The 119,760-nt window shown below is 35.0% G+C and overlaps 7 protein-coding genes and 2 pseudogenes across 14 annotated transcripts; all 9 read right to left on the minus strand.

Annotated features, from left to right (window-relative positions):
* Positions 1-2,407: 2,407 nt before the first annotated feature.
* LOC110706758 lies at positions 2,408-18,930 on the minus strand (annotated as a pseudogene).
* A 1,732-nt stretch (positions 18,931-20,662) lies between these two features.
* Positions 20,663-23,908, minus strand: LOC110706849 (S-linalool synthase-like). Its single transcript, XM_021884826.1, has 6 exons — positions 23,408-23,908; positions 23,200-23,298; positions 22,737-22,952; positions 22,498-22,627; positions 21,867-22,112; positions 20,663-21,431 (listed from the first exon to the last, which is right to left on the minus strand). The coding sequence occupies exons 1-6, from the start codon at positions 23,488-23,490 to the stop codon at positions 20,907-20,909; spliced, it is 1,299 nt and encodes a 432-aa protein (XP_021740518.1). The 5' UTR covers positions 23,491-23,908; the 3' UTR covers positions 20,663-20,906.
* Positions 23,909-24,033: 125 nt separating this feature from the next.
* LOC110706851 (isoflavone reductase-like protein) lies at positions 24,034-26,521 on the minus strand. Its single transcript, XM_021884827.1, has 5 exons — positions 26,249-26,521; positions 25,996-26,130; positions 25,085-25,322; positions 24,709-24,912; positions 24,034-24,445 (listed from the first exon to the last, which is right to left on the minus strand). Exons 1-5 carry the CDS (start codon positions 26,429-26,431, stop codon positions 24,279-24,281), a joined length of 927 nt encoding a protein of 308 aa, XP_021740519.1. The 5' UTR covers positions 26,432-26,521; the 3' UTR covers positions 24,034-24,278.
* Positions 26,481-32,071, minus strand: LOC110706852 (probable pinoresinol-lariciresinol reductase 3). 2 transcript variants are annotated; one of them, XM_021884829.1, is made up of 5 exons: positions 31,765-32,071; positions 31,518-31,652; positions 29,693-29,930; positions 29,345-29,548; positions 26,481-26,560 (listed from the first exon to the last, which is right to left on the minus strand). In XM_021884829.1, the coding sequence occupies exons 1-5, from the start codon at positions 31,942-31,944 to the stop codon at positions 26,520-26,522; spliced, it is 798 nt and encodes a 265-aa protein (XP_021740521.1). In that variant the 5' UTR covers positions 31,945-32,071; the 3' UTR covers positions 26,481-26,519. The 2 variants fall into 2 exon arrangements, with proteins under 2 accessions (XP_021740521.1, XP_021740520.1); XM_021884828.1 differs by lacking the exon at positions 26,481-26,560 and adding an exon at positions 28,200-28,510 and having other exon boundaries at positions 31,765-32,068.
* Positions 32,072-32,506: 435 nt separating this feature from the next.
* Positions 32,507-59,355, minus strand: LOC110706848 (something about silencing protein 10-like). 7 transcript variants are annotated; one of them, XM_021884824.1, is made up of 17 exons: positions 59,250-59,355; positions 58,978-59,136; positions 58,733-58,827; positions 39,700-39,808; positions 38,726-38,871; positions 38,412-38,558; positions 38,140-38,279; positions 37,365-37,452; positions 36,838-37,017; positions 35,317-35,490; positions 35,157-35,234; positions 34,929-35,065; positions 34,685-34,817; positions 33,289-33,563; positions 33,144-33,207; positions 32,972-33,040; positions 32,507-32,870 (listed from the first exon to the last, which is right to left on the minus strand). In XM_021884824.1, exons 5-17 carry the CDS (start codon positions 38,849-38,851, stop codon positions 32,742-32,744), a joined length of 1,740 nt encoding a protein of 579 aa, XP_021740516.1. In that variant the 5' UTR covers positions 38,852-38,871; positions 39,700-39,808; positions 58,733-58,827; positions 58,978-59,136; positions 59,250-59,355; the 3' UTR covers positions 32,507-32,741. The 7 variants fall into 7 exon arrangements, with proteins under 7 accessions (XP_021740516.1, XP_021740514.1, XP_021740517.1 ...); XM_021884822.1 differs by lacking the exons at positions 58,733-58,827; positions 58,978-59,136 and adding exons at positions 40,036-40,130; positions 40,278-40,433 and having other exon boundaries at positions 59,250-59,348; XM_021884825.1 differs by having other exon boundaries at positions 59,246-59,340.
* A 1,899-nt stretch (positions 59,356-61,254) lies between these two features.
* On the minus strand, positions 61,255-68,730 carry LOC110706854 (annotated as a pseudogene).
* Positions 68,731-79,348: 10,618 nt separating this feature from the next.
* LOC110706759 (zinc finger MYM-type protein 1-like) lies at positions 79,349-80,515 on the minus strand. The gene has a single exon (XM_021884713.1). The coding sequence runs from the start codon at positions 80,513-80,515 to the stop codon at positions 79,349-79,351; it is 1,167 nt and encodes a 388-aa protein (XP_021740405.1).
* Positions 80,516-82,127: 1,612 nt separating this feature from the next.
* LOC110706853 (S-linalool synthase-like) lies at positions 82,128-86,660 on the minus strand. The gene is made up of 10 exons (XM_021884831.1): positions 86,012-86,660; positions 85,692-85,815; positions 85,489-85,601; positions 85,178-85,410; positions 84,862-84,980; positions 84,654-84,752; positions 84,190-84,405; positions 83,951-84,080; positions 83,319-83,564; positions 82,128-82,896 (listed from the first exon to the last, which is right to left on the minus strand). Exons 1-10 carry the CDS (start codon positions 86,133-86,135, stop codon positions 82,372-82,374), a joined length of 1,929 nt encoding a protein of 642 aa, XP_021740523.1. The 5' UTR covers positions 86,136-86,660; the 3' UTR covers positions 82,128-82,371.
* A 19,359-nt stretch (positions 86,661-106,019) lies between these two features.
* On the minus strand, positions 106,020-108,457 carry LOC110706855 (NAC transcription factor 25-like). Its single transcript, XM_021884832.1, has 3 exons — positions 107,755-108,457; positions 107,314-107,627; positions 106,020-106,906 (listed from the first exon to the last, which is right to left on the minus strand). The coding sequence occupies exons 1-3, from the start codon at positions 107,936-107,938 to the stop codon at positions 106,379-106,381; spliced, it is 1,026 nt and encodes a 341-aa protein (XP_021740524.1). The 5' UTR covers positions 107,939-108,457; the 3' UTR covers positions 106,020-106,378.
* Positions 108,458-119,760: the final 11,303 nt, after the last annotated feature.

Here is a 119,760-nt window from a genome sequence, read left to right on the forward strand (position 1 = left end):
CTCGTTCTCGGTTGACGCAAAGATGAGCGTAGTTAATGCCGACGTTGGTCTCGTCCCGCTCTGAAAAAGAAAAGGGGAAAGGTCAGTTCAGTTAGGTTGGCACAGCATAAAAAGCAAAGTGAGAGGAGAAAAAGAGATAATTAAAAAGCCTCGGCCCCAGCCGAAGAAGCTTACCATCCTTAAACTTTCGGCTGAGGCCAACAGCTGCTAGCATGTTCTCTTGGAAAACATAATGCGTATCGGGGAGCCAAGTCTCCGGGATATGCTGCATTCGGCCGCTGCCCCCCCCGGTTCAGCAGCTTGCCGAAGATGTTCTGTTGATTAAGGTTCGGATCTGGCCCGTTATTTGCGGGGGACCTAGACTTCCCATGTCGGGATCAGGCTCAGCAAGGTACCGGGGGGCGCTGAAGACGCAAGGGTGGCCCGGGTCCGTGGGTGCCCTAACCCAAATCCAATGACCTCTCCAGTCCTTGTCTGAAGAGTCGTTCGGCCACATGGTTAGGTACTGGGGCCGAGACTCAATCCGGTACCACCCAGAACCATGACTTCCGTGCCCACTTTGAATATTTGGCACTAGCCGATGAAGCTTTTTGAAGCAGTGCAGGTTCGGCACATACTTGAAGAACTTGCAGACCCATAAGTATGTCATCACCCTTCGGATGCTGGTAGGAGTTAGCTGACATAGGGAGATATTGTAATGGATCAGCAAGTCTCGGACGAATACGTCCAAAGGGAACCTCAGCCCATACTGAAGCTGTCTTGTGTACACCCCCACATACCCCGGGGGTGGACGATGGATTCTATCGGATGCCGCGGGCATTCGGCACCAATACCCATCAGCTTCAAAAATGTCGTAATGTAACTCAATTTGCTCGGCAAACCGATATTGTTCGGCATTCTCCACCCACCATGAGTAGGGGCGGTTCTTTATCATGGCCGAAGCTACTTCGGTATTCTCCCACTCTGAAAACCCGGGGAGGATATCCCAAAGGACAGCGGGAACTTCATCGTCCCGCCCAGAAGCGCTCGGTCCCTCCGTTCTCTGAGGAGGAGCCGAGGAAATTGGGGTCGCCCTAATCCCTTCAGCAGGGTCAGACTCTGGCCTTTGTCCATTCCAGGTCCCAATCCTGTTCCTAGGATCGGGAATTGGCCTTGCTCTTCTTGGAGCACGGGCTCTACCTCTAACTCCTCTTGCCATTGATAATTTCGAAGAAAAAAGTCGAAAAGAAAGGGAAGGAGTTCGAATTCGAAGAAAAATAAACTAAAATCAAAGGAATTTACCTTAATCTGAAGCGAAAGTTGCCGATTTACGAGTTAGTAGTGGCAAGTCTCAGTTTCTAAGCTTAATGCTCGGGGAATTTGCGAAGTTTTGATGTGGGTTGTTGGGTTCTCTCGAGAATTCTGGGTTTGTGTTGGTGAGTAAGTGAGGAGAGATGACGCGCCTCTGATTATATCTCCAGAAATGGGAATACGGGGAGTCCGCGTTTCAATTTCTCTTAAATACCCCACTAAGTAACCGTTAAACACACGACCTTGCGATTAAACTGCCCATTATCCGTCCAACTTCCACAATCATCCGCCTTAACCGTTGTTATCTCATTAATTACGGTTTAAATTCAAATTTTTGGATTAATTAAATCATTCACTTCCCTCCTTTTCTGAATTAAATCAAACCCGACCCGTCATCCTTCCAAATCGGGTCTGGGGGGCAAGTTGTTTGGGTCCAATTTAGTCCAATTGGGCCTAGGCATTAAATGATCCAATTAAAAGCCCAAGGTCAAGGTTCATCTCTCCAATTGTGCTAAAGTCAAAGATCAGCCCTCAAGGCAAGCCAATTGGGCTAAGGCCCAACTTCTCCATGTATGAAGAGGTATAAAAGCCATCAATATTACATTCTCATATATTCTCATATATTCTCATTAATTCAAGCAAAGCCTCAAGCAACAAACTCTCTTGCATAGTGTTCTCTTTCAACACATTGTACTGACTTTAGCATCGGAGGGGCCTTCCTCGGCAACACCCCCGAGGCTAGTTTATGTGTGTTTACTGTGCAGGAAACCTTCGGCCCAACATTACTTGGACCGAATCTAGTCTTCTCCGTTTCATCGGACCTTCGGCAAGGTCCCATTGTTTTCACCCGAAACAGATGTATAAAATGAAAAGGTAAAATTTTCCTATCCAATACGTGTAATTGTGTAAACATTTCAGTACTATATTCAAAATATAAGTATATAACAATGTGTGAGGCACTATACAAAGGAAACAAATTTAGTATTGGTGAACACGTAGGCTTTATTGTTTTCTATACGCTTATGGATGCATATACTAATCTCCACTAATCCTTTCTTGAAAACCTAATTCATTTATAATGCCATAGTAAAACGGAAGCTGGAGGATGGTGAAATTTTTATCCTTGATTGGTAATTTCCCAATGATAAACCCAAAGGTGTTCCAGTATTGTAACTTTTTTCCTCGTGCCACAAATTTTCAAGCTTGTATTGTTATGAATATTAATCGTCGAACACCTTTTCTTTTCTTGAAATGGAAGTGTAAGAGGCTTAGAGGATTTCAAAGGTACAAGACGTTCCAAGGGAACGAAAATTAAATTGCTTTGTTTATGTCATTAAGTAGAGAGTCCTTTAAGTCGAAATGGTTAGTCGAGTTGTAGAACATATGAAAAACTTTAACTGCTGTTAAGTGTAGCATCTTGCAAGATTTTGGCAAATCTTCATGAACAACTCCATTATCCGTTATTAAAGCATGTTCAAGCAACCTCATTTTAGTTCCTTCAAGTATGCTTTCCAAATAATCGACGGCTTCTTCCATATTAGCATCTTGATTTTCTCTCAAGTATAACATTACGGAGTTGATTTTGCCATCCTTAGACTCTCTCTGCAAGAATTGAACAAGGATGTAATATTTAGTTGATATTTTTCTTTTTAATAGCACCAAATAACACTTTTTATTCAAGTATTTCTAATGAAAGGTTGCTTATTTGACTCCATAAAGTCAATAAAGACAATTTTATTAACAAGAGTATAAGATTATACCTCATAGCCCTGCATATTAGCAATCGACACGATTTCATTATGTGTTTCGTAATTGCTTCATATTGAGAAGGATTAAGGTTGTGAGGATACAATGTTGGAGTCAGAAAACACGAGGCTTGAAGTACCATTACATGAGCAGCAACAGATATCATGCCAATTTCAATGTAGGAAGACATCGACGGAATATGTCCTGTTTTGCTCCATGTTGCTTCAATTAGCCATGAATCAATTGCTTCATACCACTTCGAAAAAAGAAATAGAAAGAAAAATCAGTCTCATAAGCAAATATATGACGACAGCAATAGAGAAATTCAAATAAAGATTGTTTCTTTAGAAAATTACGTACTAACTTTCGAAGACTAGTAGTTACGTTAATTTGATGTTGATCATGGTATTTTTTTGCAACTTCACCCACAAAGTTATCGAGGATGTCGAAGAGGATCTTGCTATGACTTGTTAAGCCTTTGTTATCCCATCTGCGTGCATACGTGACAAAATAACCATTTCTATGAAAAAATGTAAGTCGTTGCCTTAACATACATAATCACTCGCGCTATCTAGTTAGGGAAATGCCTTTGCACAGCCTTTGCAAGGGTTTGCAGCTCATCAAGTGACCCTTTGGTGTCAAAAAAATCATCCACAATGGTTATAAGCACGGCATTCTTTGCAACTATTAATCGAACATCAGATTCATAAGGGAATGAAGCACTAGAGGCGATGGCAAAGTAGCAATACGATGGTTTTCTCTCGTGCAAAGCCCATATCCATTAGACCCCAATCCTTCGACCACCTATATATCATTCAAGTTATGATTGAATTCCAATAAACTAAAATTAAAGATATAGGCTAATGCACGGTATATGACAAATAACACCCTCTATAAAACCTTGATCTGATCGAGTTAATTACCTTATGAGCTCGGTCAATTCTTTCTTGTACACCATTTGTCGATACTCATAATTTTCTTTAGCAAGTCGAAGCAAATCCATGTTATTAAGACAAGAAATCCTGTTATCAAGAAACTCTTATTCTATATAATAGTGAAAAAAAACACAAGAAAAATGACTAATTAGGTCATTTCTAATTATTAATAATTATACCTATAATATGAGGCTTTTCCTAACCAAAGAGGGCTGTCTTGGTTTGCTTCAATCCACTTCCTATATGATCTAAATGATCCATTCGACCCATCCAAGGTACAAGAATTTCTCGCTTAATCTATGAAGTAAACAAATATAATTACGTTAGAAATAATGAAACACATATACAATTAACAAGGTACAATCATATTATACTTTGCATTGTCTTTTGATTGTTCAACTTGCTAATTATAAAACAATGTAGGCAAAAAAATCAAATTACCCATTCTTGAAGACGCGGCCACATCATGATACCATCATCTATTGTGTTGCTACATATGCAGGATTTTTCAAGCAATCTTCTAGAAAATGATCTCAATTCTTTCAGCTCTACTTCAGTCTCAAACATAAGATTTGTTACTCGATAGAGATTATTGAGTGTGCTTTCAAACATTTCATGATTGTCTTCAATAAGTTGAAGAGTATACTCATTATTAAGGAACCCACATAACCTCCCTGTCGATATCATCCCAAAGATCAATTAGTAAATTAAAGGTAGATTATATATATGTTTAGTAAATAAATGAAGTATATATAGTTGATAGATCAAGAAAAATGGGTTTATAGTCTTACTAGGAGAAACTTTATATCCTTGTAGCCTAAGTACTTCAAATGCTAAGGAGTTCTTGAAGACATTGGCTTGTAGTAAACCATGTTGTGATGCTTCAACTTCATTATATTTACTGATAAATATGTTTTTACATGAAAAAAAAAATGAATAATTAAAACATTGGCTTATCAATGCTTATTATTTCTAAGAGTATGAAATAATACCTATATATGTCTTTTGATAACACCGCGATTTCATCATCAAAATGGTCAAACAATCCTAACCTTTGTAGTTGATTGACCATGTAGAGCTTTATGCAATCTTCATCTATGGGATGTATTGATGGAACTACATAGGCAAAGATAAAACAATCATATATACCACTATTATTAAGTCAAATTTAACACTATAAAATGCTATAACGTACTAAACTTAATGAATATAAACCTTTAGTGCTAATATGATACTAACAATAATGTGACATATATACTTAGTTACTTACATAGATACAATTATAAATTACCTCCATGCCTACAAGCTCGAACAAGGTTACATAGATATGACAATGTTGCTGGATTTCCGGTCGCAATGTACGCGGCAGCTGTGGCCGCAGGAGATTGGAACAAGGAACCATCGGCACTCAAATTATCGATTATAGTTGCTTGATCAATTTGGTACGATGAAGGTAATAAATCCAAATACGAAAGCAAAGGAGGATAGTGATACTTGTTCACTAGTTCTTCCCTGAAATTTAATAAAGATATACAATTTAGAATTAGCCAAATTAGTATTTATATATACTAGCTCTCATATATGAGTCCATATTTAATTATTTAATAAGTATGATAATCATTTTTGTAAAGAATGTCAACTTTCTTTAAGGTATCACTAGATAATTATCATGATGATGATAGTAATATTAGATGGTGTATGTAGTGATATTATAAAACTATTTAATGGTACAAGTATATTTCTAGTGGTATCGATATTTCAATTCATGTACTGACTATAATTTCTAATGGTATCGATAGTTAGTACAAGGTCCCTTTTAACTTTGTCTCATGTTATTTTTCGGGCTAGAGTGTTTCTTCACTCCCCTTCACATGGACCTACTCTTGGCCTAGTGAACTTTATTCATTTAGGGTCCCATATTGGGCCTAGCTCTGATACCATGTGAAATACGAGTATGGGCCGCACCCGCAAACCAAGAGATCGAGAGAGTCCACTTCACAAGTTCAAAGGAAGTTCCATCCCAAAACCATATGACAATAGGAGGAGTAACCCTTAGCCTTATAAAGTGATTAACTCTCTCTTTTTCAACTAATATGGACACTTACATGTGGTGATATTTGGGAGGTCTATTTTTCAACATTATTATATTCCAGTATGTTTAAGATTTCGTATATGTGATGCAACTGATCTAATATGGGGCGACGTTTGAATGTTGCCTTAGCTTATCATGCGTACTTGTGTGCATCAGTGCACATCAACAGTTATTATTGTGCACAAGGAGTAAAGTCATTGGAGACGCAGGGGGTGGTTAAGGTGAGGTTTATGTACATCCCACGACCCCCTTGACAACAACCTCACTGTCTTGAATGGACTAACCACAAAAACTTGAATAGATGAATGGTAGGGAAAACGTGTATGACGTTTTTGGTTTATTCAGTGGGGTTATGTTGTTCTACTCTTTCATGTATAATACACATAACCATGGTTTTTGTAAAACATTGCATGCTAGCTATATCGTACGTTTTAGCTCACTTAATTGTTACTGACAAATAGAGTATAAAATAGAATTAACAAATAAAGTATAAAATTGATGAACAACAAAATCGCTAAAATTAAGAACTCAGAAGACAATAAGAATATTACGTTTTGAGTATCTTTCGCTGTTGGTCATATATGTGGGCAACAACTTTTATTTCGTCCGCAAGCATCACTCGTAAACCCGTTCGCCATGCAAGATCAAGCATTCCTGGAAAAACTATAGCAAACCAACGAGGGTAGTTTTCATTGTTGCCTTTTTGTTTTAGTATATGTTTGGTTGAATTTTCCCCTAAGAATGACATCCCTGAAAAAATAAATGAATCCGTTAAATTAATTACTATAATACGACAGTATTTAATTTCCAAAACAAAGAACATAATACTGTCGTCTCTAAAACATAGGCCGGACCACATTTGGTTTAATATCATTGATAAAGATTGGAATTAGGTACGTAATAGACATAATCTTAGTTTGTCCTTCATTAGGCAAGTGTCTGCATCTTTACCATGCAACATCATAAGAGACCTTTGTTCCTCTATATGAACAATGAACTACTTTTTGTGCGTGTGTGCACATGTATGTAGAGAGTCACACAGAATATACGATGTAGATGAGAATAATTCGATCTCACATCTAGGTAACCACACCTAATAATATATATTAACTTAGCCATGTTATAATTAATATGACTAAGTTAATATATAATTAACACTACTAACCTTTTTCGATGTGTTCATGACCAAAATCCCACATCTTTGATGCAATTATACAAGGAAGGGTTGCAGGAAGAGAGTCAAACGTGGGATTGCCATGGCAATCCCTTTCTCCCCAAAACCCTTCTGCCATTTGGTTGCTTAGAATCCAATCCAAACAACTCTTAAACACGGGTTTCTCATAGTTTTCATTAGGGTCACCGATCATGGCTAACCACGCGTTCCTAAGAACGTCCACGTGTCACGTAAACCCCCCTCACTACGCCACGTCACCCACTCAACTACTCATTACGCCACGTGGCTCTTCTTTCTATTTGTGTTTTCATTGTATGTCATGCACTTGTAATAATAATAATAATAAAAAAAGTTCTCCATAAAATTTGAACACTCAACCTCTAATTCTAGAACTAAGTGTATTACCACCAAGGTATGTGATTTTTTATGCAATCTTTTTAATACAAAATATTAACATGTAACAAATGACAATATGAACAACAAATTCAATTACGAAAAAATTGAAGCATAAATTACAACGTATATTAATGATCAATTCCAAGTTATAATCTAGGGTATCGCCCGAACCCAAAAACTAGTTAACAATATTATACAAAGTACATTGCATTGAATAAATTCTATTCCCTTAACCTGCTAGCCTCCCTCCGATTAAATTAAAAAAGCATTTACTGGATGAATATATTAATGGCGACAAACATGCGCCGCGTCTCCTAATTAGAAATTGACATTTTCATCTATCCCCTTGATTTGAGATTGACCTTTTTTCGTACATTGTGTCCGACACGTATACGCCTATTGCGTGAAGTGTCCGAAAAAGTGAGGGTTTAGCCGAACAAGACTAAAAGCTTATTTTTTTTCAAAACCCGAATTAAACCTAGCTTAAAAAAATCCAAAAAACCTGCCTTGACCTGATCAATCCGACATTATTTTACAGGTTTGACACAAGCAGATTTTAGGCCAAGATCTGGCTCGGCTTGATATTTTTATCACCTCAAACTGTTACCATTCCTAATTTAAACCTCCCTTCCTGAGCAACAACCCCGATAACAATTAAAGCAAGACATCTTAATTACTTTTTAATGGATACTTGGTATTATGATCCATGCATGGATCATAATTTTTTAATTTATACCACTTCCGTTTCATATTATTTGCAACGATTAGACATTTTCTACTAACACTTTATGTCAAATCGTTACAAATAATATGAAATGGAGGTAGTATGTAAGAAGAAGAGTCCTATCGGATCAGAATAATTTGGGAGAGTAGGGGAAAAGCTAAGGGAGTCCCCTTCCCCAAATTGCCCCTAATGGGGGTTGAACCTCCAACCTCAATGGTTGGAAGGTGCGCTCCTTTCCACTTGACCAATTTTAACTTCGTATTCATGGATTATGTTAATGTTGTTCCTTGCCCATATATAGTACTCCGTATTATACTATCTCCGTTTTTTTTTTTTTTTTTTTTTTTTTTTTAATTTATTGTTTTTCTTATCACGTTTATCAATCTATAATTCCAAGGATTAATACATCTAATTATCAACAAGTAAAATTTATAGAAAAAAAATTTGATATTATGAAAATATTAAGTGAGACGTTCTAATAAGATTGCTCATGGCTTTGTTTTATCATAACTATAAATTGCAAAATCTAATCAAAGTGGAGTTTGTAAATAGTGTTTAAAATTTAAAACTTGTCAATTAAAAAAGAGAAGAGTAAGTATTCATTATAGATTAGTTTTAATTCTTATGATTTCCATATAGAAAATTTAATTGGCCTTTTGACCATAACTTCTTTCGATGCTTACACAAATTCAACGAGGGAGGGGATATTAGGGGTGTTTTTTTTTTTTTGGTTAGAGAGCCATAAGGGCAGGGGTGAGAATCGATCCAAGGATCTCCTGGAACCGAGAGGGAAGCTTTAACCACTTGAGCTATCCCTCAAAATCAAAACAGACAAGAAAATTAAAAAGTGTTAACGAAAGTAACTAAACCATTCTTACAAGAGTTAGCTATCCGATGAGCACCCTGCACTTGCTCCCTTTGTACCTTGAGAATGTTGCAAATCTCTAGTTGACTCCCTAGTCTTCTTATTTCTGTAAAAGTCCAATGTAAGCTCGTCCCTTTGATAGTGCTGTCGCAAAATTGAAATAAGATTTTCAGAGTCTCAAAAGATTTGTAACTTTGCAAAATTCCTTTGTATGCCCCATTTAATAGCTTCCAAGACAGCCAAAGCCTCCGCATGCGAAGCCAAAACCCCTACACCATAATCTCTCCAATTCCACACCATTACCAAAAGTAACCGTCCAGCCTATATACCAAAACGACCCCTCCTCTTGTCCCATGACCCATGCAACCGAAGTAAACAATTCAGGCGGAATGGCTAACTGCGTTCCCGTATTATCATCATAAATCCTCAGAGTTCCCAAACGTTGAAGATCTGGCTTATTAAATTCCTCCATACAATGCAACGTGCCCTCAATATTCAAATAAAGCTCCCGAATATATCAATTTGTACCTTGGAATACACGTTGACACCTGTTAACCCATAAACCCCATAAGGTTGCAACAAAAATACGAATATTCACACTGTCAACACCATCATGACTATAATCCACTCTTCAAAAATAGTAGATCCACACTCTTCATAGCAAATATTAACTGGGAAATGATTCCACACATATTTCGCCAACGAACATGCGACAAAGGATTATTTTTTATATATATATAACTAGTGCAAAGATTTAATTATTGTAAGGAATATATAATGAAACTAATCTAGCATTTTTTTGTATGTTTTAAGAAACATGTGGTCGATCAAAATTTATTTATAAATAGTACAAAAATCTAGTTAATGCAATTATTTTAAACCTGCTTAAGTCATACATTGATAATTTGATATGATTTATCTTTCGATAATCTTTTTTATTTTTTAATAATTTACATCGTATGTTTTAGGTTTTAGCTAAAAGGAAAGACTTACAATCAAAGTTGACTTATAAAGTCAAGATTCTAAGAAAATGACTGAATAAAGTGAGCAAATTAAAATTTTCTACTATACTGCGCGTATAGTTTTGTGCAATTGCATTCTACTTTTCTATACTTTGTTTTTAGTTGACCGCTTTTATTAACTGATCGAAGTTTCCAACGTGCTTGTTAAAATCGCATAATCTTTGCAAGATCATGTATTTAAGGAATGTCATATGATTGAATGAATGATGCTTATGTCAGTAGTGACATATTACATATCCTTCATAATTCATACTTTATCCATTGTTTCTTAGTTGATATATTTTGATATCTAACACTATTCACAAATTCAAGTTTAATTAGCTTTTGTGATTCATAATTAATCTAAAATATAGTTATGTAAACTGTTAATGAATATATTCATTATATTAACTTTTAAATTTTAACTTATTGATAACTAGAGATTAAGCTTTGAACTTGTGTGTTTGCAACATAGAAAAAGAAACATATTAAATAAAAAAGAATAAAGGATGTATTTTATTTGAAATATCGAGTACTTAGTATAAAAATATACTCTCTTCGTTTTTTTAACAAGTGCTCCGCTTTAACTTTTATGAAGTTTTAGGAGAAAGTATTGAATGCATTCAATTATTATTCAAGTAGGATATGTTGAAGAATGAAAAATAAAAAATAAAAAAATAAAAAAAAAAAAATCAGAAAAACCATTAGTGGGTCATTGCAGGGAGGAGATTGAGAGAGTGAAAATTATTTTTAAAAAATGAATGGGGGGACCATTAATGGGAAGGAAAGTATTAAATATCGTTATAACATTCCAAAAATGGAAATGGAACACTTGTTAAAAAAAAGCTGAAAATGAGAAAGAAACACTTATTAAAAATCGGAGGCAATAACTTTTACTTTTTCTAGAAAAATGATAGATATAAGAAAAAAAAAACCCTAAGGATTTCGTATACAAAGTTAAAAGTGGAAATAATAAATGAAATGAAAAATTTATTATATTGATCGATACGTAATTTTGTCATACATTAAGTCATTCATAAAGGTATCAAATTCTTATTTGTAGCAAATAAACCTGGCCTAAAGATATGTATCAGAAGATTTAGACCTTGTTTAGTTCAACTTATTTTTAATTATTTCAGAAAAATAGGTTCAAATCAGTTCATTGTTTTATATGCGGTTTTTTTATAGCTATATATCTTTAATTTCGTAATGGAAAAAAAAATTACAATTTAATAAAATACACATTATTACGAATATATTTTTTCTTTATAGATTATCGTACACATAATTAAGGTCAAACTTTGGTCAAATCAGATCAAATCATACCAAATAAGATCAGATAAGCAAAAATAAGGTAAACTAAACAAGCCCTTAGTCTTGCAATATATTAGGACACGTGAGTTCTATCATTAGTTCTATCATTGCTATGATAAGCTTAATGTGAATCTATGCATAAGAGGAACTCAAATTAAGAAATTAAAACACTAAATTTACAAAAACCCACATAAAGCCCTTGCTGCTATAATATATCTCCATGGTTTTGTCGATAATTAAAATAAAACTAAATCTTTTGAGTGTAGTGAGTTCCGTTATGATTTTATAAATGGAGTAGAATAGCATTGACGACTAGACTAAGGCAATAGATCGAATTGAAATCAAAACACGGTCCCTGTTTGAGGGTCACATTGGCAACATATAATGACTTTTCTGAGCATGAATTTCACGTTTAATAACGAATTGACGTTGTCTTAACTCTGAAGTCGTGGTACTATGCAATATATATGCATGCTTTTGGTTTTAATATGACGAATGTGCTTTCGTGCTCCTAAAGTATACAAATTGGGTTACCTTACTTTCCTTTGTGTAGTTGATCGGTTATACTATTCAACAAATATGTTGAATGATTAATTATAGACTTATAGTCAAGTTGTAAGTATCAATCCAGCTCAGTGATGAGGTTAACGACCGAATTATATGGATTTATGGTACGTAGAATTGACCCATGCTAGGTTACCTGACCCAGAAATGCAATCGAAGATCTGATATTTTATGGACTCCAAATAAATAAACAACCCGAAATACAGCCTTGACCCGAAACCCATACTGACCCAAAGTGGAATTAACCCTCTTTTGACCCAATACTCAAATGACCAGACTCGATTTTACCCCACTTGAAATTTACCCAAGACCTAAAGTGGCCCGAGCTCTTTTAATAATTTTCATCTGAATTTTTGACCTGAGGAAACTCAATACCTCAAGGGACTCAAATCAAATAATCAATATCACCTGATACCCAAAATGAGTCTAATCGGTATCATAAAAAATGTAGTAACACAAATTAGTTTCACTCGAATTAATTGACCCAAACAAACCTGAATAAAAACATAAACCGAACTACTATTGTAATATCACTCCAAAAAAAAGGCTGATTTCCGATGGAAAAAATCCATCGAAAATAGCCGGAAATCTGTCGAAAAAGGACGTTTCCGACGGATTTCCACGGAAATGTGTCGTCGGACAAACCCTCGTCAGAAAATTAAACTATATACAACGGAAAATCTATCGGAAAGTTGATTTTCGACGGATTTTATAAGCCATCGCAAACTTCAAACGGAGGAATCCATCGGAAGTTTCCCACAAAATATATATTCCGTCGGAAGTTTCTGACAGTAGCCAACCTGCCGGAAATTTCCTGCAAAAACTCCATCCAAAAAAAAAAACCAAAAAGTTACCTCGGCCACCACGACCCACCCTCCATCATCTATCCTCCTCTCCCAACCTACCATAACTCACAGCCACCCCCAGCCCTGCCCACCCTAACCTAACCCCTTTCCCCAAACCCAAACCTAACCCTAACCCAGTTCCAGCCCACGACCTCACCCCACCACCCCCTCTCTGTTCCCAACCCACTACCATCACCCCCTCTCCCAATTTCAATTCCAAGCCCAAGACCCCACCCCGGCCACCACCACCAACAACAACAATAAAAAAAAATATTCTTCCTCCGTTCTTTTTTTATTGCACCATGAGGGATTTCACGCTTGCCAATGCATTATTTTAGCTATTAATATTTTCAATTATACTTTTGTAAAAATTATAAAAAATTGATATTTGAAAAGTAGATTTCGAGACGAATCTAACTAGATCCCATATGACTATGTTTTTCCTAATGGATAAATCACAAATGATGGTCAAAGAAGATTAAGTAAATAGTCTAAAAGTCCTTATGGTGCAATAAAAGAAAAACAGAGGAAGTATGTAGTTTTAAAAAAACAACCCAATTACCCACAATATAAACTAAATTACCCACAAAAAACAGAGTACATATACCTTTATAATCACCAACAAATTCGCCCAAAAACATAATAAAATCACCCCAATCACCTTTATACCCAGATTTTTTTTGGTGAAATTTGGCTGAATAAGTTAAACAATATAAATTAGGAAAATTTAACAAGAATAGTCCAATCTTTACCCCATTTCTCTCAAAATAATCCAACCTTTCAATTAACCTTAGATATTCTTAAGTTTATTAAATATTTTCTTTTGGCAACCCTTACAGGTAACCTTACCTACTATAACCGTTTGCCAAGCCACGTGTATTTTCTTTATTGGTTTATTTTTATATTTAATTTTCTTTTAAAAATCCTAATAATTAAAATTAGGACTTTTTATGAGAAATTACCTAATAAAAACTAAATTTTGTGAGAAACTACCTAATAAAAAGATGTTGTAAGAAACTACCTAATAAAAGGTAAAATGTTATAAGATACTACCTTTGACCAAATTTCCACTGTTGACTTAATTTTACGACGTTGACCCACCTTAAAACACCCCTGAAACTACAATGAGAGTTGGTTTTCAAGGTGGTAAGGTTATTTTCGGGGTGGTTGGAGGATATTCCGAGTTGGTGACGGTAGATAGTGCTTTGGGATGGTGGTTTTTGGTTTGAGGTGGTGGTTTTGGTGTTGAAAGGTGGTTTAGGTGTGGTGGAGGCGATTTGAAGCAAGTTGTGTTAGTTTTGGAAATGAAAGCAGTGGTTTCGAGAGTGTTTTGAGGTCGGTTAACTGTGAAAATCCGGTATAGGTAGTATTTTACATCATTTTACCTTTTCTTAGGTATTTTTTTACAACATTTTACCTTTATTAGGTAGTTTATTACAACAATTTTTTTATTAGGTAGTTTATCATAAAATCTGGGTTTTATTAGGTAGTTTTTGACAAAAAGTCCTTAAAATTAAAATCAAAATTAACAAAAAAAAAAAAAAAAACCCTTTCTTTCTTCTTCCTTACTACTTCTTTCTCTCTCCTCTCCCTTCCATGGCTGCAAATCTCTTACCCCTTCCATGGCTGCATCTCTCTTCACCCCTAACCTCTTAACACCAACAACCTAGGCCACGCCACCTCGTCATTACAATCGCCGCCCACACCGATCATCATCACTCACCACCACGAATACAAACCATTACCGCCACCACTCGCTCATCTATCATTGCTCTCATCTCACCATGCACCACTCACCACTTTCCACGAATCTCACTACCCCTTTACCACGAACCACCATAACACAAACTCCAAATCACCCACAAATTTAAAACCCCAAACCAATGAGGGTTGACAATAGGCTAGTGGTGATTGTTTCAAGGAGGAGAGAGAAATTGAATTGAGAGAGAAAGAAGAGGATGTAAGGTTTTGGGAAATGGAGGGGTGGTGGTTTCGGGGTTAGGGGTGGGATGGAGGTAATGGTGGTTTTAGGAGTGGGGAAGAGAGGGGAATGGTGGGGGAAAGGGACTGCAGTGGCTGCGTGGAGGCGGGTGAAGGGAGGGGTGGGGGAGCGGCGACAGAGGAAGGTGAGGCAGTTGCGGTGGCGGTGGCCTGGGTGGCTCTCATAATAGTCTCATCCATCCTCCATTAATGTCAGTTAGAAGTCTTAGAAGGAAGAGAGAATAAGAGAAAAAATAAGGATAAAAAAAAAACACAATAATGTTGACTTATATTCTACTGGTTGTCAGTAAAATAGGTTTGCTAGGAGAGAGAATAAGTAGTAACTTAGGATTACTTAGGGTTAATCGAAATATTGGATTATTTTGTGAGAACGGTGTACAAGTTGGATTATTCTTGTTAAATTTTCATATAAGTTATGCGATGATTGTTTTATTATTTTTGGATTGAATTTGGCCAAGTTTGAATGAATAAGTTAAACAATATAAGTTATGCGTTAAGGACTTGAGGGTATAAACCTTATATTAAGGCTAGTTTTAATAGGTAGAATTGGATTTTAATAATTTGCGAGAGTTTGATAAATACATTTTATGGTTAATTCAATTCGAGAGAGCATGTTAACCAAATCAATTAAATTGCATGTTGAATATTGACGGTTGTTATTTACCACTGAATACTATTCATTGTTGAACTTATACCTTATACCTTTTATTATTGATTTATTCCTCTTTAATAGCCTTGATTTAGAATAGTTAATAATTAAACACTTGATTTTGTCTAGATTCGACTGATAAATAGAACTAAAGGAATATTGTTTCCATGTGAATTCGACCTTACTTTCCTAACTACTTTATAAGTGGATTTTAGGATTATTTTTTATTTGGTGATACAGCTGTAGCCTGTTAATAAACTCTATAAATTTTAATCTTATTAATTACTTTTTAAATGGCCCCACTTTGTAATTTGTATTATCTTCAAGATCAATAAAACGCACTTTACCTCGCTTGTCCGTGGACATATCTAACTCATTGTTAGTGAATCACATCAACTTTGCACACATATAACAGTTTATATATTGTATAATACTCTCTCTGTCCCAGATAGACAGTCAACTTTGCACACATACCAATGCACTAGTTTGACTTTATTTCTGTATAATTAAATATTAATGAAAATTATTTTTAAAATTATATTATGAAACTTTATATTAATACATAGCAACATATTTTATGATAAAATATGTTTTTATTAGGAAAAATTGGTATTATTAATCCCTACTTTGGGCCATTTGCTTTAAATAATCCCAATTATCGACTATTCTAGAATAATCCCAATTTTAGGGGTTGTTTTCTTCTATTAGGTAAAAAAAACTGGTGACCTTCTGAAATGGCTAATTTTTTTTTAAAAAAAAAAATTGCCAAATGTTGAATGCTAATTGATCGAAAAAATAAACAAAATAAAAAATTAACAAAAATAAAAAAAATCCACCCACCAACACAGCCCCTCCCCATTTATTCCCTAGCCCACTAGAAACCATCACCCTTGCCCCAAAACTACCCGCAATCCCCACCCTCTCTAGCCAACCGTTTGAACCCCAACCAGTGGCGGAGCCAGAATTTTCAACTTGGGGGAACAAAATGCTTAACTTACAAAAAGCTTAACAAAAAAAAAATTAAAAAAAAAAAAACTCAAACACACAAATTGGTTAATACTTAATATTAAAATTTCAAAATAAAAAAAATACTTAGTCATACAATTCAAAATGATGAAAAAAATTACATAAACATTACATAAAAATTACACTTTCATTCTTCGAGTCTTCATATTTTGGAAGCGATCAACAATTTTTTCATCGGCAACTCGTAAGAAGACATCCTTCTCAATAAAAGTGACCAAACAATCATTCATAAGTTGATCACCCATGCTATTTCGCAACTTATTTTTGACACATGTCATTGCGGAAAACACTCTTTCAACACTTGCCGTGGCAACGGGAAGAATCAACATCAACTTGATAAGCAAATGAATAAGAGGAAAAGTCTTATGCTTATTGGTTTTAACAAGCATCATAGAAAGAGAATTAAGGTCATTTAAACCTTGAAATCTTTCATCATTTAGCATGTTCTCCATGAATATATCAAGTTGACATTCAAGAGTCATCAAATCAAAGCTTGAAAATTGTTCGGGATAAAAAGAGGCAAGTTTAAGTACCTTATCTTTATCAAAGGATGAGAAGTTATCTTTAGGACTTAAACAAGCCATACATATTAGTATCTCTATATTCCTCTCATTAAATCGATCATCAAGTTCTTGAAGATGCAAATCAATCACTCTTAAAAAAATTCCAACCCGAAAATGATGTTGATTTGTTGCTTCTTCAACAAAACGTCTTGATCTCCCTTGAGGAACATAAGGAGAATCCATAGTGAGAACAACAATACCATGTTTAGCACAAAATGAAGTTACCTTGTTTAAGAGAGTATCCCATCCTTGCTCCCTCATTTTTTGCAACACCATTTTTGTGTAAGTGACAAGTTCCATGGCATTTACAATATATTGCTCCTTTCTTTGCAAAGCAACACCTAAATCATTAGTGTATCCAAAAATAGTCAACATCAAGTGAGAAATAAAATAAAGTCAAATGACTCTAATTGTCCTAAAACAATGTAAGCTTTGAACTTATCTTCCGATACACCATGCTTCCCAATGTGTACAAGTACCTTACCAATTGTGGGAAATAAGAGGATGATGTTTGAAAGAGACTTGTAATGATAACTCCAACGAGTATCCCCGGGCCTCTTCAAACCAAGTTCTTGATTTAAACCGGATCCACTCCCAATATCCCCTACATCCAATGCTTGAGCAACTTCTTGAGCTTTTAATCTTGTCGATCGAATCATTTCTCTTCTCTTGCAAGAAACTCCAACCACATTCAATAAATTTGCAAGTATCTCAAAAAGCCAACAACAACTATCATTCTTTTTAGCAACGGCAACTAGTGTTAGTTGAAGTTGATGAGCAAAACAATGTATGTAGTAGGCACTTGGAGTATCATTCATAATCAAAGTCTTAAGACCATTTATTTCACCTTTCATGTTGCTAGCTCCATCGTACCCTTGCCCTCTTATCATAGACGGACTCAATGAATGTTCAACAAGTAAAGACATGATTGCATCTTTAAGAGTTAAAGCGATAGTATTACCAACATGAACAATGCCTAAAAATCGCTCCATTACCTTTCCACTATCTCTATTAACAAAGCGCAAAACAAGAGCTAGTTGTTCTTTTTGGGACACATCACTTGACTCATCGGCTAATATGACAAAATAATCATCACCAACTTCTTCTATTATGCACCTAGTTATTTCTTTGGCACAACAATTAATAATTGTCCTTTTGAATAGAAGGGGAAATCATTTGACAATTTTTAGGTGCATTTTCAAGAGTATGTTGTCTTACTTCCTCAACCTTTTCTCCTAACCATTTCAAAAGCTCAAGGAAATCATATGACTCCCCGCTTTCATCATGTCCACGAAATGCCAAACCTTGCCCCAAAAGAAATCTTAAACAAGTTAAAGATGCATTCAAACGAATAAAATATTCACTTTTAATCACCTCACTTGCATTGTCAAACACATTCAAGATTGATTTTTTTTTCCATCTCTTAAATTCACATATTTCTCATAAGCAAGATTATGAGCACTGTTAATTCCACCAACATGCTTCTCAAATCTTTCCGGTTTATTCCATGCCCTAAACCCTCCATCAACAAATGCATCACCCCCCGAATAACTATCAACTTTGTTCTTGAACAAGTAACATACAAAACAAAATGCGGCATCTTTTTCAATACTATACTCAAGCCAATCCCATTTCTTGAACCAATGAACACTAAAGCGACGTAAACCAGACACTTGTCTTTGAGGAAAGTCATGAGTTTTTGGTTGGCAAGGTTTTTTTAAGAATATAACCCCTCCTAACTGCATTTCGTTCATTTGTGGGGTAATCCATTATATTTATTCTTTTTCCCGGATCATGAGGAAGAAGTTCAACATCATATACCAAATCTTCCTCCAATGGTACATTACTAGTACTTGAACCACCCATTTCCATATCATTTTCTTGACTTTGAGGGGAGCTTAATGAAGGGGAGTTATTGGACTCATTTTCATGGAGTTTCTTTCTTTTAAACATGAATTGTCGAAGATCGGGTTGTTTTCTAGTAGCCTTGGATTTGTTTGAATTAGGTGAATCATTTGACATTTCCTAATTAAGTTGAAAAATATATATCAATTTCCACAATCCACATCATTGCATAATAATAAAACCTAAGATTAAAATTGCAATTAAAATTAAAATTCAACAAAGATTGCAATTAAAATTAACAATAATTCAACAAAAATCTGGAAATTAGGGTTAACAATTGGGGATTTCAAATTGGGGATTTCGAATTAGGGTTAACAAGACATACCATTGATGGATTTGATGCAGCGAAGACGGCCGAGGCTCGACGGTCGGACGATGAGGGCGTGAGGTAGCGCGCAGGCGGCGCATCTAGTGAAATGGTGACTGGTGAGGATAGAGGACCAGCCACGACCGAGGACGGTCAATCACTCAATTACAGCAGTACTGGAGGGCGGTGGAGGCTGGACTGGCGAGGCAGCGTCGTAGTGCGGCAGCGAAGAACGGAGGTCATCGATCTACTGGAGGAGAAGAGGAGTGGAGGCAGTGGCGAATTGGAGGAGTGAAGATGGAGCAGCGCTGCTTCAATTCTTCGTTTCATCCGTTCATATCCTGCGTTTTTTTTTTTTTTTTTTTACTTTTTTTTAAATTTTTTATTAAAAAAATTGGGGGGACAACTGTCCCCCTATGTCACTTAACTGGGTCCGCCCCTAACCCCAACTAACTCGATAAATCACCCACCCAACCACCCCGACCACACCAGCAACTCTGAATTCACCACTCAGACACCCCTATTTCCCTACCTAGCCACCAAAAAACCTCCCAGCCACCCCGATTTCCCCACCTAGCCACCCCGAAAATCCAACCTGAATTCCCCACTCAACCACCTAGAATTGTGCCTTGCAAAAAACGACGGTTTCGTTTTTGGGTGGTAAGGTGGGGAGGGGGCGGCAGCCAGCAAGGGTTAAAGGGGTGGGTTGGGGGAAGTGGAAACGGCTGGGCTTGGTGGCAGCCGACAGTAAGGCTAGGGAGGGGTTGGTTTAAATTTTACTTTTTTTAAAAAAAAAAAATATTCTTTCTTTTATATTTGAATTTTTTTTAAAAAAATTTTGGACCAATCACACGTTGACACATATGCAGGTAACCTGGTATAACAGGTCATTGACTTTTGTTGACTGGTTTGAGCATGATAAAAGAAAATACCCCCCAAAGTTGAGATTATTTCAGAATGATCGATAGTTGAAATTATTTAAAGTAAATGGTCCAAAGTTGGGATTAATAATACCAATTTTTCCTTTTTATTATGTTAATAAAAAATTATTGTCAAAACTAATATATGAATAGTGAAAAAAGTTCAATGTCATCCCAGATATAATAGGACGGAGGAAGTATTATTTTAACAAAAAAAACTATGCATTACATATTTACATGTACTGAAAAGGTGATAATGATAAGTGATAACGGTTGCATAGTTAGAATTCCATGTAAATTATAATAATAACATGTTTATTGTTGTAATACCATACACAAACGGACGATAAGATACATCACACTATATATACAAGTAGAACTTTAGAGTGAAGGCACCACAGTACAATACAAACAATTGTTATCAAGTAGACATTTACACAAATTAATAAGGAGAAAATTTAGTGTTTGTGTAAATTATGTCTACTTCCATTCTTATAAAAACTGTTATATATAAGACCCCAGTGTTGTAGTGGTATATATATTATATACAATCAGCTTTAATGCTGAATTTTCTCCTTATACTCCAGCTCTAATGGGTGACAAAGAAGTTGAACTTTGATGAATAAACCTTCATCAAAGGCACCATCCGACGACTTCCAGTTGATATTGCAGGGAAAGTACAATGAAATCGATGATTTGGTTTCCACGGGCCATGGTACTTCATCGAGACTTTGTTATACGAATTGATCACTAATCGCGGCTTCTTTGGAGGGGGAAGTAGAGGTTGAGGCTCTGAATGATGAAGAGAAGTGTGAGGTTCCAATGGAATAAAGATTGCCTTGTTGATATCATTTAACAAGGAATCCTTAGAGTCGAAATGGTTGGCCGAGTTGAAGAACATTTGAAAGACTTTAAGGGCTGTTAAGTGTAGCCTCTTGCAAGGCTTTGGCAAATCTTCAACATCATTTCCATCCATCAATGCTAGTTCTAGCAACTTCATTTTGGTTTCTTCAAGTAGGTTTTCGACGTAATGAATTGCATCTTCGATATTGGCTTCTGGATTTTCTTTCATGTATATATGTACGGAGTTGATCTTGCCATCCTTAACCTCTTTCTGTAAAAATACATATGGATTTGATTAGTAAGTACTATCATCATGACATCCTATCGAAATTGTCGTGTTTGAATATGATCAAATTCTAGCTATTAGGCCTCGTATTAACCATTTCAATTCTTCTTAGAATGAAATAGGTCACAATTTTATTCACCTCTTCGGTCAAGAATGGTGAATTTTTACTATTCTAAATTGATCATATGAACTATAATTTGGTATTTCGTAACACTTTTAACTTTATATTTTTTCAAAGTATTTGTAAAAAAGTATACTTAACTAATTAGCTTCATATTATATCTCAGTATTATCTTCCCTAGTCTTAAAATTTTGGTGGTAAAAAAAGTTTGAGTCCAATACAACGTGTTAAATAGTCACACGTGAAAGTAGCTAGCTAGTAATATTACTTTGTTGAACTTGGATGGAGTAAAGTGTTACCTCGTAGCTTTGTAAGTCATTCAATAAACGACATGATATCATAAGGAGTTTAGTAATGTATTCATGTTCAAAAGGATTAAGTTTGTGAGGGGATAAGCTCGGTATAAGAAAGCATGAAGCTTGAAGCACTAATATGTGCGCAGCTATTGATATCATGCCGGTTTCCAAATAGGAAGCCATCGGCGGAATGTGCCCTGTTTTGCTCCATGTTGCTTCTGTTAGCCATGAATCAACCACCTCATGCCACTTCATATAGAACAAGCAAAATATTTAGTGCGTCGTCAACATATATATTTTGCATTATAGTGTATATATAAGGTAAATACAAATTGAAATAATTAATGTCCTACTCGTGTAGTATATGCGCACCACTTGTGATTTTGAGTAGTTGTCTTTAAAACGCACTTAAATTTTGAACAATTATATGGTACTTCTTCTGTTCCTTTTTGTTTGTTATGCTTTGACCATGGTTCTCTCACAAGCAAAAAGATTTTAAACTTAACAAAAAATAAAGAACGGAGGAAGTAGATTACATTATTACATATATATATAGTATTTATGTATTATAAAATGCATGTCACACATCATGTGCTATACAAGTAATAGAACAGAGGGATTCAAAAGAACTTACAATTTTTTGAAGATTATCTACTATGTCGATTCCATATTGATCAAAGTACTTGTTTGCTACCTCAGTCACAAAACTATCGAGTGCATCAAAAAGGATCTTGCCATGACTTTTTAAGCCTTTGATATTCCATCTACATAACAAAATAAAATCCATTTAATTAGTTATATGCAATTCCTTTTATATTAAAACATGTGTCAAGCTTCTTTTACATGTGTGCCTATATACATGTATGGCAATACCTTTTCACTGCGTTTGCAAGGATTTGCAGTTCATCAAGTGATCCTACCATGTCGAAATAGTCGTCGAAAATGGTTACAAGCACGGCACTCTTTGCCACAATAAGTCGAACATAAGAATCATAGGGAAGGGAAGTAGCCGAAGCAACTGCAAAATAGCAATAAGTAGTTTTCTCTCGAGCAAAGCCCATATCCATAAGACCGCAAATCTTGGACCACCTGAGTGTTAATCCAAAATTATATTGCTTTTGAATTACTTATATCAAATGCTATATTTTCATAACAACTTTTTTCGAGTTTAATAATATATTTATGATCAAACAGGTGCGGTGACAAGAGCGCTAGTAAAAGTGTATGTTGCAATTTAAAGATTTTATGGGCCTATGAGAGGTTAACGTTGTCTGATGCTGCTACTACAAGAGAAAACATTTAATTTACAAATCTTGAGCTTAGTTAAATCCATTACCTTATGAGCTCTCCTAATTCTTTCTGATAAACCTTTTGTCGAAGCTCATAGTTCTCTTTTGCAAGCTGAATCAATTCCCCATCATCTAGACATGGTATTCTGTTTGAACAAAAGAAACCCATATACACGTTAAGGTTAAGAACTTCAGATTGTATTCTTATAATTTAACTAGAAGAAATTAGTGTTGACTTATAACTTATAAGTATACCTAAAATATGAGGATTTTCCTAACCAAAGTGGATTGCCTTTGTTTGCTGATTCAATCCACTCTCTATGCTCCAAATGATCCATTCATATTCCCTCACAACATGGTTGGTAGAGAACTGAAGATATAGTGGCAACTGCCTTAGGCCTACTATGGTGCTATCATGGATTCATGGTTCTTTGGACCCAATTTTCCACTTTGGTTGTCTTTTTATGATGTCCAAAATATGGAAAATGGCCTCCATTACTTATCTTTGTGCTGTAAGCCTGTATCCGCTCATAATTTATTGCGTCACCCACCTACTATTTTATGTATTGCTGACACATCATATGCTGATCAAGGGTTTTTTTGTTTATTTATTATTTATTTTTTTTATTATTATATTTATTACTTCGTATAATATTTATTATGTATTTTGATAAAGATAAATTTGATGAATAAAATTTGGGTAATGTCATTTGAGTTAGATCAAAATCGAATTATCATTATTAGCTAAGTGTCATCTTAATCAGCTCAGTTCAAGTCGGGTATTTGAAATTGATTCATTTTTGCTAGCCCTTTTAAAACAATGATTTATGGTATGGACTATGGAGCACATTTCAACAACACTATTTAATGCACGAAATACATAGTTCCATGATAACATCCAGGTGGATATATTATTTAGCTACATCAAATATTACAAGTGATCATATAGTTTATAATACAAAGCAAAGGTTTCACATTTTTAACATCAAAAGGGAAAGCTGAGAAATGTGATCCCTTAATTCATTTTTTTTCTTCATGGTTTTCTGTTTATAATTAGGTAGAAGAAACACTTGCATCTTGAATAGATATAAACCTTGGAAAATTGATTGCCAAGATGTTTCAAATCCTAAACAAACTGGTTGAGGTATTCGTCCACAGAGGTGTATTTGACATCAGGATAGAGTTCAGAAGCTTCCACTCCAAACGATGGCTCGATCTCGAAGTTAGTCTGATCACCCCTCACAAAAACAGCATGTCCAATAGCCAAAATGACATTGACTGGAGGTGGAGAATCTGCAATAGTAGCATTATACCAATATATCAACCTCAACATACATATCAATTAGACTGAAATCCTAATCAAGAGTTGTTTAAAACAAAAGGTATCAGGTGCAATGGTCACATAGTGCTACCAAACATGCCACTGATTAACTAACGAGTATAAAATGTCACAAAGTACATTACACCTTACACGCAATACCTTTCTAAGCTTAAACTAATGATTGAAGTCCATGATTGGTTTGTATACACTATCACAACATAATTAACTGACATACCTTGGATATTCTTCAAGACTTGTTCTTCAGGAACATACTCTTTCTCAAGAGTTTTACCGATCTTTTTCTCCCACAACGAAACAAGCTCGTTGAAAGACAATATGTTACCAGCAGGTTTAATGTAGAGGATCTTGTTTAGGGTCCTTGGATCGTCCACTGCTCGGATTGTGTAGGTTCCAATGTCGTCTTCCTTGTTGTAAACCGCTGTAACATAACATTTGGACAAATAATATCATTGTCAACTTCAGATACATAGTAAAAAGGCTAAAAACATTATGAAAACTGTAAGCATATGACTGAATCAAGTTAATAAATGAATTAATATTATTCAACTAACTACTAATGACAACCTTATAAAAACCGTGTATCAGATTACCTTTAGCATTTCCATCACCCAAGATGACAACTTTATCTCTTGGCGGAGCAGTGGCTCCAGGCTGAGAGAAACTAGGGAGAAAGTAGCCAGCAAAGTTGTTGGATGACACATAAGTGTAGGGAATTCCAGCAGCCTCCACTGATCGCCGGATTTGGGATTTAATTGCAAATGTCGATTTTGCAGGCTCCACAGCACTCGTACGATCCACATCCACACCAAACTCCGAGGGGAAGAACCTCTATACACCCCAAAGATAAAATTTCCATAATTAGTAAAGATTAAGATCAAGGAAACTTTTTATTCTCATAATCTTCAATAACATTTAGAGTTTATGTTTGTATAATTAATACATGTATAATCAATAAAAAGTAAATACAGTATTTTTTTTTACTGATCTTTATTAGTGTGATTTCATAATATGGAGAAAACATTGGATCAGATCAAAGCAACAGAAAAGGATGGAGTAACACTAATTGCTTCTCAATCTTTTCATACACCAATTCTCACTCTTGGGACCATTCGAAAAAAGAGAAAAAATATGGACCGAAAACGAAAAGCACCGAGAATTCAGTGGAATGTCTCAACATCAACAGTCTATAATGAATGTATTAGGCTCAATTTGTTCATTATATCAATAAGTTTCTCCTAAGACACAATTAATTTGCAATATTTTTAGTTAATTAACCTAAATACACTTCACCAGCAGTTTATAAGAACAAGGCTACTATTAGTATGATTTAGATTAACCCGGGTTGGTATTCCCTTTGTACGAAAATAATAGTCACACATCATTTTAAATGTTCGAAGAAAAAAAGTCATCACATTTCCTATAATATACCACAAATTAGAACACATTTTGCTCCTGAAACAACATACAATTCTTCATAATCAAGTGAGTGAAGGATCAATACCTTAATATTGCCAGCTTCCTTAATTGCATCAATAATTTTCACTTGATCCGCCAACAAAAGGTACCCAACAGTCGAGATTACCACATCTACTTGCTTAATTGCTTTCACCAAACTTTCATGATCATAAACATCTCCCTACATACAATAACATATAAACAACTAACCAAATTAACATCATCTCATATTTCCTTGAAAAAATCACAACAAAAAAAAGACATTAATAAAAGCTAGCCAAGAACATTTTTTTACGTACCGAGACTAAGTTGACACCTAAACTCTTGAAGTTGTCTATGATGGAAGCCTTAGCAGGGTTAGAGAGTGTCTCATTACGAACAAGAGCGAACGTTGGGTGGCCCTCTTTAGCGCTCGCTTCGACGACGAATTTTCCGATGTATCCTGTGCCTCCGATCACCAAAATCTTGCTCTTCTCGGCCATTGTCAAATAATGTTTTTTTTCAAAGAAATTTTGTGAACAAAAGTTTTACTAGAAAGGAGCTAGAGGATGATGATTGTGTAGGAGAACTTCATGTCACGCTATTTAAAGGCGCTAAGGAAGGTGTAATTCCTTTCAAAAAAAAAAAAAGGAAGGTGTAATTACGGTTATGACCTTGTGTTTTAATCGTAGTACATTGTTATGAATAACGTCTACTTTCATTTCTTCGATCATTAACATGTCTACATTAACGTTATCTTTGTTTAAGGGTGAAAAAAGCTCTGTATTCAATTTTTCTGAGATGTCGTTGACTTTTTGTTTACAATTTATTTAAGGAAAAAGGTGACAACTAATCCAAAATTGTAAAACTTAGACTATGATTCAACAATAATAAGCTTATATTACAAATTTACAATGTATGAATAATGATATAGATATGTATTCCAGAACCGCATTATAAAAAGAAAAATGCTTAAACCCGAACTATATATAAGGAGTTAAAAAAAGAATTAATTACTACGGAGTACTACGGATTAATATTTTAGGAAACGCATTTAATACTTAGGTGTATAGTGATCTTCTTATCACATACTTTGTACATTATTTCATGATGACTAGAAAAAGTTCATTAATACCTAAGTGGGCTAAATCCGAATAACATTATAATACCAGTATATATTCAGAATTTCTAAAATGTTACTAATGGAATAATGTGGTTGAGAGAGAATGAATATAACCCAAAGATCCAACTATGGTAAATTGTCATATGAAGTACTTCCTATTATATACTGCATTTGTCCTTCACACGGATTTAACTATCACCGTACAGGTTCAATCACACTATCAACAAGGCTATTAATTCCGAAAAGGATTAAGTATTTGAAGACGAGCAAAAAAAAATCATCATCTACGGTATGGAATTGAACTATGGATGATGCTGCAACATCGTTACCAAAAGAGAAAAACGACACCTTGGTACTAGAAGTTGTTAGTTGATCATCATCATCAAGACTAATGTTGGTCACCTTCATATAGTTTCTTAGACTAATTTTGATTTATTTTGTGTGGCTAATATAAAGTACTGGTGGTTGGTGGTCGAAGCTTCAGTAAAATATACTCATCTTTAAGAACACGCAAAATATGATAATTAGTCTAAAAGAGAGTAGTTTAGTCATCACTTTGTGCTGTGCTAGTGTGCTACAACATGGGTTCATGAGTTCATGACTACGAATTATTGAGTCACCCATTCAGCGTGCAACCATAATTTGGTTACTGAAATCATGTCATGAGAACAATATTTTATACAATATGCAGCAAAGTGATCAAAATCATATTATAAAAATGAAATACTGCATTTTAATTATCAATGGGACCTATTGTCACAAATTAAATTAAAATATGGCTTCCAATTTTTTTTTTTATTTATATTTTTTTATTTATTATTTTTATTATTATAGTATTATATTAAAACTAGGACCTGATTAGTTTCACTAAATTTAACCTCTTTTCCTCCAAAATATTTCTAAAAATGATTGTCTATTACCCACAGAGGTGTGAACCTACTAGTTCAAGGTACATCTGACGGTCACACCCAGGTTCAATTAGTCTCATGTACCTTTTAATACAACTCCAAATTCAATTTATCTCGTGTACATTTTTATATAACTGCGCGGTCACCAATCCACATTCTAAAATATACTCCTTATGGGTGTACGTAAGAAGAAGAAAAAAAAAAAAACACACAAGTATCAGGGAGCCTTGACGACAACTGTTAAGTGTTTAGGCAAAGGCATGAGTATTAGTTTCAATGTACTGTTCTAGTAACTCAATTCGTCACTGGGCCTCCAAATTCTACCTATATGATACGGTAATGCTCAACCTTAAAATAACCAGTATAATTGATATACACTATGTTTTACAGAAGGGTGTCCAAATACTGGCTTATTGTAGTGTACTTAAGGTGAGGGTATAACTTAGTTCCTTCCACACCACCAGATGCCTCGATATCAAAGTACGTCTGATCCCCCTTCACAAAAGCAGAGTATATGAAGATAAGCTCCATGTTGTTAGGATATTGGGTTTCTGCAACACAGAGGAATAGTCTTAGAGAAATCTATACAGCATATGGTATAAAACCATACAGCATGTGTCCCCCTTCTACTGAAGAATATAATAAGTAATACCATAATATTGGAGAGCTTAAAGCACTTTTTATTTAATCTTGGTGAATGCCCTGACTTTCAACCCTATCACCCTAATTAGACCATGTTGGTCACTCAAAGCCTCCACGACCTTGAACAATTGAACCTTCGGGAAATGATCAAGACATAGTTAACAAAGAAGAAAGTTACTACAAACCTTGAACAGTTATCTACTACCATAGTTTTAAGAATTCAGAGATTGGGCTTCTTGGTTAAATCACAACACTACAAACCCAATACACCATACTCCTGTCCAAAATATTATACCTCCCCAAAAGAGTTGGCCACTTTCTAAATCTAGCAAATTGATATTTGAATGTCCACAATGGTAAGGTGAAGCTATAATAAACAGTTTTGCCGTGGTATTTTACTTACAATACTAGAAAATGATATCAGATCTAAAACAGCCTGTTTCTGTTTTATAGGGACAGTGGGAAAAACTTATATATTCCGCTTCTCTTGTATAAAAGCATGAATAAAACCTAGTAAAGGATAGTCATGGTAGTGATGTAAAAATTGAATTGGTGAAGAAAAGCAGTGGAATTTTTACTTAAATTCTTAGAACGACTATTAATCAAATGAGGCACATTATTTAGGGACAGTGAGAGTGACTTATTTCAGTTCTGTTTCTCAGTATAATCATGAAGAAGACCAGCAGAATAACACTCCATAAGTGAATTAACAAAAAGTCAAAAAGTCCGAAGCACTGCAATACCTTTGATTTTGGTAAGGAGCTCTTCTTCTAAAACATATGCTTTCTCTAATTCTTTCCCAATCTTCCTTTCCCAAACATCAACCAGTTCGTTCACGGAGTAAACGTTACCTTCTGGTCTCAAATACATCGCCTTATTCAAGGTATGTGGATCACCCACTGCACTAATTGTGAAGGCAGCAACATCAATTTCTTTCACGAACACACCTATACATGAGAGCAAGAAAACAATTACTTCTTGCATTCTTGAAATTCCTAATAACAATATAATACTATATAATATCAATCTAGACAATCTCTTATGCAGCCTATACAGGATAGACAAAGGAGCTGAACTACAATTTGACAGACCTTTGACATTTCCATCTCCAAAGATTGTAACTTTGTCCCTTGGAGGAGCTTTAATCCCAGGTTGAACCAAAGACGGGAGTAAATAGCTCATGAAGAAGTTGCAACAGATGTATGTGTATGGAATCTCTTCAGCTTCCACAAGCCGCCTTATTTCAGCTTTTCTTGAATAAAAATTGTGGTCCATGCCAGATATTTGCACCATGTCTGGATCTGATCCAAATTCAGAAGGAATGAATCTCTGTGAAATTATAGGACTGTTAAGGATACAACATTGCATATAGAAGCATGATCTGGCATATAAGTATAAAAATTTAGCACTCTTAGTCCAAGTACACTCTTATTTTTCTGTCACATCATTACTTTAATCACTCCATTGACAAATTGACTACAGTTACAGTCCCATGATCATACGATAGTTGCATTGTTCAGACTTCAGAACGATAGCTAAAAACAAATATCATCCTAATTTCTATTTCATTTAGGATGACTCGAACAGCTAGGAGTTTTTTTCCTTTAGTTTTCCACTGATTTAGAACAAAGCAACTCGAGTTGAATGGGATATAGTTGATTTATGTATTGGATGGAAATGCAACAAGACTATATTCTGAATTCTAGCAACGGTTTCCATTTCCATGACAAAGAGCAGGACCTCAAGTCATGGTAATATGGTATGTCCTTACGTAATGATTGTCATGCAAAGAATTTTTCAGATTTCCATTTCCATGACAATGAGTAGACCTCAAGTCATGGTAATATGGTATGTCCCTTACATGATTTGCATGATGGTTGACAAGCAAAGAACTTTCACTCAAAAGAGGATAAACTGGGAAATTATATCAAAAAGACCTTGAAACCTTTTAATTTTCAAATAGAGTGAGTAAACTGACGTGAACCTCCATTAAGCTCTACCAAGCCGAACTTGATCTAGTTGTAAGCTTCTCATAACTTGAAGTCATTGGATCAGATCCTACTAGCGATACATTAAGGGTAGGGTTTCCTTGCATTGCCCTTGCCCTCAGGTCTGACCTTTAGGCTGAGCCAGGGGATCCATGAACAGTACAACTCTAACCAAGTCATTTACCTTACCTATCCTAAATAAATCTTCATTGAACTCTAATCACACAGAATTCTTCCCTGGAAAATAAATAAGGGATCCGATCATATTAGAAAGTACGTACTAATCAACTCAGATCTACTCTAAGCACAAGATCTGGAGAGTAATAAGGAACGTGTGAGCAAGTGTGAATTAAACAAATAGCCATGACTGTTCTATTCACCTTTAAAAATTCTTGAAAAATAAAATTGAGATAAAGGTCAATAAGTTTTATTAAACGCAACCAGGTTCACTTTACAACTTTGACTTCATATAAGTTCAGGTAAGTTCAAAAACTCATCTAAAGTTCGGATGAGGAAATACAAGTGAAATGAACGACAACCTTTTTACTTTCTTTGGAGTACATCCTAGATTCCTAGTATAACCAGTATGCCACCACTGTCATAAAATGCTCACCACAGTCACACACAAACTCAAACAAAGAAATCACACTAATTAAACAAATCCGAATCAAAGATTAAAATAATTGTGATTAAGCATCTAGAAATCAAACTCTACTAACAGCACGTGTTCTTAAGCAATTAACTATATTTCCTCCACACCTAATCACCTTTTTCTTAATTAATGTAGTTTTGCATGTTTCCATGATCCCAGCAAACCTAATTTAACAATTAAACAAAAGTACAAACAGAACAAAAACTATAATCTACTGTATCACATTATCTACACAATAAAATTCAAACTATAAATAATAAATGAAAAATAATTGACCTTTATACAACCAGCAAGTTTAATAGCACGAATCAAACTCTTCTGTGCAAGAACTTGCTTAGATGGAATAGCACAAATTACAACATCCACTTTTTTCACTGCTTCAAGTAAACTCTCCTCATCTTCCAAACAACCCTTCAACAAAAAATATCAAAAATAACTAATTAAATATATAAAGATACCCACAAAAATTAATGAATTACCCAGAAATACCCACAAAAAATTAAGAAGAGGGTAGAAAAAAGACCTTTAAAAGAAGGGCACCAGCATCTGAAAGAATGTGGAGCTTCTGAGATTTAAGAGGGTCGGAAAATGCTGTTTCTCTGATAAGAGCAAATGTAGGGTGGGATGCATCAATACTAGCTTTTGCGATGTGATAACCCAATTTTCCGGTTGCTCCAATTATCAATATTCGGCTTTTCTCCATTTTCCGGTTACAGGAGATTTCATCACACTAATTTTGCCTCTTTTTTTTAAAGTTTTTCGATGTATTTCATTAAAAAAAATTATGGGCGTTTGAGGTTGAGGCTTCTGTAAAGTTATCAAAATTCAGGCCGGGCTTTAACATCAAATATCTGTCCAAACCCGTAAAAATTGATGGTTTTTTTTTAACTAAAAGGGTGTTTTTTGACTTGCTCAAATCCGTTCTTTTCCATACCGGACGTTGGGGAAGGCATAGGGTAAATGTACAATGAACTAATGAAGTAATCTTTAAACCCACATGCTACATGAATTGCTCATCGTAAATATGTTACATGTGTTCTGCTCGTATTTTATCGAGCACATGTTCTAAATTGGAGCTCATATCTATGATAAGTTCTAATTAGTCAAAACAATCTCATATCTATCAATGCTGAAATGGCTGCTCATATATACGAAGTATCTATCGATAATATAGAGACTAGAGATTGATGGAGTACCGCTAAAAGAATAGTGAGGAAAAAAAAACTACAGATGGGGGAGTATTAATTTTATTATTTTCAAAAGAATAGTCTATCAAAGTGAACAAAAATATATAAATAATATTATAAAAAACAAAAATGGATTATATCATACACTATGGTTTGTTTCAATTAGAGACAAGCTGGTACAAAAATAATTCAAAATTTTCTTTATAAAAAAAAAGACCTCTACTCTCTAGCTCCCGTAGTAAGACTCTTCCACCCTACTACCCAATTTTAAACACATTAGACTTCATCCATCACCCATACAAATAACAGAACTTCATCCCAGCCTCCTGCTTCGACTAATCCTAGGATTGATGCCAGTAAGTTCCCCTTCATAACTAAGCTTCGGTCGCTTAACTTCACGCACCTGCCCCTTGCGGCTATTGACCGCTTTTTTATGCTGTAACTGCATAAATTTAAAAAGAGCACATCAGAGAAAGGAAACCAAGCAATCACAGAAGAAACATAGTTCACAAGATGAACAAAACAATAGTTCTAATCAAGTACCTTGTACTTCTTCCGTGGATTTTTTATTTGCTTCTTTCGATCACGAGTAAGTCCTCTATTTTTCTCCATCTAAAAATATATATATAAAAATAAAAATAAATATTAGGACAATCCATAGGAATTTATGAGATTTGCCATACTTTTTACAGGAGAGAGTGAGCTTGTAGTTTACCTGCATGGAAATGTGACGTTTTCCATCAGCAGTGATCTCTAGTTCATATTGATCTTGTGGGTTTCTGAAAGACAGATTATTGTGAGAAACATGCCATGATGCCAATTAGAAAAGTACATGATGTGAAAAAAGTTCAGTAACTCACCTTGAAAACTTCGCTGCCTTCAATTTAAGCTTGGCTTCTTTTTGTTTTTTAACTAAATTGTAGAAGTCTTCTGATTCGTTATTATCTTCATCACTATCCCCAGCATCAGCTCCATTTCCAGTTTTGCCACCCAAACTCTCTGGCTCGTTATCAAGTTCAGCATCATCATTATCTTTTGACTTGATTCCGGCTCTAGCCAGAACCCGAAGTTCGTGTTTCCATCTCCTTTCTCCTAGATCATCTCTTTCTGGCAAGTCAACGTCGCCAGAAACATCCTTTCAAAAGTCGCAAGAAAATAACAGTTAATACCAGGTCGCCAGAGAATGTTTTTCGCCGACGGTACATAAGCAGTCTGATTATACAGATATCTAATGTAAAACAAATAAATTCAAATTTCCTCGTGGGGTGGGGGGAGAGAGGGGTGGTGGATCTTCTGACCTGATTAATAGCAAAGAAGATACTAGAAAAACTAGCAATCGCTGGACAATGTAAACATAATGAATAGGATCACAGACAGATGGTGTGATTCAGAGCAAAGGTATCAAGTTTGGTAGTAAATAGTATTGAGCAAATGAGCTTATTTTACTGTAGTACAAGTTGACTATGTATACCTGTCCAGAAATAAAAGTCACATAGTCCCTCCCACCACCTCAAATTCAGCATATAAAAGAATTTTACTCAAAGACCCATTATTACATACTTATTGTTTGACCATTCCCATAGTCTCCTGGTCTCTACATCACTCTATATAAGCAAGGGTATCATGGTAAAAACCAATCACACAGCATAGCTAAAATAATACTCTTACTTCATATGTGATGCTAATATCTCTGGACAAAGTGAAAATGTTTTTCGCAGTGAACAGTCCTTCACAAGCTGTAGCTAGAATGTCGATGCTCTCTTTAAAAAAGTAGAAAAACAAAACTTAAGCCACTATGAAGCTTACAAAGTCTACTAAAAAAAAAGGCCCTTAACTAAACCAGAAAAACGTTCATGATCAACAGATTGACACCCCTCATCCTACGGCATATAGCTGGAAGGTGGCAATGGATCAGAAACTTATTATCAACAATCAGGACCTCTTAATCAATATTTCCATCATCACTGCTCTGAGCCAATGAGGCATGTTGCTTTAAAATTTCAATTGATATCAGGACACATAAAAAAAAAAAAATTAATATCCCATGCTCCATTATTCTAAAACATCTGGCAGGGAAGGATCAGAATCCAATGGCCACCAGAACTGCCAAACCATGCTCTCCAAGGCATGAGAAATTTTAGCATTTATATCAATTTAAGTTATCAAAGTACGGGAATGCTGCTACAAAATCAAACACATTGCAATCGACACATTGACACAGGGATTATTGTCAAAAGAAAAAAGTTAACAATGTACCTTGAGCCTGTTTCCCTTGGCAGGAACGATCTGGGAGAGTTTACTAGAAAGAGTGGAGGCACGCCTACTGCCATGAGTAGCACCCTCCAAAGCCATGACATCATCATCATAATCATCAGTCGTTTCAAGCTTTCTGTTAATTTTACCAATCACACCACAACAAAATCATATATTTAAAAAAAAAAAAAAAAAGGTCCATCTCACATAGCAAATATTTGTGTTTAACTAGCAAAACAAAATATACCCAGGAATTTTCTTTAGTTTCATGTTCTTGCTGTTGTTGGTTTTGGGCGCAACAGAATCGGCTCTCTGCTTCAATTGTTTCTGAAGTTCAGCTCGATATTGCAACATTTGCACACTCTCTGAACTCATTGGCTGTTCCTGCCATACAACACATCATTACCCTTAACTTCTAAAATTAAAATACAGACATGAGAAGCTGCTAGAAGAGATAGAAACAAGAAAACTCTACCTGGTCTTTTATCATCCTAAGCTTTTTCTCATTAACCTCCACAGATTGCTTCTGAACTGGTTCAGCAGCTTCTCTTAACTGCAGTACAGTACAGATATCGGAGATCTTAGCAAACAAGAAAACAATCAAGTTGAGTAATCAAGTTTAAGATAGTGATCACCTTAGATGGTTTTTGTTTCTCAATTGATGACCCTGTGAGCTCATCAAGTTTAGCAAAAAGATCAGACGATAATTCATGTCCTTTCACGACTGGCTTCTGAGCACTTGCAATATGACTTGTTTGGACCAACAAATCCTCAAGGTTGTCTGGAATATGCACATCAAGTTCTTTCATCTAAACAAGAACAAGAGAGTGAAAATGAAAATTAGATTTTCAAGAACTAGGTTTCAGAGCACAAATAAAAAGATGGAAATGAATCAGATAATTGATATTTAGCAGTTACACTAGGCAAAAAGCATGATGCAGTTACTCTAGGCAACATAAACACAAACAAACATAACCATAAATGTTATTTCTGTATTGCAAGCAAAATAGAATCCACAAAAGGGAGAATTAATGAATTGATGGTACATCATGGATCATTTTTTGTATATTAGCAATGAAGCAGGTTTCTGCACCTTGCTGCAGAACGATTATGAGTTAAGGTTTGGCATAGAAAACCAGCAAGGGAGAAAAGTAAGCCCAAGACAGCCAAAAGCATATAATTTTAGCAAGCAATGGCAGACACCACTACAATAAAAATAAAGGCAACTATCAAGACATGGAAGATAATGGAAGGAGGATAACTATGTGATGAACCCACCAAGTGAGCACCCTATGGCTGTGTACACAAGGAGGAAACGACCAGCAGGGAGCCAAGTGACAGCAGGACAGCAGCAAGACAATGGTGAAGCACCTTTGGAAGAAGCAGACAAAACTAATTAAAGATACACAAAGTGGTGTGGTAGCATCACAAGGAGAGGGCAACTGCAGTAATAGAAGAAGACAAGTAGTAATTAAAGCTAGAGTGTACTTTGAGTAGCTTGATTGTATATATAAGAAATGAGTAGCATTAGTAGCAGTTATGCAATTTGAAATTTGAATATCAAGAACCTTGTTTAGAGATTTGCAGCCTAAAGTTGCTAAGGAGAGTGATAACCTAAAGTTATCAAATCTATCTTTGTTCTTCCATCAATGAAACAGTAACTTGGGTGCTATTTCTGTCTATTATTTGTCTGCCATAGTCAGTTCATATCAAACTAATTTAGTTCAGACACGTGAAGTGTAGAGGAATCATAGCAGAGGGATAACAGTAGAAGGATTTGGGATAGTTGGTCAAGAGATCAAGGCCTCACAAAATCTCTGCAGACAGAGCTAATAGGGAAAGAGATACAAGTAGCTCACTCCAAACATGCACGCTAAGTTTAGATATAGTAGGAAAAAAATTTACAACCACCCTGTAATATCTCATCAAGATGAGCCTGCGTAAATGATGACCTAAACTCTCCCAGACCAAAGCTGTCTTGGAAATGTGAAACCCCAACATCTAAATGCCATATATATTGCGCAAGCATCCTCAAAGAGAGCATAAAGTTAAGGGAAAAGACCAGCTAACTCAACAGCTCATCAAGCACTTCTCCAAATTCTGGAGTTACACAAAATAAAATAATATAAAAAAACAATAGGAAAGAAAAAAAAAACCTTTTCCAACAAGTTTTTGATCTCCACAAGGCGGGCTATAACTGGATGATCACGAATAGGCTGCCCTTCAGATTTCAGAAGAAGGTAAAAAGTAATAGCTTGGCAATAAGCAAGCAACAGGAGTTGTTTCACTTCCAGATAATGTAATCCTTCTTTCTTCACATTCTCCCCCTTCCTAACCTGCAAGCAGCAAAAAAGGCTCAATGTATGCTGAATGGCATGTTGAAATTTTAGAAGGACTAGTCGGCAGTCAGTCAGATAGGAGGTGGGCATCAACTAAACACTAGTGAAACGAAATACGTAGTACTTATTACAGTTAATTATACATTCCTATGATTCACAGCTGTTACAAAAATGATTCCAGATAATTAGTCATCAATTAAACTCCATGCTATCCTAGCCGGGATTAAAAAAGAAAAAAAAATTACAAGTACAAAGGCATCAAGCGTACCAAGCTAAAATACATCGCAGATTACATGAAGAAAATCAACATACATTTTAAAATTATATGAAAAGAAAATATATACCTTAGAAAGAAGGGGATTAACATGGGTCTTGAGTTGCTTGGTTGCATCATTTAACTCAGCAAGCAACCCAACTAATTCTGGAGCCGAACTGCAACAGAAAGAACAGTAAGCGCAGTAAACATCAGTTGAGCGTGGGTCAGTCAAATTCATTTAGTGCCTTAGTTAAATTAAAGTCATTTCAAATACATGACCATTTGCATTTGAAGTAAACACCAACTTATGGAAACCAGGAATAGAGTTCTCAAAGCTGCCAGAAACAGTGATTATTTGCGTTCCCTATACAATACCCAACCAAACATTACTTAGTCTATATATCTCAAAATTCAATTTTTTTTCTTAACTATTGAACTCATCCAATATCTCATATCATGTGTATAATACTCAATGAAACACATGTAATGTCTCTAAAACCTGTACTCTACAGTCTAGACAGCTAGTCATGCATCACCCAAACAAAGAATTTTAACTCTGAAAATTCATTCTCTCATTTATGCATTATGATCATGTTATGCACACGAAGCTAAGGGTTTTATAATACTACATTATGCAGTGAAAATGTAAGCCAAATATAATTTCATAATATAAAGCACTAATGCTCCAAGCATAACATGAGCACCTAGCAATTCCAAAGTATCATACTTTTTACAATTTATACCTGATACTATAGAAGTGGATTAATGCATGCAGAATTTTGGAATTCATAGGTGTACAAGAGAGTTAACATGACAAATTCAAAATTCCAGTGTAAAGACATGCTTGAAAATGAAGTACTTACCTGTATACAACATCCATTTGCTCATCCCTTGATAATGCATTCAAATCTTTCTTCACCTCTTCAAACATCAGGACAGCATCGACTTCAGCTTCTTTATTACTTGAAGATTTTGATTTAGTCTTTCCTTTGACCATCATTTCCTAAAATTATAAAAAGTATAGAATATATACACACCAAGAGACTCCAAACATTGTCAACATCCAAATTTACAGCATCGGTTTCTTTATCATCAAAAGTGGGAAATAGTTGACAGCTTTATAGCCAATAATTACCTCTAGAGTCGGCTCTTGATCACTGTCATCTTGCTCATCACCCTGGAGGCCAAAATCCTCAGCCCTCAAGGACTCTGCCCTTTCTTTCTGCATCTTTATCACCTCTTCCTCTTCCTCTGCAGGGGTATCCTCACCACTTGATTGTAACTAAGATATGAACAAAGACATGATCAACAGGTTTGATAAACATCTTATGGGAGTATCTTGTTGTTAAACTCCAGAAACTGATTTTTCATTTATCAGCACATGGTTCTTTACTACAATTACATCTACAGCTTCTATCTGATTGATACAACAGCTCATTAATGAGTTACCTCATAATCTGTATTTTCACCACCATAGTGGATGCCCTTTTTACTGGACCACACTTTTGGTATCTTCTCATCCTCCTCAGCATCATCATCCACCTCATCATCAACACCACCAGTCTTTTCTCGCATAAATTTCTGCTGCCTTGCCACTGAGAATAATCCACCATACACCAAGTAATAAGATATGGCACCAAACATAGCTTAAAACATACTAACATAACAGAGAAAGAATATGGGATGGACAACAGGAAGTACACACGTATACAACAGTTAACAGAAGAAAAAAAAAAATGAGCCAAATGATTCCTTCAGATTAGAAAAATATATTAGAATGGATCTTCTCTGACCAATAAGTTGATGCTACACCAATGGAACATGATGATATGAAATACAAAACTCAAAAGTTTCGTGTAGATACTATCGTAAATCCTGATTTTCCAACAGGACAAGGTGGCATGACCTGGAGGATGTATCCAACCTTCCTGAAACTGTGTAACATATATGGAGTATGAGATACCTATGGTCTTGCCGACATAAAAGGTAGCAAATTTCTCATATCTCATGTGAAATGTCTATGCTTACTAGAGTATGGCAACAGTACTTGGGAAATTACAAGACACTCATCTTCTAATCATATACACAAACAAAATGCCTTTTGAAGACACAATAGAGCATCATCCATCCCACAACACTTGGAAGGACCCTTGTCATCTAACATTGAACATTATTGAAGCGTACTGATAAAAAGAAACAATAAAAGAACTACTCAAGATTAAATAACGCCAATCACACAAGCACATAACCAGTCAGTGTAACTAAACACACACACACACACCAACACTCCCAACTTCCCACAAAAGATGGGTTTGCTTTAAATTTCACCAAAAACGAGTTTCTAATTATAACCTTGGAATTACATACCAATAAACAATCCTCATCCCAACAAATACATACAACAACACCAAATTACATCTTACATTTTGCAGCAAAGCCTGTCAAGTTGTTGTCATCTTCATCGTCGTCATCTTCATCGTCATACTCATCGTCATCCTCATCCTCATCTTCATCATCATCCCCATCAATACCCTAGAATAAAGCATTGAGAAGACAAATTCAAGTAAGACTCAATTACTATAACAACCAGCACCAACTTAAGTCTCCTTTTAACACTTAAGTTTCAACAGAATAACATTAACAAATTAACAATCAAAGAAAAGTTCATGCTTTTCAGCTAAAATACCAAAAATAACAAAAGTAAAACATAACATAGCATTTATTCAATTAAATCATACACACAAATATAAGAAGCAAACCTCATAATCAAAAACAGGCAAATCTTCATCATCTTCATCAGAATCAACATTATCATCGTTAATATCCAATGGAATTATATCCCTCTTCTTATGAACTGCAATTAACACAGTTATTCATCAATACCCACATCCCATTTATCAATTTCTCTTCAAAATAAAAAATACTAATTATCCAACAAAATTAAAAGGGCATTAATTTAGTGCATGAAATAATAATAAAATTAAAAGAAAGAAAATATTACAGGCATCAATTTCATCCTCCATATCGTTTACATCCTTATTATTATGCAGCTTAGTTTTCTTCAAAATTTGAGGGCTTTTCTGATTCTTCCCACGCTTCCCCATTTTCTGAGGAAAATAATGCAAAAACCCCAATAAATTAAAAATTAATTAAACCCCTGAAAAATCAAAACAAAAAATTAGCAAAAAAAAAGAAATAAATGGAAGGAAGATTAACTAGTGCATGTAGTCAGGCCCGTCCCTGAGGCAGGGCGGGAGGGGCGGCCGCCCTAGGCCAAGGGAAAAGAGATTTGATTTCATATTGAATTATCTCGAAAAATACATAATTTTAGGGATACTTGATACAATAATCAAATTTTGCTCATAATTTTCTTTTCTTTTGGATATGATGTTTCACAATCTAAGAATTTGCGAACCCTAAACTTAAAGCACTGATAATTAAATTAGATTAGATCAAATATGAACCCTAGATTGTGAAATTGATGTGATGATAACAACAACAAACAACTTACCTTAGAAGCTGCTTCAATGGGGGATACAAGAATTAGATTCAACGGAGAACCCTTCGATGGAGAACTTGAGTGCGCTTCAATGAAATAACTCAGAGACTTAGGACATAGGAATGAAGGCTTTTAAAAGCCATGACCCGCCATAGTTATAATACGGGTTAGACCCGTCTGATAAATAAATGAGGCGGGTGTTTATATGATCATCTAATTATGAGACAGATGGACTTTATAAAGGTTTTATGTAAATATGTTTAAAATATTTTTTGATATTTCCATATGTCAAAGCTTGTATCAATTCTTTGAAAGTTTTTAAGAGTTTTTTTTACAAAAAAACAGCTGAAATTACATTAATTAAACTGAGTTTACAACAAACAAAAGGCTAGTAAGTAACATAAGTTCCTATTGGCATAAGAAACCCTTACGCAATATCAATTAAGGTCATTAACGACATTTACTATTTAGCTATTACAACGGGTAAGGACAACGCATATAAGGCTTACCAATATACATTTAAACATGCGATGAGACTATTGATAAAACGAGGGAAGTTAGTGATGATGTTTCGTGTTGTGCAAGATATTTTCTAACATACAATTAAAAGTCAATGAATGTTGGTGAAATGACGGAAACAACCCAAAATCAGTATGTCTTACATTAAGGGACCCCAATAATTCAAATGTATAAAATCCTCTTGAGATATATGCTTCATACATGTCAATCACATTTCTTTGTGATCCGACAAAACCATATCTTATATTCCCTCCGTCGCATAATATAGTTCTTATTTTGTTTTTTTCACGGTATTTAAGAAATGGGAGGAGAAGTGGAAAAGAACTAGACAAAAGTACAAGGCAAGTGGATAATGTAAGGTGAAAAAGGTAAAAAGTTCAATTTATATTATAGACAAAAGTTAGAGAGAGAAAGTGAAAAAAGTACAATTCAAGTGGATAAGTTAAAGGTAAATTAGGAAGTTCAATAAATAAAGTAAAAATTAAGGGTATAATGGTCTTTACATACTATTCAAAAATAGAAACAGGAACAACATTTTGGGTCTCTAAAATAGAAAAACAAAAACTATGATGTGAGACAGAGGGAGTATATATTCTCATACAAGGTCATGATGTTGTAATACTTTTACCGATATCACATACAAATGAGTTTAACAACACCTACTACGCGTTTATATAAATCTGAAATTGAAATTTTGCTACATCTCCCAACAAACATAAGTAACACCACTTCCATTAAAGGAATACATTTTTTTAAAAACTAAAGAGATTAAAAACGACAATTTCAAGAGTCAAACGACTCCATTTCATCCTCCAATTTACCCTGAATTCGACTTGTCTTCGCTTTTTGATCTATTATATTGGATGCTTCCAAAATCTAAGTTTTAATTTTTAGAAAAATTCACTATAATCTATTAATCCGAACTTTCAGCAATTTACTCTCAATAATCCCAAATTACGTTAATTAGAGAGCACTATGAACTTTTGGGTTGATTTTCTTCCACTAGATCGATTAACCAGTGACTTAAAGAAAGGGTAATTTTCATTTTGTAAAAGCAAAAGTGTGATGTGTCACAACATAATTGGTCCAAATTTTTTTTGTAAAAAAAAAGAAAAAAAAATTAAAAACCCTTCCCAGCCAGCTACTATCCTTCCTCCCCTTAGCCCCAACCCCCGGCCCGACCGAAATTTGACCGCCCGCCTCCCCTAGCAACCGATAACAGTCAGTCGGCCCTTCTCTACCCCTAAAAACACTCTGGCGACCCACCTACACCATCAAAACCACCCACCTTCCCCCATCCCCCAAATAGCCCCTCTCTTCTCAGGTCGATGAAACTGCCCCTCCTCCCTTCCCTTGTCGTTGAAACGACCGATTTTTTAGCTCCCTCAATTGGAGATTATTGCCAAGAAATTAAATGTAGTTGTGTTACTCAAGGTTTTTGTGGTAGATTTTTTTAGATTTTTTTTTTACAAAAAAATAAATAAATAAATGGTAGTTAGTTGTTCTCAAAGTAGTCATTATAATGGTAGTTGTTTCGGGGTTTTTTGATGTCCTGCGGGAGAGTTACAATTCTGAGACTGGAACCAGACGCCTGTACCTGCAAAACAAACGGATGCTCCGGATGATTGGAGATCCGCCTCCAACGGTCAAGTTAGTACTTGATTAAGGAGTAATTAATGCGGAAAATAATGTAATTTAGTTTCTCTAGGTGAGAGTGTTTAATGTGCGTAATCCCCCTTAATGAGGATTAATGGGCATATTTATATGCCTTGGGATGCGTGCCAATACCTAGGTTTAGGTTAAACCTAAGGCCGACTGGGCTTCCCACAAAGATTGGGCCTTGTTGGCTGATTTACCCATTTGGCATGGATGGACACGTGTCGCATCGCAGTTGGTCCATGGTGGACGAATATATGGTTGACACGTGGCAGGCTCCTATTGTCCCACATGGCGGAACCTGATTTGTCCACTTGTCAGATGGTGATTGATGGATAAAAATCCCCTAATCATTTGCCCCTCACAGGTGGCACGTGACTGGTCACGTGTCACCTGTGATAGGTGTCGCACCGTAACAGGCGACGACCTCCTACAGGTGTCACTCGGTGAAAGGCCAAGAGATTTTCCCGCCTAAATTTTGAATTTGGGAGTGATCCTTCGCCTTCTCATTTTCGCCTATATAAGGGTGTGTTGACTTCAGTATTTTTCACACTTGAGAACTTTTGAAGAGAACATTCGGACCCCTGAACTTGCTCTGACATTCCGGACACTTTCTGCCTACCGCCTGTTCTGACAAGCCGGCTACTCAGAATTTCCAGAACTTCGTCAACTTCACTCGTTCAGGTAACCGTCGGTTCTCTCACTCTTTTATCTTTTCTTTATTTTTTTTTCCTTTTTGAAATGGCACCACGGAAGCACACGACACGACCTAGGTTAGTGATCAGCCGGTCACCGGGGACGACTGAATCTAGGACTAGGAGTGCCGCCTGCCCTTTTCCGAACCAATCTTTGCCCTTTATACAAAGTCCGACTGTCTCTGAGTCTATGCAGAACATAATGGCCAGAACAAAAAAAACTGCTAGGATTACAAACTCAGACGGCTCCTCCTACCAGGTGCCGATTAGTGAGACATCTGACCAGGCGCCAGATGCTGAAGTGAACCAAGGCGGCTTGACCGCCGACAGCTCTGAGGGAGGGGTCAAGGTGGTCCCTTCCCATTTTACAGTTGATATGTCTACATTTTCTCCCGCTCCTATCGAAGGAGAGGAGGCGGGCCCCTTTGGGAGAGGAGAGGTGTCGTCCTCTTCGGACTTGTCAGAGGACGAGTCCGAGTCTAGTTCTTCTGGTCATACTTCTCTAGACACAGAAGAGAAAAACAACCGCCTACAAGAGGCGAGGCTTTCACACGCAGTTGAGAAAGGAGATAATTGGGCGGAACCATCCGCCTCCTACAGAGAACAAAACACCCCCTACTATTGCACAATTCCAAAGGGTCGGATTAAGGCCATGCACGAGAAAGTGGGGAGCTTTATTGCGAACCACACAATGGGCCCCAGCTTTTTAGTTTTTGTTCCGGATCCGGAAGACACAGTCGTCTGGCCGGCTGGTACTAGTTATGATAGCGCCTGCTTTGGCTGCTACGAGGCGGCCATCAAGGCTGGGATGCGCTTCCCACTACATCCGGCTGTTCAGCGGATCTTGGATGGGTATGAGTTGGGGTTATGGCAGTTAGCCCCAAACTCCTGGTTCAACGTTCTCGGCTATGTGGCCGGGTGCGAACTGCACGGGGTGGAGCCAAACTTCGAGGCTTTCGCCCACATGAACTACCTCAGCCGGACCCCTAAGGCAGGCGGTACCGGCTGGTATCAATTGACGAGCCACCGTGGCTACCTCATGACAAGAGGTAAAGAAAACAAGTGGAAGGATTGGAGAAGCACCTTCCTCATCATTGAGAGTTCAGACACGGAGCTGAACCAGTGCTTCAACAGATGGAACAGGGACCCGCCTCTTCTTGCAGGCGGTCGCAGCATGCCGCCTGTTCCCCCAAAAGCTAAGAAAGAGATCCTGGATAAAGGACTCTTTAAAGTAGAGGCGAGGGTCGACTCTACTACAGGGGTGCGAGAGCAAGTACCCCTGCACTGCGTCCCGAGCTTCAAATGGCTCTATGACGAGTACTTTTTGGCCGCCTGTGGCCTCAGCAGTCGGTGCTCAAGAGGTAGCCGGCCTGTCGAATACAATCTTGCCATACATTACTTGTTTAAGACATTTTTATTAACTTTGGTGTTTGTTCTTGCAGCGGACGCCATGAGCAAAATTACCGCTTCCAAGACTGCGGCGGCTATGTTGCGAGCCTCTATTATGCGACAATCTTCAGCCAACTCTCCCAACAAGGAGGCGGCCTTAGTAAGTTCCAAGCTCTCGCCTTTTCCCTTTTTTGAAGTTGGGTTTATACAGATACTGACCGAGTGCTCTCTCTCTCTTCTTTTTTTTTTTTTTTTTTTTTTTTTTTTTTTTTTTTTTGCAGGGCACACCACGAACTTCCTCCTCCCAACAGCCGGACTCCAAGACCCGGAGGACGACTGTTGCAAGCTCTCCTGGCACTGCCAGGAAAAATGCGGCAGCTGAGAAACAGCCGGCCACCCCCTCTCAAACTCCAAGCAGGCCGCCTAGAAGTATGGAACTTTCCTTGTGAATTCAGACTTGCTTCCTTTTTACTAGGTCTAACGTGCTTGTTTATGCTTGATGCAGCCGACCCTCAGGAACCGGACCTGGTCGAGGTGGCCAAGTCTATGATCAAAGTCGTCCCTCCGGCTGAGAGAAAGGCAGTCAGGGGTGTCGGCACCCTTGACCTAGACGGAATCGCAGGGGTCCTTGCTGAGGTATACTTAGCATACTTTTGTCGTTTAAAATCCAGGACGCCTGTTTTTTGTTTGAAACCTGACGCATGTTTCCTTTTACTCAGGCTCTGCTCCGAGTGAACAGCCTTCGCAAGCCGCTTGATAGGAAGAACAAAGAGGTAAAGGCTGCTAAAGCTATGGCCGCCTCTGACTGTGATAAGGCAATGAGATTTTGACAACTGATATTCTTTATTATCAGGCGAAGGCTACTTCTGCTATTCGGACTCAGTTGGAGGCGGCCCAGAAGAGGAATAATGAGCTGGAGGAGACCATCAACAACCTTAAGGACGAGCTGAGACCTCTTCGCAAAAAAATGAGCTCATACGACACCTTGGAGAAATCCTTGGCGAGCGTTAAGGAGCGTCTGGCGACTCAGGAGAAGAGCCTCACTGAGGAGCTCTCGGCAAAGGCCGAGCAGGAAAAGAAGGAGCTGGTCCGAGAGATGATGGAAGACTCAGCTCAAATCCAGCGCCTGACTTGGGGCCGCCTTTTCCCCAATGCCGACTTTGCCTCATGGGAGAAAACATACCGCCAGTGCTCCGAGAGATATAATCAAGAGATCCTGGCGGCTTCTGAGGACGAGGAAATGGAGGATGAGGATCCGATAGTGGCCATTGTGCCGATTGGGGTGGATGCGTCGAAAAAAGATGCAGCTAAGGCCGAGTCAAGCAAGAAGAATGCTGACCAGGCGGCAGCTGTTATTATTGAAGATATGCCCCCATCTTAAGCTTATGTCTTCTTTTTCTTCGGCCTGCGTGCCGTTTGTTTCTCTTTACCCGGCCAGGGGGCCGGGGTTCTGAATATTTTGCCGGTCTTTATGGCCGGCTTCTTTTTGTATCTTTACCCGACTAAGGGGCCGGGGGTTTTGAATATTTACGCCGGTCATTATGGCCGGCTGTTAATAGAAATTAGGCGACCATCTTTTTAAGTCGCCTTTTCTGACAAAATTTCGAATTGTGATTTTATTTTCTAAGTATCGAAACTCTAATATCCAGTTGCATACTATACCGACTGTTTTGCATGGCCGATAGTTGTAGACAGGTAAAATGGGACAGGTAAAAAATGTGGACACACTGCCTATGCCCCTGGACGACTGGTCGTCTGTTTCCAGGCTAGGTGATCAGTCGGCCATTTATCCAAATGTCTTGACTCATTTTGAAGACTATATCCCCTTTAGGTAGGCGGTCCTGTCGTTTTTAGTATTAACCAAGTAGGAAGGTGGTTTCCTACCTGCCATGGTTTTAAGCGAGAAACTAGGCGGTTTAGGGCGGCTAGTCCCTGTTGTGTTAACTTAGTAATACCAGGCAATATATGAACACCTTTTTAGTTTCACACCAAGTTTTAAGGAGTGACTAAGTAAACATGATTGTTACTTAGTCGCCAAGTGACTGAGTAGTAGAGGTTTCAAGCGGTGGGTACCGATTGTTCCCCTTTATTCGCCATTGTTTATTGGCTATTAACTCATAGGGTACCGGCTGTTCTTATCCCAAGTAGTTCAGCCGGTTATTTGACTCGGATGGTTACTGCAAACACTTGTTGGACCTGATTAGTCGATTAAGTGAGAGGTATCCTTGTCTGAGAAACGGCTACGTGGTTGTCTTTGTTAGACAGTCGTATAGGTGCCGTGTAGTTATTTTATAGAACAATGTTCCACCCAAAAGGGAGCTTCTCTCTGCGACGAATTTCATCCGGATGGATGCCGCCGGACGCCTGCTATGATGTTGGGACAAGTCGGATTAGTTTAATATTTTAATCAGTTGGCATGGCGCCTGGTCTGATTATTTCGGCCATGAGCCTTTGATAGTTCTTGGTGAACTGTGTTATGGGAGAGTAGCCGGTTGTATGGAACAAGCGGCATGCCCCTCGCTAAGTAAGACTTTAAAAATAAAACATGGAGAGTAGCCGACTGTTTGTCAGTAGGCATGCCCCTCTTAGTACAAAATTGAATGAAACAGCAAACTTTTATTAAGTAGCTCTCGGCTATTTACATCATTCAAAAATAATACTTCTTTATATTATCTACATTCCAGGTTCGAGGTAACGGTTGACCGTCTGGTGTTTCCAGACGATAGGTACCGTCCCTGACCTCTTCATAGATTCGGTAGGGTCCTTCCCAATTGGGAGTTAATTTGCCAGACTCATTAGCCCTACCGACCGCTTCCATCTTTCTTAGTACAAAGTCCCCCACTTTGAGTGGACGCCTGTGTACTTTTTTGTTGTATGATCTGGTCATTCTCGGGCGGTAAATTTCATGGCGCAAGACGGCATTGCCCCTCTTTTCTGGGAGTAAGTCCAAGGCCAGGCGCATGGATTCCAAGTTCGCCTCTTCGTCGTATAACATCACACGAAGAGTCGTCTCGTAGTGTTCAATTGGAAGAACAGCTTCCGCACCATAGGTTAGGAGGAATGGAGTCTCTCCAGTCGCCCCTTTCTCAGTCGTCCTAATGGCCCAGAGAACATGTGGTAGTTCATCTGCCCATAGGCCGCCTGCTCGTTCAATCTTCTTCTTAAGACCGTCTGAGATGATTTTATTAAAAGCTTCTACCTGGTCGTTTGCTTGTGGACGGCTGACTGATGCAAAGTGATGCGAGATGCCTTGGTCACCCAACCAGCTTTTAAGAATAGGCGTCTCAAATTGGGGACCACTATCAAAAACCATAGATATGGGAACTCCGAACCGAGTGATTATATTTTTCCAGATGAATGAAATCACATCCTTCGTCTTGATTCCTTTTACAGCCTCCGCCTCCACCCATTTAGTGAAGTAGTCGACTGCAACAAGTATGTACTTCCTACCGCCTGTAGCAGGCGTATAGGGACCCAGAATATCCATGCCCCACTTAGCAAACGGTAGTGGGCTATGAATGGCAGTGAGGTCGGTAGCCGGACGGTGAATTAACTTGCCAAACTTTTGACACTTGTCACATTTTTTCACCATCTCCATTGCATCTGCTTCTAGAGTAGGCCAAAAGTAGCCCTGTCGCCTTGTCCGTTGGGCAAGCGACCTGCCGCCTACATGGGAAGAGCAGTAACCAGAGTGGAGATCTTCTAGGATCTCTCGTCCTTTTTCTGGAGTAACACACTTCAAGAAGGGTTGAAGATACCCTCTTTTGTGAAGTTCTCCCTTTATCATTTCAAAACTGGCTGCCCGTTTTTTCAGTGCAGCCGCCTGGTGATGATCATCCGGCAAGGTGCCGTCTGTCAGATATGCCCTGATTGGATCCATCCAGGTTGAACTTCTATCTCGGATTCCAATAGGGTCTTCCTCGATGCTTCTTTTCTCCATCACCTCCCAGAAAACAGTTCGTGGAGTATCACCGGTGGTCGAGGATGCTAATTTTGAAAAAGCATCCGCCTGGTTGTTTTTTGATCTCGGCACTTGAGTCAGATGAAAATCTTTAAGGGATCCGACTGCTTGTCGTACCGCCTGTAAATACTTGATCATTGCCGGATGGGTTGCTTCGTATTCACCATTGTACTGACTAACTATCAATTGTGAATCAGAACAGGCGTCTATCTTTTTTGCCCCTGCCGCCTTGCACATGCGGATTCCGGCTAGTAAAGCTTCGTATTCTGCCTCATTGTTTGAGGCTTGAAAATTGAAACGTAGAGCATACTCGTACCTGTCACCCTCTGGCGACTGACATATGATGCCTGCTCCACAACCATTTGAAGTAGAGCTTCCGTCCACATATACCTTCCAGACTTGGTCTGGAACTTGAGAATCAGGGGGACGAGTCATTTCAACAATAAAATCAGCAAAGGCTTGCCCTTTCACTGCTTTCCTAGGCTCGAATGTGACTTCGAGGCTCTGAATTTCTATGGCCCATTTGATCATCCGGCCTGACGACTCCATGGTGGTGAGTGGCCGCTTGATAGGTTGATCTATATACATGACGACTGCATGTGCCAAAAAGTAGGGCTTCAATTTTTTGACGACCATGAAGAGTGCGAGGCCAAATTTCTCCACTACGGGATACCTCAACTCGACATTTTTCAGTACATGACTGACAAAGTAGACCGGGAGCTGGAAGCCGTCTCTTTCAGCAAGAAGAACAGCGCTTAAAGCATGATTAGAGACGGCCAGGTACATGTAAAGTACTTCTTTGGGCAAAGGGCTGACCAGCCTCGACAAGGAATGCAAATGAACTTTCAATTTTTGGAAGGCCGCCTCAGCATCCGGCCCCCATTCAAACCTTGCTTTCTTCTTAATGGCCTGGAAAAAGTATAGGCATTTGTCGCCTGATCGACTTAGAAATCTTCCCAAGGTCGCCAGACAACCTGTTAGCTTCTGAACCTCTCGGACGGTACGAGGCGACTGCATGTCGATGACCGCCTATACTTTCTTAGGGTTCGCCTCTATTCCTCTCTGATTGATAAGGAATCCGAGAAATTTCCCGGACTCGACCCCAAATATGCATTTCTTGGGATTGAGCATGACATGATGCCGCCTGAGTGTGGCGAAAGTTTCTCGAAGGTCCGATAGATGATCTATTTGAAGCTTAGACTTGACAATCATATCATCAATGTATGCCTCGACATTCCTCCCAATCTGATCAAAGAACACAATATTTATCATTCGCTGGAAGGTGGCCGGGGCATTCTTCAGACCAAACGGCATGACCGTGTAACAGTATAACCCTTGATCAGTGACGAAGGTCGTCTTCTCCTGATCTTTCTTCCATAAAGGAATTTAATGGAAACCAGAGTAGGCGTCCATAAAGCTCATCAAAGCATGACCGGCTTTTGAGTCGACCAGATTATCAATTTTAGGCAGAGGGTAACTGTCTTTTGGGCACGCCTTGTTTAGGTCCGTGTAGTCCACACACAATCGCCAGGTACTATTCGGCTTTTTAACAAGTACTACATTTGCAACCCAGTCTGGGAAGTAACATTGCCGAATGAACCCTGCATCAAGTAATTTCTTAACTTCGACGGCTGCCGCCTGACTTCTTTCTTCGCCATGGTTCCGCTTCTTCTGCCTTACCGGCTTCTTTTTCGGATCCACGACCAGTTTATGTACCGCCAGGTCAGGACTGATGCCTGGCATTTCATGGACTTCTAATGCAAAGATGTCTTTCTATTCTTTTAAAAGTTGATGAAAGTCTTCGCCCAGAACTCGAAGAGCAGTCGTCCCAACCTTGACTGTTCGGTCAGGGCGCGAGTCGTCTAGGATCAGGTCCGTATGCTCACCAGCCAGCTGAGGGCGGAATTCATCTGACCGCTCCTCTGCCAATGATTGCTATTTTTTCTCTTTTCTTGCGGCCCCCATCTGGGCAGCCTTTCTTTTCTTGTCGCCTGCTTCTTGAACAGGCGCACTCTCCTTGACATTGTCAAGGTCTGTTTTTCCACCACTTGACCCAGCGGCCATGACAGTGGGCTTGATATCCGAGAGATAGCACTCTCGGGCCATCTTCTGATCTCCCCTTAGGGAGCCGACTGTTCCATCATCCCTCTCAAATTTGAGCAACATAAGAGACGGGATTATAACAGCCTTGGAATTATTCAGGGTTGGTCGTCCCAGAATCATGTTGTAGGCCGAGAGTTCCTCAATTACCAAGAACCGGACCACCATGTGTCGACCTTCCCCTTTTTTACCCAGGCGGATGGGTAAATCCACTCGCCCCACTGGGTGGACGACTCCTCCTCCAAACCCTACTAGAGGGTGGGATACCGGATGTATGCAATCAGTCTGGTATTTGAGCTTTGACAGACATTTGCTACTGATAAGATCTGAGGAGCTGCCGGTATCTATGAGGATGCGGCCAACTCTCTGGTTCGCCACTTTACATTCAATAACAATAGGGTCGTCATGCGGCCCCCTTACCCCTCCTAAATCTTCTTCAGTGATGACAATTTCAGGAAATGAATATTTGGAGGACCTTTCTTGGTGAACGGAATTGACGTCTAGCCGCCTGATATTGTCCTTGTTGCCCCTGATAGTGGGGTCGCCTCCCGAGAAGCCGCCTATAATGGTGTAGACGACTGCATCATCTGTATCAGAGCTGTCGGCCTGTTGATTCTTTTTGGCCGACTGCTTTTTTGAGGAAGTGTTCCCCTTAGATTTCTTGACATAAAAGTCAAGATCGCCTTGCTCAGCCAGGCGGTCCAGATACTGCATGAGACTGATGCATTCGTCGGTTTCATGACCAACGTCTTCATGATAGTGACAAAATTTTTCTTGGTTCCGGTTGCTCGCAGAACCCTTCATGGGGGCCGGCTTCTCAATTGAGATCCGTCCCTTGATTTCTTTTAGGATAGCTTGGCTATCCTTGTTAAACGCATACTTTGGAGAGTATGGTTTGAATTCTTTCTTCTTCTTCTGGGCCAGCTGTTTAGGGGAATCATTCGCCCAGATGTCTTTTCTCTTTTTCTCATCTTTGTTGGACGACTGCTTCTGTCGTCCTTCTTTCCTGTCGAACCTCTTTCCGTCCGACTGCTTTCCAGTACTACAAAGATCGGTCGCCTGTATATAGGCTTCCGCTTCAATCAAGGCTTCTTGAAGAGTCGCCACCCTCTTTTGAACCAAATCAAATTTGAAGGTCGACCCGTCCTTGAGACCTCTGAAAAAGTCAGTATAAGCTACCTCATCCGGTAGGCCTTGAATCTGTATCCTCATCAGGTTGAACCACCTGATATAAGAACGAAGCCCCTCCTTCTCGCCCTGTTGAATTGTCCCTAAATCAAGGGTCGTCTTCTTCGCAGGTATGTTCATGGCAAAATTGGAGGTGAATAAGTAAGCAAGCGTCCTGAAGTTATTCACACAACCAGTCGGCAAGTTGCCGAACCATTGTTGTGCGATTCCTTTAAGAGTCGCTGGAAAACACTTGCACCAAGTGGGATCATCCAACCCTTGGAGGTACATCAGGTTGGTGAATGCCATCAAATGGTCTTCTGGGTTAGTAGTGCCGTCATAGGCGCCTACTAACACATTTTTCACTTTGGCCGGCTGAGCGGCTTCAGTAATTTCCTTGGAGAAGGCCGACGGCTGTTCCCCAAGTCTAAGCAACCGTAGCTGCCAGTCCATAGGTTGGACATTTTTTGCCGCCTGTCCTCCAAACAAAGGTGGCTGTAGAAAATATTGTTGTTACGGTACAAACGGTAAGTTTGGTATCGCCTGGTCACTATGAAAACCAGACTGACAGGAGGTACCGCCTGTCTGACTCTCATGATGTGACTGAGTATACCTCATAGAAGTATTGCGCAGACTGTCTTGAAAATCTGAAGTAGAGGCCGACTCTGACAGTCGGTCGTTCTTCTTCTGCTTTAGCAATAGCCGAGCGTCAGTGTATGTTTTCTTCGACCCATCCGCCTGTATATGACGGACAGGCTTCCTCTTTCCTGGAGTAGGAAAGCGGTACTTTGTGAAATCAAGGACAGGCGGCTCCCACTTCCTAGAGTTAGGATGAGGGGTCGCCTCTCGCCCTTGAACAGGCTTCCTCTTCCCTGAAGAGGAAGGTTTCTTAGCCGACTGCTCCTTGGCCAGAGCAGGCGTCCTTTTGGTGAGCGGTTCCTGAATCTCTCCCTTGAAACCCCTCATGAAGGTCATGAGTTCGTTTCTTGTAATAGGAGAAGACCCGTCAGCCGGCTGCTGCTGAGCAGGCGGTGCGCCGACTGGATCACTGAGTCTAGTTTGAGGATCTTCCCGTTCTCTCCTTTCGGTATGACGGGTGCGCCGGGCCCTTAGGGTCCCGTCTGAAGCTGTATGAGCTTCAACTTCAAACTCTTCTTCAGTATCATGGTCCGATTGAACTTAAGGGTCGTCCAGGGGACGCCTCTCTTCAAGAGTCGGTACAGACGTGGATGCCATCTCAAAAGTACTCTCCCCACAGACGGCGCCAAAATGTTTCGGGGTTTTTTGATGTCCTGCGGGAGAGTTACAATTCTGAGACTGGAACCAGACGCCTGTACCTGCAAAACAAACGGATGCTCCGGATGATTGGAGATCCGCCTCCAACGGTCAAGTTAGTACTTGATTAAGGAGTAATTAATGCGGAAAATAATGTAATTTAGTCTCTCTAGATGAGAGTGTTTAATGTGCGTAATCCCCCTTAATGAGGATTAATGGGCATATTTATATGCCTTGGGATGCGTGCCAATACCTAGGTTTAGGTTAAACCTAAGGCCGACTGGGCTTCCCACAAAGATTGGGCCTTGTTGGCTGATTTACCCATTTGGCATGGATGGACACGTGTCGCATCGCAGTTGGTCCATGGTGGACGAATATATGGTTGACACGTGGCAGGCTCCTATTGTCCCACATGGCGGAACCTGAATTTGTCCAGTTGTCAGATGGTGATTGGTGGATAAAAATCCCCTAATCAGTAGTTGTTGGTAAAATTATCTTAAATTTTCACAAAATTACCATATATCTAAAGTATAATACTCCCTTCTTCAATTTTTATGGGATACGTTTTGACTTTTACACGTTTGTCAATACACATATTTGATTATTATTCATTACATACTTTTTAAAATTATAACGATTGAATATTAATAGAGCATTCGTTGAGATGAATCAAACATGATCTCACACGACTCTTTTACTTTCGTGAGTAAATTTAAATATTATCTAGTTCCCTCTATCCCAGAATACATGACACAGTAAATATTACACGCATGTCAATGCATTACTTTGAATTTATTTGTATATAATTAATTATTATGAAAATTATTTTAAAATTATATTTGAAACTTTATATATATACCTATTTAACAACATATTTTATGATAAAATAAGTTTTTTTTATGTTGGTAAAAAAAATATGATCAAAACTAATACATATATAGTGAAAAAAGGTCCAACGTCTCATATATTTTGGGACGGAATGAGTATTATGAATAACTTTTAAAATCTAAACATAACCAATAAGAAGAAACGGTTGAAGTATTATGAATAATAATTAAAATCTGATAATAACCAATAAAATACGGAGGGGTACCCTACAAAATTTATCATCCTAAAGTTTTTATAAAAAAAAATCATCCTAAAGTAATCGAAACACTTTAATATACATTTTGTTGATCATAACATTATTTTACCTTTAATAATTTTGATCATATATTTATTATAATTAGTTGATACTATGAAATTTTATACAATGTATCAATTTTTTTGCGCATATTATTTATAGAATTCAAGTCAATCTCCTAACAAATTATGCCAATTAAAGTGATGCGCACTTTAAAAAATGGAGGAATTATTTTTCTTGCATTAAATGTTTGAATTTATTATAATTGTAGTTATATAAAGATATCTTAATGAATGTTATTTTTTTTATAGTAATAGTTTATATTAAAGTTATCAAAATCAAGATTCCACTTTGAATTGGAAGGGATTTAGATATGTATGTGTTACTGATGATAGTAGTTGTTTTAGAAGTTTTCTTACAAGTTTTTATTTCTTACATGAGAAGGTTTTTCTTGTTTTAGGCTTAAAATATTTTAATTATGCAATTTTATTTTGACAATAATTATTTTTACGATGTAGGAGAATCGAGTGAGATGATTTTTAAGTGGTTGATAATTTTATTTGGTATGTATACATGTATGGATTTTTTAATATTCGCATAGTATCTTAATAGGTATTGTATATACTTTGAAAGGTAAAGTGTCATCATTATAAGAAGATTATGATTCTTGGATTGTTTGATAAATTATATTTAATGACATGTTTACAAGTATGATAATAAATGATAATTTAATTATGAGATGATACATTTATGAAACACGATTATTATTGATTTCTCACTCATAATTATAGATTGAAACAAGTAAGTCAATTTAATAATCTTTCATAGAATGAGATGAATCAAAGAAGGATTTCAATGTAGAAGTGTAATTATGCTCATTTTGTGTGTGTCTCATAACCATGTAATAAATTGATTAATCACGAAATAAATTATCACATATAACAATTTAAAAATATAATATTCTAATGAATAATCACAAAAGAAATTCAAAAGAGGTGTGTGAATAGTGAAAAAAGTGTAAATAATGCAATTAAAATAATTGATGAAATCTAATATATATAAATAAAGTAGGCATTTTTCAAGAACATTCGGAGCGCCACATAAACAAAGGTATATTTTCGACCAATTAAAAATTAGATTTCTATTTTATTTTGGAATTAAAAAATTCGTTTGTCACCTAAATAAAATTGGCGAATGAGATTTAAGAATTTTTCCACGTAAGTAAAAACAACGAATATTGATTTATTAGGATTAAATTTATTTAAAAAACTAAAAATTATCTTTTAAAATAATCATCTTTAGATATAGGATTTATATACGTACTATTATAAGATAAATTTTGATAGTGTTTATGATAAGAAATAAAAATTATTCCTTAATTATAATTAAATTAAAATTTGTGACATTTAGATGAAAAAATTCCAATGCATAAATTTAATTTTGTATAATTACAATTTTTAGATTAATTTCACAACAATTATTCACTTTCTGGTAAATATTTTAATTTATTTTATAAGACTATAAAGATTAATTTTATATAAATTTTATTTTTGCTAACATATTCTATTTATCCACTTTTATTAGATGGAAGAGATATCTGTGTGAACTAAGTTAGTGATCCTATCGATTTTTTTTAATACAAATTTTTTTTACATCGAAATATTACATCTAATAACTTTATTTTTGATGTAAAAAAATATTATGAGTATAATCTAATTACAAAAATTATGTTTATAAGATTTTATGTATAAAAAAACGTAGGATATTAGGATTTAAATTATAAAAAAAATAAAAATTATCTTATGAAATTAATGGTTTTATCTAAATACCTGACTTATAAGATGTTTTTTTCATAAAAAAAAATTAAATTTAACCCAATAAAAAACTTTACCTTCTGTAAAAATTTTATGTCAAAAAATTTTAAAAGACAGATAATTTGTTAGAGATCAAGAGATCACAAGAAATATACATAATGATATATAGATTTGAGAGTTTAATTTCAAGTGTAAAAAGCAACGAATAATGATTTAGGATTTAAATAATTTTAAAAATAAAAAATTATTATCTTTTCACATTAAAGATTTTATCCTAATATGTAATCAATGAAATATCATATTTACAATTTTTTTTGAAAGATATCATATTATTGTCATATAATTAAGAACAACGAATAAATACAAAACAACAATAAATTAATTCGTGATATATATTACATTAAAAAAAATTATACTTTTGTAATTGACAATATCATTTTAATTAAATTATTATTTGTTTTTATTTTTTTTGTCCGAAATAATTAAATTGTAAAATAAGTCAAATATATATATATATATATATAATTTTATTTTTTTTTGAGAAAATATATATATAAATTTAGAGTATATAAGAAATATCTTTTCTTGAGATATATGTATGAAAATCCGTACATCGCACAGGCTTTCATCTAATTACTTTACATATTATTTAAATATATTCTATTTAAATAAAAAATATTATGAGTATCAATATTTCCTTTCTCATATTTACAATTTATTTATATTTAATAAATTCATTATAAATTGTAGTAAAAAAAATAAATATTAAACTTTTGTAATTTTGTCTGAAATTATTAAATACAATAAATCAAATAATTAAAAATCTTAGATGAAAAAACTGTGCATCGCACGGGCTACCATCTAGTAATTAACAAATTATGTAAAATTATTTATTAATTAACAAGTTACGTAAATATTTATAATTATAAAAACAAATGATGTATTCAACAAAAGTATTATCATTTTGCCCCGCGCCACTAGAATATTAGAAACGGCTATGCATGTAGTACGAATTTGAAATTGATAAATTTTCGAGTCTAACGTACGAACTTTCGATCAGTTGCGGCGAAGCAGAGCAGGGTAGAGGGGTTTTAGGGGCGGCAAACTGCGGAGGGGTTTCGTGTCTGTCTAATTGACGAATACTACTAGTATATGCCTATATGGAGTAATTGATAATACTAATAATAAGGAGGCGTTTGGTTCACAAAGGGTAAGCGGAATGGAATTCCGAAGGGTAAACAAGGAGAAAGGTAAGGAATGAGGAATGGAATCCCGAAATGGAAAACAAAAAATTAATTAATTTTACATCTCCCTTCATTAATTAAAAACAATGATTTTTTTATTGTAAAAATAAAAATAAAATCCCTTCTCGACAGCCAACACCACCACGAAGGCGTGGAATGAGATCAAAGAAATGATTTGTTACCAGAAAATGCAAGGGGCAGAGAGATTTGCTTCAGAAGGGTGAATGAGGAGGGAGAATATGGGTTGGATTTTAGTTTTGCGACGGCGGAGAAACGTGGGAAATTACAAGACACTCATCTAATCATATACACAAACAAAATGCCTGTTGAAGACATAATAGAGCATCATCCATCCCACAACACTTGGAAGGACCCTTTCATCTAACATTGAACATTATTGAAGCATACTGATAAAAAGAAACAATAAAAGAACTACTCAAGATTAAATAACGCCAATCACACAAGCACATAACCAGTCAATGTAACTAAACACACACACACACACACCAACACTCCCAACTTCCCACAAAAGATGGGTTTGCTTAAAATTTCACCAAAAACGAGTTTCTAATCATAACCTTGGAATTACATACCAATAAACAATCCTCATCCCAACAAATACATACAACACCACCAAATTACATCTTACATTTTGCAGCAAAGCCTGTCAAGTTGCTGTCATCTTCATCGTCATCGTCATCATCATCATCATCATACTCATCGTCATCCTCATCCTCATCTTCATCATGATCCCCATCAATACCCTAGAATAAAGCATTGAGAAGACAAATTCAACTAAGACTCGATTACTATAACAACCAGCACCAACTTAAGTCTCCTTTTAACACTTAAGTTTCAACAGAATCACCATAACTCCATAAGAAGCAATAACATTAACAATTAACAATCAAAGAAAAGTTCATGCTTTTCAGCTAAAATACCAAAAATAACAAAAGTAAAACATAACATAGCATTTATTCAATTAAATCATACACACAAATATAAGAAGCAAACCTCATAATCAAAAACAGGCAACTATTCATCATCTTCATCAGAATCAACATTATCATCGTTAATATCCAATGGAATTATATCCCTCTTCTTATGAACTGCAATTAACACAGTTATTCATCAATACCCACATCCCATTTATTAATTTCTCTTCAAAATAAAATATACTAATTATCCAACAAAATTAAAAGGGCATTAATTTAGTGCATGAAATAATAATAATAAAATTAAAAGAAAGAAAATATTACAGGCATCAATTTCATCCTCAATATCGTTTACATCCTTATTATTATGCAGCTTAGTTTTCTTCAAAATTTGAGGGCTTTTCTTCTGATTCTTCTCACGCTTCCCCATTTTTTGAGGAAAATAATGCAAAAACCCCAATAAAATAAAAATTAATTAAACCCCTGAAAAATCAAAACAAAAAATTAGCAAAACAAAGAAATAAATGGAAGGAAGATTAACTAGTGCATGTAGTATGAATTTGAAATTGATAAATTTTCGAGTCTAACGTACGAACTTTCGATTAGTTGCGGCGAAGCAGAGTAGGGCAGAGGGGTTTTAGGGGCGGCAAACTGCGGAGGGGTTTTGTGTCTGTCTAATTGACGAATACTACTAGTATATGCCTATATGGAGTAATTGATAATAATACTCCCTCCACCCGGGATTATCTGCACCAAAGGACACTTTCACAGACTATTAGCCAAAAATTTTAGGGGAGTTTTAATTGAGTTTTGATTGGTTTAATTAAGTTTGAAAATGGAGGGAAAAGGAGTGGTCCCACTTAATTTTGTTTTAAGTGGGTTTTAGTTAGTGGGTAATAGGTGGTGGAGGGGACCACTAACCAAAAAATGGGTAATAGCGGGTAATTAATAGTTAAATATTACCAAAAAAGGAAAGAAATTTTTTTTATTGCAGATAATAGAAAACTCCCATTTTAGGTAAATGTTGCAGATAATTGCAGGCAGAGGGAGTAATACGAGTAATAATAATAATGAGGCGTTTGGTTCGCGAAGGGTAAACGGAATGGAATTTCGAAGGGTAAACAAGGAGAAAGGTAAGGAATGAGGAATGGAATCCCGAAATGGAAAATAAAAAATTAATTAATTTTACATCTCCCTTCATTAATTAAAAAAAATGATTTATTTATTGTAAAAATAAAAATAAAATCCCTTCTCGACAGCCAACACCACCACGAAGGCGTGGAATGAGATCAAAGGAATGATTTGTTACCAGAAAATGCAAGGGGCAGAGAGATTTGCTTCAGAAGGTTGAATGAGGAGGGAGAATATGGGTTGGATTTTAGTTTTGCGACGGCGGAGAAACGTGGGGCAGGTGGGAGTTAGTGTTTTGGGCTGGTGGGGGTGGTCAGATGTTTTAGGCTGGTGGGGGTTGTGTGGGGTGTTTCGGGCTGCTGGGGGTTGCAGTAGGTGGTGGCTGGGTGAGTGGTGGCCCGTGACGAGTAAGGATTTGATAGGATGGGTGTTTGCTTTTTTTTTTTTTCTTAATTAAGATATGTTTTTCGATAAAAATTAAAATCATTTTTAAAAATTCAACCAATTACAATGCATCATGTGTCATTATTAACTTATCAACAGGTTACCTTCTATTTTGAGAAAATTCCTTTTAAAAGTCGTACTATTATTTTGAGGTAATTAAAAAGCCATTTTATTTTTGAAAATTGGACAAAGGTCTTGTTATTCTTGACAATTTTTCCTAATACGGAACACTAATAATGATACCCCTTATAAACTTTTTTATACTCCCTTTGTATGCTGTATATGTTTAAGACTTGTAGTCGAATCACTTTACCATTTATATACCAAGCAAGCTTGGTGGGGCTCGAACTTGTGACGAGGTAGGGGTATTCCCTTCCTCCCCCTCTACTTTCAAGCGTTGAATGCGGAGTAGGGTTGTTTAATCTAGCCTTTAAAATAATAATAATAATAATTATCATTTCTACTTTGATATTATAAAAATACGCATTGTGACTAATTCAATCAAAGTTTATACTTCGTATTATAACGTTTGGTTTTTATATATTTTTTATTACTCCCTCTATTTCATAATTAACATTACGTACAAAGTAATTGATATATTATTTATATATTAACTTGATTATTTTTTTTGTTTTTTGAACAACATATACGAACTTGATTATGATTTTTTATTAGCATAATATAAAAAAAATGATCATGTCTAATATCTATACTATATATTAAAAGGTGTTACTAAAAAAGATTAGGTGTCACGTGGCACCTTCCTTAAATTCACGTGTTTAAAAATGTAGCCTGTAGAAGATTTGAACCCACCACCTTAAGTTTTACAAGTATAGGGTTAGTCATTGAGTTATTACCATATATTATAAATCATTCTATTAAAGTTAAATATAAATAAGGATTTCAATCATAGAATTGATGAAGTAGCTCGGGACATCGTCCGGGCCAAAAAATTAATTGTTGATTAAATATATTGATCGATATAAAGTGAATATATTGGCGGCTATCATATATGACTGTCGAGACTCTAAATTTATTTTTATAACTTCACCTCTAATTGTGTCAAAGGACGATGTAGTTCGATGATCAATTAATCATGTGACCTATTATTTTTCACAACAAATTTCTTAGTCCTTTAAATTAGGCCTCATAATAAAAGCTGGCTTACACCTTTTTTTTTTCCAATGAAAGTCAGGAAAAAAAACATTAGGAAACCCTCATCACAAAGAGAATTCGTTGCTAATACATTAAAAGAGAGAATGGAAACAAGAGTAATAAATGAAAGATGAGATTAGAAAATAAAATTCAACTTGATAAATACGAAGTACTCCGTAGCAATCAACATAGATAAACAATGATATTATATTACATCGTATATATATACAAAAAAAAATTAATAAGATATACGTAGTATACTCCATATTTTATAAAATGCGACCTAATTAATTAATTTCTATTTGAATGGTGCTTCATAGAATGAGCAGAGAAGCCTTTCTTAAACTTGGTTGGTGCAGGTCTAATCCAGGCTCTTCCACCAATCATGTCCTTGCTTAGGAATGGTGCAGCTTCATCGTTAGTGAGACTCTTCGACCATGAAACCCTCATTGCTCTATTAGACCCTGGTCAATAGCATTCGTATTCTCCATACACCACATTACTACAACACAACATAAAATACCAAGAGTCCAAGACATTACTATCATTATTATTATCCAATCAAAGCTTATGCAAAGTCACAAGAGAGGGCGAAGGAATGAAAGAAATCTCAGCTCCGTGCCACTACACAAGTTATTTTAATTCTTTTAATATTTGTTTGTTCATTTCAAAATCAAATGAACATAAAGAAACCACTCTTAACTAGGTGCACGTCATGTACCTAGACGTATATAAAAAGGTTAGGAATAAACTCAAGTGGGTCAGTGGTTGATTTGAATTGATCAGCAACCTCAAAGTTACACTAAAGTACTAAACTAAGCCACTTAAGATTGTAGGAAAACTACTTATGCCTTATTAATTGTGATATGATACCTCCATATTATTGGCACGAATTGAAAAAAAAAAAACCTTTAAATTTAAATAGTACTCTATATATATGCATATATATAGTTATATACCTCTCTTTTTTGGGATCATTCCAGTTATTCCATCCTTCAGGCGAAATTACATTAGATAAGTAACTTAGTGTATAAATAACCCTCGAATGTGCTCCCTATGGCCTTCCAAGGTCAGCTGTTCCAACCCCTTTGCCGGTGATTTTGCATCCCAGGAAGATATAACCAGTATTTTCCCACGGTGTCTCCCTCCTTTGGGCAATAATAGCTCCATTTCCGGTTGTTAACACCGAATGTATATGACATTTCTATAAATTCATAGAAAAATACGAACAATAATTAGAAAACACTGGTGCAAATTGATAATAAATATAAACATTCTCCATCTCTCCATTTTTATTTATTTTGTTACAATGCGATAATATAGTACTCCATATTATAAAGGTCTTGTTATCTTCAACTTATATAAGAAATCAACTTTGATAAACTACGACAAATAGTTCAATTTAATTGAAACAAATGACCAAAGTTTCGTAGGAATTGATCGAATTGAAGCTTACCTCAAAGAGAGAAGCAGCGTTGCTACAAATGAAATCAGTGGCTCCTTTAATGTAACAATTTTTGTAATAGTGTCTTCCAACATCATCAAGGAGAGTATCCTGGTATGAAATCATCCTACAGCCATAGAAAGCTGCCTTATCCCCTGCCACTCTCAAAGCAACCCCCTTCCCTCTTGCCCCATACGTATTCTACACGTACATATTCGAGAGAAAGTTTAATTTAGTACTCGTACTAATTATTATAATAAAAAGTATAGAGCATCCTAAATATAAACTTTTACGGAGTACACATGTTAATGCTTAGGATATCATAGAACATATACTTGTACATGATTAATAATACTACAGAGTTAAAAGACGGTTCTTTTTAGGGAAAATTCTTGTGAGCGAGAGTATACTTGGAAGAAAATTATCTATCTTTCATCACATGCAACATACACTAGAGCTTTTATTTGTGTGCTCGATTGCTCGAATGTTGTGTGGCATGTATACTAGTACTTGTAAAATGTATATATGACATAAAGTATAGAAATTTGCATAAGACTATAGTGTAGAAATAAACTTGCCTCGAATGTAAGGTATCGCCCCACAAAATTAGAAGCCAAGACAGAGCTAGTAGGGGAATCATAAATGTGATCACCATTAGCCCAAGTTATTATGGTGTCCTTTGCTTGCTTTCCACTTAGAGTTATGTAGGGCTTATCAGCTGGCACAACAATCTTTTCACTGCAACAAGGATTTGCAATAATAATAATCATGCAAACATCCAAAACATAATTAAGCCTCTACAAGAAAACAGCTGAATTCTGACGGACTTATTCCGTCGGAAATAGGGGAAAATCCGTCGGAAAACGGCATACCGACGGAATTCCGTCGGAAACGGTCTCTCGGAACAGCCCTTGTCGGAAATTCGACGTTTTCCGAGGGAAATTCCGTCGGAAGCCACTTTTCCGACGGAATACTTTCTGTCGAAGCTGGTTTTGACTTTAACCGAAATTCCGTCGCAAAGTTCCAACGGAATTTTCCGTCGGAGCTGAAGTGGATTCCGTAGGGTAATATTCCGACGGAATATTCCGTCGGAAGGGGAATATTCCGACGGAAATTTCCGTCGGAAAATTGAATAAAAAAAAAAAAAAACCATCCCCCACCAGCCCTGTACCACCAGCACACACCACCAGCCACCCCCCACCTGCCCCCTACCACCTTAACCCACCTCACCTGACCCACCACTAGCCCCTTACCACCAGCCCACCCCACACCAGCCCCCTACCACCTGCCCCCCCTCACCTGACCCACCACCAGCCCACGCCACTAGCCTCCTACCACCAGCCCACCCCACACCAGCCCCCTACCACCAACCCACACCCACTTGACCCATCGCCCTCCCGACCTCACCGAAACCCACAACCCCACCTACCACCTTAACCCACTGCCCCCATCCCCCAGCCCACCTCCCCACCTCACCGAAACCCACAATCCCACCTACCACCTTAACCCACTGCCCCCATCGCCCAGCCCCTCCACCACCTCACCAGACCCACCCACCCACCTCCCCAACTACCACCTTAACCCACCTCCCCACACCGAAACCCACCTAACCGAAACCACCCTAAAGAACACCGAAACCCACCTCACCACCACCGAAACAACCACCAAAAACATAAAAAACATCCATACTTCACCAACACCATATATTGCAAAAAAACTAGAAAATTCAACAAATTAATTAAAATCAAAATTTAGAAGAAAAAAAAGAGAAACATACCTTAATTTGAACAAAAAATACGTCGAAATTGGGTTTATAAGGTCAAATTCGACCATGAAAACTCTAGATCTAGAGTTTTCATGGTCGAATTTGACATAAAAACCTTGATTTTCATGAGTTTCCACTGAATATCTTGAAATTATCTTCGATTGCCAAAGAAAACGAAAAAAAAAGAAAGAGGGGAAGAGGAAAGAAAAACAGGGAAGAGGAGAGGAAGGAGAAAGAAGGGAAGAGGAAGGTGTTGCGTGCGCCGAACGAGGAAGGAGAAGGGAGGAAAGGAAGGAGGAAAGGAAGGAGAAAGAGGGGAAGAGGAAAGAAGAGAGGAGAGAGAAAGAGAAGGGAGGCGGGGAGAGAGAAAGAGTGTATGGGTTTTTAGGTTTTCTTAGGTTTTAAAGAGTGTTTTTTGTTTATTATTTAAAGGGTTTGTTTTTTTTTTTTATTATTTAATTATTTCCGACAGAATATTCCGTCGGAATTTTCCAACGGATTTTAATTCTGTTGGAAAATTAATGTTTCGACGGAATATTCCATCGGAAACTTCCGACGGATTTTATTTCCGTCAGAATATACATTTTCCGACGAATATTTCCGTCGAAATGCCCATATATTCAGACGGATTTGTATTCCGTAGGAATTCCATCGGAAATTTCTGACGGAATATAAATCCGCCGGAATTTATAGCATTTCCGACGGAATTTTGTGTCCGTCGGAATCTGGCCTTTTTCTTGTTGAGCTCAAATTAAACATGCAACCTCACACCAACCAAAATTATTACTTGAATCAATTAGTTATAAGAGAAAATAATACAGTTATTAGGGTTGAGCAAAACTATCTAAAAATCCAAAAATCCGATCCGTATTCGATCCGAAAATTATGGATAACCGATCCAAAATCAATTTTGGATCAGACATTCGATCCGAAAAAATCGGATATCGAAATATTGAATTTTGGATATCCGATATCCGAAAAAATCAGATTTTGGATATCCGATCCGATATCCGAAAAAAATCGGATATCCGATCCGATATCCGAAAAAATCGGATATCCGGAAAAATACCCGAAACCAGCAAACCTTAAATACTTGCAAAAGCCCAAATACCCCCAGAGGCCCAAATAACTAAACCAGCAAACCCTAACTCATTCCCTCAAAATACAACTCCTAACCCACCGCCACTCTCTCTCTATCTTCTTTCTCCTCTCTCCTCTCTCAGTCTTTCCTCTCTGTCGTCCTCACCGCCACCTTCAATATCTTCTCTCTCCTCTCTCTTCTCTTTCATGCTCCATTCTCCTTCTTCAATATCTGTGACCCCACCGCCCACCTGACCAGCTTCCTCCTTCGATTCTCACGGCTGGTTCACCAGCGGTCCTCGCAACGCCTTCCTCGAACCACCGTCATCAACAACTGCAACCATACGCATCATCGCTAGCTTGACCTTCGAACTCGCAACACCAACAATGGCTTTTCTTCTCAATGACAATTAAATTTTCTTTGTTTTGTTTTTTTGTGACAATTAGCTTACAGATTTGTGTCAAATTTCTTTGTACTTGGGTTTATGTAAAATTTCTTTTCTTGTAATTTGCAAAAATTATTTGTTGGATAATTTTTAAATTCTAGTGTATTTTTTATTCTTCTGATTCAAGTAGCAATGAATTAATTCTTTTAGTGAATTGATGTAGTATTAATTTTCTTGCTCAAGTTCAATTCAGCGAATATATCAATGCCTTTCAAAAAAAATTTAATTTTGCCATTAAATAGGTTCTGATAGATATTGAATATCCGAGCTAGCCGATCTGAAATTTTCGGATATCTGGATATCGGATATCCGAAAAATTTCGAATCGGATACAAATATCAAATATGGGAATTTTTGGATACAGATATCCGATCCAAAATCCAATTTTGGTTCGAATATCCGATCCGTGCTCACCCCTAAAAATTATAGTATCCTCCTAGAGCTATTCAATTCCTACGAAATCAAATGCGTTTTGGAAATAACTCATATTTTTCACATCTAGCTAGTAGTCATTAGTGAATTAATAATATAGTGTTCGGTCTTAAAAAAAATAAAAAAAACTGTGTAATTATAATCGATCCTAGGAAGAAAGTAGATGTTCCAAAAAATCTCTCCATGATCGATCCAATATTCATTACCACTCAATATACTCCGTATAATCGTATATCCCTGTGGAAAGCAATAAGTACCTGGAGACCTAGAGTACTTATTATGGAGTAATTATTATAAATTACACATATTAATCATTATCATGTCATGTATTAGAAAATATATCATCTATTTAATTTTTTTTTTGAATTGCTACCCCTTCTAATATTAGATAAAGATTTAATTGTGTGCTACTCTAAGAACACTAATTATTAGTTAGGTGCTTAGGTCTAAATGAGTTAATCGTATTTCTATATAGATTAGTCTTCTAGCCCGTGCAATGCACGACTTATTCGTAGGTACTTGGACAAAAAACCCGTACCCCAAAAGAAATAAATTTCGTTTTTGGTATGGATTTTTGTCGGTAAAAAAAATCCAAATAGAATAAATGGATTCAAATGGAATATTCTGAACTATATCAATAACCTAGAGGTCCTAGACCCATACTGCGAGTGGTTTCATGCCATAGATAAACTCGAACACTTAAAAAATTCCGTTGGACAAGCCGATTCACATCTCTTACAACCGACACAATCTTCTGTTCTTGGAGCAGAAGTTATTTGTTTCGCTTTACATCCATCATATCCCAAGGTATCATTTCTAATACATCAGTGGGACAAGGTCGGATACATTGAGTACACCCTATACATGTATCATAAATTTTAAATAACTTTTAAGAGATATTAAGTTGGAGGAGAATGAACTAAACAACATTAATATGTATTGGCTTGTGGCTATTATTTTTATTTTTTTTTATTATATGTTAGAAAGGGGATTAAAAGGATAGGTTTTTTTTTTGGTTCCAAAAAAAAAAAGGATATGTTTTTATTTTTATTTTTTATTATATGTTAGAAAGGGGATTAAAAGGATAGGTTGAATAAGGTGACATGTAGCATTATTCAACAAAAAAAAAAGGTGATACGTGGCAATGAATGCACGATGGTTTGTGTTTTTAAAGATTAAGTATAGATGTGATAAACAGAACAGAAAAAAGTCAAATAAGTTATGCGTGGCAGTACGTAGTAGGGCTGTAGGCCAGGGGTTGGATTTTCTGGCTAATTTTTGGATTATATATCATAAGACCTAAATAAGAGTAAGCATTTTATGAAGTCTTAAAAATGGCTGTTCTCCCTTTGTCCCTATTTTTTGCCCCATTTGACCTTACATGGTCTTTAAGACGTGTCTTTAAAAGTATATATCTTTATTTCTATGCATGTAAAAATTATAAAAACTTGATTAGTAAAATATACAATGAGATGATTCTAACAAGATCCACATGAATATTTTATCACTTATATATTAACAAGATTTCATTGTCAAAGTTTTACAAGATTGACCTATATATTTGTAACGGGACAAAAAAATAAGGGATGGAGGGAGTATTATTTAGAATGAATATCCTTTAACTTAAAAAACATTCACATTTCTAAATTCTTGTACACGTCGTACACCATATATATAGAATCAATGAATCTTGCATGCATGCAATCAAACTTAGCTTGCAAATAAAAATTACCTATAATTTCCGGGCTTAACCCAAATATAAACAAACTCAGTATTATTAGAAGGCACAGCATCAATTGCATCTTGTATCTTCTTATAGTCACCGTGACCGGATTGATCTACTCTAATAAGAACCGCCACGGACGGGTCCGTGGGAGCAGCCGAAGACGAGGAGGAAGCCATAAGTGTGGATAAAATGAAGAAGAGTACAATATTTTCAAACAAGTGAACAATGTGGTTGTAGTAGTAACGATGATTATGATAGTATCGAAGATGTTTAATATAAAGGCCACAACCTCCTCCCATGCATGTGCGCATGTGATTGGTTTCTTGCAAACAAAATTCTCCTTACTCGATGGAAGTGCAAAAGGGTTAGAGTTGAATAACAAAGCTAAGGAAGTATGGTATGTGCAATTAATTCCCTCAATTATTATTGCTCAAGATTATTAAGTAAAAGGTACGTGTTTGTGAAAGTATTTACTATACATGTTTTTTAGAGTATATTAATTTGTACGTATAATATAAGGTTTTGACGAATTATCTGTATATGTGATGATTGCTGACTTTTTATGTAATGGTTATTATTATATGATCTTCATGTAGTTAGCCGATTTCTTACCAACAACGTACAAGCATGCATACATGGTAGCTTTAATTTCTACGTTTTAGTGTCATCACTCATGATTAGAATTTTATAACTTCTTGGCATATTAGCTAGTGTTGAATTGACTACCCAATGTTTTGATGATTGACTTAAAAAAACAAACTTTGACTAATGAATGCTTAAGTCATGATTGAACAGAAGATTCAGGTGAACAAAACTAAATGTTCCGGAGTAGGAACAAAAGAGTTTGGAAGTCTTGATGGAATAAGCAAGCTTTCAAGATATCCTCACAAGCTTCAATACTTAGAATATTCATGTACGTACCTGAGAAGCAAAGTGTTGGAAGGAATATAAATAAGAAACTCGAAGTTCCTGAAGGAACCTGGAGTTCCTGAAGGAACCTGGAGTTCCTGAAGGAACTTGATGGCTGGCTCAGAAAAAGTTTTACGATTGTTTTAAAACAGTTTTTAAAACCCTTAAAATTAGGAAAAGATAAAATCAGTTTGAAAAGATGATTTTTGGAAATAAAATAATAGATAAATAATTCTTTAATTCAAATAGATAAGTTTGTTATTTTAAATTAAATAATTATTTAATTTTATCTTCTTTAAAAATATCTTTTTCTTTAAATAAATATTTACCTTTTAAATAAATATCTTTTTAACTGATTTTGACTAAGTAAATTCTGTTACCTTATTTTAAGGAATCAAGTTGAGAGAAGTCAGGGGAACCACAACCCACAACTCCCTCAACGTTACTCTGACTATTCCAGTCAAGGTAAACGTGAGATCATGGGAGGAGTGGGAACTTGGTTGAGACTTCTAAAGAGCTTTCTATAAATAGCTCTCGATGTTGATGTTTTAAAGTGTGGAAAACAATCTGAGTTTTTGAGCAAAGAGTTTCTAAGTGTTTTCAAAGTTGGTTTCCTTCCATCCTTGAGCTTCTTGAGTGCATAAGGAGATTCTTGTAATTACTCTGTAATTGGGGATTAGGGCTGTGAGAATTGTAAAGTGTGAGGCTTGAGAGAGTTCTTCATACTGTACAAGTGATTCGGAGTTGAATCACAAAGAGTGAGAAACTGTGATTGAGGGATCACAGTTGGGTAACTTGAGTTCCTCAACGGAACTTGAGTCTAGGCAGAATATTAGTGTGTGTAAATCATTTTACATAGTGAAAGTATTCATTGCCTATTTCGAAGTGTCTTCACTCTTAGTAGATAAATTAATTCCGAAAAATTTTCTATAGTCTACTATTCACCCCCCCTCTTGTAGTAGACACTGTTCTATCAATTGGTATCAGAGCAAGGAACTCGGAAAAGCAGGAAGCCCTGTCAAGTCAAGTTCCTGGAGGAACAATGTCTAAGGACGAGAGACTAGCTGAAGGTTACTCTACACAAAGACCTCCACTCTTCAATGGGAAGTACTACGCCTATTGGAAGACAAGGATGGAGATGTTCATACAGTCCGAGAATTATCAAGTCTGGCGAGCTATCGAAGTAGGATATTATGAGGTAACAAAGACAAATGCAAAAAATGAGGTAATTCCTAAAACTATCTCTGAATATGATAGAAGCGACTTTGAGAAGAAAAAGATTAACGCTACTGCTAAAAAAACTCCTAGTTTGGGGTTTAGGGCCAGATGAACACACACGTGTTATGGGATGTAAAATAGCAAAAGAAATATGGGATTTACTCAAAATAACCCACGAAGGAACTCATGAAGTCAAACGTTCTAAAATTGATATACTGCTTTCTAAATATGAACGATTTGAAATGGGTTCAAAAGAAACTATTCAAGATATGTTTACTCATTTTAAAAATATTACTAATGAATTAGTTTCTCTTGGTAGATTTATTCCTATGGATGAACAGGTACGCAAAATTCTAAGGAGTCTTCCTGAAGACGAACACTGGAGATCCAAGGTGGCAGCTTTGCAGGAATCAAAGGACTTTACAACTTTTAACCTTTAACAACTTGCAGGTTCCTTGATAACTCATGAACTTCACTTATCAAACAAAAGTCAAGAAAGCTCAAAAAGCCGAGGAATAGCATTAAAGGTCGGTTGCCCAACCAAGTGAAGAGGACTCCGAGTCTGAAGAGGAAGAAGCTGCTATGCTAGTAAGGAGACTAAAGAAGCTGTACCGCAACAAAAGGTTTGGAGACCAAAGGAAAAGGAACTTCAAGAAAAACCAGTATTCCAAGGAAACTAGAGGATGCCATAAATGTGGAAATACTGACCACTTCATCAAAGAATGTCCCTTTTGGAAATCAGAAAAAGGAAAAGGAAAAATGAAGGAACAAGGAAAATCCTATACTCCTAACTTTTCCAAATCCGATAACAGAAAAACAATGATAGCAGCATGGGGAGACACAAGTTCAGAAGATGAAGAAGAATCCAAGGAAGAAGAGACAGCAAACCTTTGCTTGATGGCTAAGCATATATAGTGAGTCTGTTAAAAGGTCTGATGAGGTAAATCTCGAACCAAAATTTCTAAAATCTCTTTCAAAAGACAAATTAATTTCTTTGCTCTTAGAAACTTTAGATGAATACAAAGAAATATGTCTTAAGCTTGGACAAAATGAAAAATCACTAGAAATCTATAAGGATCATATGAAATATTTGAATAGCTCAAGAACAGATGTTCAGGGAAGATTCTTTGATTTACTTGATAGAAACACCATGTTAAAAGAATCACTGGAAAGAGTCAAAAATGAAAATATCATACTAAATGTTGAATTGACTCAGTATAAATTGTTATGCACTAATATTGATTCTAGCAATGCTCTTCAATTGCTGTTGGTAACATTCAATGATGACCTTGAAAATTTGAAGAAAGATTTACAGGTTTATAAGACAAAAATGAATCCCTTGAAAAGGACTTAGAAAGAGCTAGAAACAACAAAAGTGCATTCCACATGGGAGTTCTAAAGTGGATATCCGAAGCTCAAACCAGAAGGACAGAGGGTTTGGGTTTTAACCACTAAAAGAAGAATAGTGGTAAAAAGAAATGTGGAACTTCCTAATGAGACTGTTTGTTCCTTCTGTGGTAAGTCTGGACATAAAGATAATGAATGTAAATGGAAGGAACTCAAACATACTAAAAACATGAACTATGTGTGGCAAAAGAAAGTTGAGTCTTCTGTGTCAACGCAGGAACCCATGAAAGATGGGGTTCCTGAAACTAACCCTTGAAATCTTTTGCAGGTTGTAGTAAGGGGGAACAACCAATGGTACCTCAATAGTGGTTGTTCCAAGCACATGACAGGAGATGAATCAAGATTTCTCTCACTAACGGACTATACTGGAGGAACTGTGACCTTTGGAGACAACAAGAAAGGAAGCATCGTTGCCATTGGCAAGGTTGGAAGGTCAAGTTCCCAAGCAATCGATAATGTATTTCTAGTCGAGGGTCTAAAACATAGTTTATTAAGTATCTCACAATTCTGTGACAAAGGTAACTCTGTAAGTTTTGATTCTGAAAAATGTAGCATCATACAAAATGACACAGGGAAGGTTCTATTGGAAGGAACTCGGAAAGGGAATACATATATTGTAGATCTTAATACAGTTCCAAAGAACCATTTAACCTGCCTTAGTGTCATTGAGGATGATCCTTTGCTTTGGCATAAACGTTTTGGTCATGCAAGTTTTTCACTAATTGATAAATTAAGAACAAGGAACTTGGTAGAAGGACTTCCTTCAATTAAGTTCCTATGTGATAAAATCTGTGATGCTTGTGTGAAAGGGAAACAGGTTCGATCATCCTTTAAATCCAAGAAGATGGTGAGTTCCACTAAACCTTTAGAATTAATTCATATGGATTTATGTGGTCCTATGAGAATTCAAAGTAGAAGTGGAAAGAAATATGTCTTAGTAATTGTTGATGATTATTCTAGATTCACATGGGTTATTTTTATGTCTAGTAAGGATGAGACTTTTGACGATTTTGTTACATTTTCCAGGAGAATTCAAAAGTCTACAGGTCATCAACTGATACATCTTAGATCTGATCATGGCACTGAATTTGAAAATTATAAATTTGATGATTTATGCAGGGAACAAGGCTTGAGTCATAATTTTTCAGCCCCTAGAACTCCACAACAAAATGGAGTTGTTGAAAGGAAGAATAAAACCTTAGAAGACATGGCTCGAACCATGCTAATAGCAAGTGATCTTCCAAGGAACTTCTGGGCAGAAGCCGTAAATACAGCCTGTTATATAATAAATCGTGTCATGCTAAGGCCTATATTAAATAAGACACCCTATGAACTAATGAAAGGCAGAAAACCAAATATATCTCATCTGAGAGCATTTGGTTGTAAATGTTTTGTGCATAATAATGGTAAAAGGAACATAGGGAAATTTGATGAAAGGAGTGATGAAGCCGTATTTCTTGGTTATGCTACTAACAGTAAAGCTTATAGAGTTTACAACAAACATACTATGTGTGTTGAGGAAAGTGTACATGTAATTTTTGATGAAACTAACCCTTTTCCATGTACATAGGAACATGAAGACTATGATTTTGAGATTGGTATAATTCGCTCTCAAGATCAAGAAGAAGATGCAGTAACATCAAATAAGCAGCCAACTCGAGTAAATGAAAATCAGGAGGAGGAACTCGATGTACATACTGAAGTTCCTTCACCAGAAAATCCTCAAAATGAAGAGGATGCAGAGAACCAAAATCAAGAAGAAAATGAGACAGAAGAAGCAGAAAGCTCAGAAAACAACATCAATCGAGTTCTTGCTCAAACCTTCCAGCCTAAACCCTGGGAACACCAAAAGTCACACCCCCTGGACAAAATCATAAGTGGCCTGAGAAAAGGAACTCAGACCAGATCTCAAATGAGGAACTTCTGTGCCTTCAATGCTTTTCTATCAACTCTTGAACCTCGCAATCATAAAGAAGCCTTAGAGGACCCTGACTGGATCATTGCCATGCAAGAGAAACTCAATGAATTCGAAAGAAATCAGGTATGGCATCTTGAACCTAAGCCACTAGATAAAAAGGTCATAGGTTTAAAATGGGTCTTTCGCAACAAACTTGATGAATATGGTACAATTGTAAGAAATAAGGCTAGGTTGGTTGTAAAGGGATATAACCAACAGGAAGGTATTAATTTTAAGGAAACATTTTCTCCTGTTGCTAGACTTGAGGCTATTAGAATTTTAATATCTTTTGATGCTTTTATGGGTTTTAAACTGTATCAGATGGATGTAAAATGTGCTTTTCTAAATGGTTTATTAAAAGAAACAGTTTACGTCGATCAACCCCCTGGATTCGAGAATCCAAACTTTCCAAACCATGTTTTTAAACTTGATAAGGCTCTCTACGGGCTAAAACAGGCTCCAAGAGCATGGTACGAAAGACTGTCCAAGTTCCTTTTGGAAAATGATTTTAAACGAGGAAAAATTGATAAAACGTTGTTTTTAAAATCTAAAGGAACTCATCTTTTAGTTGTACAGATCTATGTTGATGATATTATATTTGGTGCAACTAATGAATCTTTGTGCAAGTACTTTGCTGACTTGATGTGCAGTGAGTTCCAAATGAGTATGATGGGGGAACTCAACTTCTTTTTAGGACTGCAGATCAAACAAATAGAATCTGGAATTTACATACATCAGCAAAAATATGTCAAGGAACTCCTGAAAAAGTATAACCTTGACAGTGCAAAGACTAACCACACACCTATGGGAACTAACTCTAGATTGGACGAAGATCCCTCAGGAACTTGTGTGGACCAGACAAAGTACAGAGGTATGATTGGTTCACTATTATACTTAACTGCTAGTAGGCCTGACATTTCTTTTAGTGTTGGTCTTTGTGCTAGGTTCCAATCTAATCCAAAAGAATCGCATCTCACGGCCGTTAAAAGAATTCTGAGATATCTTAAGGGAACGGACGATATGAGTTTATTCTACCTAAGAAGTGATACATATGACCTTTATGGTTTTGCTGATGCTGATTATGCTGGAGACTTAGTAAATCGTAAAAGCACCTCAGGTATGGTACAATTCTTAGGCTCTTGCCTAGTTTTTTGGACAAGAAACAAAACACTGTTGCTCTATCCACAGCCGAAGCTGAGTATGTAGCTGCTGCATCATGCTGCCCACAACTATTGTGGATAAAACAACAGTTGCGTGACTTTGGCATAATTTTAGAATGTGTTCCAATTTACTATGATAATACTAGTGCAATCTGCATATCAAAAGATCCAGTACATCATTCACGTGTTAAACACATTCATGTAAGGCATCACTTTCTAAAGGACAATGTAGAAAAGGGCTCTATAAGATTAGAATTTGTACAAACTGAATATCAAATTGCTGACATTCTTACTAAGCCCTTGAGTAGAGAAAAATTCGAGAAGATGCGATTGGAACTCGGAATGATAAGGCTTAACTGAATTGCACTCTATCCAACCCCAAGGTACGTCTTTTTAAAACGAAAGAGCATAGCTATATGTAACCTTGGTGTGAAAAACACAATCTTGAATCTTGCAATATGAGAGTGTGCAATTGTATTTTGTGTGTGATCATATGTGTATGCCATTTAGTGAGAAAAATTAAGCCATGTTGATTCCAAGTTCCTTTGCAAATGTTACAAACCTCTGTATAACCAGATAATTACCTCACGTAATCTTCTGGAAAATTAATCTTAAATTTTTATTTTTATCTTTTTAATTTTTATTTTTCAGTCATTATCTTTCCTATTATTCAAAAATAAAAAATATTTATCCTTATTTTTTTTATCTCCTTATTTTTTCTTTATTCTGTTTATCATTCATTTTTTTTCTTCTTATCTTTTACTCTGTTTATCTTAATACTTTTTTTTAAGTCCTATTTAAATTGTGTCATTGAATGATGTATTTGCAAAATAATTTTTTCACCCTCATAATAACCCAAACTGTCACTTCACTTACACCACTCCACTAACACGCTTTCCCACATTTACTCCCACATTTACCTCACCTCAATTACCACACCCCTTCAACCGTCACTTTTCACAAAACCCTTCATCTTCATCAATTCCCACCTACCTCATAAAAGCTCCCTTCAATTCCTCCTCCTCCATCAACCAAACTCCACCACGCCACCACCATGAAGACCAACTTGAACACCTCACCAAAAACCGCTTCAATGGAAACCACATATCCTCCCTCTCAATCATCAAACGCAAGGCTTACCGAAAGAAAAGGCCGGGAAAAAGAAGGTTCAACGCATCGCAACACCACCAATGAAGGTTCGACAAATTCGCCGTGACAAATACCTCCTTGGCTATGCAATTGATCTTGCTTGGTGCACGGCTAGTAAATATTCTGAAATTTTAGAACTATTGGAGTATCAAAATTAGACATTCTTGCCAGAATCTTGTGCGAAATTTCCGATTTACCCTACGTTGATGGATGAATTTTGCGCTTCTTTTTTAATTGCATTGATGGTGAATGTAGAGCTAAGGTTGGTGGTAAAGAGATTGTGTTTGATTCTGTGTATCTAGCCAACCTGTTTAAAACACCGAATGTAGGCTACCAAAACTATGTCAAAAACAAACCAAGAAACTCTGTTAATGGCCACTGTGAAAAAGAAATTATCACCTTCATAGGTGGTAACCCAAAAGTCACCACCACAAACCACAATGTAATCACATCTCTACACAAACTGTTGTTCAATAATGTCTGGAGAGGAATTCTTCCTCGTTCCCAGAAAAGAAGCACTGTCACCTTGTTGGATGCCTCCCTTATTTTCTGCCTTGCAAACAAAATCAGCATAAACTTTCCTGCTCTGATGATTGCTCACTTGGACCACTGTATTCCAAACCTTCACATCCCTTATGGTCTACTACTCTCTGTGATTTTTCAAAGCTTTGGGGTATCCTTGACCAATGCCGAATACTTTTCTTTGAAACCTGAAAACATACTCCATGAAAAATCTTTGTTTAAATTAAATTTGAAAGTAGTGGATGGGAAGACTTGTTTTGCTGTTGAATCAGAATCTGAGGAAGAAAATGAGGAAGAAGAAGAGGATACAGAGGAGCCAGAAGTAACCCCTGTATTGAGTGAGGGGGAAAAGGATGAGGAAATTAAAACAGAAAATGAGGATGAGGGAGATAAAGAAGATGTGCAAAGTGAGGGAGAAAAAGATGAGGGAGATAAGAGTGAAGAAGAGAAGGATGTGCAGAGTGAGGGAGAAAAAGATGAGGAAGAGGAAGAAGAGAATGAAGAAAAGGAGGACAGTGATGGAGAAAGGAGCAGTCCACCTCAAAGGACAGCACCTACTACTGGAGCAAGGAGAAAGAGTAGTAGAATTGCCAGTAAACAAATCCATAAGCCTTCACCAGCTATTCATATTGATCTGGATACTGAAATTCCTCAAGTTCGAGTTCCTACAGAAACTCTCTCCCCTGTTACCAAAGAAACTCCATCCCCTTCACACCCACAGCCTGCGTCCTCTCCCTCCACATTTGGTTTTGCAGCCTATGCTACACGCCCTATTCCCTGTGATTTCCAATCCTTCTATCAAGAATTCAAAGATACCACCTCTAGCTTGATGAGAGATTTGGAGCAACTCACAACCAAAGCTACATCTCTTCTGACTCAAGTTGCTGCCATAGAGAATCGGTTGACTAAGCACATGGACTCCACAGTTGAAGCCTTCAAGAAAGAAGTGCAGGACAGTCACCAAACCATCCTCAACACCATCAAGGAAGTGGCCTTTGAGGAGGTCACTGAGGAAGAAGCAGCTGCTGCCTCCACCACTCCCTCAACCCAAGCCTAAACCCCTCCAGTTTATTTTGCAATGTGTTAAACAATGATGCTACTTTTTATTATTTTTCTAATTTCTGTTTTGTGTTGAACAATTTTCTTTTGTCTCGGTTTGTAGTAAGGAAAAGGCTTTCTTTTGTCTAACTGCTTGGTATTACATATGCTTGCATGTTTAATATATGACCATGCTTAATTGTTCATGAATTCGGATTTACTACCCCCTCTGTAGCGTAGTACTATATATAGCATGTGTTCTTTTTATTATTTTGATAATGCCAAAAGGGGGAAGAGGAGGAAAAACTCAGGAAGGCCAAACTCAAACCGATTCCACTCAAGTCTTCTTCATTCAAGCAAAGGTATAACTAAATAAACTTAGTAAACTTACCTTTTCATTTTTATGAATGATGCAGACTTCTCTGTCTTAGTTACTTTTCTCTAATTATTTTTTTTAATCTGTTAAATTTAGTTTTGTTTTCTGTCTTAGTAAATTTGAAAGTTGTTTTTAGTTAATTTTAAAGTTTTTAAGATTACCTGGATGTTTTCTGTTTAAACGAGTTTGTCTTGTTTGTCATCATCAAAAAGGGGGAATATTGTTGAATTGACTACCCAATGTTTTGATGATTGACTTAAAAAAACAAACTTTGACTAATGAATGTTTAAGTCATGATTGAACAGAAGATTCAGGTGAACAAAACTAAATGTTCCGGAGTAGGAACAAAAGAGTTTGGAAGTCTTGATGGAATAAGCAAGCTTTCAAAATATCCTCACAAGCTTCAATACTTAGAATATTCATGTACGTACCTGAGAAGTAAAGTGTTGGAAGGAATATAAATAAGAAACTCAAAGTTCCTGAAGGAACCTGGAGTTCCTGAAGGAACTTGATGGCTGGCTCAAAAAAAGTTTTACGATTGTTTTAAAACAGTTTTTAAAACCCTTAAAATTAGGAAAAGATAAAATCAGTTTGAAAAGATGATTTTTGGAAATAAAATAATAGATAAATAATTCTTTAATTTAAATAGATAAGTTTGTTATTTTAAATTAAATAATTATTTAATTTTATCTTCTTTAAAAATATCTTTTTCTTTAAATAAATATTTATCTTTTAAATAAATATCTTTTTAATTGATTTTGACTAAGTAAATTCTGTTACCTTATTTTAAGGAATCAAGTTGAGAGAAGTAAGGGGAACCACAACCCACAACTCCCTCAACGTTACTCTGACTATTCCAGTCAAGGTAAACGTGAGATCATGGGAGGAGTGGGAACTTGGTTGAGACTTCTAAAGAGCTTTCTATAAATAGCTCTCGATGTTGATGTTTTAAAGTGTGGAAAACAATCTGAGTTTTTAGGCAAAGAGTTTCTAAGTGTTTTCAAAGTTGGTTTCCTTCCATCCTTGAGCTTCTTGAGTGCGTAAGGAGATTCTTGTAATTACTCTATAATTGGGGATTGGGGCTGTGAGAATTGTAAAGTGTGAGGCTTGAGAGAGTTCTTCATACTGTACAAGTGATTCGGAGTTGAATCACAAAGAGTGAGAAACTGTAATTGAGGGATCACAGTTGGGTAACTTGAGTTCCTCAACGGAACTTGAGTCTAGGCAGAATATTAGTGTGTGTAAATCATTTTACATAGTGAAAGTATTCATTGCCTATTTCGAAGTGTCTTCACTCTTAGTAGATAAATTAATTCCGCAAAATTTTCTATAGTCTACTATTCACCCCCCCTCTTGTAGTAGACATTGTTTTTAGCAACGACAATTAGTGTTAGTTGAAGTTGATGAGCAAAACAATGTATGTAGTAGGCACTTGGAGTATCATTCATAATCAAAGTCTTAAGACCATTTATTTCACCTTTCATGTTGCTAGCTCCATCGTACCCTTGCCCTCTTATCATAGATGGACTCAATGAATGTTCAACAAGTAAAGACATGATTGCATCTTTAAGAGTTAAAGCGGTAGTATTACCAACATGAACAATGCCTAAAAATCGCTCCATTACCTTTCCACTATCTCTATTAACAAAGCGCAAAACAAGAGCTAGTTGTTCTTTTTGGGACGCATCACTTGACTCATCGGCTAATATGGAAAAGTAATCATCACCAACTTTTTCTATTATGCACCTAGTTGTTTCTTTGGCACAACAATTAATAATGTCCTTTTGAATAGAAGAGGAAATCATTTGACAATTTTTAGATGCATTTTCAAGAGTATGTTGTCTTACTTCCTCAACCTTTTCTCCTAACCATTTCAAAAGCTCAAGGAAATTACCCTTATTATATGATTCCCCGCTTTCATCATGTCCACAAAATGCCAAACCTTGCCCCAAAAGAAATCTTAAACAAGTTAAAGATGCATTCAAGCGAATAAAATATTCATTTTTAATCACCTCACTTGCATTGTCAAACACATTCAAGATTGATTTTGTTTTTCCATCTCTTAAATTCACATATTTCTCATAAGCAAGATTATGAGCACTGTTAATTCCACCAACATGCTTCTCAAATCTTTCCGGTTTATTCCATGCCCTAAACCCTCCATCAAAAAATACATCACCCCCCGAATAACTATCAACTTTGTTCTTGAACAAGTAACATACAAAACAAAATGCGGCATCTTTTTCAATACTATACTCAAGCCAATCCCATTTCTTGAACCAATGAACACTAAAGCGACATAAACCAGACACTTGTCTTTGAGGAAAGTCATGAGTTTTTGGTTGGCAAGGTTTTTTAAGAATATAACCCCTCCTAACTGCATTTCGTTCATTTGCGGGGTAATCCATTATATTTATTCTTTTTCCCGGATCATGAGGAAGAAGTTCAACATCGTATACCAAATCTTCCTCCAATGGTACATTACTAGTACTTGAACCACCCATTTCCATAACATTTTCTTGACTTTGAGGGGAGCTTAATGAAGGGGAGTTATTGGACTCATTTTCATGGAGTTTCTTTCTTTTAAACATGAATTTTCGAAGATCGGGTTGTTTTCTAGTAGCCTTGGATTTGTTTGAATTAGGTGAATCATTTGACATTTCCTAATTAAGTTGAAAAATATATATCAATTTCCACAATCCACATCATTGCATAATAATAAAACCTAAGATTAAAATTGCAATTAAAATTAAAATTCAACAAAGATTGCAATTAAAATTAACAATAATTCAACAAAAATCTGGAAATTAGGGGTAACAATTGGGGATTTCAAATTGGGGATTTCGAATTAGGGTTAACAAGACATACCATTGATGGATTTGATGCAGCGAAGACGGCCGAGGCTCGACGGTCGGACGATGAGGGCGTGAGGTAGCGCGCAGGCGGCGCATCTAGTGAAATGGTGACTGGTGAGGATAGAGGACCAGCCACGACCGAGGACGGTCAATCACTCAATTACAGCAGTACTGGAGGGCGGTGGAGGCTGGACTGGCGAGGCAGCGTCGTAGTGCGGCAGCGAAGAACGGAGGTCATCGATCTACTGGAGGAGAAGAGGAGTGGAGGCAGTGGCGAATTGGAGGAGTGAAGATGGAGCAGCGCTGCTTCAATTCTTCGTTTCATCCGTTCATATCCAGCGTTTTTTTTTTTTTTTTTTACTTTTTTTTTTAATTTTTTATTAAAAAAATTGGGGGGACAACTGTCCCCCTATGTCACTTAACTGGGTCCGCCCCTAACCCCAACTAACTCGATAAACCACCCACCCAACCACCCCGACCACACCAGCAACTCTGAATTCGCCACCCAGACACCCCAATTTCCCTACCTAGCCACCAAAAAACCTCCCAGCCACCCCGATTTCCCCACCTAGCCACCCCGAAAATCCAACCTGAATTCCCCACTCAACCACCTAGAATTGTGCCTTGCAAAAAACGACGGTTTCGTTTTTGGGTGGTAAGGTGGGGAGGGGGGCGGCAGCCAGCAAGGGTTAAAGGGGTGGGTTGGGGGAAGGGGAAACGACTGGGCTTGGTGGCAGCCGACAGTAAGGCTGGGGAGGGGTTGGTTTAAATTTTACTTTTTTTTTTTAAAAAAAATATTCTTTCTTTTATATTTGAATTTTTTTTAAATTTTTTTTGGACCAATCACACGTTGACACATATGCAGGTAACCTGGTATAACAGGTCATTGACTTTTGTTGACTGGTTTGAGCATGATAAAAGAAAATACCCCCCAAAGTTGAGATTATTTCAGAATGATCGATAGTTGAAATTATTTAAAGTAAATGGCCCAAAATTGGGATTAATAATACCAATTTTTCCTTTTTATTATGTTAATAAAAAATTATTGTCAAAACTAATATATGAATAGTGAAAAAAGTTCAATGTCATCCCAGATATAATGGGACGGAGGAAGTATTATTTTAACAAAAAAAACTATGCATTACATATTTACATGTACTGAAAAGGTGATAATGATAAGTGATAACGGTTACATAGTTAGAATTCCATGTAAATTATAATAATAACATGTTTATTGTTGTAATACCATACACAAACGGACGATAAGATACATCACACTATATATACAAGTAGAACTTTAGAGTGAAGGCACCACAGTACAATACAAACAATTGTTATCAAGTAGACATTTACACAAATTAATAAGGAGAAAATTTAGTGTTTGTGTAAATTATGTCTACTTCCATTCTTATAAAAACTGTTATATATAAGACCCCAGTGTTGTAGTGGTATATATATTATATACAATCAGCTTTAATGCTGAATTTTCTCCTTATACTCCAGCTCTAATGGGTGACAAAGAAGTTGAACTTTGATGAATAAACCTTCATCAAAGGCACCATCCGACGACTTCCAGTTGATATTGCAGGGAAAGTACAATGAAATCGATGATTTGGTTTCCACGGGCCATGGTACTTCATCGAGACTTTGTTATACGAATTGATCACTAATCGCGGCTTCTTTGGAGGGGGAAGTAGAGGTTGAGGCTCTGAATGATGAAGAGAAGTGTGAGGTTCCAATGGAATAAAGATTGCCTTGTTGATATCATTTAACAAGGAATCCTTAGAGTCGAAATGGTTGGCCGAGTTGAAGAACATTTGAAAGACTTTAAGGGCTGTTAAGTGTAGCCTCTTGCAAGGCTTTGGCAAATCTTCAACATCATTTCCATCCATCAATGCTAGTTCTAGCAACTTCATTTTGGTTTCTTCAAGTAGGTTTTCGACGTAATGAATTGCATCTTCGATATTGGCTTCTGGATTTTCTTTCATGTATATATGTACGGAGTTGATCTTGCCATCCTTAACCTCTTTCTGTAAAAATACATATGGATTTGATTAGTAAGTACTATTATCATGACATCCTATCGAAATTGTCGTGTTTGAATATGATCAAATTCTAGCTATTAGGCCTCGTATTAACCATTTCAATTCTTCTTAGAATGAAATAGGTCACAATTTTATTCACCTCTTCGGTCAAGAATGGTGAATTTTTACTATTCTAAATTGATCATATGAACTATAATTTGGTATTTTGTAACACTTTTAACTTTATATTTTTTCAAAGTATTTGTAAAAAAGTATACTTAACTAATTAGCTTCATATTATATCTCAGTATTATCTTCCCTAGTCTTAAAATTTTGGTGGTAAAAAAAGCTTGAGTCCAATACAACGTATTAAATAGTCACACGCTAGTAATATTACTTTGTTGGACTTGGATGGAGTAAAGTGTTACCTCGTAGCTTTGCAAGTCATTCAATAAACGACATGATATCATAAGGAGTTTAGTAATGTATTCATGTTCAAAAGGATTAAGTTTGTGAGGGGATAAGCTCGGTGTAAGAAAGCATGAAGCTTGAAGCACTAATATGTGCGCAGCTATTGATATCATGCCGGTTTCCAAATAGGAAGCCATCGGCGGAATGTGCCCTGTTTTGCTCCATGTTGCTTCTGTTAGCCATGAATCAACCACCTCATACCACTTCATATAGAACAAGCAAAATATTTAGTGCGTCGTCAACATATATATTTTGCATTATAGTGTATATATAAGGTAAATACAAATTGAAATAATTAATGTCCTACTCGTGTAGTATATGTGCACCACTTATGATTTTTGAGTAGTTGTCTTTAAAACGCACTTAAATTTTGAACAATTATATGGTACTTCCTCTGTTCCTTTTTGTTTGTTATGCTTTGACCATGGTTCTCTCACAAGCAAAAAGATTTCAAACTTAACAAAAAATAAAGAATAGAGGAAGTAGATTACATTATTACATATATATATAGTATTTATGTATTATAAAATGCATGTCACACATCATGTGCTATACAAGTAATAGAACAGAGGGATTCAAAAGAACTTACAATTTTTTGAAGATTATCTACTATGTCGATTCCATATTGATCAAAGTACTTGTTTGCTACCTCAGTCACAAAACTATCGAGTGCATCAAAAAGGATCTTGCCATGACTTTTTAAGCCTTTGATATTCCATCTACATAACAAAATAAAATCCATTTAATTAGTTATATGCAATTCCTTTTATATTAAAACATGTGTCAAGCTTCTTTTACATGTGTGCCTATATACATGTATGGCAATACCTTTTCACTGCGTTTGCAAGGATTTGCAGTTCATCAAGTGATCCTACCATGTCGAAATAGTCGTCGAAAATGGTTACAAGCACGGCACTCTTTGCCACAATAAGTCGAACATAAGAATCATAGGGAAGGGAAGTAGCCGAAGCAACTGCAAAATAGCAATAAGTAGTTTTCTCTCGAGCAAAGCCCATATCCATAAGACCGCAAATCTTGGACCACCTGAGTGTTAATCCAAAATTATATTGCTTTTGAATTACTTATATCAAATGCTATATTTTCATAACAGCTTTTTTTCGAGTTTAATAATATATTTATGATCAAACAGGTGCGGTGACAAGAGCGCTAGTAAAAGTGTATGTTGCAATTTAAAGATTTTATGGGCCTATGAGAGGTTAACGTTGTCTGATGCTGCTACTACAAGAGAAAACATTTAATTTACAAATCTTGAGCTTAGTTAAATCCATTACCTTATGAGCTCTCCTAATTCTTTCTGATAAACCTTTTGTCGAAGCTCATAGTTCTCTTTTGCAAGCTGAATCAATTCCCCATCATCTAGACATGGTATTCTGTTCGAACAAAAGAAACCCATATACACGTTAAGGTCAAGAACTTAAGATCGTATTCTTATAATTTAACTAGAAGAAATTAGTGTTGACTTATAACTTATAAGTATACCTAAAATATGAGGATTTTCCTAACCAAAGTGGATTGCCTTTGTTTGCTGATTCAATCCACTCTCTATGCTCCAAATGATCCATTCTAGCCAGCCAAGGAGTAGCAAGTTCGCACTTAATCTACACCACAAAGGAGAACATATATAAAAGAATACATAAATTTATAAAAAGTGGAAACATACCGCCTTTGGCTTAAATAATTTGTACCGATATAATTTTCATGTTGCTAGTTCAGATTACATTAACAGGCTATCAGCATGACTATTAATTAGGTAGGGGTTGGGCCGGGTATTCAAAAACAATGTCAAATATACTACCTTTTCATGAAGAGACGGCCACAACATAATATTATCATCTACATTTTGACTGATCAAGCTAGATTTTGCTAGCAACTTTCTTGAAAATGATCTCAATTTTTGCAGCTCATCCTCCGATTCAAACATAAGATATGTTGCTCTATAAAGATTGTAAAGGATGCTCGTAAACTTTTCATGATTCTCTTCAATATATTTCAGAGCATATTCATCATTAAGGAACCAACAAAACTTCCCTGCAATCAAATTCCTCAAACTGTTAGCATGTCCGCAATATACATCCAAATCGACCAAAAATAAGAGGCCTTGCTTACTTGCAGAAACTTTATATCCATGAAACCGAAGAAGTTGAAAAGCCAAGGAGCTCTTGTAAATATTTTCTGGTATTAAACCACATAATTCTGATGGTTTATGTGCATTATATTCCCTGATGAATATTTTCTCATCATTGTGACGACCAAAGTAAGAAAAAGAAATTAAATTGGACGATTTAAAGGTGGTTAGAACTGTGAATTACCTATGGATGTGTTCTAACATGTCATTGATAATATTAGGGAAACGCGTTGAGAGTCCTAGTCTTTGCAATTGATTGACCATGTAGATCGGTATGTAGTCCTCGTCGATAGGATATAATGAAGGAACTGCATAACAAAAACAAAAACGATGGTACTAATATGGAGTATTTATCAAATTAAACTTCAAAGTTTTCCGTATTAATTACTCTATATCTTTGAGAAACACCTTAAAACTTTCGCTATAGTAAAAGCATTCTACGAGGTGACAGAGGTAGGACAACATTTAATTCGTACGTAGTATAGTAAAAATGTAGTAACTTACCTCCACCATTACAATTATTATCTACGAGGTGACAGAGGTAGGACAACATTTGCGTGTTTCGGGTGGCCATATATGCAGCAGCAGTGGCTGAGGGCGACCGGAACAAGGAACCTTCACCATTCATATTACTGAGTAGGGTAGCAACATTGACCGGAAAATTCGGCGGCAACACTTCTAAGTATGATAGCAAAGGAGGATAATGATACTTGTCCACCAGAACTTCCCTGTTCAAAATAATACAAAAAGTGTAAAGAACTAACTTGTAGTCTTGTACTATGCATGAAAACAACTAAAATAACGTCAAAATGGCTTGTCCAATTTCAAAGGGTAAAGGCCACATATATTGGTGATTATATGCAGATTTTTTCAATAGACAAGACATTATATAGTACAAACTCATTTTCCCTCAAAAAAAAAAAAAAAAAAAAAAAAGTACAAACTCATTACACTTTGAGATGACTCATAAAACTACCTTGCCTACAAAATTTATTTGTCTTTTTGAAATAAATGACTAATTCATACAGTAATCCATATGACAACCCTACACCATGTGTCCGTATTTATGTAGCTGACATGCCACACTCTGCTCTATAACTATCACTTAAATTATTTGCTCCATTTACAAATAATTAATTAAGGGTATGTTCTATTCACCTCATTTTCATTTATCTGAACTTATATGAATTTAACTGAATTTATTTGAATTTATCTAAACTTAACTGAACTTATTAGACCTTATTAAAGCTTATTTTGGTTGTTATTTGTAATTGGATTACCCTTATCAAAACTTATTTTTTCTAAACTTATCTTATCTAAATTTAACTGAACTTATCTAAACTTAAATAAAGAAAATAAGGTGCATGAACAGAACAAGCCCTAAATAGGCAATAGGATGAAAGGGTAAAGAATTCATGATATATAAATGTGGTAATAAAAAAACCAAAAAAATAGTTTTTTAATCGGATTATTGACTCATTCCGATGCATTTCTTAACCTTAAATATCTTTGATTGTGTAAGGGTAAAAATGTATTTTCTTAGACAAATCTAATAAAACCTCGTAAAGTTGTATTTTCTTACATATGAATCATAATACATGGTTGCAGAGGAGTGTCCTAAATGGTGGCATAATATAATTTAATTTTCGTGTTTGACAATTATTGAACCACAATAAAAAAAAATCAAAAAAAACAAAAAAAAAAAAAAAACAACTTTGATGTATTATTCTAGGGTAAAGTAGTGATGTCACAGAGAATACTTGATTATATATATGTATGTGGGGTTGGGACATAAAAACACAAACCTGATTCATATATACTCTATATAATTTGGTCAAGTCAAACAATCAAATATAAGACATGGAGCATAATCTATCATGCGCAATATATATCTACTGAGAAATAAGATCATTACGATGTAAGTATTTCATGCTGTTGTTGAAAAACACGGGCAACTGTTTCTTTCACCTCCTCATCAAACAAGACTTGGAGGCCAGTACATCGTGCAAGTTCAACCATGCCCGGGAAAACTATAGCAAACCATCGAGGGAAATCTTCTTTGTTGTTGTGGAGTTGAAGTAATAATTTCGTTGAATTAGCGTTTATGAAGGCCATTCCTGAAATTTCACAAACCGGTGGAGCTTAATAAATTACCATAAGTTTAATCAAGCAGCTAGCTTAGGTACCTAGCTAGCTAATAAACAACAATAAAACTTAAGTATTAATTATATGATAATGCGCAACCAAGAAGGCTAGAAAATTTAATTAGGGCATCTTCGAGAGTGCAACCGAAAAATATTTTCTTAGATATATATTTAGCTTATTTAAGCTACAAACAATTACAAGTATATATATACATGATAACAACATACATGACCTTGCTTGATGATTTGCTTATATGATGGCTTTATCAATTTAAATGTATTCTTACTCGATATATGATTTTAGATCCTATGCAAGTTATATCGATGATCCAAACTATTATGCAACAACACCTTATCATTTTTAATACATACTCTGTATATCTTACATACATACATAAAATTTTAGAATTAATGAATTCCGATGTAAAAAAAAGAGATATTCCAACCTAATTTCTCATTTTTCTAAAAAGCTAGATGTAGTAAACTAGTAATCAAATTGGTGGTAGATCGTAGTTACTTAAAAAAGGGCTAAGTTGTTTATGGTTAAACAAGAATTTGTGTGAAATTTATTATTTTATTTATTGATATCATTAGTAGAAAGATATACGACATCAATCTACAATAAAACAGATTTGTAAGATATACATGTACATATGAAATTAGAATAATTAACTGATTAAAATCAGATTTAGCACAATCACAAATCCAAATTTTTATAGTTGTATGTATTTTTCCATACAACCAAATCAAAATATCTCACATATTGTTTAAAAAAAATGTTAGATTTAGTTGCAAAATGTTTAATATGTATACAACTATTAATAAAATATCTACCAAAAAACTCTTTATCCTTCTATAAAACCCCATACCATTTTTCCTCTGGAACACCAATATATAAATGTTGTTATTATAGTAATTATATTGTTAAATACGATGTAACACGTTTAATTTAATAAGATTGATTAATTAAACAAGTCAAATTAACTAAGTTCGACTAATTAATCAAGTTGGTAAAAAATTAACCTCTTGCAATATGCTCATGGCCCAACTTCCAAGTCTTTAATGCAACCATGCAAGCCAAGGTTGCAATAAGAGAATAAATAGTTGGATTGCCATGATAATCTTGCTCTCTCCAAAACCCTTCGGACTTTTGGTTGTTAAGAATCCATTCCAAACAACTACCAAACATGGGTTTCTCATAATTTTCTTTAGGATCACCTATCATGGCTACCCATGCGGTATCATAAGCCGAAGGAGAGATGGTGAAGCAAGGATTATCGATGGCTCGAAGGAGCACCTTTTCGGTTATCTTATGAACCTGAGCTTGAATAATAGCATCATGATAGGAATTTGCCATTTTTGCGAAAATAAAAAATGGAATAACACAAGAACAAGTTGATCGGAGTATGTATATTTGCTTGAGGGTGAGTGGTTTAGTGTAAAAGAATAACGACCAACATATATATAGGCGTTACTTCAACAAGTTAAACGTACATTCACTACGATAAATTCTACAGTTGTCCGTATTGTATTGAAAAATTAAAATAAAAGTTGTTTGCTACTTGTATGTTCACATTACATTACTTTTGCAAGCAAGATTATTGTAGAAGAATGATAGTGCAATTATTCTTTGCAATCGTGCATAAATTACCAGGAAATTTCTGCAGCCTTTTTTTTTTTATTAAATTTTCTTTAATTAGTATTAAATCCATGGGAATTCCCTGTTCCCATTGTGAGGAACATGTTTTGTTCATCATGGGGTATGTGTGTCAAGATCTGAGAGTTTCACTCAGTACACTGTCAAGATCTGAGAGTTTCACTCAGTACACTGTCAAGATCTGAGAGTTTCACTCAGTACAATAGGCGGTCCCCACAAGTGAAAAACATCACATTATTTTCCAAAATGTCATTATGAGAAACAAAAGTGTTCCTCATAACGAGGAAATGGGGCTCCCTCTAAATCCATTCCTCACTTCTCTAGTCTAGCCGTTTTGTGAATGACGTAGAAAAGGGTCCGGAGCCATTTCCATCACTATTTGGATGACAGAATTATAAGGGTATACTAAGTAAATTTCTAAGTTGTGCAAAAATATCCAATCCATTTCATCCAAAACTACACCCGAGTATTAGTAATCTGAAGTTCTGAACCCATATTAAGAAAATTTAAGTTGCCATGAAAAATTAGATTAAGTCTCAGTTAACATTCTAAATTAGATATGTCAATTCAAGTCACTACGTCGGATTTTGTTGAGTCTAGTCAGGTCAAATTTAGTTTGGGTTTGAGGCACATAAAATTATTGTGCTCATATAAGTCTAAATTTAGATCAGGTTACTTTCAAGTTGGGATGGAACATGTTAATTTTTAACTTCTCTGATTCCAATAGGAGGGCCGGGTAACGCCTTGTAGGGGTAGACCGAGTATGTATTAGTGTAGTACAGTAAATCTTACATCAAAACCAGTAATTGGGGCCTATTATAACCTAATTTGTGTTCTATTAATATTAATATTTATAATTATGTATTATTAAAAAAATATTAAAAAATTGATATACTTAAATCATACGCAGAGATGAATTAACAAGACATAACCCTACATGACAATATATGACCTTGTTTTTTTAGATTTGTTTTCAGGATTTTAGTTTACTTTAGTTCAACTCCGTTCATTTCATTCTATTATGATAAGACCTATTCAGTTCAAATCAATGTGTTCAATTTAGTTTAGCTCAAGTCCATTCATAAAATAAAGATGTTATATATTTTTCACAAATTTTAATAAGCTTCATGATTCCTATAAAGAATATAAAAACGAACTTAAGGAATTGTGTACAATATAATCCGTAAAATGGAGCAGCATACTGGTTTATCTAATGGTTTATATACCATTTGTTTTGGGCTACAGCTGAAACAAATTTGCCATTCTAGCTTGGACTTTGTTTCATCTGATTTTGGGCAAGAATTGTTTTATTTTAACCTATTTATATTTTATCTGAATGAACTACATTTATTTTGTTTAAACTTATCTGAATTTATTTACATTTGAATTGGTTTTTTTTGTTTTTTGTTTTTTTTTAACTAGTTATTTCTAAAATATGATAAGTAATTATTTTGAACGAACTTATTATATATATCTGAAATATGATAAATATGATAAGTTATTGTCGTAAGATGAAATAAATAAAGCCTTGGGCCTTGTTTAGTTCAACTGATTTTTACTTATTTCAGAAAGATTTTATCTCTTGAGAAAGTTCTACAAATATTATTACATCATTTTTACCCATTTCATATAAACACATATCTACTATAATTTCACACTACAAATACCTAATATCCTTATTTTGGATTAATATAGGTACTTAATGTAGCTTTAGTTAGTTGACACTCGATATCTCATGGACAAATTTCTAATTTTATCGAACAATGATGCTTATAACACAGATTGTTTTGGAGGCCTTATAAATTACATGAATTGTTGTAATATCCAATCATCCTTTGTTGTGGAGGCTATCATAATGATGTTAGTATAAAAAATACACGTTTGAAACGTACTTTGTAGAAATTAACCAAAGCCAATATAAGAGTAGTAGTCTATTTGTTAAGGAGCTAGGCTTATCAATAATACAAAATAATTAATACAAAGTACTATAAATGGGCCAATGTACCTTAAATTTCAAACAAATGCCGTGGATGATAAGTTAGTCTATCCGTCAAATATCCTACAATAAGAATAACGGAACATTTGTGTAGAGGATCAACCATTAATTAAGGGTTGTTTTTCCTTGAAAAGAATAGGAAAACATTTTCCTCAATTCAATTCAACCCCAGTGGAATAAGGAAAATTTGGAGTGAAATCACATTTTTGGTGGAAAATTCTTTCCTTTTCAACATCTTACCCAAAAGCGATTGATAACTATAACCAGCTACACGATTGACATCTCCATACACACGACGAGATGCAACATCCTTGAAATCGAGCCACCAGTAGTTTTTAAGTTTGACATGTATCTCATCCATGGCCAACATAATATTCCAATTGTATTCTATATTACCTTACAAAATACTAATACTGATTAAATTGTCAGTTAGTGAGAACATATGAATATCATGCTCAATAACTAACTCATGAAAGTAAGACTAGACCACTGCTCCATCCCCTATATATCAAGACTATCAACTAACAAAAGGTCGAAGCCTATAGCCTTACAAATTTTCTAATTATAGAAGTTGTATAAGCAGGTCAATACTCTTAATTTATAATTTAATCATATTTTTAATTTTGTTGTTGTAATTATTTCCTTAAAACAAACAAAGGAAAACTATTACTTTTTTTTCAAAACAAAACTATTACTTTCTTGATCCTCTCCTTTCTTTTTTTCTTTTTTTTTTTTTGGTAAAAAAGGATTTATTATAGTAGTGATTGTTAGATGACCAATTCAACCAAAAACTTAAACTCGCTTATGGTTGAGGCTCAGGAATATGCTTTATACTCTATCACACCCCTACACACGAGTTGGTGTGACCTTTATGTCACGCTAGCTCTGATACCATGTTAGATTACCAATTCAACCAAAATCTTAAGCTTATGATTGAGGTCCAGAAATAAGTTTTATACTCTATCAGCGATGTCGGAAAAATTTCACATATTCACCTCCCAAAACATTTTTTTTAAAGGAAATCTCCCAAAACATTAACTAAATAAATCAGTTCATGTAGCTTTATCAAATTGATTAACCTCAAAAACCTTTTTTTCATAAAGGAAAACTCTCAAAACTTTAACTAATTAAATTAGTTCATTTTGCTTATTACATAAATGGTGGAGCAGAATATTAGTGAAGTATTAGCTTAAGAGTTGGCTAAAATTTTAATTCTGTATATAATGCCCATAAAATTTTAGATATGTAGAGAATGATTAGTAAAGTGTACACACTGTGGGTGAGCATAACAGGGTACCTTGTTAAAATTTCTGGAATCAGAACCGGAACCTATTTCAGCAGGTACTTTAAAATTAAAACCGAAACCTGTTGAACAAGTTCTTGGAAATTGGGAACCGAAATCGGAACCTATAGGTTCCGACTCTGAATCCGATTCAAGGTACCCTATCTTGTAATATACTTAATAACTTTTTGCAAAAATTTTTATAAAAAAAATAGATGGTCACTAATTTATAATGTTTACAGCTCGCAAATAAAACAAACTAATACTAGTTACTTAGCAAATTTAATACATATATTTATAATAGTAGTTTTAATATTTATTATTTAATAAATAGGTTAAAATCGGTGTATAGTTTGAACTTAAGTGATACTTTTATCAAGTTACAAGGTACACTATAGATTCTGGTTCCAAAAAAATTGAGAACCTGAACCGAACCTGTTGCAATAGGTTCCCCATTTTGCTACCCGGAACCGAAACCTCTTATACAAGTTCCAGTTCCAAAACTTGCAGTTCCTAACAGATTTTGGTTCCGATTCAGGTTACCCTAATATTATGCTCACCCCTAGTACACACATTAGACAATAGTACACACATTAGACAATACTGACTTCGGCTCTAGTGACGGAACACTTAACACATTCCTGACCTCATCTGTTACATCTTTTGCACGTAACGTATTTTAATTTATTTATTTTTTCCAATTAAAGCCCTATTTTCACTTTATCGTATTTTTTTGCTAAACTGAAATTATTTTTACTTAAATAAAATTAAATTTACTGGTTCTTTATTATATCTTCTTTACAGCTATTGATTTTTATCGAATTAAACTTATTTTACTAAATTGAAATTATTTTTACGAACAACCTTAATTTTACTGAACTGAAATTATATTTACTGAAAAATTAATAAAAAAATAACAATAATAAATAATAATAATGGCCCTCCTTTTTTCATGTTATATATTTTGCATTTAAGGTATTTGAATCTAGTGGCTATGATTTCTTCATTCTATACTATTCTCATTCGTGAATCTAATGGCCCTACTCTTTCCATGGTTAAGAACTAAGGAAAGTTTATGAGTTAATACTACTAAATTTATACAAGTTCTAAGCCTAATAGAAGATACATTCGAATATTACAACAACATTATTACAAAGTCTAGTCATATTTTGTTCTCCATCCGTTCCACATACAAAACTCTTTTCACTTTCGCTTAAAGTCATTTCATAAATATATTACAGTATTCCACAAGCCCTATAAACGACTTTTTCAGATTTAAGTTAAATAATACATTAATACTTCCTCTATTAAATAAAAAAATAAAAAATATATAAATAAATAAAAATCAACACATTAACTAAAAGAAATGAGAGTTTTATTTATTTATTTTTTTTTTTTTTAAGTGCTACAATTTTTATAAATTCAGAGGAAGTAGTCAATTACCATTCAGCTGCGCTGTCCCAGCACAATACCTCATCTTTCGGCCAACACGAATTTGGACCTTATGATGAAAACTGGTACTCCGTAGCATAAAAATGCAGAAAGCTTCACCAGCCCAAGAAGCCCATAAATGGGCCTAGTATCCAGTAAACATTCCTACTCGTACACAGTAGAGTACAAGTACTGAAGTATAACTTTTACTCCGCAAGTCACTTTATTTATTTTATTTTATTTATTTATTTATTTTTTTAACAAAGAGATCTATCTATAACCCTTTCTAGGGTAAGTTTTGTATGTGGCTAGCAACACGGTGTGGCCACATTAGTTTATAAGAGTAATCTTCATCTATATGTATGAATAACTTCATTTTTTCATATGAGTAACCCCATGCTGTCTATAAAAGTAACCCAAATTCATTACACGAGTAAAATAAAGTAATTTAAAATTAAGTAACCTCATTTGTTCATTCGAGTAACCCCTATTCTTTTGTTTAAAAAAAATGAAAGATTCCACATATTTAAGATAGTAACCCTTTTTTCTCATTTAAGTAACCTACATATACATTAAGGTAACCCCATTTGCTCATCACCGTGTCCCCTATTACTTAATTAATTGCCTTATAGAGATTATGTGAAGTGGTCACACCATGTGGCTAGCCACATAAAGAACTTCTACTGTAGCTTAGCAATAGTGTATTCCCTGTTATGTCCTTAATGCTTGAAAGTACTTATTTTCCCTTAGTCCAATTAATTTGCTGAGTGAACTCTAGGGTGGCTGGTTTTTCCTGGTTTTCCTCCCTTCCTTTCCTTTTGCTATTCCCACTTTCCTCTCTTGATGTTGATAGAACTCAATAAAAATCATAAAATCCTTTTTTTCTTCTACGAGGTGAAGAAGGCAAAGAAGAAAGTCTCCATTGAAGCGACTTGAAACTTTCTCTGCTCCATTGAAGCGGCTTGCGAGGTAACGTGTTTTTTAAGCATCGGTTTTCCATATCAAATCTAGGGTTTATCGTAATTAATTGATTCAGTATATTCAATATTCTCTCTCTTAAATTCGTACTAGATTATCTAATAAACCCTAATGTACTTGAAAATGACAGAAAGGGCATTAGGTTTGTGGAATTTGGGGGTAATTTTTCTCTGCTCCATTGAAGTTTTGAAGCACGTACTCCATTGATACAACTTCTGAACTAAGCTTTCTCTTCCGTTGAAGTAACTTTTGAGATAAAATCTCCCTTCTTCTATGTTCGTCTTTTCCTTTTCGTGTGCACACTTTGAATCCATTAAAGAGCCTTCATATCGAGTTGATTAAATGAAACTGAAATTTTCCAAGGTGAGAGAAAACAAAATTCTCGGACTTTAGGGTTTTTAGTAGATGTCTACCTCCACCACTCGCAGTGGCAGGGATGTTTTTAAAATGTTCGATTTTCTTAATTTTTCGCCAGTTAATTCATCCTCTGTACTCTATTTTTTCTTTTTTTTCATTATTTTATGATGATTTTTACTTCTTTAGGACATTTGCAAAACCTTAAATATGATGAGGGAAATTGCGGTATAAACGGGGAGACTCAATCGATCTCAAGAGGTAATTTCTTCCCCCAAAAAACATTTGTATAAACCCTAATTTTGCCAAATTATACACTTCTTTACTATGTAGTTTATTTTTTTCTATGCTTTTCGAATTGCTTTGTTAGCTGGTTTTCTTTTTGGAATTTTTTTTCCTAATCAAACTTTTGTAAAATATTAATATGATCTTACATTTAAATCAATTTCGTAAAATACTAATTTGATTTTATTAACATGCAATTACTGGCTACTAAGTTTTTAACAAATTCTGATTTCAATATATATGTGTTTATGTATAAGCTAGGAGTAGAAATGATTGATTTGTATTTTCTGCTGGGAATTTTGAGCTATCTTGGCTGCATATATTTTCATTACTTTTAAGTGAGATAATCCTGGCTGCTTCTTAAGTTGATAAATGTTGATGGCCCAATTTAGGTATTCTAGAAAATTCTATGTACATTGTTGCTAAAGTCTTTGTTATTGGGTTTTGTACATGTGTTTCTTCAAAGTGAATGATGATCACTAGGGCACATTGGAGGATATGCAGTGATGCTTTGTGTAGTTTAATTTTAAGAATATAACCTTGACTACATTTATGCTTGTTGTATTCAACTATTGTTTTGATTACTTGTGATATTATTCTAATTGATTAATATAGGTTGTAGCTAGAAGATTTCTTTGATTTCTTTCCCTTTATTTTTTGTACCATTTATGTGAATTATAACATTCAATTATATACTTTATTTTTTTAGCTTTACCAGTTATTTGATTGGTTGACCGCTGATTCTTTATGTTATTTATATTTACAAGAGTTGCAATCAAATTCTTTATGTTGGTTTTAATGAGAGTCATAATCAATGTCCAATTGAAAACAAAAGTATATAGTGAAGTTCGGAAGGAGCGGAAGGGAGAGTACTTTTTTTTTTATGTGAATCATGCCACAATCTGATCTTATAATTAAATTTCAAACTTTTTTATCTTCTTAAAGAGAGTGTAGCATTGTAATTGTGTTTGAGTCACAAACAAACTCTTTATGTTTATTTTCATTATAACGTGAATCGTATATCATTAGGTTATGGTTTATTTCTTTGTGAATCATATCCAAAAGTTGTCTACTGTGTATAAAAGTTGATAGTTTGGTTCTTTTGTTGTTAATTTTCAATTGTGTTTAATCTATTTATTTATGCATTTGATTTAAATAATTTGGTTTCCGTTTGAATTAATTTGTTGCATTTAATCTCTCTTCCCTCTTGATTCCGTTTGAAGCAAAGTCTAATAATTTTTTTTCTCCTTCTTCCCAGTTCCCTCTCCCCTTCCCTCGGGCCCCACTATTGATTGATAAAGGTTGAGTTTGTTCATAGTCACAATTAATATTTCTCATACATTATTAAAGAATGAAACGGGTGAGAGTACCCTATAGATTAGTAATGTTCAGATGAAAGCGAGTATATTCTTAAATGAAATTGGTGCAAAGTAAACCAAAAAAAGGTCATATTAAGGAAGCATAACACTTATTAGATATGAATATATGGTTGAATGAGTATTGGACCTTAAGTTTAACTTCGCAATGTTTAGTGGACTATGAAATGAAGTTTTTTTTACTACTGTGAGATCAGATTAGGAATTTAGGATCTATACTTATTGACTTATTATGCATCTGCTTCCGCAATAGTGGATCTATTCCTGTATTTTAACTTTATCCCTTTGGGATCTGTTAGTTATGTTCTTCAGGATGAGATGAAGTAGCTTGTAAAAGTGAGTGACTGGTTTCCTAGCCAAGATATTGCGTGTAGGGGATTGACAAAAAAAACAATCATAAATAATTAATTTACTGTCTTGGGAACAAGAATTCGACAAGGAGCTTGAGTTTCTTGTGCTTTCCTGCGACGACTTTTGGGATGCTGTCCCAAATGAGGTATGCTTTGGACAATTAATCTGCTATATGCTTATATTTTGATATATTCCAAAATAAATTTGAGATTTATTGAACATTAAAGCTAGTCTGCTTTTAAGTATATTATGTTGAATGTATTCTGTTTGAGCAGCATCTGCTAGGTAAAAGAGTAACATTCTTGGTTCTTTTAGTGATTCTCTTTTTTTTTTTTTTTTTTTTTTTTTTTTTTTTTTTTTTGCATCAGATTGTATACAAAGTTTTCTATCAATTAGCTTGAGTTGTTTGTGCTTGCTTTGTGGTCAGGAATTCAGGATGTTGTTTCAAGTGCTTGGCCTGGCAAGATGAAGAACACAAAACTGCTAGGAAATTTAGCAAGAGTGCTTATAACCAGTGTAATGCTAACAATATCAACTGCATTTTGGTAAGGTTCCACTGTGACTACGCCGATGGGCCCCAGATTAAGCAGCAGAAGCCACTTGAATTCCATCAAGACATAAGTGCGGAACCCGTTAAACTGGTGAGAGTTTATTTTAAGCATGACATTCTTATTCTTTATGTGCTATGGTTGTTTTCTCGTTCAGCGGCTTGTAACCACTGTCACTTTAGATAAAGTATTGATTAAGCTTGCTGGCTTTTTTACAAAGTAGCATATGGTTATTTGGTGAATTAGTGAGTTAATTCATTGACATCACTAAAAAATTCTTGGATATATTAGATCAGAACATCCTTATATTCTTTCATTTTGTATTTGTTGATCAAGTGGAAATTACAAGTGGATCTAACATTCCTTTTGGAGATCAGAAATGACAAGTGGATCTAAAATTGTGGGAATTCTGATTTTCAATTGGTAAATCTTCAATGAGTATTGAGGATATTCATTGCTCCAGCAAAATTTTCAGTTTATCAAAAGTTGTTGTCTGGCGTTAAACTGGAGATTTACTATAGCCTGGTCCTTGCGTTCTCTTATTTGAGAAAGTTTCTTCTTGATTGTAACTACAACCACAAAATTCCCCTTATTTTGATCAAATCCTATGTTCTCTCTCCTCATTACTCAATAGATTTTCCAATGTCAATTCTTGAATTAAAACCAAAAAATCATTCATAGTTCTTGAATCTTGTGTCTGATTGTATTCTTGTCAACTTTTGTCAGGTATCAAATTTCAGCAACAATGGTTTGAATTCGAATTGAGGAGCGACTGCTTCGAACTTCAATTGCTTTTGGGCTGATTAATAAAGGCTTTGTGTGGGCTGCTGCTTGTGTTAATTGCTGCTGGTGGCTGGTTGTTTGCGGTGGAGGCGTGGATGGAAGCTAGTTGTTGGTGGTTATAAGGTGATGGTGGTGTGAGTGGGCATCACTTTAAGGGAGTTAGGGTTGCTGGTGTGAGTTGTTGTCATTGGTTTGTGGGTGGTGGCGTGGCTGAGAATTAGATGTAGCTGATTGTTGTGATTTTGGGTTTGTGAGGAAAGTTGGAGTTTAAGCGGCTGATTAGCTGATGCGCAGTGATACAGAAAGTTACATGTTTTACATTTTAATAGACTTTATTCTCTTACATTTGGTGTTACAGAAAGTTAATCGCAATTTAATCAACCCTTGTCCTCATTAGCAGTGTGTTGTCCCCCATCAACGCCTGTCCCCTTTCAGACTGTTGCAAGTTTGACATAATTAAGGAGTGGGCTCAAACCAAGGCCCTGTTGAAGCCTTATTTTAGTGAAGGCGAGAAGGTTGACTTGTACAGGCCTCAATCCCCCTAAACGACTCATAAACTATTCAGCTTTTTATATAAAGATCTTCTCATATAGAGAAACTTTTGGTTTGCTGATCAACAGTCTGGATCACATTAGCATCCAAAAAATTAAATAAACGGCTCCATCAAATGCCAAGACAATTAGTGGAACTGACATCAATCTCTGTGAATTTCTGCCACCAGCATAGGCTAGTGGCTAATTCTATCATCTTTCAACCTCGACTCCCAACTTGAGAGACTAGAATTAAGCTTGCGATGACTTTACTTACTTACCCAAGTTAATCTTCAAGCCTCTTTCAAATGGCAAATTAGAATTGTACCCTCAACCATTTTATGCCATTCATAATGAAACTCAAGTCTCCTGAATATAAGATCCTTGAACAATATTGTTCATGGAAATGCCTAAAGCGCGATTATAAAATCGTGACCTCCTACTCTTTGTCATTGTTGCATCAGCATTCTTCATCATTCCATGATTACATCAAACATAACAAATTCCACAAAAATGCTTTCATCATACCATAAGAACATCAAAACTACCACAAACATTCAACCATCATTTCACCTATTCCAACTATCAAAATAAGACTCGATCTTCCCCTCATTGTTATAACACTTACAACACGAGTATACGCTATCTCATCCCCCAAAAACACGATTTCACAATTGCTGTTCTAACATAAAACAATTTAGATTATACTATTGACCATCTTTTTTTTGTTTTTTCATCATTTGGTCTACATTATTAGTAAAATTCGTTACATCTTTATACTCATATACATAATGTTTTCCATTTTATTTCACAAAATTGGAATCTTTAAGTAATCATCAATAACCAAATGACAAACCAATCTAGACTATACCATTGATCATCTTTTTATTGTTTCTTCATTAGTCTATGTATAATAATAATAATTCATCAAATCTTTAAGCTTGTACACTAATGTTTCCAGCTTAATTTCACAAAATTTGGGGGGGGGGGGGCACCAGTGTTGCGGGTGCTCACACAACTAGTTAATTAAAAAACAAGATTACAACCTAGACTAAGTAAACGGAAGTAAAACACAACACAAACACTAAACTAGAGCTCGTACAAGCCGAACTTAAACAAAGCAATAACAACTGGTAAAATGTGGCTTTTGCGCTTAACGGAGGCCTGATTGTTGGACGAAATCCACAAACGGTAATGGTAAAACCCGTCAAAACAAACTATACCTGTGGTATGAATTGAAATCAACCCATAACACCTGCTGGCTGCACTAATGAAGGAGATAGTGAATAGGTTGTGGTAGAATACTTGAAAAGGAACCACAAGACACCAAAAGAGCTTGACAAAACATGGGAAAAGCAAAAAGAACGAGAAACCAAGGCCTGATTGAGAGATAGTTATGAGCAAGAGTTGATGCTCACAATATGAGCAATCCCAATGACCCAAAGTAAGAATAGTCAAGTGGGATTCTTGGCTTATTACCACAACTTGAGTCAAATTTCCTTGTGACTCGATACCCATTTGAAAGGGTACAGTTGGTTTATCCTTCTCGAATGGGATAAGACACAACTTCATTAGAGCGCTATGAACCCCCAAAACTTTTTGTAACGGGAGCCTCTTTCAAATAGAAATTTTTGAAAGCAATGACTTCAAAGATCATTGCTAGCAGACATTGGGAATTACCTTTCCTAGTAAATTCACTCACGACCTTCAAAGAACAAAAAACACAGTCCTTCGTTCTTCAACAAACCACTACTAGAACACTACCCATAATCACCCTGCATTCTAAACACTGCAAATTTGCATAGTGAAATAGGCTAAAACGCTTTCCCAAAAGTCTAACCCTATAGAGGATAAAACATCTCAACCTCAAAACCACAAACAGAAACAACTCCTATGAATTAAACCAAAGGACTAGCACCTGCCAAGTCCTAACAACAATACCCCAAACTACCTCCCTTAGCCCTTGTACCCACCACAGAGCAGACCAAGAAGCAAAAACATACAGCCCGAGACAAAAGAAATCCATGGACAGCCAACAACAATTTCAAACAAAGGAACTCCAACTATTAGAAGCCTAATTACCAGACTTATTAAGGAAAATAAACTAAACAAACACAACATAAAACTAAGAGAAAACTCGAACAAGGCAAAACAAAGAACTAACCAAGAGAACTTAGACTAAACTAATTAGAACAAGGAAAAGGAATACCGAGGGAAGCGACAAAGCGAACAACCAAACTACCTCACCAGAGGAAACACACCTGAAAAACTCCGATTAACCGTCAAGGCCAATGCAAGAAAGCTGCCTCACCAGAATCAGACTTCGATTAGGTGAGAAAACCCTAGCCTTAACTTCACCTTTACCGTCGGGAAACAATTAACAGAATTCCTTTCGACGGCGGCGTTAAGAATAGCCTTGGGTCCTTGTTTCGTTGGAGAAGATGCTAAACCACTTGACGACACCCAAAACGAGATGAACCACCGATGAACTTAGAGAACAAACTAGCTCTGGAAACCCCCTAGTTCCTTTACCAAAAAACACCTAGAAAATAAAGCAAAATAAAGTAAACGAGGAAGATCAGGACTCGCCGGCGATGGCTAGGAGAGGGGCGCCGATCGCCGGCAAGCAAGGGGGGTTGAGGACAGGGGAAACGGTGGGAGGATAAGGTTGGGGTTTTCTAGTGAGAGAAGCGGTAAGGAAGAAAGATTATCTTCGTAAGTCTTTAATACGGAGTATCAAGCTAAGCTTCGTCTAGTGGAAAGGAGAACATCTTTTAATCATGAGGGCGGAGGTTTAATCTCCTCCAGTGACAATTTAGAGGATGAGATTTCCTTAGCTTCATCTTACCTGCAAATAAAAAAAATGCATATTAATATTTTAAACAAAAAATATATTATCTTGTTGTTATAATATTATCTATTTTATGATTCTATTGTGTCAATTATTTGAAATGGTTTGACCAACAACAAGCTAACATCAAGTTTGAGACTAAGCTACATACTTCACTAATACTTGTATTTGCTTGATCATAGGGCAGAGAAACAATTCAATTACTCCTGGTTTGGAAACTTAATAAAATATCTAGAACAAAACTACACAATTAATTGAATGGGAAACTTAACTATTTTCATAGTCAGGTTATCGTGATTTGTGAGATTATATGTGAAGTACTCCGTATTATTTTTAAGTTTATTAAAGTCGTCAAATTAAATTTAAGGGTAATGGCTACATATAAGAATTAAATACACTCTTGAAAATTGTATAAAATTTGGAATTCATGATAAAAATATGCATAAATTGTGTAATTAGTGTTTATATTTTTATGATTTCCTAAATTTATACAATTTTCTAATGTGTATTTAATGCTCACATGTAGCCCTAAGAGCTATATATAGCATTTTCCTTAATTTAATTATTAGATTTTTAATATATTGCACGTTGTTAAAAATAAACACAAGTATTATTTGGAGTAAAGATCGAGCAAGTCCTTAATATAATACATAACAAGTATTTATTCCATTCAAACTACTCAATACTAACATCAAATTTATATATACTTATTAGATAATAGTAATCACAAACATGACTAACAACAATTGTTTTTTTCTTTTTTTCTTTTTTTTTTTAGGAAAGAGAGGGGCAAGCCCCACTAACAAATATTGATGAAAATAATATGATTTAGAAGTGATTTAATTAACATAATCTCCAAGATACACAAAATTAACTTAATCAAGATTATTTACGTGGCTAGCAAGGATTGGCAAAGTAGAAACCCGTCGTCCACTAAGAAATGAGAACCATAGAATTATTAGAATCACGTTGTTTTCATTAGCTTATGTCAAAGTCTACACACTAAATGTAAGTCTTAATGACATCAAATCTGAAAAGGCATTTTGTACTCTTTCCTTAAAATGGAAATGGGATCTGGAAACAGGATTAGAAGAGATTAAATATTTGATTCCCCTTTATTAAGTAAGCTATGGTCCAACATGTTGCACTTGAGGTTTCCCGATTTGTTCTATATTCCCTAGATATCAAATTAATCTAAATTATTGGAAGTTAGATATTAAAAGGGGTGCAAGATTTGTTCTTAGGTCGATGAATTTAAAGTTGATGTCGATGCTAATTAGCTAATTTTGTTGGTAAAGTTGTGGGCGATAATACCTAGCTAGCTAAAACCCGGGACAAAAAAAAAAAAAAAAATTAAACCATTGTTTTTGTGGTTCTCTATACATTAAAAAAAAACCCACTTAAATTAACGCTTGTACTGCACGGATTAAATTTTATTTTTTTTATAAAATGGTTTTTTTTTAACTTGACCATCCAATGGTCAAATGATTATATTTAATTTTGTGTTTTTTTTAAAAAAAAAATAAAATCATAACTTAAGAATTTACCGTATTTAAAATTAATAAAGAAAATCTTTTATATTTTATATACTAGTTTTGTGTCCGGATGATGCCCAGATTGTTGATAAAATTTCAGTGTAAACTTTTTTGCTTGAATGTTAAATATGGTCCTACAATCCCTTTTGATAATGTAGGATATATAGACATATGATGCCATATCGCTTATTTAATTAAATAATAGTGTATTTTTTGTAGTTTTGTTTGTGAATAGATATCTATATTATTATTGACTTGAAATTATTTTTATTGAACTTAATTTTTTTTTTTTTTTTTTACTAATTCTCTACTATTTTTTTAAAAAAATTATATATATTATAAATGGATCTTATTTTAAAGAACTTTTTAAAATGAATTTTATGATGGAAATAGAACGAGTTATAGAGTATTTATTAAAAGTTATGATTAATTAATATATATATGAAATATTATAAGTGCATTGATAATAAAACTCTATACAACATTTTTATCTTAAAAAAAACTATCCAAAATTCACTTACTTAAATTCACTTACTTAGTATCATATGTGTCATAATAATATCTATTTTTTGCCTACGTGGCGCGACACTTGGCAAAAAACTGAAATGCTAAGTGTCGCTGTCTTGTGGTCTGGCTGTGAGACCGACTTTATTTATTAGTGACTAGTTTTGTGCCCCGAGCGATGCTCAGATGGTTTATAAAATTTTAAGAGAACATTTTTACTTGAATGTTAAGTCGATCAAATAATTCGTTCTGATAATGTAGGATATTTAGACATACGATATCAAATGACTTATATTTATATAATAGTGTACTTTTTGTAGTTTTGTTTGTATATATATGTGTGTGTGTGTGTGAAATTATTTTTATTGAATTTAAATTATCTTCGGTAAACTGAAAGTATTTTTACCAAACTAAAATTATTTTTACTGATTCTCTAATATATTTTTTAGATAAATTAAATAACAATGCATTTTGTATGCGGCTAGCCACACCATCTGGCCGGAAAAGTAACCCCTATAAAACTGACCGAGTAACCCCTGTGATACTAACTGAGTAACCTCTAACAATGACTAAGTAACCCCTATCTATAACACTGATTGGGTAACCACTATAACACTGACCAAGAAACCCCTATAGCACTAACGAAGTAACTCTTGTAATAGTTGGTGACACGGTTTGGCTAGTTACGTATAAAAGTTTGTGATTAAATATATGATAAATGGATCTTATTTTAAAGAATTTCTTAAAACGAATTTGATGATGGAAATAGCTTTGAGTTATAGGATATTTATTAAAAGTAATGATTAATTTTGTATATATGAAATATTAGAATCCTATCGATAATAAAACTCTATACAACAATCTTATCTTAAAAAATCTATCCAAAAATCGCTTAGTTTGCATCGTATGTGTCACGATAATACATATTTATCTCATACGTGGCGTGGCACTTGGCGAAAAATTGGAATGCCAAATGTCGATGTCTCGTGGCCTGGTTGCGAGACCGACTTTATTTATTAGTGATATTATATAATATGATATGATATGATGGGAATATATATTTGTGATAGGGAGTCATTGAATGAGAAGATGAATGGTTATGATAACTATTTGAATTATTTGAAGAGTAGAAGAGGCATGATTTTGAGTTAAAGGGACATAAAAAAAAATAAAAAAAAAAGGAGACAAGCCAATTGTGGTATTTACCAAAAAAAAAAAAAAAAGTAATATTCAGGATTCCTTTCAAATTTTCATGTTATTAAAAAAATATTACTATAGATATTTTTACAGTGGCATATATAGGTATACTGAATTACTTTTGTTTGGTATATAAGTATACGGAATTGATATGAAATGAATTGAACTAGATGAAGCTAAATAGAGTTGAGTTGAAATTCTAAACAATACCATGAGTTCAATAGAACCAACGCTTATTATTTTATCATATATTTTCTTATGAGATAGATGAAAAGTTTGAGAGAGAGAATGATGGATGAAAGGAAAAAATAACTACAGTAATACATTGAATTAGGATTAATTTTTAAAAAAGAAACTATGTGGAAAGACCAACAGAAACGTACACGTGATAGTAATTTGTGTTTAGAAATACTAATGACTTAATGAGTAGGTATAAATGTCCTTCAAATTGTGTGTATAGCTTTTAATTTAGAAATAAACACATCAGTCAAAAGACCACAATGCAAAAAATCATATATAAAACAACATAACATAGAGCGTTATTTACGTATGTTGAATTTTTAAACAAAGTTATATACAATTTAAGGAAAAATACAACCCGATTAAAAAGGAAAAATAATACAAATTACGTAGTAAGGAAAGATCAAAAGTATAAGGTACATGTGGCATTACGCTAGCGATTTATATTATTAATACTATGTAGTTCATACATGTTTATATATGCATAGTCGTATATAAACCTAGCTTATATTAACGTGTTGCTCCTAACTTCTTTTATTTATTTTGAAGGGTATTCCTAACTTCGTACTAAGCTAGCATGTATTACTATATATTTTTCTTTAGTAACAATGATTTAAGGCATAACGACATGCAAAACAAAAAAAACAATTAACCCCTAAATATGCAATAAACTACCAAAATCCTGTATTTTCCTAGTAAAATTCTCACAATGCAATAATACATATAAAATTATAAATCATTAATAGTTATGTATACAGTATACTTTCTTACACTTGTATTTGCTTCAATAAGAGTATGAATTTCCCGTGATTTTGATGAAGAAATTAAACTATGAATTCCATGTTCCACCAGAAAGCTGAAAAGGAGGCCTTAGAACACCATCACCAATGTTCCCAACTAGTAAGGGACTCCCCATACTAAAAGGGACACCACTAGTATTGATCCCTTGAGGTAGTTGGCTTAACATTGATACAAATGATGAGCTATTTCCATCTGTCCCGGTACTCCCCGTCGTCTGATCGGATTGTGGGTGGTGGAATCGACGACCTGAGGATGATCCGAGGGATCCCATCGGATCATCCCAGTATAGATGTTCGCGGTTGTTGTTGTCATCCCCTTGCATTCCGTACAAGTCATGCCTTGAGGCTGAAGGGCCTAATTTTGAGAATTCATATATGTTTTGATCATTGTTAGTATGATCCATTAGTAATCCACTAGAGGGTGTGTTTTTTGAGCAGATTGTTCTCATTAGCTTTTGTTGCTTTATCATCTCCTCAATTAGATCGTCTCGTTCGTGATCCATCGGTCTTTGAGTGTTGTTCTTCTTGTAAATCCGACATAGAACCCAATCATCAAGCTAGTTATCAATCACCAAAAAAAAAAAAGGAAGAAATTGTTTCAGTACATGCAATACAAATATACCAATTGATTAATATTGACATGCAAAAAAATGCAACTATATTATGGGTGTTGTAATATACTCATAAAAACAAAATTACTATTGAATTAACAAAATCAATTTTGATCAATAAAAACCAGTTTAAGTAAATTATGAAAAAATTATAACTTCAATCATTTCAATTCGATGAAAATAAGGTGAAAATCAAAACATGCATGTCCTAAAAAGTTGTATGTTTTTTACACACATGACATGACATGGAAAACAAAATTTGAGCTCATCATAGCACGACTAACAAAAACAAGTGCAAACCTTAGGGTACGGAATTGAAGAAGCTAAGCAAATAATTAATCATACATACGTACCCGAAGAGAGGCCTTCTTGGAGGGATGATCGACGAGAGGATGAGGCAACTTGGAGCTAGAATTAGCATCAATAACGCGATACTCGTGCATGATCCAATCAGTTTTGATCCCTCTAGGAGGTTTACCACCATAGAAAACAAGAGCCTTCTTAACACCAACCTTTTGGTTACCATTAGATGTTAATATAGGCTTATCAGTTCCTGTAGCTTTCCAATAACCTGAAGTTGCGGCTCTATTTGGCCGGGCCCCATTTGGGTACTTCCGATCTCTAGGACTAAAAAAGTACCACTCTTGTTCTCCAAATATCGCCTTACCTAAACAATACAATAAAAAAAAAAAAAAACATATAGTATCATATCATAACATAATCTTTACAGTACAAAAGTTGAACATAAAATAATTTAATTATATTGTTTAATTTATATGTGTATGTACACGTACTAGGAAGCTCCCAAGGGTCGAACTTGTACAAATCAACCTCGGCTATGATCGCCACAGGAAGAGGCGAGGATGAGGCCTTCCGTTTGAGGTAATGAACAATGAGTTCTTCATCAGTCGGATGGAAGCGAAAACCGGGAGGTAGCTGAGGGTAAGGTTGTGTAGAGGAAGAGTCTGTGCTTTCCATAGTTTTTGTTGTTGAAAATAAAATGATATCATGTACATGTACAAGTACCTTAAAAACTTTTTTTTTTATTATGATAATTTGGTCATGCCTTTTATAATAAAGTTGAAATTATGTAATGCCTTGTTTGGCAAATATAGTATTAATGTGGGTGGGAAATATTAGGGGGAGGCAAAGGAAAGGAGTATTGGCTGGTGGTTGCCACTCAAGTACCAAACCGTACCATTAAGAAGGCTACACGTGTAAGTGTGGGACCCCCCACAGGTAATGTAACAACCTAGAGACAAAGGTGTGAGATATATGGGGGAGTTTTATCTCAACTATGAAAAATGAAACTACTTTGATCATATATGTTATTGTCACACTTTTCTTATGCTTAAGACATGGGGACCACCTTCGTCGCCGCCTCAACATTTTAGCCATGAAACTGCTTCTATTTTTTCCTTTTCTTTTTATACTTAATCGCAATACTTTGAGCAATACAAAGCTTTAAAGATTTTAATAAACTTTGTGACAGAATGTTATATATAATAAGTCATTAACTTTTTAAAATTGGCACATTATAACTTATATATATATATATATATATATATATATATATATATATATATATGGGATCATGTGATAACACATCCGTTATGTGATAACAGTATAATATGGTAAGTTTATCAATTTTATCATCAAATTCTTCTACGTTAATAGATTTTTTCAATGTATAATGTTCAATTTTTTTAAAAAAAAATTCATTTTTACAGCTTAATTTTTTTTTTTTTTTTTCAAATTGTGTTTGATTTTCTTGGATTAATTTTTTCAATTTGTGCATGTGTTCGGTTTTTTTTGGCTTAATTTTTTCAATTTGTGTTCGATTTTTTCGGCTTAGTTTATCACTTTGTGTTCGATTTTTTCAATTTCATCATCAAATTTTATGAATTTTGTGTTTGTGTCGATAACTTTGATGATATTTTTCTGATTTTGTGTTTTTGTGAACATTTAAGTCCGTTTTTGCTCAATTATTTCATGTAATTGTGTTTAGTGTAAATGTTTTGAGTTTTACGGTAGTAATAATTGATTTCTAATTAAGGGAATGTAATGTGCACACCAAGTGTTTGATAAAAGTCTCTGATATGATGTTACATATGTTTGAGTTCTAATTAACTGAATACATATCAATTAGTCTGAGGGTAATCATAATTACATATTGTATTTTAGCATGTACTTGTGTCCCATTCTGCCTTTAGAGTGTGGTAGCTGTATGTTAGGCTAGCCATGGAATGTGAGACTTTAAATTCATTGTATAGGTGTGGAATTGAATGTTGAGTTACTAAACTGTTGCACGTCGATGTCTGTCTATATAATTCTTGTTTGACAACATAGCAATACTTTCATTATGTGAATCTTAAATCGAACTAATTCAAAATGAGTAGAGAAGTCTAGACAGGAAAAATAAACTTCCAACTTTGTAGACAAAACAAAATTTTTTGCACTGTACAACAACCATTCGAGCATTAGACAATGCATACAACTAGGAAGTAGGAGCCTACAAAATTTAAAAGTAGATCCAAATTTAGGCAAGATTTGCATTTTTTAGAGAAATCTGAGGGAGTACATTCTTGAACATGATCTTGTTCAATGATCTACTGCAGTCAAGGATTGGTGTCGACATAATCTAAGTTGTTGTAGATGTAGTTGTAGTTGTAGTTGCATAATCTGTAGTCTAGTGTCATGCATAATCTGTAGCAAATACTAAAATATTTATTTGCTCATTTGACAAATGAGCAAATACCCAACAATTACATACTACACCTTACACCTTACTTGCTACCATCATTTTCCAATCTCCAACAATTACATACTACACCTTACCTACTATGCTTGCATGGTAATTGGTCAATTAGGACTAAATTTTGGGGATGTTTGCACATAGTGATAACCTGTTCTCTAGCATGATTTGGTAATGCCGCTCTATGCATATTTGTGTTTCATTAGTGATAGAAATGGTTGAAATCATAATTTGCTTCCTTCAAATAGTGTCAATATTGTGGCTGAAATGGCTGTGTTGTTGTTGTTGTTGTTGTTGTGCGTGTAATTGGGTAAGGTGAGGGTGGAGTTGTGGTGTAAGATAAAAGTTTTGGTGAAGGTTAATGATTAGGTAGTAGGCTATCGGCTGATTGAGGGTAGCAGCATAGAGAAGAGTTTAGGATTGAGCTTTTTTGAGTTTTGTTTAATTTTTTTATTAGGCAATAGGTTGTTGGCTTTTTTGAATTTTAGAGGTATTGACAATGTGACTTAGTACAACGAGTCAGTGATAGCTATAAAAATTTACTTTTTAGAGGTTCTACCATTAGATGTTTCATGCACATGGAGTAAAATTTACTCATTAAGAATAATATAAGTCTTTCATATTATAGTATCATTAATAGTAAGATGTTTTGGTCTTATTTTCTTATTCAATGATAATTTATCAGATGACCAATTTTATTTTTTTTTTGCTAATCTGTTAATTAAGCAAATAAATCTTGCTCATTTGTCAAATGAGCAAGCAATTATTTGCTCATTTTTCAAATGAGCAAATTATTCTTTGCGCATTTTGTCAAATGAGCAAATAATTCTTGCTTATTTTGTCAAATCAGCAAGCAATTATCTATTATATTCTTCTGCTCCACCTTCACTCTCTTTCTTGCATTTATATTTTTTAAAATTTTCTTGTTGCTTTATTTTTTCTATTTTATTTCTTACAGGTGATAATCATGAAAAAACTTTGTGTGAAGTACACCCTGTCAATAACTTCAAGTTAAGTAAACACAATTCAGCCCGTTAAAAAAATTCATCAGAAGAAGAAAAAACAGAAGAAAGTTTCTGTTAAGAGAAAGGCTGAAAAAAGCTACTTGTTAGTGAAACCTCAGTATTTTACTTGGTTGTGTTGATTTAAATACTTGGTAGTGTTGATTTGGCTTTCTAGGGTTAGGGAAGTAGGGAAATAATGATTTTATCAACTTGTAAGCAGTTTAGTAGTGTTGATTTGAATCGAAATTAGATACTTAGTTTGAATCGAAATTGAATCTTTGTTAATCTTTGAATGATGTAAAAATGATGTAAATAGTTAATTTAACAAGAGGCTACCCTTTTGATTATGTTGACTTTTGTGGTGGTTATATTTGAATCGAAATTGGATCGATCTATTTTTAGTTTTTACTTGAAATACTTTGTCATTTATACCTAGTGTTTATTTGAAATATTCTCATTTTACAAATGAGCAACGAACTATTTGCTCATTTGTCTTGTGAGCAAAGAATTGATGACTCATTTCACAAATGACCAAAGAAATGCTTGCTGATTTAAAGAATGATTACAGAAATGTTCGCTCATTTGACAAATGACCAATTAACTATTTGCTTATTTGACAAATAAGCAACTAAGTTGTTGCTCATTTGTTAAATTAGCAACTAAGTATTTACTCATTTGACAAATGAGCAACTAATTATTTGCTCATTTGCCAAATGATCAAAGAAATGTTTGCTTATTTTACAAATGAGTAACTAATTATTTGCTCATTTGACAAATCATCAAACTAATGTTTGCTCATTTCCCAAATGAGCAAAGAAATGCTTGTTGATTTGATGAATGATTAAGGAAATGTTTTCTAATTTCACAAATGAGCAACTAACTCTTTTGCTCATTTTACAAATAAGTAAGGAACTATTTACTCATTTAATGAATGAGTAAAGAAATGCTTGAGCAATTAAATATTTGGTCATTTAACAAATGGGCAACTACATTGTTGCTCATTTAATAAATAAGCAACTAACTATTTGCTCATTTGACAAATGAGCAACTAAGTTGTTGCTCACTTAACAAATGAGCAACTAAATATTTGCTCATTTTCTAAATGAGCAAAAAATTGCTTGCTCATTTGACAAATGATCAAATAATTGTTTGCTTATTTTACAATTGAGTAACTTATTATTTTCTCATTAAACAAATGAGCAAATAATTGTTGTTCATTTATTAAAAAAAATGCTTGCTCATTTGACAAATGAGCAACTAACTATTTGCTCATTTAACAAATAAGTAACTAAATTTTTGCTTATTTATCAAATGATTAGAATATTATAGGTTATTTATTATTGATTTGCAACCAAAGATTCATTTGATTCAATGATAGAATCAATTGCTGCAAGTTCATTCAATAGCTAATTTGCTCATTAAATTATGAGCAATATAAAATTAAAAATATATTATTTAATATAAAAATTCAACAAAATTTCTATATGTTCAATAAATAATGAGGGGATGTGCTAAAAATATTAAATCATATATGTATATAAAAGTATCATTACACTTTTTTTGGACAATTTCTAATATCATGATGACTCAATTCTTTGCTTCTTCTTTGCCTTTTAGTTGTAGACTTCCTTTTGTTGAATCAAATGCTTAAGCTTTATAAAATTCAAGACCTCTTCAAGATTATTAAACTTCATCCCTATAGCTGGTTTCAACTCATTGGGGCATATTGAAAGTCATTCTTTTGTTCCTCCAAGAGTGTGCAAAGGTGCTACTTTAGGAGAAACTATTATTGTAAGAGTAGTTGGCACATTTGTGATGGCACTAGAATCATTCTCAAGTTGTTCGTTGTTGCTCATCATTTCTGTTATTAAACATAATAGAAATAACAAGTCATGAACAAGTGAAGAACAATTCAACAAAACAATAACAAGTGAATAACACAATAATATAGAAAACATAATTGTAATTGATCTGCTGCAATTCTGTAACCCCTTAAACACACTTACACACACACACACACACACTCAATAATTAGAACTGAAATCAGATTCTTAAATAAGAACGTACATGGGCAGAAGCAAACACACACACTTACACATACACTCTTAAACTCACACACACACACACACACACACACACACACACACACACACACACACACACAATAATTTCATAATCGAAAATTAGAATTGAAATCAGTTTTGAAATCAGAATCTAAAATCAGAACTGCAAGCAGAAGAAGGAGGGAGCAAGGGGGATAGGTTTGTGCAGGGAAGTGGAAGAAGGGAGTAGGGTTGGTGTGCAAGAAACAGACCAAGAAGGGGGTGGGGCTTGTGCACAAGCAAGCAGACCAAGGATAACTCATATTATGTTTGCTCATATTGAATATATTTGCTCATTTTAATTATTTTTGCTCATAATCTATGCACATTTTTTCAGAACAATTGTGTTTATTCCTTAACTAACCATCTTTACAGAATTGGTAGCTTCGACTTTATCTAAATCATTATAACCGTTGATTATTGTAAGATTGAGTTATTCATGCTCCTATATTTGGAAAAGCAAAATGCATTGTATATTGTGTATACTGAGTACTTATAAATCCTTGAATTACCTGTGAATCTCATTAATATTTGCTCATTTTAATTCCATTTTGCTCAATAACAAGTTCAGAAAACAGTAAGAAATGTTCTATTGTACATATTTAGGTTTGCTCATTTTAATTTAATTGCTTATTTTAAATTTGATTGAAAATAAGAACATAATAATAGCATTCAATTGAAAATAAGAACCTACTAACAACATAATAAGAGCAGTCAATTGGAAATTTCAGAACATTTCTTAATTTTTGATCATAAGTTTAATCTGACATCATTGCAATCACTATCAAGTTTAATATGATATTATTAAAATCTCTATCAAACTAATCAAACCTAAATAATTGATTCAATTCAAAAAAATTCAAAGAAGTAAATTCAATCAATTCAATAATTGATGCAATTAAACATGCAATTCGAAAATTAACATGTAATTCGATAATTTTAATGAAAATTCTAAATTAACATGTAATTCAATAATTGATGCAATTCCAAAATTTTCAGAGCTATAAAATCAAAAAAAATTTGAACATCAAGATTAACATGCAATTCAAAATTAAAAATACAAACAAACCTCAATGATTGATGAAATTGTCGACCGTTGAAATTGTTTACTGTTTAACAAGAATAGTAGAGAGAAATTGTCGACCAATGATAATTGCTAATTAGTTGCCATTGTTGAGCTTTGAGGTGCAGAAAGAATAGAGAGATTACTTGTGAGAATGAAGAGCATAATTAATGAATCGCCATTGATAGTATTTGAGCTTTGATTTGCAGACAGAATAGAGGAGAGAGGATAAAGCAAAGATTGAAGGTAACAAAATTTCAATATGCGTAATTGTTAGTTAGGCAGGCTTTGGGTTATAATCTCACCTGTTGGATTTGATCTACTCTAGCGGCTGAGATTTGTCCTCATATAAGGTGTGAGTTCTCACATAAAGTGTGGTTCTCACCGGATCCCGACCCTATATATATCTGTGTGTGTGTTGTTAGATTATTCATTAAATACATTTTTATAATATTACCTTTATAAAAAATTTAGTAATGCATACTTAAAGATTTTGATGGTCAAGCATATGTTTTGCTATGCTTGAAAGAGTTATTGTAGTGGGAAATAAATAAATAAATAAATAAAGGGAGCATTTTGTACTCTGTAATTTATTATTATTTTTTTTTACTTACGTAGTGCCTTAGTGGGAACAATGTGTTATTACTTCTTGAAGATGTGAGGTTTTGTTCCAGTAGAAAGTAGTAAGTAAACTATTTTCGAATTAAGTGTGAAATACCTATCAAAAAAAATAAAAAAGTGAGAAATAATACAAAATTAGATAGTTCATGTCTTTTATAGAAATGTTGGAAGTAATTTGGGACGACTTTAAAAGGAAAGTGATGTCAATAATTTGATTCGTGATAAAGGGAATTTTTTTTTCAATTGATAGGGAATTTTTTTTTTTCAATTAATCTATATATACATGACATATGCATTAAAGATCATTGATATAATTGTATAAAGGTGACTAGTCCAATTGTTAATAATGGTATTAGATGAGGTTATATGTTGTTACGTCATATATATTAATTGATTTAAAATAAATTAATAATGTAAATTATAAAACTGTATGAATTATTAGAGTGTAACATAGATATCATGTCTGAGTTGATATCCACTAAAATTAAAGTAAAAGATCAAGTTAAACCAAATATAGGTGAAGCAAAGTTATTTCCATGCTTTATAAATGTCTCATTCTATGCCTAATAGGGCTAAAGTACATTATTGAAACCAAAGTACAAGGATTAGTGGTAGTAACACGTATAACATGTGCTTTGAAACATTGTCAAAATTCAAAAACTCAAAATAGTTGAATGAATTTAATTATCTTGCTAGTAGGGGTGGGACTTCGGTCTGGCGGTTCGGTTTGACCTCGGTTTGAGTCGGTTTCGGTTTGAAGCGGTTCGGATTGAAACGGTTTAGTTTAGCTGGCGGGTCGGTTTGGTTCGGTTTGGGTTAGTCACGGCTCGGTTTGGTTTCGGTTTATTTCTTTGCGGTTTAAATTCGGTTTGGGTCATAAGCGGGTCGGTTTATAAACGATTCGGATTATGTCGGTTCGGTTTGATACGGGTCGATTAAGGGGGCGGGTTTACCCGGGTCAATGTCAGTTCGGTTTACAAACGGTTTGGATCAAGCCGGTTTGGTTTGAAATGGGTCGGTTTAGGGGCGGGTTTACCCGGGTCAATATTGGTTCGGTTTATAAACGGTGCGAATCATGTCGGTTCAGTTTGAAATGGGCCGGTTTAGTGGAGGGTTTACACAGTTCAATTGGTTCGGTTTATGAACGGTTTGGATCATGTCGGTTCGGTTTATAAGCGGTTTGGGTCATGAATTCATGATTGTTTTAAAGATCGCGTCATGACCATGATTTAGTGAGTTGATACTTATAATACGATAAATCGATAATTAAGAATGTACAAGTATTCAATTAGATTGATCAATAAGTGTTTTAAACTTTTAAGTTTTAATGATCAGATATGTAAATATGTTTATCGATTGTAGTACATACCAATAATTCAATGAGGCAATGATACTTATGATAGTATGATAATGATACCAACCGTACATTCGTACGATATGATATACATAATAATTAATCTATAATTACATATACATTAACAATATCGTATTGAATCAATTTCCATTTCCAAACATTGCATTTCTTATAAATTATAACTTACACGAGATTAAATGGATTCGTTATTTAGTTTGTTACTTTATTTAGATTACTAACTCAAACAACTTAATAAGTTAAATGGACGAAATCACGAAATCACTAATTAAAGTGGTGATGAAATCATTATGCAGTACTAATGTACGAATAGTCAAATATACAACGGTTAGATTGAATGCCCATGAAAAACAATGGTTAGATTTTCATTACTTTATTAGTTATTAGTATTACTTATTAAGTTATTATTAGTTTATTATATATATATATACTGATATACAGTCACAGACTCATAGATATATATAATATACATATAGAGATGTCAGATATTGATGTGCATTAACTCATTAAGTCATTAACTATGTCGTATTAAATCAATTTCAATTTTGAAACATTTGCGTTTCTTACAATTTATAACTTATAAGTAATAAACTAATAATAATAATAATAATAGTAATAATAATAATAATAATAATAATAATAATAAATAATAATAATAATAAATAATAATAATAATTATAATAATATTATAATAATAGTAGTAGTAAACTAGTAATAATAATAATATTAACAAATAATTATACTAACAATAATAATAATAATAATAATAATAATAATAATCCCTCAAAAATAATAATAATAATAATAATAAATAATTAAAAAAAACGGTCAAAAAGACCTAGAAAAGCACAAAGAAAAATCTAGATCGTTAGATCTAGATGAATATTCTGGAATCTACAAAAAAAAAAAAAAAAAAAAAAAATCAACGGTTAGATGTTGAGATTGAATATGGACGGTTAGATCAACTGAACAAGTAAAACCTAAACCTAGAAAAAAAAAAACCCACTCTATCAGCCATTCAGCCGTTTTACTCACTCATAGTTTCTCTCTCTAACTTCTCAGTTTCTCACTCTTTCTTTCTGAAATTCTCAAGAATCTCAAGCTCAACTTCTCAACTTTTAAAAATCCTAATTAGGGTTTTTGTTTTCGTTTCATTTGTGTTTTGGATCTACATTTCTGATTTCTCGCTTTACATTCTCGTTTTTTTGTTTTTTCAAATCTTCATCTCCTTCAATTTGAAGGCTTCAAGCCGTCAAAAGTTCAAAACTCAAGGTAATTTTTTGTTAATTTTTGTTGTTTTCGTTTTGATTTTTTTCGTTTTTGTTTCGGTTTGTTTATTTAGGGTTTTTGTTTTCGTTTTATTTTTGTTTTGGATCTAAATTCTGATTTCTGACTTTTCCATTCTCGTTTTTTTTTCCAAATCTTCCTCTCCTTCAAGCCGTCAAACCTCAAGGTAATTATTTGTTAAATTTTGTTGTTTTCGTTTTGATTTTTTTCGTTTTCGTTTCGGTTTTTTACTTTTTTTATTTAGGGTTTTTGTTTTCGTTTCATTTTTGTTTTGGATCCAAAGTTCTGATTTCTAACTTTTCCATTCTCGTTTTTTTTTTTTTCAAATCTTCCTCTCCTTCAAGCCGTCAAACCTCAAGGTAATTTTTTTGTTAATTTTTTCGATTTTTTTCGTTTTCGTTTCGGTTTTTTTTTTTTTATTTCAAGTTCTGATAATCTACATTCTTGATTTTTTCTTTTGATCTCCAGTTCAGGCAGTTCTCCATCTTCAAATCTCCTTCAAGCCGTCAAAGGTGATTACTTTTTCCTTTTCGTTTTTTTTTTTTAATACAGTTTTTCTGTTTTTGTATTTGATTATTGTTGTTTTTCTTGCTTGAATATAGTCGAAATATGCCTAAAATCTGTTGTTGATTGTATTTTTGTTTTTTACGGGAAAATGGTAGATTTGTGTTGTTTTGTTGTTTATTATGCTCGATTTAAAAGTAATGATGATGGGTTGTTCAGATTATGTGGTTATTGGCTTTTTTACCTAACAAAAGACCAAATTGTGTCACTTTCTGCAGTTATGTGCATAAAATAAATGCTAGTTTAGGGCTAGTAAAATAAACATCTCATGTTTATTTATAGGTTCATAATTTCATTGGAAACTTTTGAAAAAGTTCAAGCTTTTCTTATGTATGCTTTTTTCTTTTTAAGGATATAGGGGTAAACTTTTGCCAAAGAATGTTGAGGCATTGGTTACCACCCAAAATTGGTGCCGTGGTTATCAAGCGGATGTTGAGGAAGACGTCCTCCTTATTGGTAAAGAGATTGAAGCTGAAAGTGCTTCATCTGTGCATACTGGTATTTGTGTCTCATTGTGGTTTATTTTATCTTGAAAAATCGTTGCCCTTGTCATTTATTTTCAGACTTACTGGCAGCATTTTTCAAGACTTTTAAAATCGTTGCCCTTGTCATTTATTTTCAGACTTGCTGACAGCATTTTTCAAGACTTTTAAAATCGTTGCCCTTGTCATTTATGTTGAGACTTAAATAGTTAAATGTATTTTGGTACTTGCTGGCAACATTTCTTAAGTTTTTGTTAAAACAACCATTGCTCAGTGATGTAAATCTGAGAGCAATTTTAAAAAAACAAAAGCTATAATTTTGAAGTTGCTTGAACTTGTTATGAGCTGCTGCCTGCTGGTAGTGCTTTTGCCTTTTGGTTGTTGTCTCTGCTGAGTTGTTATTGCCTATATTGTTGCCTGCATGAGCTGGTTCCTGCCTCCTGCCAGCTTGAGGTGCTGTGTTGCTGCCTTTTGTGTTATGAATTTATGATAAGTTTTGTTGCTGCTGTTTCTTATGCTTGCTGTTTTAATTTTTCTTGAATCATCGTTGCCCTTGTCATTTATATTGAGACTTCAATGTATATGTACTTGCTGGCAGCATTTTTCAAGTTTTAAGTTAAAACATCCATTGCTCAGTGATGATACGATAAACGTAAATCTGAGAGCAATTTTGAAAAACAAAAATAAGTTCCTGTTGAGTCCCTTCTGCTTATATTATTCCTTGCTTCTGATAAGTTGCTGGTCTGTTATTCCGTGTGCTGGTTCCTGCTTGTTGCTGCTATTTCCTCTGCTCTTGGGTGTTGTGCTGCTGCTTCAAGATTCTGCTTCAAGATTCTACTCCCAAATCACTCACATTCTCACTCCTCCCTTCATCTTATAATGTATCATTTTTTGCAACCCTAAACTTGATGATGTTTCAGTTGATAAATTTGAAATCTAATCTGGGTAGTAGTGATAGTAGTTTCATTATGTATTGGTATATGTATTGTGAATTTGGGAATTTTAATCAATGAAAATAGTGACTTTTTTTAATTGCTTGTTGATATTACTCTAATTTCAATGCTATTTATCTGCTGGATTTGTGGTAATGTTATGAAATAATTGTGGCTACAGATTTGGGATGCCTCCGTATTTATTGAAATTCTTTTACTTAATATCTGGTTTAATATAAGAAAAGCTAAAAAAATGTGTTTTATAAACATTTTAGTCCTCCCCTTTACAAAATACTTGTATAAGAAAGTTTTATAAAGTGATAATGTGAATGATTGTACGCCTTATTGACTAGTACAGTAATATTCTAATGCTTATGCCACTTGTGTAACGCAATCTCATACATCTCCAATCTTATGTTACCTTTGAGGCTTTGAGTGTTATTGGATGATCATGAATATCAAGGAACAATGAAGATAATTTGGGTGGACTAGCATTATTACTGGAATGAAAATGATACAAATGATATATCTTGTAATTAAAATAAATAAGTAATCTAAAACGATATTAATAATGTCGTTGGCCTAGATCTAGGTGATATAAACCTTTGTATAAACCTA

Source organism: Chenopodium quinoa, unplaced genomic scaffold, assembly GCF_001683475.1.
Source record: "Chenopodium quinoa cultivar QQ74 unplaced genomic scaffold, ASM168347v1, whole genome shotgun sequence".
NCBI classification, from domain to species: domain Eukaryota; kingdom Viridiplantae; phylum Streptophyta; class Magnoliopsida; order Caryophyllales; family Amaranthaceae; genus Chenopodium; species Chenopodium quinoa.

Bases quoted from the DNA above. Each gene is read 5' to 3' on its own strand.
- LOC110706849 (XM_021884826.1), bottom strand. From the start codon at position 23,490: ATGGATCATTTGGAGCATAGAGAGTGGATTGAATCAGCAAACAAAGGC. The intron at 23,299-23,407 runs GTATACTTATAA...TTGTTCAAACAG, and splicing joins GGAAAATCCTCATATTTTAG to AATACCATGTCTAGATGATG. The intron at 22,113-22,497 runs GTAAGTTCTTTT...TTCTATATGAAG, and splicing joins TAGATAATCTTCAAAAAATT to TGGCATGAGGTGGTTGATTC.
- LOC110706851 (XM_021884827.1), bottom strand. From the start codon at position 26,431: ATGGCCGAGAAGAGCAAGATTTTGGTGATCGGAGGCACAGGATACATC. The intron at 26,131-26,248 runs GTACGTAAAAAA...TATTGTATGTAG, and splicing joins TAGGTGTCAACTTAGTCTCG to GGAGATGTTTATGATCATGA. The intron at 24,446-24,708 runs GTATGTCAGTTA...CTACTATTGCAG, and splicing joins AGTCTTGAAGAATATCCAAG to ATTCTCCACCTCCAGTCAAT.
- LOC110706852 (XM_021884828.1), bottom strand. From the start codon at position 31,944: ATGGAGAAAAGCCGAATATTGATAATTGGAGCAACCGGAAAATTGGGT. The intron at 31,653-31,764 runs GTCTTTTTTCTA...TTTTTGTTGAAG, and splicing joins CTGGTGCCCTTCTTTTAAAG to GGTTGTTTGGAAGATGAGGA. The intron at 29,931-31,517 runs GTCAATTATTTT...ATAATTTCACAG, and splicing joins AACTTGCTGGTTGTATAAAG to AGATTCATTCCTTCTGAATT.
- LOC110706848 (XM_021884822.1), bottom strand. From the start codon at position 40,380: ATGGGGAAGCGTGGGAAGAATCAGAAAAGCCCTCAAATTTTGAAGAAA. The intron at 38,872-39,699 runs GTAAGATGTAAT...GATTATTCTCAG, and splicing joins GACAGGCTTTGCTGCAAAAT to TGGCAAGGCAGCAGAAATTT. The intron at 35,491-36,837 runs GTTTTTTTTTTC...GTTCTTGTTTAG, and splicing joins TCAAAAACTTGTTGGAAAAG to ATGAAAGAACTTGATGTGCA.
- LOC110706759 (XM_021884713.1), bottom strand. From the start codon at position 80,515: ATGGGTGGTTCAAGTACTAGTAATGTACCATTGGAGGAAGATTTGGTA.
- LOC110706853 (XM_021884831.1), bottom strand. From the start codon at position 86,135: ATGAATGGTGAAGGTTCCTTGTTCCGGTCGCCCTCAGCCACTGCTGCT. The intron at 85,602-85,691 runs GTAATTCACAGT...AATATTCATCAG, and splicing joins ATGTTAGAACACATCCATAG to GGAATATAATGCACATAAAC. The intron at 84,406-84,653 runs GTAATGGATTTA...ATTAACACTCAG, and splicing joins GAATTAGGAGAGCTCATAAG to GTGGTCCAAGATTTGCGGTC.
- LOC110706855 (XM_021884832.1), bottom strand. From the start codon at position 107,938: ATGGAAAGCACAGACTCTTCCTCTACACAACCTTACCCTCAGCTACCT. The intron at 107,628-107,754 runs GTACGTGTACAT...TGTATTGTTTAG, and splicing joins CGACCCTTGGGAGCTTCCTA to GTAAGGCGATATTTGGAGAA. The intron at 106,907-107,313 runs GTACGTATGTAT...ATTGATAACTAG, and splicing joins CCAAGAAGGCCTCTCTTCGG to CTTGATGATTGGGTTCTATG.